Source organism: Peromyscus leucopus, chromosome 6, assembly GCF_004664715.2.
Source record: "Peromyscus leucopus breed LL Stock chromosome 6, UCI_PerLeu_2.1, whole genome shotgun sequence".
Lineage (NCBI taxonomy): Eukaryota > Metazoa > Chordata > Mammalia > Rodentia > Cricetidae > Peromyscus > Peromyscus leucopus.
In genome coordinates, this window is record NC_051068.1 from 102,685,691 (window position 1) to 102,829,869 (window position 144,179).

Here is a 144,179-nt window from a genome sequence, read left to right on the forward strand (position 1 = left end):
GGTAACATTCCAAGTATTTACTCCCAGATATACTGGGTATAACCTACAGCAGTCCTGTCTCATGGCCATTTTTTTAAAACACACACACACACACAGACACACACACACACACACACACACACACACACACACACGAAGAACTGGTATTTGTCTGAGCTGAGTCTGGCTTAAGATGATTTTTGATTCCAGCCATCTTTCTAGAAATGGTGTAATTTTGTTCTTATAACTCAATTAAAAACCTCTAAAATACATACATACAATGTGTGGTTTGGGTTCTCATCCCCATGAATTCCTCCTTATCTGTAGGAGCTCAGATTATTCTTCCTCTTTGTTACAGGTCCCCAAGCTCATGTTCCTCGGCATCATACCCTATCACTTGCAGTCCTTTACTTTTGTTCCTTTAGGGACACTTTCATAATTACCAGAGACCCACTTTAAGCCTGGAGCTTTCTATCCTGACCCCTCCTCTAGCTATCTTTGATAATATCCTGTGTGTTGTAGAGTATTATTTTAAGATGTGCTACATTTGTTTATGCTGTGGAATATTTGTTTAATGATGCAAAGATGGGTTGCATTTTTTATGTTGGATTTGTTTAACTCTGTGAAGCTGTGCTACTGTGCCTGTCTAAACATCTGACTGTTCTAATAAAGAGATGAATGGCCAATAGCAAGGCAGGAGAAAGGATAGATGGGGCTGGTAGACAGAATAAATAAGAGTCTGGGAGGAGAGATGGAGGAGCAAGAAACAAGGAGAAAGAAAGCTAGGGGCCAGCCAGCCAGCCAGCCAGAGAGTAAGAGTGAAAGTAAGATATACAGAAGTAAGAAAAAGAGAAAGCCCAGAGGCAAAAGGTAGATGGGATAATTTAAGAAAAGCTGGCTAGAAATAAGCCAAGCTAAGGCTGGGCATTCATAACTAAGAATAAGTCTCTGTATTTATTTGGGAGCTGGGTGGTCGGCCCCCAAAAAAGCAAAGAGTAAAAACAACCAACTACACAAGTGTTTACTCCCAGATAGTCTAGTCTTGTCATGGCCATTAAAAACGTGTGCCTGCTTGTCTGTACTCACACCATATGCATCCAGTGCCCCAGAGGCTGGAGGAGAGCAAATTTCTCCTAGAGCTGGAATTGCAGGGGCTGCAAGCCACCCCTTGTAGGTGCTCTTGACCACTGAGTCATCACTCTTCCTGTGACAATGACTTGACCCCATCCCAAACTCAAACCTGACTCCTGTATCCTGACCACGCATTCCTTCTGTATCGATAGCCCACCAGGCCTTAGACCGCGTTGGGATCTGCAAACACTAGGTCCACTTTGTCATCCATTTTGTGTTCCTGTAGTTTAAATAAGTCCCTCCGTGTATCCCGTTTTAAAGACGGGGTCCCACTCTGTGGACAAGGCTAGCCTTGCACTCCTGGTCCTGCCTGATCCTAGGACTGCAGGTGTGCCCACCACACACAGTCCTGCCTGTCAGATGGGCTACATACCAACGGTCAGGGCAGCCTCACTCTTCTGGAGGTACATGGCACTTCCCTACTTCTCTGCTGATCTTCTGACCCCTTTAAAATTATTTTCATCGCTACTTCATCACTGTTCTGCTACTGTTATGAATCATAACGTAAATATCTGACATGCAGGATATCTGATCCGCAGCCCCCGTGAAACGGCCACTCGACCCCCACAGGGGGCGCTAGCCACAGGTTGAGAACTCTGGTTACAGGGTTTCTTGTTTTGTTTTTTTGACTTGTGCTACGTTAAGCGATTTAGTCATTTTTAAAATAAATAACAGAGTTCACAAAGATAAAAACACTCTTCTTTAAGTAGAAATACCACATTTTTGTTCTACAATGACAGTGTAAGACCAGAAAGATGGCTCAGCAGATCCATGAAGGCTTCCCATGACAGCATGAAGGCCAGGGAGATGAGAATTAACTTCCAGTGTCCTGACCTCCACACACTTGTTCCCATACACACACACACACACACACACACACACACACGCACACACACACACACACGCACACACACACACACACACACACACACGCACACACACGATACATAATGGACGGACAGTGCTTAGTTGCCCTTAGGGACCCGCAGTAAGCTCCTGGGTGGTGGCAGCAGGGTGCAGAGACAGACAGAGTCCCGTGGGGCTGTGGGTGGGGAGAACACTTGGTTTTTATTACAGCTCGGCCACCAATTAGTGTGAGTCATTTAAACTCATTTCCATCAGGGGATGGGAGGGTGCTTTTCTCTTTATCTAAAGAAAAGCAGGAACCCCTGGGTGCTGTCTCCTGGGATTATGCTCTTGTAGGAGAGAGAAGGCCAGGGACTACATCCAAGTGTGCAACTGTTTGAGCTCGATTCTCCAGACCACCACTTCTTCCAGACCACCACTTCTCAGACCACCACCCTCCAGATCACCACTCCTCCAGATCACCTCTCCTCCAGACTCCTCCAGGATCTCCTCAGATCACCACCTCCAGATCACACAGATCACCTCTCTTCCAGACTCAGAGAAGACTTCTCCACCAAGGGATCACCACTCACCTCCTCCCACTTCTCCAGACACTCCTCCAGAGATCACCACCCTCCAGATCACCACTCCTCCAGATCACCACCCTCCAGATCACCACTCCTCCAGATCACCACTTCTCCTCCAGATCACCACTTCTCCAGACCACTCCTCCAGATCACCACTTCTCCTCCAGATCACCACTTCTCCAGACCACCACTTCTCCAGATCACCACTCCTCCAGACCACCACTTCTCCAGACCACTCCTCCAGATCACCACCCTCCAGATCACCACTTCTCCAGATCACCACTCCTCCAGATCACCACTTCTCCAATCACCACCCTCCAGATCACCACCCTCCAGATCACCACTTCTCCAGACCACCACTTCTCCAGATCACCACTTCTCCAGACCACCACTTCTCCAGACCACTCCTCCAGACCACCACTTCTCCAGATCACCACTCCTCCAGACCACCACTTCTCCAGATCACCACTCCTCCAGATCACCACTTCTCTTCAGAAGCCGCCTCTTCGGAGTCTAAATCACCTTCCTTCTATGCTCCCAACCAGTACCAAAACAAAAAGAATGAAAAGTAATCTACAAAGTTATAAAACCAGTAAAAGTTACACACATGCCAAGAGCCTTATTTTTTTTCCTAACATTTACCAACAAGGACTTTCACAGTGCATAAAATAAAATTCCACTCCACAATTCAATGGATCACCATCAGTTTTTATAGCAAATAATATACTGTGAACGGCAGAGTTTGATCAGAACAAAAATCTCCCCGAGTTCAATATGATCTTCAATATGATTAAAAAGGAAAGCTGCATGTTCTTAAAATTTTCTCTTTACAAATTGGTAGGAAAAAAAATCCTTAGTCTAAATGAGATAAGATTATGTTCAGTCATTAAGTATTTTGAAAATAACATCATGTTTTAGAATACAAACAGCAGTCACTTGGTAGTCTCTACAAACTAATGACGATGCATAGATTCACTGATGAATGCAACTTGGTATTGCATCTTCTCCAAGCAGTCAATTCAAGATTCCCACTGTTTAAAGAACATCACCAATCCCCACCAAAAACAAAAACCCTCCACAAAACAATCAAACAAACCACCAAACCAACTGTCAAGCAAAATATTTTTAATTAGTCGGCTGATCATAAATAAAGCCACATAAAAGATTTAACAGAATTACAAATAGTTTCGTGTTTCTTTTGTGGATTCAATTCATAATATGCATTAGTCAACCTCATTCCCTAGCTGTGACAAAGAGTGTCATCCAACAATGCCACAGTTTAGCAATTCATATTCTTAGTTACATTTTACATTCTCTTTACAAATGTAACACTTATGTACATTATATATATTTTTTCCTATAGTTCACGGACTGAAAGTCTAGTGCCTTTACAGGGAAATGTTGAATTCATTTCACGAATATGAATCATTCCTGTTAAAAAGTAATTCATACAAACAAGTGACACAGTACCGCTGCCCTGTGGCATCTCTCATCCGAGCTCAAGTCCAGAAATGTTGTGTTAGTTGTAGAAGACGACTTTATCTAGTTGAGACTGTGGCAGGTCCTTCCACAGTCATGGAGTCTGCCGGCTCAGAAGAGCACTGCACTGCTGCGCTCCTGCAGATGCGTAGAAACCGACTCGGCACGCGGGGTGAGCAGCAGTCCTGGAGGGACTCTCCCTCCCTCTTCCCTATCTCTGGCCCAAGCTGCAGACACAGTGACGGGCATCGTGTCTTCCAACACCACCTCGTGTCAAGTCTCCTGAGCTTCTCTGATGGATCGTGCTTTACCCGGCTGTGGAGCGGTCCACGCGGACTCACTTGGTGGACTTCACTTACAAATCTGCTGCTGAATGTGAATCAGAAACTCGTAGTAAGAGAATGCAGCCTCCGTGCGGTCTTCAATCAAATGCTGGAAAAAGTCTGTTTTGGCGGGACTCTCATCTCTGGAAGGCAGAGAACAGCATTTACCCAAAATGTATTATATATCACTACAAAGAATAAATCCACACTTTAGAAATACAACTATGTGGACTCCAGGAAAACGGAACTCAGGAGAGGTTAATCAAGTCACACGCCCACCACTACAACGTCCTGAAATTTGAGGAGAAGCATAGGAAAGGCGACATCATCATGAAATTACAGAAGACTTACTTTACCAGGTGAAGGACGGGGCTTAGCGGTCGGCTGTCTCTAAGCCAGGTTATAAAGGATCTGGTTCTCTCGGATGAAAGCGTGTCCAGCTCTGGAAGATGTGTCTGGTAAAAGAAATATAATTAGAAAACACAAACACAAATGCACACTAACACTGAACACACCTTCCCTCTCCAGGCCGCATTCCTTTTAGTGAATGCAACAGAATGGCTGTACCAACAACAGCATTTAACCCTACAAGCATGTGTGTGTACACACATATACAGATTCCCCCTAATACATACACAATGTACAATTTTTTGGAGTAAAATAATATACTGTATCATATAGCATGTGATCTCCAACTGGTTCTCTTAAAAAGTTTTAAAAACCTTTGCCAACTGGTGAATAGATACTGGGGCTTCCAGGCAGCCAATCACAAGCCTGCATAATGCCCCTAGACCCAACAGAGGCAACCACAGGGAGGAAATTTTAGTTGGAGAAAAAAAAGTGTGTTTGCTGGTGAGCATGTCAACCTGGGGCTAACCTGGTCTACACAGTGAGTCCCAAGTTAGCCAAGACTCCACAGGGAAACCCAGTTTGAAAAAGTGGGGGAGAAGAAAAGCAAGGCAAACATCACACAAAGTTTTTATTGAAAGGAAACATGCAGATATATAAAAGATAAAACTTAATACTGCGAAACCTGTTGGCATAAAGTTACTTCCTCCAGTCCTAACTAACATCCGCTCTGATCACTGCATCTCCATCAGTGAGGAGAGAGAACCTCGGTCTGCAGTCATGGAGACTACGCAGGTGGAACAGTACAATGGCAAGTTAGGTCTACGCCAATGCCAGTGAGTCTGTTAGCACTTCCTCAGGGCAGGAAGGGCGCCCAGGCCTCACCCGGGGTCCACCCAGTCTCCTGCTGGAATGTAAGAGGCAGGTTAACTGAAGGGGATCCATGAGTCAGCTTTCCTAAGGTTGTCATCCATGACAGGGGACCTCAGTGATGCAGCTGTGCTGGGTCACCCACACCTCTGTGTGCAACCTATGTTCCTAAGGAGCCTCAATAAATTCTGTTCACCAAACTGGCTTGCATGGAGCTGATACTTCTGCCTGTCATCAGTGTCCTATCCAGAGTAAACAGACATTTATTTACCTCTCCTCCAGAAAAGTAACACAACAAAAATCCACTGACCATTTTTGGTGGTATTGCTGCAAAATCAGGGTACCCAAGCACATTCTCTATAAAGTTATTGTCACAGCCTTTGCCAATCCAAATGTAAAAAACCTAAAAAATAAACGGGGGGGGGGGGTGTGCAACAAAATATTAAATTCCCTAATAGAAAATCCAATCGAATTCAGTTATCACACATAAAAGAGGTCATTTATGCTATCTCAGACACAAAATCTAACAAACATAAAAGGGATATATAACTAGAACATTGTAAACCTAGTTCTAAGAATCAAAAGCACTTCCCATCTTCTTTGCTTAAATTTCAAGGCTTCTAAGACTATTTAAGGCTTCTCTATTTAGGGGCTGGAGAGATGCTCAGTGAATCTGTCCGTCTTGCAGATAACCCGGGTCTGGTGCCCAGCAACCACATGGTAGTTCACAGCCATCCATAACTGCAGCTCCAGGGAGATCCAGTGTTCTCTTCTGACCTTCGCAGGCACCAGGCTTGCATGTGGTGCATGGACATACATGCAGGCAAAATACTCATACACATAAAATGAAAACTTTAAAAAAAATTTTTTTCTATGTGTGTTAGTATTTTGCCTATGTGCATGTATACATACCTCTTGTGTGCAGTGTCCACAAAGGCCAGAAGTGGATGTCAGAGCTCCGGGAACTGGAGTTACAGATGGTTGTGAGCAGCCATGTGTGGGTGCGGAAACCAAGCCAGGGTCTTCTGGCTAAGTGCTCTTCCCCAGGGAGCCAGCATCTTCCCCGCCCCTGCACTTATTTCCCTAACAGGAATGGACTGCTTTAACAAGAACATCCGACCCCTATTGGGAAGCCCCCCGAGCCACACCGAGTAGCCAGGCCCCTTCCCCAGGACCTCTCACTGCCCTAACTGCTGGACCCTGCCCTCATCCTGCAGAGTAAAAAGCCCAACCTCTGGACCTGAGATCCTACCAATCTCTACCCTGGAAAGCTCCACCCTGAAAAGTTCCACCCCCTTCTCAAAAAACTCTCTATAAGCTCTCTATCCTGTTTAGTTTGCTGCTGTTTCTCGCTCCAGCAGAGGCAGCCCACCCTCCTGTTTTTTTCTGCTCCCAATAAATCTCTTGTGTGCAGTTTGTTGTGTGGTGTGACTTTGGGGTATTCCTTGGCTTCCAATTTCAATTACTATCTCTACTTCAACTCATGAGTTCTGGGGCTGTTTACACTTGTCTGGACTACTGGTCACTCCTGAGCAGTGAGTGACTTCTCTAACCTCCAGCCATCAATAGAATTCCTGGCAGTGGATAGAAGCTGAACCACAAGAGAACTTCTTGAGGTCCATTTGAATTCGGTGGTTCTGATGGTAAAGCTCTTGATGGGAGGAATTTCTTTTCTGAGTACACGTAGCTGGACAATGTGCTGAGCTCCTGTGCCAGCCTCGGGTTCCTTGTGCCCTGTCTGCTGGGTGAAGGCAGGGCTAGCCCGTGTGTGTCCTCTGACTCTGTCAGCAGGGATGCTTACCGAGCCGCAGTCCATGAGGAAGGCTCCCTCTCTGGTCAGCTTCTCCGCAGACAGCTTCTGAAGCGACGGCTGAGGCACGACCCTGTCATTAACATGTATGGCGCCCTGAAAAGAAAAGGCAGAATCCAGCGAGTCATATGTAATTGCTGTCTCAGACTGTAGGAATCAGTCACTTCTATAAAACACTAATCTATGACACATTTTAGTGAATGAAGAAAACACACTGGCTGTACACCATGGTTTTACAGTAGAATGAAGACATTGAAATGTATTCAAATTTAAAAAGTGAAATCTGTTTCATTTACTTCCCTTCTGAGGTCAGTGTGTATCAATACTACGACAGCTGACTGCCATGTTTTATATTCCTCTTACAACATAATACTATGTATGGAATGAATACTAACCCCAAAGAATACAGTTTGAACACAAGGAAGAAAAAAGACACTATACAGTTGTAGATTACAAGTCTTATTGGGTAACAGATCTGGTTTACTATGTAACTAAAACTGCAGTCTGGTCATATCCCAAACTGCCAATAGCTACAAAGTACAAACGGACATCACTCTGTAACTTATCTTTGAATCAAACATTAAAACCAAGCTTCCCACAGGAAACTATTTTTAAAAACTCTACCGACCAGCTGATAGCATCCTCAAGTCCCATTGTGTACCTAGGTCCCTAGAAGTCTTTATTATTCGAATGTTCACCACCATGGGGAAGAAGAGAATGGAAGAACTACTGAAAAGACCTTAGCACCTTGGGCAGGAGGTCAGGACAAACGCATACCTCATCTGTCAGTCTGTCTATCCTGTATAAGTTGGGATGAATCATTTTCATTAGATGAACAAGTGGCTGAGACTTCATCTGGCACATGGCATACACACGATCATCCAGGCGTGTGCTTGTACCTGTTCTAAATGCTTTCTGCAAGAAAAAAAAGACACATGTTCTAAGTGAAACGTACATGCCGCACGCAAACAGCAAACCCAACTGTGGGGATTCAAGGCTCAGCATATTTAATAGGCAAAGAAGTACTAAGATGATGCAAATATGCCTTTAACATGATAAAACAGTGGACAGACACTCAGTAAGCGCTAGTCCTTTGCTGAGAGTCTCTTCCAGAAGCATATGTGGCCATTTCATAATTCAAACTGCTCACACAAAGGAAAAAGACATGTTTTGACAAGACTCACGGTGTATCTGCACACCTCCATATTCCACCCATTCCCCCTATTTTCAGAAGTCTTACAACACCAAAGCACCTAACTCTCCAGCTAACTGTTAAAAACAATACAGATTTCACTCCTTCACCCACCTGGGAGCTTGTAAGAAACTGATGAGCTACGACACATAGAGAACTACCTGTTTGAGAAGCGCCAAAACATAGAGCGGGAGCAGCTTGAGTGAGCTTGGTGCTGTCAGGGTGGAGCGCGGCACACTGGACACCGCCGAGCTATAGGCGGACAGGGGGTCCACCACAGCATTCACCAAGGCATCCCTGGCATCCGACAAGCTTGAGGACACCGAGCGATCCACAGCTGCGGAGTGAGAGGACACTCAGGCACCAGATCCCAGTAAGCGCTCTCTTCTCTCCGACAGGACACACGGATGGGGACACGGACGGACGGACGGGGACACACGGACACACACACACACACACACACACACACACACACACACACACACACACACTCAGGCACCAGATCCCAGTAAGCGCTCTCTTCTCTCCGACAGGACACACAGACACACACTTCCACATAACTAAAACCCTGGAGGAGGAGTACGGATCAACGCCACACTCCTTCTATCTTTGCTTCAATTCCTAGTACTGCCAAATGAGGTGTGGAAAGGAGGTCTTTCAGTAAATGCTATTATAATTTTGCTCCAAGTCAGTCATAATGGCTGCTTTCTCCAGTGATGTAGAAAACAGCAAGGCTCACTGCACATTTGTTCATTCATAAGAAGAGACTCAAAACCAAACCTCAGGAATGTATTAATTACTGAAGGCTTCTTTAAGTGTAGAGTAAAATGTACTTTTCTGAGTGCAGTTCTATGGCAGTTACCCATCAAATGCAGAATTGCTACCACCACCACCACACTAAAGATCCACGGCAGTTTCATCACCCCAAACTACTCCCTGTGGGGCTCCTTTGCAGTGAAGGTCTCTCTCTGCCCCCAATCTATTATCCATCATATAAGTTTTCCTCTTACTAAAGTCATGTAAATGGTGTCATGTGGACACACCTTGTGTCCCCTAGCATAATGTCTTTGGAGGTCACACTAACTGTGACAGCCCCTTCCTGCTCACTGCTGAGCCGTATTCCGCGCGTGGATGTGGGACGGTTTACACAGTAGTTGAAGGAGATCCTGGTTTTGACAAATCACAACCCCCCTTAGGGGACTTTAAATTAGGAATTATTTTTAAAATGTAAGGACAGCACAATTCATCCTGTAATACATGAAAATGTATTAAAATGTTTTAATTAATTGAGGGATTTCTAAAGTTAAAAAAACTAGTAGAAAAGCCCATGTTTTTAAGGTTAGAAACAGGTATTTCACCTGCTCTTTCGTGTCACTCACCCATGTTGGCCAGAAGGCAGATGGCAGCCTGCACATCCACTCCTGCGTACACATCTGCGAGGGAACTTACCACCGGCAAGCAGAGAGTGTGCACTCTGATTCTCCGCTCACCTAAGAGTGGAACACGTCATTACTGCACACGGGGCTAAGAAGAAAGCACCCAGATCACAATTTCACCCCGATTACTCTTCTGCTAGACTAAATCAACAACATTCGGAAATAGAAAAGGCTGTATAATTAATGTTTTGAGTGGCTTACTTTTATTTTTTTGCATGCTAGGGATTAAAGCCAGGTCCTCACAAATGCCAGGCCCTCTGCAGCGCTGAGCTGCACTCAGTCTAGTTAGCACGTTTCAAACACAATATTCCCCAGAGACTGGACAGAGGACAACAACACTGGCTGTTCATTCCCTCAGAGGACCGAGGCACAGTTCCCAGCACCCACACGGCAGCTCACAACTGTCTCTAACTCCGGTCCTGGGAAATCTATGCTCTCCCCTGACCTCCACAGGCACCAAGCAGGCACATGGTGCACATACATACATACAGAGACGATATTCACTCACATCAAATAAATGTCTCTTAAGAAAATTCTCCAACCCTGTAAACTATGAACATATATATCTTACATACAGTTGAATGTTAATTTCTGGTTGGTTTGTTTTCAAAGGTTTTATTTGTAATTACGATAAATGTATACCTATACATCTAAGTGTGCATGTACCCGCAGTGGGCAAAAAACGGGGCTGGATCCCCTAGAGCTCGAGAAGGGGCAGATGTGATCTGCCCTATGTGGACGCTGTGGATGAACCCAGTCTCTGGAGGCAGCAACTGCTGTAACTGCTAAGCCACCTCTCCAGAGGTTCTAGTTTGCCTTCAGTACTGTTCTAAATTATACTCAGGCAAGTAAAACATCAAAGACTTAGACTGTCAAGTAAGAAACGAAGGCCTCCCTTACTGCAGTTCTTTCTTTTCCAGAGCACCAATGCAGAGGACGGCAGTTAGTCACTGTGCTTGCCAGAAACATATGATGCTAAATATGAATTTTCCATAGAAGAAGAAGCCCACATGGCCAGAGGAATGGCTCAGCAGGTGCAGGCACTTGTCATCAAGCTTGATGATGGGCCCGGGACTGACTTGTGAGAGGAAGAAGTGATTCTGTAATTTGTCACCTGACCTCCCCATGCACACTGCGGCGTGTCAGCCTATGAGTGTACACACACAGAATTAATAAATACATAAATGTGATAAACTATTTGTAAGTGTGTTATTTGGGGCTGGAGAGATGGCTCAGTGGTTAAAGGTGGTTGCTGTTCTTTCAGGGGACCTGGATTTGAGTCCCAGCATCCATATATTGGCTCACAACCACTAGTAACTCTAGGTCCAGGAGATCCAACACCCTCTCTTGGCTCCTCCCATGAGCACATAGACTCACACATACACGCACACATAAATAGTAATAAATCCATCTTAAGGTGTGTTATTTAAAAATTCAACAGGCTGGAGAAATGGCTCAGAGGTTAAGAGCACTGACTGCTCTTCCAGAGGTCCTGAGTTCAATTCCCAGCAACCACATGGTGGCTCACAACCATCTATAATGAGATCTGGTGCCCTCTTCTGGCCTGCAGGGATACATGCAGACAGGACACTGTATGCATAATAAATAAATTAAAAAAAAAAAAAAACTTTAAAAAAAAATTCAAATGTGAGTTAAGAGAAAGAAACAGAACACACTTAGTCCACTACTACAAGTGTCATTACTGCCGCAGCATATCATTCTTTCTCCTTTCTCTACTAAAGGAGGCGGAGAGAGGGCTACACGCCACTCCAGTCTCGATGACCCACCTTTGCTGGATGTGTAGAGCAGGGCTGTCTGAAAGCACACTAAGGAAGTGTCCGTCAGACTCTCTTCAATGGACAACTGTACTGCAAACCCAGCGTCAGGGTTGATGTTGGCAAGAGACAGCAGGTCGGTGGAGCGGACAAAGAAGTTTCCGTGGAAAGTGTGCATCGAAAGACCTGGGGGAGAGAGCTGGCGTGAAGACGAGCAAGTCACTGTATCTCTGCCTAAGTGCAGAGTGAGGCTGGTTCTAACCGACCCAGGTTTATAAAGAGAGGCTATTTATAAATGCAGCTTCTGTAAAGGGAGCCTTATCCTCATTAACCTACACTTACACCTAACCTTACCATCACAGTCTACATGCAGGTCCAGCTGAGACATAACTAATACCCAAAAGTGAGAAACCGAGGGCTCCTGACTTTGGATTTAAGATGAGATTCTGCCCCACAAGCACATAACCCAAGGAAGTCATCAATTAAACAGTTGTTAAGGGAGCAGCTTTTCCTGTTCCCACTGCCACTAACATGGGCTTTCCTCCTGCTTTTCTTGAATAAACAAAGATGTTGCTTTTATCCACGGATTCTAGTTATTTAAAGAAACCGGTCAATGGTCGCTCAATAACTACATTTCAGACCGGGTTCAGCTGGACCCATCCTCTGTGATGGACAGCCACCCACCCATGGGTCTGGGAACGCTCACTGACTGCCACAGGAATGGAACAGACACACACACACTTTTCAAAGTTCATACCTTTAGTACATCTTATTCTCATAACAGCTTCAAATCCAATTTTCCTAGTGAGGTACCGTTTTAGGTCTTTTTGTAACTTTTCTGCTTGTGAAGGATTGTGAGTAGAGTGGAAAGATGGGTAGTAGAATATGCACCCTGCAGAGTACTTGGACATGCACGCTTTAGGGAGAAATACATCAAGTATTAGCTAGAGAAGTAACGATAATCTACTTGTCTAACAAGTACTACAGATTCCATGTTATGAAAAACTTATGTGAAAGCCCAACATCAACAGGAATGAGATAAATCTGAAACCTGAGACATTTATAAAATATAAGACACTGAAGTTTATTGTTGAGCAGAATGGCTAAGGGAATCATGCTACAAAGCGGAATAGTAAGAGCAGATTCTTTGGGTATCTTTAAAGTTTACTGATAAACGCCATTCACTACCTATCTAACCCATGCGCCTTTCTCCCCCAGTACTAAGAGTGCTTACTGAAGAGCACAGTGTTCACTACATGTGAGAAATCTCTAAGTAGGTAACATGATGACATCCTCTTACCCAAAGAAGCAAGGTCAGAATACTGGGAACTGAGAAGGAAGAGATCCACTGCAGTCTGCTGTCCCGAGCAATCCAAAGCAAGTTTCTTATAGAAATCAGTGGCGGGCCCAAGATGATGTACCACCTAAGCCAACAGATCATAGAGAGCCTCTGGTTATGCACACAGTGTATGTCTCTTGTAACAAGGGAGAAGATACATACTTCATTCCATTATCACCCAACAGAGTGTGGGCCCCGATTCCAACAGTAACAAAACCTAGTGTTTACAGCATGCACTATGGCTCAAGCCACTGCACTTTGGAAACTGAAGCAGGAGGACTGCTGAGCAGTCAGAGCCAGCCTGGGCTACCCAGTGAGAACCCTCACCTTCACCCTAGTGGGGAAAACATACGGCACACGGCTTTAGATATTTTATATAAGATGAATGAGTCAATGCTCACACATACATCCCATAAGATTTTCATTATTAGCGCTCACAGATGAGAACACTGAGGCAAGTCAGATGACGTCAGACTGAGCTACTGAACATGCTGATATCCTGTTACTGACAAGGATAAGGAAGGCTTAACGAGTTCCCTCCCAGCTACCGGACAGTTGACTACTTTCACCTTTACTAACTCGTACATACTTTAGTTTGGGGGATCTCAGAAATCACAATGAAAAACGCAAGTTTATGTGAGTGGAGACAAATTACATTAGTTTGTGTTCACCAAGCATTAATACCCGGAGAGTGAGATTACTGAAGGCTTACATTTTTCTCTACTATCTAAGTTTTCTATAATGATTAGTATTCCCTCTGTAATCTAAAAAGCTTATTCATAAGCATGTTAAATTAAGAGCTTGATTAAGTTTTTCACTTGTATAATAGAAATGACATTGGGGACAGAGAATCAAGCCATAACAATGATGAAATAGCCATTCCACCTTTGGCAAGACAGTGCTTTGTTCATCTGTAAATAAAAGGGTTAGGTAGGGCACGTTTCTGAACATTAAAAATGAATGTGTCTAGTTTAGGGTGGGTGTGAGCGCGCCTGTGCCCCCCCCGCCCCTCCCCCAGCTGCAGGACTGCTGGGACTACAGATGCCTGCCACCACCTCCAACGTTCTACCTGAAAGGGACTGAGTTTGGTGAGCAGGTGTGTATGGTCAGTGCTCTTAGCACTGAGCCATCTCTTCAGACCAAATTTTATGCTCTGCTAACTAAGTAATAAGACTACACCAAACCCCCAAATAAAGGCAGTCTGGCTTAAATTCTTACTGGTTTTATTTACTGCTAATGAAGCAAAGAGGAGGTAATGGATAATTTCAGTCTTCTGGTGGAAAAAACACCAGTGGTTAAGATACGAACACTCAACATGCAATACCTTGGTACTTGACCTCTGGTTCGGATCTTCTCTGGACTGCAGAAGTCCTGCCCCCAGGGAAGGTAACTGCGTCTGAAATACGGACACGCGGCCACCCGTGGGAGACATTAGTTTGAAGGCAGCCTGAAGGGCAGGACCGAGGGCACTGTGTGTTTCTCTAGTATTGATGAACATATTTGGTAATGCGTTCAGTAAGTCTTTTATAAGCTGAGGGAAGATGAAAGGTTGAATTATTGAGAAGGCAAGAGGGTTTTCTTCTCTGAAACATTCTAGAATAAAGCGTGGTAACTCCGCCTCGGGACCATGCAGGAAGGACTCGCTAGATGCTCCCACAGTGTCCAACAGCAATGGACCAGTAACAACTGTTAAGATGGGAAACAGCTAATAACAAGTGTCTTGATACTTTGAGGAGACAAATTAATCTTACCTCTTTACTTTCATACAGATTCACAAGCAAACTATCCGGTGTGGGCAGAAAAACATCTATAAGGAAAAAAACATTTCATCAGGACATAGTCAAGAGGACATTATAAAGTCGCGCGTTTTGGTTCTACAAGGACACTTGCCATGTGTGTTATAATTCTGCCATAGTAAACACATATACTCCATATATACACATCAACACACACAGACACAGACACAGACACACACACACACACACACACACACACACACGCAAAACTTAAAAATCAAGCATTTCCAAGAAAACACCTATTTTAAACAAATGCCAAGCTCTACCAAATCATGCTCACAGCACATGACAAGTTGGACTTAAAGTCAAGTGGACCCTGCTCCAAACCCACAGCTATACAGACTACCCTCTGACGCTTACCGTCGATATCAGATACAATCAACATCTGAGGCTGTGATAATCCTTCTTGTAAATTGTAGAAATGAATGGTGCTGTCAAAAGTCATGAATCCTATTCTTGTTCGTGAATCTCCAGGAAGCCTAGTGATAAAAATGGCAGCCTGAAACTCAAAGTGCTCAGTCACATTCACAAGATACTGAAAGAGGCTAAGTCCAAGGATGGCTACACATCACCTTTTACAGGACGCAGAAAAACTATCTGAACCAATACACAAGGAGTCAATCAGACAAGGGTGTAGCTAGCACTCATGAATTCAGACTCAGAAGGTGAAACAGCCTTCAGCTAAGAGCAAACCAGAACCCAAGTGGTTTTTAAAGCTCAACATTTCCATCTTACTTTTCTCTAGGACAGTGGTCCTCAACCTTCGGAACACTACAATCCTTTAGTACAGTTCCTCATGCTGTGGTGAGCCCCAACCATAAAATTTTCCATTGCTACTTCATAACTTAATATTGCTACTGTTATGAATCATAATGTAAGTATCTGATATTCGACTCCCAAGGGGTCGAGGCCACAGAACGAGACCTGGACTGTTACTATAGCTGGGGCTGGTCTCGAACTTGTGGCGATCCTGCCTCAGGTTCCAGAATGCGGGATTACTTGGAGGGAGACACCATGCCTCACTGTTAGACTCTTAAGTAAGAATGTGATCATATTTTCCGTCTCAGTATCATAGTGGTGTAACCTGTTTGAACACTCTACGGTCAGAATGACAAATACTTTTCAGGAAAAAATTAACAATGTTGTTAGACTTTAGTACGTGAATTTTAAACAAAAAAACAGAGTTATGAACTAGGAAGTTTCCTGTTAGAAGTCAGTTTTCAAAACAATGCCATGGTACCAAGAATACAGCCTGCCATGCTTCCCTCTGTGTGGGCTATTTGTACACTGTGTGGAGATGTGTTGCTGTGACTGGTGAATGAAAAGCTGAATGGCCAATAGCTAGGCAGGAGAGGATAGGTGGGATTTCTGGGGAGAGAAAGGAAGAGGAGGAGGAATCTAGGCGCTGGGCAGTACAGAGAGATAAGGTAACAACGTGACAGAACATAGATTAAAATAAATGGGTTAATTTAAGCTATAAGAGCTGGGGGCCAAGCCTAAGCTGTAGGCCGAGCTTTCATAATTAATAAGAAGTCTCTGTGTCATTATTTGGGAGCTGGACGGCAGGACAGAGAAAGACGCACAACATTCCTCAGTAGCATGTGTTACAGCAGTGCATCTTAAAGTTCGCCAGCTGTGTCCACTTTGGTTATGGAAGTCACTACTTCAGCAGGCCTTGAAAATACTTCTGAGTACAAAAGATTCCCGGGGCTAGCGACGGCTCAGGGGTTAGGAGCACGTGCTGTACTGGGGAGAAGTACGCAGGCTGGGCTCCCAGAACTGACCGTGGCTTATCACATGGTCAACCCCAGTTCCGGGGCTAATGCCCTGTGTAGGTCTCCCTGGACCCCAGCTATGCATGTGATACACAAATTAAAAGTAAGCAAATCTTTAAAAATTCCAAAGTAGAATGTGCATCAAAGCACAACCCTTTAGACTGTTAAGAATGACCAAGCCACCGCCTCAACACAGTCTCAAGAGCGGTCACACACATTCCAGGGAGAAAAATGCATTATTCAGGTGCTAATACCGGGCAGGACTTAAGTTCCCACAGATTAATATGCACTCCTCTGAGACCTCGAAGTTCCCAAAGTCTCAGGACATTAGCCAGCAATTATAGCGGAACCTACTGACCTACCCTGCTAAGGAAATACGCTAATCTCACTAAAACGTGTCTGTAGCAAATTCTTTTCTCAAGACTGTTTCCGGAGCCCTTTCAGGAAATGTGCTACCACAGGGCTGGGATCTGGTACCCTGCTATTCTTGTCCTCACCTTTCCAATGTGTCTATTTTCTGCTGTAATCAAACAAATACAGCTACTTTCCACTCTCACTTTATCCTTTTGGTTTTATGCAATCTAAGCAAATAGTCACTTAAACCTTGCTGGAATAACTGGGGCCATTTCCTCGTACTTTTCTGAGAATAATGGAGGAAACGGATTGATAGAGCAGGAGATGGAATGGGAACTTGCTCGACTCACTCAGAGAAAACACCTGGCACTTCAGTAACTCCAGGGGCAGTGACCCCGAGGGGAATGTAGAGTTGAAAGACAGACCAGCGTGGAGGCGTGGTTTAGAGACAGAGCGCTGGCCTGGTGAGTGGTCCAGAGCTCCATCTCCAGCACACACACTATATATATAATTGTGCAGAAATGTGAAGGATCCTCTTCAAGGCTGGTGGAAAGACTCCTCCGTGACTGCTGGAGACGAACAGGAGGGGCTGAGGAGTTTACACATAAGCCACCGTGTTTTCTGTTCCAACTTCCATAGCTGGGGGCTTGTACCAGTAAACACAGCACACTCTCGGGCTTCCTAACATGTCAGCAAACTCAGCTCCTACTGTCCTGCTCTTCAAATCAGTCTCTCACTAGTGCCAATAAAACTAACTTGTGAAAACATGTCTTACCAGTCATAATTATAGCTAGATTTCTATACATCCATTTTTTAATTTATTAGCTTTATTACATTGACAAAATCATATGCATCTACAGGTTACAAATGTCTTGAGATGCACCCATAAGGCGAGGTAACAAAATTTAGCTAATTAATATATAAGGTCAACACGTAGTAAGAAAAGGCAAGTCTGCTCAGTATTGCCAGTCACAGTCACCAACAGTTCTTTGCATGGCTGCTGTGTGAACGTCTGCAGCTGTTCCCCCCGCCACCCCCACCCCCCAGCCGCTGGCAGTCTCTGCTTGTAGATCAGCTGTTAAGAGTCCAGACCTGACTGAAATCATTCGGCATGTATTTCTCAGTGCCTGCTCTAATGGGACTTGGCTAATATCCCTCAGACTTACTAGTCAGTAATAGTAATATTTATTACTAATACTAGTTAGTAGTAGTGTCATCCAGATTCCTGATGCACAGGCCAGTCTCTCTGGCTCAATGCTCAGGCAGCTAGTCAGAGGACTAGACAAGATTCAAGTTCTTTCAAAATATTAAAGCAATTATTATGTTATGAATTAAGATATCATGTTGTTATTAAGTCATAACAAGGAGCAAAATCCTTATATTCTATAAAGTTAGGGAAACAGCCAAATCTAACAAAACTTAGCAAACAAAACAATTTGTAAATTGTACAAGAGCACTTCAAATGTATACACACACTTATATACCCACATAGGAATAAAAAGTATTCTTACTTGTCTAAGTGTTCTAATAACGACTGGCATAAAACTGACAAATACCCAGCTTCCACTGCGTTATGGGACACATCTAAAACAAACAAGTAGACTGCAGGCTGAGGAGGACGAAGCTGCAAGAAACAAAGACGTCATCAGTTAGCGGCACACTTCCTGTTTTCCTATCACTATTGCTGCTGGATGAATTTACTGACCACCTGTACAAATATAGATAGATATACACACAGATAGATAGATACATACATATCTCATATGCATCAGACTAGGACTGCAGTTTCAGCTAATGAAAATGATATTCCTTTCTTTAGTTTTCTTGTAAAGTTCATTTGAGATTAGACTGAAAGGTACTTGTAATGGCTAAGTATGTTAAGTGTTTTTATGTAAGGAAAGTTGACTAACACATCCTCTAAAGTAATAGCTGCTGGCTATTTATTTAAGGCTAACCAGTCTAAATATTTATGTATGCTCTCTTGTTCCTAAAAACATTGATCTAGTTTGTAGGGTATTTTCACTTTTTAAACGTCTTTATTTATATTTTATGTGCTTGCGTGTTTGGCCTGCACTAAGTATACACGTGCATGCACTGGATCTCCTGGGACGGGAGTCACAGAGAGCTGTGCGCTGCCGTGTGGGTACAGCACCAAACCCTGGTCCTCTGCAAGAGCAGCAGGTGTTCCTAACCACTGACCCCTAGGATTATAGTTCTTAAATTAATTTTTACTTTGTTGAGAATTGAACCCAGGGTGCTGCACACCCCAGACAGACACTATATTGAACTGCATCTCCAGCCCTTAATTTTAATTTTTCATTTAAAAAGTAACATTTATTATTCTTTAAAGAATAAAATTTTGAGGCTAGAGAGATGGCTCAGTGGTTACAAGTGTGTCCTGGTCTTGCAGAGGACCCCAGTTCAGTTCCTTAGGCCAGTGTCAAGTGGCTCATAGATGCCAGCAATTCCAGCTTCAGGGGATCCAACTACTTCTTCTGGCCTAAAATGTACAACCCAGCCGCCCTCCCCTCCCTGTACACACATACACACACACATACACACAAACACAAAACAAACAAAACCCCTACAAATTAAAATCAAAGTCGGACAATCTGTCATTTGCATTAGCTACTAGATCATCGATAGCGGCCGAATCCCAAAGCTTAAGGTAAGTGTAAAGAAGGGTCCTGTGATGGTGTAAGGTATAAACAATCACAGAAGTCCTCGTCTGCTAGAGAAACAGTGACATACACAAGAGTAAAATGATGTGATGTCTCGGAAGTTTTTGTGTTTATAAGTGAGTGTGTGAGTGTGTGTGTGTGTGTGTGAGTGTGTGTGTATCAAAAGATTTGTTTTGTTCTATCGCTCTCGGCTTGAGTGCTGGGGAAATGTCTGACACTGACCCTGGAGCTAGGCTGCTGGTCAATGAGCTCCAATGATTCTCCCCAATGCCTTCCCTCACCACCAGGGGACTGCAAGCGCTTGCACGGCTGTGCCCGGCTTTGGTGTGGGCACTGGGACCCGAACCCGGGTCTCCGAGCTTGTGCAGCGAGCACTCTCCCCTGAGGCATCGCCCCAGGCCCTGCATTAGAGTTTCAGATATTCGAGGACGGGGAGGGGCAAGAGGATGAGGAGTGGGTGGACAGATGGATAAATATATTTGTCAATCATATTGATGTTAATAAATATTCGGTTTAACACCAAGTTACATGTACAGGAAGGCTTATTGAAATTGAGCTGCAAAAAGTGATAAAAGCGTCTTTTTTTTCCTTCCTTTATGTTAAGTATCAGTGCTGGGAAATGAACCCAGTACTTCACAAATGTGAGGCAAGAGTTCCATCACTGAGCGGCACTCTCGGTCCATGAAGGTTTTCCTAAAAACCTGTCCACCAAAGGTCCTGAAATCACACGACAAAGCTAAAGCCTATTTACTCGGCCACTCAGGGTAAGATCCCCAGGACTCCAGAGCCAAGAACATGGCAGCTCTACAGGTGAGGGGTGAACAGACAGTGAAGGTGGGAACCGACATGGAAACTGATCTAGGCTAAGTTAACCATCAAAATCACAAAAATAAAGACTCAGCACAATCCACCCAGCACCAGATGTTTCTGGCTATCTCTCCTCACTTGCGGCACTTCAAATGGTTGCTAACAACCAAGAGTGAAAACGATTGGGGGTGGGTGGGTTAATACTAGTTTTAATAAAAATAAGAAAACAAAGATGAGCATTATGTAACCTAAAATCCATTTCTGTAAGCAGAAAAGAATAAGAGTTAGAATCAATATAAAGAACAGCTGGAATTTGATGAATGAACTGTAAAGAGAAAAACTGAACAAGCTATTCATTCATATTGCCATCTGTCCTGAGGGAACCGTTAAAGATGGTGATAATTTTAAGACTAGTCTTTCATATTAATATTTTAAAAATACAGACTTCAAAATCTAGATGAGAATGTACTTAAAAGAACTGCCTCATTTAATTGTGTCCCATAACCAGTTCAGATACTGAAGTGAAGAGTTACCATGTAGTCCGAGGAAGCGATGAACTCCACAGTTGAATTCTGAACTTCCGGCCGTTTGTGAGGCTCCCCGTAAGACCGAGTCAGGGGGTTATACAGAAACTCTTCAGGAACTAGACGAGAGGTAAGAACCAAAGCACACTTAGCGACAACACACCTTCATCACCAATACTTAACGTTTACTAAAAAAGGAAACCTTTAACCCCTTTGAAAAATGTATTTGCTGAGAAAACCAGGAAACCGGCAACCTTCTTCCCTAGACTCATGTCCTATTTATTGTATCACATGACATGGAAAAAATCAGACAAGCACAACTGGGAAACAGTTTGAACAGGAAGACCTCAAAAACGGGTAAAGAGGACAAGAAGACACATGTGTCTGCGTGTGTCTGTAAGGCCAGCCTAGTTCACTGACCAGACTCACAGCTGTTGTGCACATGTGTTCACCGAGTGACCAGCGTGGCTTTTTATGTGCTTTCATTCCCTTTTGTTTGACTTTGCCCGTCACTCTTGTTACTGTGAAGAACCTCCTCCCAGATCAAACTGGAGGGAGGCCCCAGTAACTGTCCTGAAGCTGTTTTTAGAGCAGTGAGAGGACACACGAGCGAGGAAGGTGTCATCCAACCACACTCAACTCACCACCACTAATCCTACAGCAGAGGTTGCACTTCCAACCACACTCAACTCACCATCGTTCACCCTGTAGCAGAGGCTGCACTTCCAACCACACTCAACTCCCATCGCCCCCCCCCCCCCCCCCCCCCCCCCCCCCCCCCCCCCCCCCCCCCCCCCCCACACTCAACTCACCATCGTTCACCCTGTAGCAGAGGTGCACTTCCAACCACACTCAACTCACCATCGTTCACCCTGTAGCAGCAGGTTGTACTTCCAACCACACTCAACTCACCATCGTTCACCCTATAGCAGCAGGTTGCACTTCCAACCACACTCAACTCACCATCGTTCACCCTGTAGCAGAGGTTGCACTTCCAACCACACTCAACTCACCATCGTTCACCCGTGCAAGCTGCACTTCCCCCACCCACTCCCACGTTCACCCTGTAGCAGAGGTTGCACTTCCAACCACACTCAACTCACCATCGTTCACCCTGTAGCAGAGGTTGCACTTCCAACCACACTCAACTCACCATCGTTCACCCTGTAGCAGAGGTGCACTTCCAACCACACTCAACTCACCATCGTTCACCCTGTAGCAGAGGGTGCACTTCCAACCACACTCAACTCACCATCGTTCACCCTGTAGCAGAGGTTGCACTTCCAACCACACTCAACTCACCATCGTTCACTCTATAGCAGAGGTTGCACTTCCAACCACACTCAACTCACCATCGTTCACCCTGTAGCAGAGGTTGCACTTCCAACCACACTCAACTCACCATCGTTCAACCTCGTGATCACGCAAGAGGTTGCACTTCCAACCACACTCAACTCACCATCGTTCACCCTGTAGCAGAGGTTGCATTTCCAACCACACTCAATCACACGTTATCACCGAGCAATTGACTCGCGGAACAGAAAGTCAAGACGCTGTAGCAGCACAGACCCCAGTGCAAAGTGGGACACCATCACGCCTGCTCCACGTACAAGACATGGGTGTGCTACTAAGCCTAGTGACACACTTGCTTAGCAAGTTGAGTAGCTTACACGTGCTACTACGACATGGTGTGCTACTAAGCTGGACACATGCTTAGCAGTAGTAGCTATCACTTTCCACAAAGGCAAGTCAGACCATTAAAAATCAGTCAGGAGCCCATGGCCGAGAAAACCATGTCGGGACCTCCCAGCCAGCCTCAGAGACAGCAGCCAGGGAGCGGCACCCACGGCGGCGGCGGGAGAGAGAAGGCCCGCTCTCTGCTGAGCTTCTGCCCTGGTGCCAGGCGGGGAGGCCGCTGCGGGGCTGACAGCCGTCACAGCAGGTGAGAACGGAAGCCAAGGCCACAGAAAACACACCCCTATGTGCAGTTTGGAAAAGAACTTTATAGTTAGTCAATCTAGAAACTAGAGAACACATTAAAACATCACATACTATTCTATGTCCCTGAATCCATCCAGTATCATTTTATATGCTTCGTTTGGGATTTAAAAAAAAAAAAATCAACATATAATTTTGTATTTAATGTTCTGCATTACTATCTTATAGCTGCATATCATTGTGAGGAAAATAAAATTAACTGAAAATGAGAAAATGAAATTTACTCATAATTCTAGATTCCAGAGAACATAATTATTCCTACATAGTATACATACTTTGACAAGATATCATATATGGAATCTGTACTGAAAGAAAAACTCTCAGCAGCTGGGCGTAGTGGCTCACACCTATGAATTCGAGGCCATCCTGGTCTACAGAGTGAGCTCCAGAATAGCCAGAGCTACAATAGTGAGATCCTGTCTTTAAAAAAAAACCAAAAAAAAGACAAACTTTCAGCTATGCATAGAAGAAATTAACTGTCCTGGTTTAATGATGAAGGTTTTAATAGTGTTTAAATTACATACTATTTACTGAATGAATAAATTCACAGGACTGGTTACGCATTACAATTACTTGATTTTCCATTCACTGATATTTTCCATCCATCCTAGCAGGCAAGTAAGTGTCCCACAAAAAAGAACGTGAGTGAGAAATGCAGCTTCAGTATAAATGTCTCCGGTTAAATTTTTTTCCGACCTTTAAAATTTTAATTTTATTTTCTTGGCCAACCAGACTGTCAGCTACTGCTAACATTATCTACACAAGTTGTCAGGAAGACGTGTAAGACTCCAGCAAGGTGGCTATTAACCCAAGCTTTCATTCAGCAGATCTGACAATCTTAGGCTCCCCCACTATCCCAAGGTATTTAATTTCAACCAGATAACCTCCCTCTCTATCTGGACATAACTGTTTAAAAAAAGACCAATCTTAAAGTTTATGCATCATCCATGGTGGCTGCAACTTCCAGACTACTCCTGAGGTTCCAAGTGAGGCCCAGACTTTCTTACAGAAGGCTTCTGCTAACTGTACCTTTCCTGTGTTCACTACCTCACAGAACTGGACTGATCATGTGTCCGGCAGGCAGCACGCAGCTGTGGTTCACATCTGTCCCACTGGGAGGAGATCCAGGCTGTGGCCACTGCACACCAGCGCCAGGCAGAGCAGGTGCTCAGAGACATGTGTTGACTTGAATCTTACAGAAGTCGTAATTTTTACAAGAAATGTATTACATTGTATTTATTTTCATTTGGCATGTGCCACAGTGTGTGGGATATGTGGGGGTGTGCTTGCCATAGCCTAAACGTGGAGGTCGGAGGACAACTTGTGGGAGTCGGCTCTTTCCTTCCACCACGTGGGTCCTGGGGATCAATCACCAGCCCAGAAATGATTATTTCCAACTCTACTAAACGAAGACAAACATCCTTGGGAAACAAAGAGGTCTGGAGACCGTGTACATGTACTGGAACCCGAGTAGTTAGGATGCACTTTACCGTCAGGTCTCTGAAGGGATGCAACAACAGTCCCAAGGGAAGCTTGGCTTTAGTCAGCAGAGCCTGTGTCTGTGGGATGCTGGTCAAGGTGCATCGGAAGGAACTGCCAAGACACAAACATGCAGCAGTTAGCCACCGGGGCAGGCGCACCGGGAAGAGCCGGGTGAGAACCACCGCCGGCCGGCTACCGCAGCTATTAGCGGGAAGACGACCTCTCAGCCAGGCATGGATGTAACAGGTGTCAAGAGACCTGAGTCAAGGAGCCCCATTTGCACAGTTGAAAAGCACAGCACAGTCTAATACACAGTGAGTGCTCTGTACAGCACAGGCAGGAGCTACAGAAAACGCAGCTGCTCCGGCATGCAGTGTTCCTGCTTACTGGACCTTCCACCCTGAACTCACTCTTACCACAAGACTCATCCAGTCACGGCTTCTCCTCGGGCCTGAGCCCACAAGTGAGGGATGGCTTCTACCTGAGCTCTAGGACACACTCCTGCTGTGCTGGACAGGCCGGGCAGGGAGAGCTGCTCCTGCAGGCTCGGTGAATTCCCTGAACACACTCTGCTAGTCCCTCTCGGGGCCTCCTTACAGTACAGAACCTCAGAACATTTCCCAGGAGTGCAGTGCATTACTCTCTCACTAATCTGATAATGCACATATATCTTTCTTAATAGAACGGAAGTTTGATGATTCCACAGAGCTCAGGAAACTTGTTTTGGGTACTGCCTTACTCACAACTTGGAAGGCATCCAGGAAATGTTTACTGATTCAAGGACGGGCCCTGTGTGTAGGTGCTATTACCACAGGCTCCGGCTCCGCTGTCTCTACTCTGAAAATATGAAACTGAAAAGGCTCTATCCGAAGTGTTCTGAGTAAAGACAGGATGCCCAGAAGGTTTCAGATGTTGGAGTATTTCAGACTTTTCCAATTAAGAGTGCCCAACCAAAGAAGTCGATGGAAACATTCCAAAAGCTAGGAGCACTTCTTTGGTAGCCTGAAGCATTTTAGAAAAGAATGCTCAACCTGAATTCCTTAATAAACAGAACACTAAACACTCAGAGCCACTTCCACCTAGAACCCCAGTCAAGACCTGGGTCTGTCCTATCTAAAGCCAGTACCAATTACTCTTTCTAATTTTGAAGAGTGCTACTTTCAGAGACCATAACTAAACAAAAGCGTATACACCATTCCCCTAACTACAAGAGTTCTTTATCTGGATGTGAAGTAGTGCAGGAAGACCTTTAACTGGAGTTCATCCTGACTCAGCATCCCAAGAGTTCGGACCACGGGCATACACGACTGCAGGCAGCCAACTTCCCTACCTATGCGCCCACCACATTCAACTCCTAGAAAGCGCGCAGTCACTCACTAACGCAAGGCCCCGTCACCCCGAGATGGAATGGAGCTTGAATGGAATAGGGACAGGGAGAGCCATCAGCCTACTCCCTGGTGATTTCATGGGGACCATCTTGGCACGGCCTGTGCAAGAACAGCCTGAAGAAAGAGACTGTCGAAGACTGCCCCCTTTAACAGTGTCAGGGGTTCCGGGGAGATGGCTCAGCATACGAGTGCTTGCTGAGCTAGCGAAGGAGCTGAGTTCACATCTTCAGCAGCCATGTGAAAGGGCAGGAGAGGCCACGGGTACCCACTGTAGGGAGTGGGGACGGGAGGATTGCGGGGTACGAGGAACGTCAGCTTGGCTCTAGTTCAGTGAGTGGCTTTGTCTCAAAGGAATAAAGCGGGGTGACAGAGCAGGACATCTGATGTCTTCCTCTGGCTCATACCACCACAACCAACACAAACACAGTGTGCCACACATATACACCCCACACACTCCCAAACACAGCCAGACTGAGGGAAGCTTCCATGTACTTCTGTCAAAACCAAGACAGAAAAGCCCAAGTGAACAAAATCAAGGGAGCACCAGCATACTGCCTATTTCTGGAAGTCGTGGCTGTTTTCAACAAAGCTCTCTTATTGTAAAAACACTGTAAAGGAAAGAGTACCTACTCTGGGCTACAGTTTAACTTGCTGAGCTCCGCGCTCAGGTTAGGAACGGGAGCCCAAACAGGAGTCGCAGGTAAGATATTCTTCTCCTGGGTGAGGTTCACAGGTCTGAGGCTTTCTGGCTGTGGAGAACTCTGCAGACTCAGTCCTCCTAGACCAGAGGACAGCTGGTTCACACCTGGGTAATGCTGAGAGAGAAAGTCAAAGCAAAAGGAAGATTATACAACAAATATGAAGAAAAGTTTCTAAGTACTCATTTTAATGCAAAGGAAACTCGAGGAGGCTTCATTGTCATTTTTTTTTTTTTTTTTTTTTTTTTTTCGAGACAGGGTTTCTCTGTATAGCTTTGCACCTGTCCTGGATCTCGCTCTGTAGACCAGGCTGGCCTCAAATTCACAGAGATCTGCCTGCCTCTGCCTCCCAAGTGTGCCTAGCCCCATTGTCATATCTTAACAGTCAATTTAGAGCATAATTAAGCATTTCAAAGCAAAATCAATTTTATTCATAATATCAAAGTGTTCAACATAAAAAAATATAATTTACATTGGACAGGGATGCTAAATTCTGAAGCATTTTCAAGTTATATTAATTATCAAGTTTCAAGATAAGCCAATGCCTTAGAATGGACACATGTCTAGAGTTCTGCTCCATATGTTATAGTATTACTACGAGCTCAGAGCTTTCTCTTTTTTCATTTGTTGTGTTTTGTTTGTTTGTTTTGAGACAAGGTCTCACTATATAGTTCTGGTTGTCCTGGAACTCGCTCTGTAGACCAGGCTGGCCTTAAACTCAAGAGAGATCCACCTGCCTCTGCCTCCCGAGTGCTGGGATTAAAGGCTCGTGCCACTACACACTTCACAGCTTTATTTTAACTCAAAATAATTTAGCGAATTATTTCCAGAATTTAAAACTACTCAATCTTTGAATTAAGTAAATCGAAAAATTACCAAAAGCAATACCTACATTTACACTTCTTTTGTTTTAAGGTCATTTGCATGACCAGTTCTTTATGGACTTCCCTCAAAATACAAAGTACTGTATTTATACAACCACAAAAATACTCAGCCAAGGAGATAAAAAGCGATCCGTAGGGTTTAAGAAATAAGTTCTAAGCGGGCGGTGGTGGCGCACGTCTTTAATCCCAGCACTCGGGAGGCAGAGCCAGGCAGATCTCTGTGAGGTCGAGGCCAGCCTGGACTACAGAGTGAGTTCCAGGAAAGGCACCAAAGCTACACAGAGAAACCCTGTCTCAAAAAACCAAAAAAAAAAAAAAAAAAGTTCTAGTACCATGAAAAATATTGTTCTAACTAATCTTGCTGCTTCTTGGGGTATACATCAAAGAATAATCTTTTATTTTAATATGTGATTCATTCAGAAACGGCTTTTCTGTATTTTCTCATCACTTTTGTAAACTTAAATTTAAATTTCTTTTTGTGAATGGATGTCTTGTTTGCATGTATGTCTGTGCACCACTCGTGTGCCTGGTGCCCTCCGAGGCCGGAGGAAGGCATCAGATCCCCTGGACCTGGGATGTGTGTCACAGTAAGTGCTGAGAACTGAACCCAGGTCATCTGTAGGATGTCTCTCCAGGACCAACAAACAAACCTTACAAAAATCCTATTATTTTGATACCTCACTCTTCTCCTGTAATCAACATTTTAAATTACTTTTCCATTTAGTTCTTTTTTTGCTATTTATAATATAAACTACAATACAATGTGCACACCACTCTAACCCCAAGCTTTTTAACAAAGGACAAAAAAAAAAAAAAAAGGACACACCTTTTGTTTATCTACAGTACAAGTTTCATTATGTACAAGTTTCATTATGTGTACCAATTCTAACTAATACATACAGAATGGTAAATTCTGATTTAGGTAATGGTCATCTGGAGTAGAAGGTACAAAGATATCACCAAATGCTAAAACCCACTAGCTAAAAACTTAATGAGGAACTTCAAAATGACAAGGAGGTCAGCAGACAAAGCATTAGCCAATCCTCACACCACTGCACGTGAGACAGAAACGAGTTTGTATCATTAGGATGTCAGAATCAGGCCTATGTAAGCAACTACATCAAATAATGAACCTGAATAGAATCGAGCTGGTAGCTTTAACTCATGGGTCATAGGAAAATGACACCACAAGGAAGCAATGACCACAGCACAGGACAGCTGGCTCAGTCTTCCCATCAGATAAAGGCATGAGCTCAACAGGTAAGGCTTGTTTCCAATTAAAATGATAATCATAACACATAAGCAAACGTAACAGTTAAGTTATTGTTTGGCTAATGATTTGTACAACCATAGAGCATTTCTAAAATAACTGGGAAATTTGCATATTTGCTGAATTTTAATAACATTTAGAAATTATTATTCTTTTTGTTGGCTGTGAGTCATATGATGGATATGTAAGAAAGGCTTTTCTCCAAAATTCTCTGCAATCAAGGGAGGAAATGAATGATGAATCCGGGATCAAATCCTAGCACCCAGCCTCTGAAGAACAAAAGACCGTAGGATGCACTTTTCTGAAGAAGGGCTGAAGAGCTGGGCCTTTCTCACCGCTCAAAGAAGGCCATCGAAATCACTCCAAAGAAAGCCTTTCGACTTCAGAGCCGACCCGCTGACCACACCGTGTGCAGCATTAAAGGATCTCAGTTGTACTACAGAAGGCTCCTTAGGGCTGGAGAGATGGCTCAGAGGTTAAGAGCACTGACTGCTCTTCCAGAGGTCCTGAGTTCAATTCCCAGCACCCACATGGTGGCTCACAACCATCTGTACTAAGATCTGGCGCCCTCTTCTGTGTACATAATAAATAAATCTTTAAAAAAAAAAAAGGCTCCTTAAAGCTACCATATATGGATTCTAGGGCCAGCAAGATGGCCCGGCAGGTACAGGCACTTGCCATGCAAGTCCAGTGACCTGAGTTCAATCCCCAAGACCCAGGGAAAGGTGGAGGGAGATACCCAGCTCCCCAGCGTTGTCCCCTGACCTCTGCACATGCACAAACATTAACACAGTCTATATATATGTGTTACACACACACACACACACACACACACACACACACACACACACACACACACTCTAACTGGCACTTGAAATCATCTTAATAATGTCAATCTTAGGTGAATTTAAAAACGTTGGTCCTACTGTTGCCAATGCAGTTTAAGCCACTGTGAAAAACTGTCCAACACTGACTGCCAGAGTTGAATGTTATGTCTTAGTTACTTTTGCCATATGAGACTTAAGGGAGAGGTGGGTTTTGGGGGCTCACAGCTCGAGGTTACAGTCCATCACACAGGGACGTCACAGCACTGGCATGTGAGGGAGCTGCATCTACAACCAAGAAGCTGAGATGGACAAAATGCTTGTGCTCAGCTCACTTTCTCTTCTCTATAGTTCAGGGTTCGAGTCCAGGGAACGGCTACCTCCACTCTACAAGGAACATATGAAAATCTCCCCGAGGCTAACAATGACAGTGTGGAAACCCCAGGACTCAGCAATTCCACTCCTGGATCTGAACATCTGCTTAAAAGATATGGACAGAAATGTTCACAAGAGACCCATTCCTAATTCATAACATCTTCAAGCCCAGAAGTTTACCCTAGCGCCCATCAACAACAATAAGCTAGTATAGTCATGGCGGAGCAGAGCTAACACTGAACGAACTAGAGTCACACAAATTGCAACAATAACGCATGTAGTATGATTCTTCTTCCATGAAGCTCGAAGAGCACTAAAAGTAATCCAGGGTCCAGATAGTGGCTGCTCATTATTCAGGGGGTTAATGATTAGAAGAGGCACGAGACATGTTCAACTCTTTAAAATTCATTAGGTGAAGCGGAGTAGCACATGCTTATAATTCCAGCAACTTGGGAGGTGAACGAGGGAGGATCAAGGGTTCAGTGTCATCCTTGGCTACACAATGAGTTTGATGCCAGCCTGACCTTCAGGAGACTATCTCAAAAAGCGAAGTCAAAACAAAGTCCTATTCTCCTACACCAAGAACAATCATGTTTTCAGCAGTGGCTCTGAGATCCTATTTTAAAACTTTGCCAGTCACTATTCAACTTTACCACTGTACTGTAACAGCATCTGTAACAACACAAGAGGCCAATGGCCACAGCTGTATTCTAATAGTGTGAGTTACAAAGCCAGGCAAAGGGGCCATTTGCTCCTTGCCTGCTACTTCCAAGAATCAAGTATATGTTAACTCCACATAGAAATTCGCCTAAAGCACAAGCTAGTCAAGACTGGAACCTGACTTTGTGTGGATCAATGTAGCTACAAGGAACATATAAGAGATGGGGGTGGGAGATCAGTACCAAATCAACCAGATTACCCCAAAACTCCTTCTAGTTTTCTTCCTCCTTTCCTTCTGCACCTAACTCTAAGATGAAATTCCAGATACAAACAATTTCCTGTTTTCCTTTTCAGCTTTTTCTGTGTATAAGTGTAGAGGCATGTGTGTGCACGTGTGTGCGCGCGCCTGAAGGTGAGGACAGGGATCATCCTCACTCTCTTCTACCTCATTCACCGAGGCAAGGTCTTTCAGTCAAACCCAGAGCTCATGGATGTCTAGTCTCACTAGCCAGCTTGCTCTGGGGAATGCCCAGTGGAGTGGCCTGCCACGCCCACTCAGCAGTTACATGGCTGTGACATGGCTGTGACATGGCTGTTACATGGATGCTAGAGATCCGAACGCCAGTCCTCGCACTTGTGGGGCAAGGGTTTCACTACCACGCCATCTCCCCAACCCCCATGTTTTCTTTAAGCTAAGCATAAGAGGAAATGCTTTTGCCATTTCACTCATTTCCCTATGCTTTATTTTCTTTTCAATAAATAGAAATGAAAACTATTTACCATTCTGAATACAACGGAACTGCAATGTTCTTAAAGAGAGCTCAAGGAAATTACCAGATGATCGTGACCACTACTACAATGGTGGTGGGAATGAAAACTTCCTCTGTAGACTCGTGTATCTGAACTACTGGTCTCCAGTCGGTGGCATTATTTGGGGGAACTTATGAACTTTCAGGCCATGAAGACTTGCTGTAGAAGTGTGTCTCTGGGAGCTGCTTTGAGAATATATCACACTCCCACACGCCCACTTCCAGCTCCTTCTTTCAGTTTCCCGTGTCCCGTGTCATGAAATGGAGTCAGCCAGCCTCCTGCTCTTGGCCGCCTCATGACATGTCTTCCTCACTATGACTCCCCCTCTGGGAACATAAGCCAAAATAAACTCTTTCTTCCATAAGTCACTTCGGGTCACAGTATTTATCACAACAACAGAAAAATAACTAACAGCTACTGAGCTCACAAACTAGAAGCTACCAACTTCTGTTCATGAAGATTCTCACAGGATGACTTTTATATCAGAGCCCTTCAAGTCAAGAACAGAGGCTAAAATAAATCCTAAGTTACATTCTCTTATTTTCCGAGGTATATCCCAGCTTAGTCACAGGAAATTCTGAAGAGGTTAATGTTAGGGCTGCAGAAGTGGCTCAATGATGAAGAGCACAGCACTGGCTCTTCCCGGGGACCCAAGTTCACTCCCCAGTATCCATGCTGGAAGCTCACAACTGCCTGTAACTCCAGCTCCAAGGGACCCTATACCCTCTTCTAGCCTCTGTGGTTATCCACACATACATGGCAGATATACAGATGCACATGTAAACATAAAATTTAAATTATCGTTTAATTTCCTGATTATAAAAAAATACCTATATAAAAACTGCAAAAAACCTAAAGATACAATAAAGGAAATCCAAGCTGTGGCTATCTTTTCACCTAGACTCCACCTCTTTAAAGCTCTGATCATCAGAGATGTGCTCTAATTGATAGTTTACAATGCTTATCAATTTATTGAACAGGACTGGAAACACACCTGAGGATATCCAGAATACGCCGGGCCACTGGGATGTACGCCAGAGCTTGGAGGTGCTGCTGCGTTCTGATAAGCAGGCTGAAGAGTCGGGTAGCCATAGCCAAAAGGCTTTGCTACTTTTGTGGGGTGAGGAGCCGTGGAAGCAGGGGCTGCAGACAGAGCCTGGGCGAGGGTGGGGTTAGGTTCCGGGGCACGATCAGGAACAGGGCTACTTGCTGAAGAAGAATGCATATCTGTCAAAGAAAAAATTGGGGTGTTCACAACCCCAAATCAGGATGATAAGCAATAATCCTTGGCATTTTTTTTCTTTTCAAAATGTTTTACTGTGACAAATGCGAAATATATAGCAACTAGAAAGAGTAGATCACTGAACCCATGTACAAATCATCCAACGTCAGTAGCTATCAATATTCTATCAATCATTTTACGTACTGCTTTGTCCTATGGATGATTTCAACAACCAATTCCTCAGCTGGTACTTCTAATAATACCACACACAGCCAACACAGTAGTGTATATTTTTGTTTTTTAATTCTCTCAGCAGAACTGGAGCTAAGGAGCAGAAATCAAAGCAAGGCAATTAAGATTGTAAATAAATTACTCTTTTCTCTAAATTGCCCTTTATCCAACCCTTAATGCAAATTGCCCACCCCGAGAGGAGTGACATACTCCTACAATCCCCTAGAAACCTGCATTCTTTGCATAGATAAATTACAAGTAGAATGTGAAAAACGGTGTCTAAAACTTCCACAACAACATCTGGCATCATTAAGTGCCTAAGAAACTTTAGTGACTGGATGTTCTTTATTTTTATTTAAACTTAAAAATAAATTTTCAAAAATTTCAGTAAAACTAGACAAAATGGAAAATTCAGCAGCACACACAAAAAGAAAACTAAAAATTCGTATGCAGCCAATTTAAGATGTTGGTAGACTGACTTGGTTTTATTTAAATCAACTCTGTAAGTTATAATCACTTGATCTTTTCTTTTTTTTTGGTTTTTTGAGACAGGGTTTCTCTGTGTAGCTTTGCGCCTTTCCTGGAGCTCACTTGGTAGCCCAGGCTGGCCTCGAACTCACAGAGATCCGCCTGGCTCTGCCTCCCGAGTGCTGGGATTAAAGGCGTGCGCCACCAACGCCCGGCTATCTTTTCATATGAAAATGGTATTCTTTACCAGCTATAAGAGTCTGCAAAAACATATCCTAAAAAGCACATGACAATAAAAACTCATATTTCAAAGGTCTCTTGAAGAATCCCACTCCCTTTTTGACTGTTTCAATCTGTAAGATGCCTGTAGATACTTTGCCACCACCCTGTCGCTCGCTTGCACGCACGCGCGCGCGCACGCACACACACACACACACACACACACACACACACACACACGCTCATGGACTCTCACCAACTTGCAGACTTCTCATGAGAAGCTCAACCTCAGTGCAGCCCTAATTCTCACACTTCCTGCTTGTTGCTCTTCATTGGGAGAGAAACCCAGGCAGAGGGGTCTCTTAAATGGTAACAGTATAAGTAACAGATGTAAGATAGAGCATTGGAGTTTTAAGCACAGAGGTCTAACTCAATTTCTCCTTTAGGAAAAAATAATACTTCCTATGTTTTTAAGTTTTAAGTCCTTTCCTAGAGCCAAACACACAAGAAGGCAGGCCTTCAATTCATTTATTATTATCACTACAGGTATTTGCATAGTTCCTTAATTTGACTGCAGAAATAAATAAATACAAACCTGCCCGAGGTCACAGACATACAGTCAAAGCAGTTTACTACAAGACTAAAATTTGTTGGTTGAATGAACACAGACAGATAAACCATACCAATGTCTGGCACGTGGGCCTTCATCTTTGAGCTGTATGTACTTCAAGGAACGTTTACTTCAGGCTAGTTTGGAGCTTGTGAAAGAACACTGAGCTGCAGTAGGCACCTTCAGTACAAGAAGCAACTCTCGGACACTATGTGGTAATAGCAATTGTGACTGAAGTGGTTCCTAAACTCTACACACATACACACCCATCAATTCCTAGGAAGAAAAATACTAGACCACAAAAGACTGTTATTCAAACTTTGTTTAAAGTCAGAGGGACTGGGCGGTGGTGGCACACGCCTTTAATCTCAGCACTGGGGAGGCAGAGCCAGGCGGATCTCTGTGAGTTCCAGGCCAGCCTGGTTTACAGAGTGAGTTCCAGGACAGGCACCAAAGCTACACAGTACACAGAGAAACCCTGTCTCAAAAAACCAAAAAAAGAAAAAGAAAAAAAAAAAAAAGTCAGAGGGAACCGAACACTAAGCTGAGGATGAAATTCCCTCCTGGTTCATGGTGTGATGACAGTGTTTCTTAGGTATAAGGCACTACAGCTTCAGCTACACTTCATCCTGGTGAAAGTGATAAGGACTCACAGAGAAAGACAGAGTTATCTGTTGTCATCATTCTGAATGCTGAAGTCGTGAAGGGAAGGAGCGTGCCAGGTGTGTGTCAGTGACAGGAGACAGGGACATAAGGAAGATTGCAGTTAAGTTACTATAATGAAATGACTACTTGTTACAAGAGTTCATTTATTTTCTGTTACCACCACCCACTATTCCTCTACCTCCTCATGCAATAAAATTATTTCCAGATGTAATTAAGAACGATGCCTCTAACGGCTTGGAAAGATGGCTCAGCAGTTGAGAGCACTTGCTCTTGCAGAGGACGTGGGTTCAGTTGCAAAGGCTCACAACCCTCTAACTCCAGCACCAGGAAATGCAACCCCTCTTCTGATCAGGAACACACATGATACATTCATATATGTGTATGTAGGGAAAACTTTTACACATGTGAAATAAAAAGTGATGCATCTAAAACCTACTCCCAGGTGGCTTTTTACCATACGGAAGCACCAGGAGCCATGGGGGAAGTAAGGAATCAAATAATTATCCTCAGAGCTTACAAGAAGGGACTCAAGACCTATGCATACCAACAAAAATAGCACAATTTAAGGAGCCAGTTTTTAAAAGAAGGGGAAAGAAGAACGGTGTTCCCTAGTAAATAATTTTTTTTTTTAGAAAAAAAAGAAAAAAAATCAAAATAACAAATTTCTTCAGGCCACCAGAAACAACGTGCATGGCTGACATACGACAATATTAAGGCTGAAAGATGCAGGAAAATGTCCCACTTTTTCTGTTAAAAATGCAGTCTGCTTTTGATATGATCACAGTCCCCTTTAAAGTGACTGGTGGCCAGTGACTTCAGTGAACAGTGCAAGCTCTATGCAAGTTACCTGGGTAGCTGCCTCCTTCCAGGGCGTCGTAGCTGTTGGGCAGGGGCGAGGCGCTGCTTGTGGTGGAAGAGCTGTCGACACCTGGAAGGGAAAGAGACGCCTGCTAAGGTCACAGTGGCGGACGCCTCCCCGTACTGCCGGCACGGGACTAAGGATGAATTTGCTCAACTAGGAAAACTCCCAACGCTTGGAAAAATTAAAATGACTGATGTTTGAAAACAGTCTCGAACGCACACACGCACGCACGCACGCACGCACGCGCACACACGCACACATATTATCCAAATGGCTCTGCAGGTAAAGGCACCTGCCATGATAGACTGAACAACTGACCACCTGAATCTGATCCCAAGAGAGAAAACCAACTCTGGAAAGTTGCACCCTGACCTCCACATACTGGCCATGGCCACCCCAACAAATACATAAAGGTAATAAAAAATCATTTTGAAAGATTAACAAATAATGGTGGGGAGAATATGCGGCTGATGGGTAGAATAAAATTTGGTTAGACATACATTAACTTCAAGAATAAACATCAAACTCTAAAAATAAGCAAATATAAGTGTAGGGCTAGCAGATACTTTAATGGAACCATACCTGAAATATTACATCTATCAAGGTATCAAATACACTTTATTAGTATTAGGAAGTTTAAGATAATTAAGATGACTTTTAGCAGAGCAGAGCTGTTTCATACATTCATCAAAGACCCTGGGGCTCGAGAGATGGTTCAGCAGTTAAGAGATCTTCTATAGGAGGACCTAGGTTCGATTCCCAGCACCCACATGGCAGCTCCTAACTAGCTGTAGCTCCAGTTCCAGAGGATCTGATGTCCTCTTGTGACCTCTTGAGCACACATGTGGTACATATATACATACATGCAGGCAAAACACTCATACACACACAAAAAAAGCCAATAAATAAATAAATCAAGAAGACTTTATGGCTTGAGTTTCTTCCACATAACGTGAAAGTATTTTTGTGCCTCTATTTATCGTGTGCAGAATACAGATCAGACAACAGCCACCACACTGAAAGGGACATCAATGGAAACCATGCTAGTAAACACAGACATCAGACAACGAGAACTTACTGTTTGTGCCCATTCAAACCGGCTAGATTAAGAAAAGCTGAGTGGTGCTAGGACACATGGGAGAACAGAACATGAGATACAGTTCTTTCATTCATTCACTCAACAAATACTTCACTGGGAATCTTGGGTAAAAACACTAGAGTTACACTGATCTCTAGAAAATGCATATGGCCCCTATTCTAGAGACCAAAGTGACAACTCTTGTACGGAGGTTCTCCCTGGCTCCTAACTGGGCTATAACCAGGATTTAGGTTTCCTTTTCTATTTATTTTACCTGTTCACCCAGTATGTATTCTATGCTGAGCACACCCTGCCCCACCTCTCCCCTTCCATCAGTTCCTTTGTGCACACAGACAGTTTCACTTCCACTTCCATGTCATTTCTGTGTGCGTGAGTTTACACACTTACACAGGAATCCGAGGTGAGAGGAAACACACACATTTTGTCTTTCTATGACTGATTTCTTTCACTTGATATGACCATCTCCAGTTTCATTCATTGTCCCTACAAACAACTTACACTCTTTATGCCTGAAAACAAAACCTCCACTGTATATAAAAATCACTTTTTATTTATCTATTCCTCTGTTGTTGGACACCTAGGTTCAAACTACATTTTAGCTTGGTTTTTAACTGTGATGTAAAAAGAATGGGCATACATAACTATCCTTCACTGAATATAACCTTCCGATAACCTTAAGAACTAACTGTATTAACTAAGAACATGATCAACAGTTATTTGTATAGGGAAGTTTTATTCTCAGCAAAGAATATGATTTCAAAGCAGAAAAATGCAAGTGGAGAGTCTGCCATTTACCTGCTATATAACTTTAGGTCAGTTAGCACTTCCAACAAGCACATGGCTAGCTAGAGCTCAGGAGGTAAAGGCAGGTGCCACCAAGGCTAACTACTTGTTAGAAGACTATTTATTAACAGCACCTCTCTTATGGTGATGAAGTAGAATGCTATGTATACATACGCCACTTCTCTTAATGAAGAATGGAAAGTAATGGTTCTCTCTGTTTGTTAACATATATAACTCAAGCAAAATGCTGATTGATGTACAGGGTCAAAGGTCTCTCAGTGTTGGGCACAGTGGCACACACCTATAATCCTGGACTTAGGAGGCTCAATATTAAGCTTAAATCTGGAATACCTAGTGAGATCCTGTCACCAAAACATACCAAAACAGACTGCAGTACTGGCATTAAAAAAATATGCTAACGGCCGGTGTGGTAGTATATGTCCGTAATTCTAACACTCAGAAAGCTGAGGCTACATAACAACACCCCATCTCAAAACAAATAACAAACAAGCAAACAAACATAAACACGCAACACAAGTCATCACCAACAGATGATGGCAAAACCAAATGTGCTGTAGCCAGCATAATGGACTACAAGTCAGTCAAGAGGAATTAAGTGGTCATAATTGCTACAATGTGAACAAATCTTGAAAAGGTGCTTAGGGAAAAAGGCCAGGCAAGAGGGAGTGCATGTACTGTACAGGCCTATTTCAGCAGATCCCTAGAACAGTCAATCTAGAGTCAGAGGGTAGACTAGTAGCCACTGTGGGCCAAGGGGACAGTAAAAGGAGAAGCCACAGCTTAATGAGTAAAAGGTTCTTTCCCATGACAAAAAGGCTTCCTCCTATTTAACTCAACCTCCTGTAGTACATCACAAAGCTAGCCAGCACCACGTGAGAGTGTGGCCCAGCACAGGAGGGGTAGGATAAAATGACCATTGCCTAAGTGTTCACTACAACCACACGACTCTTGAAAACCCAGAACTCCATGTGCTGAGTATACAGAAGGCAGAGAGCACATGAAAGGATGCTCAGCATCACCAGCTATTAGAGTAATGGGAATCAAAACAGTAACACGGTGCCAGCTTCACATCCACCAGGACAGTTAAAAACCAAAAAGAACCATAAGAGCATTTTTGTGGTAAAGATACAGAAAAACTGGAAACTTCACGGAACTGTATTAACAGTTTGGCTGCTTTAGAAAACAGTATGGCAATTTCTAAAAATATAGTTACTATATGACCAAGAAATGTCATTAAGATCAATGAAAATAAATCTTCACAAAAACTTACTGACAATGTTCATAGTAGAAGACTAATTATAGCAAAAAAAAAAAAAAAGAGAGAGAGAGAGAGAGAGAGAGAAACAACCCAAATGTCCACCAACTCAGGAATAAGGAAATAAAAGGTGATAACAAAATGGCCTGGTTGCGGGCCAATGAAGAGGGATGAAGTGCTGATCCAGGTGACAGCATGGATGAGCCTTACATACGATGCTCAGAGAAGTCAGTCAGTCACAAAGCACTCAGCAGTGGTCTCAGCTATCTGCTGCTGAGGAAGGGAGAATGCCAAGTGACTGCTGAAAGAGAAAGTTTCTATTCTGAGGCAAAACGAATGCTCTGCAATACTGACGGTAATCAAGTAAGAAAGTAGTAAACTGGCTGAGCAGTACATAAAGTAAGCTGATTTTATGGTATGAGTTATACTCCAATAAAACTGCTATAAAATACTATGGTAAGGCAAAAGTAGGCAGATCTCTATGAGTTCAAGGCCAACCTGGTCTACATAGTGAGTTCCAGGCCAGCCACGGCTACATAGTGAGACCCTGTCTCAAAACAAACACCAACCTCCATCTATGGTATATTCTACCAAAAAGTGGTTTAAATGTAACTATATAAAAATAATAACTGGGCGGTGGTGGCGCACACCTTTAAATACAACATTCGGGAGGCAGAAGCAGGCAGATCTCTGTGAGTTCGAGGCCAACCTGGGCTACAGAGTGAGTTCCAGGAAAGGTGCAAAGCTACACAGAGAAACCCTGTCTCGGAAAACAAAAAAAGATGCACATCTGGGGCTGGAGAGATGGCTCAGAGGTTAAGAGCACTGAATGCTCTTCCAAAGGTCATGAGTTCAGTTCCCAACAACCACATGGTGGCTCACAACCATCTGTAATGAGATTTGATGCCCTCTTCTGGCCTGCAGGGACACATGCAGGCAGAATGCTGTATACATAATAAATAAATCTTAAAATATATAATAATAATAATAATAATAATAATTTTTGCTGGGCATGGTGATGCACACCTTCCAGCACTCAGGAGGCACTGTGAGTCTAAGCCAGTGGTTCTCAACCGTCCTAATACACTTTTCATAACACCTTGAACAATAATACCCTCTCATACAGTTTCTCATGTTGTGGTGGCCCCAACCATAAAGTTATTTTCATTGCTACTTCCTAACTGATACGTAGGCTATCTAATACGTGACCCTGTGGGGCTAGAGACCCACAGGTTGAGAACCACTGCCATATGGAGACTTCAAACTGTCTGTAACTCCAGTTTCGGGTGACCCAGTGCCCTCTTGCTCCTTGGCCTCAGGTACACACGCAGTGCACATACATGCAGACAAACACTCATAAACATAAATGAACAACTCTGGGACTGGAAAGATGGCTCAGCTGTTAAGAGCACTCACTGCCTGCTCTCCCAGAGGACCTAAGTTCTGTTCCCAGCACCCTCAAGGTGCTTCTCAACTATCTTAATCTCTAGTTCCAGGGGATTCAACACCCTTTTCTGACCTCCGTGTACAACAGGCTCTTCCATCCAAACCTAATAACCTGAGTTAGACTGCCAGGATCAACACGACCGAGGAGACACTCCCACAAGCTGTCGTGACCTCCACTGACAGGCTATGGCATACACACATCCCACATAAACACATACATACAAGGGAATGCTTAAAAAAAATCTTAGTAACAAAATCTCAAATAATTATTCTTGAAAAAGAATGAAGCCAAAGATAAGAAGATATTCATATCAAATTATTACCGACCATACTTCTATCTAATCCCGAATCAGAAGCTCTTTCATGGCAAGTCAATGTTAAAATTTTAATATATTAAAAATTTGCTCATTTTGAAGTGGACACAAACTCCCACCCCTGAACAAACAGCTATTGCAATTGATATCTCCTAACGGGAAATCAGTTTTCTTCAATGGAGTGTCATTTTGTGTATCAACCACACTACAGGCCAAGCATCCCTAGGAGTGTTGGCTAGCACAAAACGGACTCCAGTCTCTCTCTCTCTCTCTCTCTCTCTCTCTCTCTCTCTCTCTTGTCTTACTGATTTTCTTTCTCTTTTAGCATCTGTTCTGATTTTCATTTTTTGCTATTTTTTCTTTTTTTGAGAGAGAATGAGAACTCGAGGCTGCATGGGGAGCACAGTGGAAGGATTAGGAGATGGAGGTAGAAAGACTATCCTAAAAAAAATACTATATGAAAAAAATTTAATACAAGTTTAAAGATTGCCCATCTTAATAATGCCATAGCTACAAACTTTCCAAGTATTACTTTTATAAAAACAGTTGTTCTAATTTAGTTAGTGACTTTAAGTCTGCTCACTTGCTTTCAGAAGTCCAAGTCTGGTCACAGTATCAAAGCAGTGCCAGTTGTAATCACAAAGGGACCAATAAGAGTCAGGAACAATTAACACAGTTGAATTCTGACATCACTTAATGCTTAATTAATCCACTCTAGTGCATCCATACCATCCCTGCCAACACTAGTCAGAACTGTACTAAACATGCACACATGCAAACATGTATGAAACCTGTATGTTGACATTCTGAACACGCTTAAAGACATCTCCATGAATTCACTACAATCCTAGAGGAAAACCATCTAAACAACCTACACACTGTAACCCTTCAAACTATGGCTTACACTTGGCTCGAACCCTCACTTCTCAAGACTGTGGGATCATGCTCCCTCTTCCCTCACAATGTAGCTATACCACACGCCTACCAACCAGCACACCTCCTTCTCCCCTTGTGTTCAAGGCTATTCCACTCTAGTCTGATTTCCCTTCTCCACTTGAGAAATCTTTCCTTATGCGAGTAGAAAAGCATTTCCTCTCCAGGTAAGGAATCGTTTAAAATCCCAAATCAAGTTGTACTATAGTTATAAATGCTGTTTCCCTATCCTAAGTATTTGTGGAGGCCACTGTATACTTCTTTAGAACAAAAATACAGACTGAACATTTCTTATCTGAAATACACGGAACCAGAAAGGTTTCAGTTTAAAATTTTTTTTCAGGTTCTAGAACATTTATATATAAAAGATGATGTATATTTGAAACCAAATCTAAACATAGAATCATTTATATTTCACACGTACCTTAAACATGGGGTCAAAAAGTAATCTTCCATATTTCTAGTGCATCTAGGATTAACTATGATCTACCGTAAGGAAAGTACAATTGTCCTCTTGAGTCATATTGGTACTGAAAAGGTTTTAGCTTTTGTAGCAATTCACACTCCAGATTAGGGAAACGCTATCTGGCCCATTTCCATGTGAAAGCTAATTTTAGATAAATGAACAGTTTGATGGATTATCCCCCTATAAACCTTAGGTAGCTCTAGGTTCCTCAGTCTCCTTATACCAGAAGTGTGAGAATGAAAAGGCCAGGTGTGGGAAATGTCTAGGAATGGAGTTCACTTCTGTCTCACAAAAAACAGAGGAGGAAGAAAGAAGGGGTGAGAATGTGGGGCGGCAAAGGAAGAGGAGCCAAATGAGCACTCACCTGCACTACACAAGGAGACCCTGGCTCAAAAAGAAGTACAAACAGCACAGGCTCTCTGAAGCTGAGAAAATAGAAAAACCCTGGAGCCTGAAGAAAAGGCCCAGGCCGTCCTCCTGGGCTCAACAAAGACCACAGTATTTCCTAGTACTGTCCAATTTCAAGTTAACTGTGTAAACAGAGGTTCTGCTTCCCACAACTTACAGAAATCATGCAGAAAAAGGAAAGGGCGACTCCATGTTCACCACCTACTGGTTGAGAAAAAGTGGGTACCCTATACCTCTGACCTGTTCCTTATTAGTAACAGGTTTTAATAATAGCACCCACCCAGGACTAGAAGGATTCACCCAGAGTCATAGACACACATGAAATGCACACTAATGATACTAAAGGAATGTTCTTCCCTTCTCTTTCTAAGGGAGGAAGGAAGACATCAGAGCCCATCTAAAGACACTGCCACCAGCCAAATCCAGAACAAGATGCTATCAGGGGTCCTCATAAAAATAAGCCCATCTCATCAATACAGAACCCAAGAGTTTGAAAATATTAATGATACTAAAGCAATGGGTAACAGCTAAATAAAGAACATGGAATTCAGGACTGGAGCGATGGCTCAGCAGCTGGAGTACTTGCTGAGCAATGAGGACCAGAGTTCAGAACTCAGCACCGACATAGTAATCCCTTGCATGCCTGCATTTCCAGCGCCAAGAACTCCAAAGCACTCGCCTGACCTCTGCTTGTGCACAGACTCACGCATCAGCACATGATATGCACATACTTAAGAATTAAAACACAAAACCAGTACATTTGCCCATCTCAAAGAATCTCTCCAAAGTACTCATTAGCTTCAACAAGGAAGAGTGACTTTCAGGAGTCTGTGTGGCATCTACCACCTTAACAGAATGCTCGCTGTTAACTTCATCAATATGGAACAGGCATCACCAGGGGTACTGCAAATACAACACTGCTTTAGAAATCCTGTCACAGCTGTGTGCTCTAAGCCCAGTGTGGCTGTGAACACATGTAATTCCAGCAGCCGGGGGGTGGAGGCAAGAGTTCAAGGCCAGCCTTGACTCTACAGAGACTATGAGACCAACATGGACTACATGACACTGCCTCAATAAATCAAAAACAGCAGCAATAAAAAGGAAAAACTCTATGATCTGACTCTAATAATCAGGAAACATTTTAAAAAATAATTGGCTTGTGTGAATGGAAGTTCCCAGAAACAAGCCACATCTGTGTTAAACAAGCTACAAGACAGCGACAGGTTTTAGAAAGCAAGTATGCTAGAGGCTGAAAGCCAAAATTATTTTGAACTAGCTTTAGCTCCCTTACTAGCCATTTATTTCCTACCTGTGTGTGTGTGTGGCCTAACAGTCTCATGACTTATTAGGTAAATCCTTCTAGAATGTACACAGAGACTCAGCCTCCACCAATGCAACAAGAATGTCAATCAGATCCTATTTCAGAAACACAGCAGAGGTTCCCCCATCTTGCTGTGTATCCTGTCTACCTGGTGTTTCCACCAATGTATTTGAAGAGTACCTTGATTTATGACTTCCTATATTCTGCTACTATCAAAACTCCATGAAACCATTACATCAGAACATGGTATTTAGGGCAACCTAAAGCTGCAGTCCTAAGCCAGTCACTCACATCGGGCTTTAAGTAAATTCTCTCTTATTCCCTGTGAATTGAGAGCTTTGTTTTTGTTTGTTTTGCATCGACAGAGCTATTGTAGACATACCAAGTTTAATGAACTATTATGGATTGGACCCTGGGCCATGAAAACAGGTATAAAAAGTGAAATTGGGACAGTCACTGAGAACTGACCACAGGCTACACACTAGCCATTACTGCACCAATGTTCAGTCTCCTGGAACTGTACTACCTTGGTCACTAGGCAATACACACCACAGTATCTGGTAGTAAAGTTCATGCCTGTGATTTACTTTCCGACAACAAATGGAAAAATACATGAAGAATTATAAAAAAGGTGGTTTATTTGGGCAGAAACATATATGGGGATGTTTTTAAACTTTAAAAATCTGAAATCATGTTAAAATACAAAATTTAAAACATTTCTGATCTTCCCATCAGTAATCAATAACAGTAAGAAGAAAATCACAGTAACTTGAATGGGCATTATTTATTTATCTACTCTTCAAGCGTTAATATTAGTGGAAGAACTGAACTGTCTAATTTTCAATAGTGTTCTACCTATCAAGCATAAAAAATACAATGAAGCAGGCTGTCACCACGCAATTATATACCTTCTTTAGTGAATGTGACATGACCTGCTGTTTCCTGAGAAGAAAATACTGAGGTGGCACTTCTAAGTGTACGCTAAGAGAGCCCAAGGGACCCAGAGCCCAGAGATCACTATCTTACTTCTCTAACACATTACAAAGTCCAGCTAGCTCAATCTGATCAATCTGAAGGAGCATGCACAGCAGAAAACATCAGTCCTAAAGGGTGCTACAGCAATCAGCAGGGCTGCAGTCAGGTCTCATTCCTTTGCACACAGCTTGGGAAGACAGGCATGTCTAAAAGAAGAAAACAGTCAACCATCATCAAAGATGTGATCCAATCAAGTGAGCCAACCTCTGTAATCCAAACCGAGCAGTTCAATCTGCTCAGTCTTCAGACATTTTCTAAAGGCTAAGATTGTAAATAAAGACAGTTTAAACAGGCGAAGACGGAAACTGTGTAAAGCTAAAGCAGACCTGCTTCCTCATCCTCATCCTCCTCTTCCTCATCATCGGAAGCTGATGACAAGGGAGTTGGTGTGGAGCTAGCTTGATTATTAACATAGTCACCATACTGCATGCCTGTAAAGTGGAAAGCACAAACACAAGAGTCAAACCGGCAGAAAAGGCAAGGACATAAATCTTGACATTACATTCAAAGTGAGAAAGAACTCTGACATTCCAAAGAACATCCCAGCATGCATATTAATATCAGCAGATTATTATCAAAACCAGAACCATTAGAAAAATCTATGCAAAGCAGTTTAGTAAAAGCGTTTTTAATTCGAACTAACTGGTTTAAGCATGAAAAAAGTACCATATATTAATTACACTGACTTTGGAATCCACAGTGGGGTTCTCAAGAGCATCTGTGAGCTCTAGCTCACTTTACTGTCTTCAGCCTTGGGACTGTTGTAGGGCACTTGCTTTGAGAATGTGCTTTCCCAGCAGCAGTGATTATTTCTACTGAACTAAATTTGTATGGCTGCATGCTAAACACATTCAGTGTTAGGTTCCTTCTGTATGCTAATGCCACTCTGATGGTAGCTCAGTTACCTTAAGGAGAAGAATGACAGTTAAAAAGCTATACTGAGTACAGTTCTCTGCTCAGTGGGGACACTGTGGCCTTAAGTTCACAGCGACAGAGCAGTGCCTTTCGTGAGATCCTGTCAGTGTTGCCCTACAGCCTACCTGTGGGTGGAATAAGATCAAGATGCCTGAACTCCACCATGGAAAAGACACACACACACACAGTCTGGTGTGGTTCCCTGTGTAAGGCTTCCTTTGTCATACAGTTACTACATATTACTAACTTAATTGGTAAGGTCAAGATGTGAAAATTAACATCCATAAAAATTTAAAGGAAAATACAACTAACCTAACTTAAAAATGACAACACTTTACAAATAGGAGTAAACACATGCTTACAAGGAAAATCTCATAGCTCTATTTTGAAAAAGAACAGCTTCAGAAGCAGAGCTGGGATCTCCAGGTACACTCAGTACACTGGAGGCATGGGAAGCGTCAGCAATCCCAGGCTCTGCCGCCTCACAGGCTCTCACCGTTATTTTTCAGGGGGCCTTTTTGATTATGTGGGGAAATAGAACTCATCTTGAGAGTGAGGAAGTGCTGCTAACAGTCACACTTGAGCTCAGAGGAGAGCAGAAGTTAATCTGCAGGTAAGTAATCCCAAGGGCTGTAGGAAATCTGCTAGCTCTACTGACTTGGGGTTTGTTTTCCTTTGTTTTTCCAGCTGGTTCGCTCTGTAGCCCAGCCTGGTCTTGAACTCACGGTACTCCTCAGTCTCAGCTCCCTAAGTGACGAGATTACAGGTGTGAACTATCATTGTACCTGGCTAGCTGAAACATTTCATACAATTAAAATGGCAGTTATCTTGAATTCAGCTGAGAAAGTAAAACTCAATAGAAAACAGGTTCACATATTACATAACAAATTGATACCTTCCAAAGTCAGTGGCATGGTCCTCTAACCACCTCTTAAAATAAAAATTTATCTAATATTAGACCATAAGCTAAATATACAAAGAAGTTAAAATTCAACAGATCAATAGCAAAAGGTTTTATACAGAAGAAATCCTGAAATTTAATGACTTACTTTAAATGTCACATTTCTTCAATGGGCTATTAATAGTGTACTTTAAAGGTACACGTGTGTGTAAAGAAGACACAAGACAAAGAAGAGATTCTGTTGTTGTATTAAAGAGGCCACCAGCGAAGGAACAGTGAGAAGAGACCATTCTTCAGGACTGGGTTAGTATGGTTGTTTGCTGATACTACCCAAAGGAACCACAACACAGAGCAACTTTATATACACAGTATAAAAATCAGTATTTTCCTCTCCTTCAGATTTAAACACATTTATTTCAATTATTAGAAAAGAATCTAAGACCTAGTTGAGAGAAAATGAGATGGCTAAACAGTGATTAAAAACTCATATAGCAGTGATTTAACTCACTAAAAAACATTTAAGAGAATAATATTATGAATTATAGACTTGAGAATATATTGTGGTTATCCATTTACTATATTAACTAAATGTCACATACCTTTCTCCCACCATGACTTTTAATATGTTCAGAAATTAGCTTACCTTTGCTTGTTCAAGTAAGCTCCACTAACAGCTTGGGAATATTAATAGATAAGAACATGACATTTCAGAACCACAAAGGAATGATAATAGCTCTGGAAGAAGATCACTCCACACGCAAAGGTCCTGTTTCAGGCATATACAGTATATTTAGAAGGCAGCCAATGGGGAGCTTTTGCCAGAGGAGCAGCTAACTGCCCCATAACCAACTCCAGCGTACAGGAACCCCACAGTGCTTTATTCAAACCCTCTTTAAGAGCTCAAGCCCATACACATGGGTTAGGTCAACCATAAAGTAAGAGACTGTAACAACGCCTCCCAGAGCTCATCCTGAACCTGCCACAGAACTATACAAAACAGAACCGTTCTTATATTCCAAAGCACCGAATTAGCCAAGACATACGAGCTCTGAATTTAGTGACCCCAAGAGGCAGAGAGCACTCCCAGGATCAGACATAATGAAGAGCACCGCAGTTAGCAGACTACAGAATAAAGAGGACACTCCCCCGGTGGCAGTACTCACAGGAACACACAAGAAATAAACCAAACATCAGGATTTCTCTGGGAGTTCTCCTACTGAGCTCTCTCAGAAGGATCTCACTGTATGACAATGCTGGACTTTTGCGGGCATACTTTCTGTGGGTTTCGTCTTCCCTATTAAACATGGAATACTGCTATTAAGAAAGTTGAAGAAAAACTCGTTTTGTTTTCCTTTCCAGTGTGTCCAAACTAAATAAATCCACTTTCCTTGATAAGTCTTGTTTCCTAATTTCTTCTGGAATATAGGAAAATTGAAATTATGGACCCAAATTTCACATTCTCCTTGCAAAATAAATAGAGAAACAGATAGTAGGCAGGTAGGTAGGTAGGTTGACAGACGGACAGACAAATAAGTGATGTGTAGCCCATCCTACCCCCCATTCATTCCTGTGCTCTGGGGATGTACTGACGTGGAGCACATGCCCAAGCTGCATGTGCCTCTTCCGTTTGATCCCCAGCAGGAGGGTGATGCCGGAAAGCACATCTGGATTAAATTACCTACTACTAAAGGTCTTCTGCAGAACACATCCTTTGGGACCGTTTAACAAAAGCTATCTTTATTGTCCCCACTCCAGCTATGCTGAAAAGAAACTGAACTGGTCTCAAGAGAACAACCCCACTGTGAAGGCACTTTATTTTTATGTTTTAATACCACAGTTTAGATTTTGAAGCAACTTTTATCTTTCCTAAGATTATCTTCAAAGCAGCACACATTAGAAGACCTCACAAGGGCTCTCATGAAATACCAGCTTTATAATAACCACTCAGATGCCCACTCCGATGGTACTATTTTTCCACCCAAAGAAGCATCCAAACAGCCTCCCCATGCCCCACTTTACAAAGGACACAGTAACCCTGACTTATCTAAAGTTCACTCTGAAATACTGCACTGAAGTAAAAAACCTCTCTGTGTAGCTACAAAGAAAGCATGCTCATTCCTTACATGATTAAGGAAGGACCCACACTTAAGATTTCCTTTTCTGAAGATGCCTCAGGTGCAGGCAAAGCATGTCAGAAAGAGAACTTCTCTGGGATGGTCCTCTTCAGAAGCAAAGAGGGGAGGCGACAGGGTAAGGACAGTGAGTGAGTATGCTTTATCAGCCTGCAGCCACTATGTGTCAAAGAACTATCCATTTTCCGAGTGTCTCGTGACAGCAGAGCAAATACAGTTAAGAAACACTCCACCAATGAGCAGTGTGACAGGGCAGATAAGCACTGGCACCCTGCCAGCACTCAGGAGGTGAGGCAGCCGATCCTGAGTGTGAGTTCCAGGTCAGTCAGGGCTACTACCTAGTGAGGCCCTGTCTCAAACAAGCAAACAAACAAGAAACAACTGGGACTCTGGGTTCAAATTAGGTTCAGTGACGGACTAGCTGTTAGTGCTTAGGACATTATCAACTGCTGTGCCCAGTACCGTTGGGTCTTGGAAATCTGACTGGGGCGACGCGGGAAGGAAGAAACTACAGACACTGAAGAAATGACAGACACACATACAGAAAAGCTGAGATCGGGTGGGCTTCGCTCTCTCTGACGGAGAGCACTTACTAAGCAACCCGGAAACTCAGCATGTTTATTATGTACAGCACAAGGAGGAGGGTTAGTCTTGGTTGGAGGTGGGGGGTCTCTGTAAGGGAACAGTCTTAGGCTGTAAATATCCAGGAGGAAGAAGCTGCAGTTGGGAGGAGGAAGAAGCTGCAGTTGAGAGGAGGAGGAAGCTGCAGGTAGGAGGAGGAGGAAGCTGCAGTTGAGGCTGTCTGTACACACTGTCAACATTCGTGTTGGACCAGGGGAAGGCTGTGGCCCTGAGCCTGACCCGGAAAAGGCTTTGCCATGTCCATGGATCTGAGGCACTGGGTCCTTGACATGGCCGTGCTCATGTCAAACAGACACATTCACTTAGGCCTTCCTCTGCTCCCTACATCTCCCCCTTCCTGATTTCTTAGGTGCTCACGATGACTCTCCACGTTAGTCCAGAGGTGGCTCGCTGTAATGCTCAACACCAGACTGCAAGGATGAGAAGAGGGAAGATCGTAACAGCCGCTGTGCCCAACAAAAGCGAAAGGAATGCTCTAACGGTTAAATAGACTGAAGCCCGAAGCTTGTCCAGGACTGTTCTGTGGTATCAGGAGAAACCATCTTACAAAAGCCTTCTGCATTCCTAGGGTGTGCTGACACAATTGGGCCAATCCTCACTAGCACTGCAGGTCCAGCCCCCCAGGGTGGCCTCAGTTTGTTCCCAATCATACGTGCTGTTGCTGTAAGGGGCGGCTGTCACACAAGTCTGTGAACCTAAGGGCTGTAGCTCACCCCCAGGACTCCAGGCGTTTACAGAAGGGTGTCATCAGTATACACCAATATGGAAGGATGTGACCGAGCAACTAAAAGCAAGAGTGGCCTGGGGCTGTAGGTCCAGTAGGCTCTTCCCCTGACTGGACTTACCTGAATGGATATGATTACCAGACACATCAGAAATGTAGCGGCCGGGTTATTCCCCAGCCCCAGGCCTCGCGCTCCCTCCTCCGACATTTGCATCAGCCTTTTTATCTGCCCCCATGTTGGCGGGGCCGCCCTCCTGGAAGTTTGTGCAGGAGGCCTCCTCCTTGGAGAGCGCTCGACTGGCTTCAAGGGCCACACTTTCGGTTTCTCTGGGGGCTCCGGTCTCAGCCTCTTCACACCTGCAACCAGGAACTTCACTGCGTCCACAGCTCTCTAGATGCCTTGAAGGTACCCAAAGTGGCTGTTCCACACCTTCAGGGAAGACACAAGAATACCCTCCTCTTCCCCACATTAGCATGGGGAACAGGCCAAACCTTCTCCTGTCTGTCATGGCATGTTTCTAGAGCACCTTAGGTTTTATTTCCCTGTCCTTTGGCGGCCAGCACTATTCTGTGGCTGTAAGGCCATCTTCTATACGATTTAAAATTTAATGTATATAAAGCCCTGTTTAGAGAATTGGTAGGGGCAGAGAATGTCCCCCTTTTGCTTTTTAATTGTTGCCTGCGTCATCTAGGGGACCTTTCTACATCAGCCTGTCCCTGAGGGTTGTAAGGAATGCCCATGTTGTAAGCTACTTTGTGTTTTTAATGCAGAAAAGGTGTAAGCAGGAGCACTATCCACCATGAGGTGCTGGGCATGGCCCATGGCGGAGAATGCAGCAAGGCAGTGAGCAATAGTGTGCTAGCAACCTCCCTAGGTAAGCAGATGCAAACAACATGACAACAGCTAGCAACAGGAACATGCACCAACTCCACTCTCCCAAAGGGGACGACATGAGCATCCATCTGCCGACAGACAGCAATGGGACATAATTCCAGGGTCACTGCCACTGTCATATGTGACGGGCTGGAAAGGACTACAGTGGGTGGGTGTACTGCTTAACTGTTAGCCTAGCCTGTTCTCAGCAAATGGCCAAGTCCTTCTGTAAAGAGGAGGCACTTTGATGACACAGAGAATGACTATCACAGGCTTTTATGAAGGCTGACTGCACAGCAACAGGGAAGCCAAGCAAGGACCCTGAGACCAAGGTGTCAGCCATGCATCAGCGTCAACCAGTGGCCTGGCAGAGCTGAATGTGGCCAATATGGCAACCATAGCAAGGACTCAGACAAGGAAATAAGAGTTTCAGAATCATTCCTATGGAAAAGATGGCAGAGTTCTTGATCTGGTGCCCAGCCAATGTAGGCTTGCCTTACTCCTACTACATGGGAGCGTTGGCTGTAAACACAGACATAGGGAAGGCAATCTCACCCGAGACTATGCAGACTGCAGAGTTCAGCTCACTGAGTACACTGTGCATTTTACTTCAGAACCCTGGAAGAGTGGTAGACAGCTACAACGTTGCTACAAGTGTCTGTAAAGACAGTCCTAGCTAAAGCAAGGGGTTAAGACTATATGACCTCAGGAAAATAACCCCACGAATGGGTGTACAATAATCTTGAATGGTAGAAGATGAGAATCAAGCTGGCCAGGGTAATTAGTCCAAGAGCACTGCCAGGCAGTGGACTGTTGCCAGAGCCAATGTTGTTGATCTCCTGAATACGGGATGGCATTTACTTCTGGCTCCTTACTTAGCATTTTCTTTGAGATTAATTTTGCCACCAACTAACAGCAAAGGTTCAAAACCCTGGGTGAGGAATGCCCTAAATGCAGCTATTTCAAAATGTTCTGCAGTTGCCAGAGGGCCCCAGTAGGGGTCGTAGGTGATTTAAGAATTTCCAGTCAAAGAGGCATGGCTGGGCCCCAGGTACGAACCTGGACATAGCCACTTTCATACACCTAGAGCCGTCCTAGCCTCAAAAGTACCATGGCATGGAGAAGGAAGATCAGCACCCCTCCTAAATTGTGGGAAATCGGAGAAAGTTCTTGGGTAGTAAGCCTAAGTACAGGTCTGAGCCAATTATATATTCCAACTATTGTTGAAAATCATTATGAGTTTTGAGAAGAATCCTTGCAAGTTTCTAGTTTTTGAGGGTGCACAACATGCTCCTCTATAATTTTACCTAGGTGCTGGGATGGAGATGCCTTTTGAATCTTTTCTGGACAAACAGGTCTAAAGGCCCCTTTTTGAGTTCAGAAGAATCAGATGACTGATTAGAACATCACCCATATGCTGGGTGATATGTCTTAGCAACTCAACAACACATCCCTAACCCAGTAGGGCTGCTATAACACCCCAGTGAAGTGCTGTGCAGACAGACTATGGTTAGGCAGGAGAGGGGTAAAAGCAAACTTTTCGAGATAGCCAGGATACAGCCAAATGTTGTAAAAAAACAATACTTTAAGTCAACCATAGTTAAATGAAAATGTGATGGTACAGCAAGAGGTGACAGTGGTCCTGGGTGCTGGGCCCACTGCCTGCATGCCTTCTTTATAGCTCTTAACTCCTGTCACAGCCTCCATTCCTTTTTTAATGGAGAAGACGGGGGTGTTCCGGGGATTAAGGAACTGTTCTATGCACCTGCCCTGTAACTGTTTCTCCACCAAAGCAGTAGAGGTCATTTCCCCTGTGAGTGGCCACTGATCTACCCAGAGAGCTTTCTCTGATGGCCAAGTGATCTGGAAGGCAGATTCCCATCAGGCATGCTGTGTAGCACTGACCAAGGCTGCTAGTGACCCCAGCAGTCATGAGACACCCACTCTCATCCTTTTGTAATCACCCCGAGGACTTATGGAGTAGTTGCAACTTATGTTTTACCTAAAGCCCATAAAGGATTAAATCCCTGGTGCACTATCTAATAGTAGTACAGCTTTGGCTATATAAAAGGATTCCCATTTGGCTCAGATGTCAGCCCCATAAAATCACAAGCACATTGGGTAGGGCATATGGCCTAAACCCCCTTGATGACCTCCAGCATGCTGACATCTAAGGACAGTGAACTTTAGAATGGCGTCCAAGCCTGGCTGGCTCCCTGTAGGCTGGTTGTGGTTGGCTGAAGTGGCAAGGCTGGAGGCCAGGGCACATCTGCCAGGTATCAATAAGACCAAGAAAAGCTTTGCCATTTAAGGTGAGCCTCATTTCTGAGTGATTTTCTGTTACTCCTTGTACTCAGTCACATGGTTTGAAGACCCCAAACCTCCATTGTACAGGACTAAGCTGTAAGCACCTCTCTTTACTCAGTATTGGGGAATATCTCTAGTTAAGCTATCTTTATTTAACATAGGTGTAGTAGCAAACCAAGTTTGGTGTAACTGAACCAGAACCTTGAGTTCCCCCTGCACAACCTTCATCTATTACCCCTGGGTGAATCTACAGCCTCTGTAGGCTCTGGTGCTTTTGCCTAAAAGAAGTCCTACTGTGTCTGCTGGCTTGGACTCGGCCCGCGTTAGGGGTGGGTCTAAGTCAGGTGACAGAACTGAGGTTCACCCCACTGCCTGAGGCTGCCTAACAGAGCTATCAATGGTGCATTCTGGTGGCTTAGGGTTATTGGTCGGTCCTACCAATTTATGGGACTCAGGGTGATAGCCCCTAGTGTTTGAAGGGGTATCAGGCATTTCCCGAACTCTCTCAAGATTGTTGATGAATCCCCATTTGTGAACAGCACTTGTTAACCCAATGGATTCCTCTCTGACATCTCAGGTGTAAATGTGGGAGGCTGTGCAGACCATGGGAGATAGAGGAGGGGACAAGGACATGCTTTTTAAAACAATCTGACATCCTTGTGGCAGCAATCACATGTAAAATGTTTGGGTTTTCCACATGTATAATATAACAGGCACCATTTTTTGCTAGGACATGTGTCCACATACAATCTAACCGTCTCTTGTAAATGTAAGCACTTAGGATAATCCCTGAGTGTCTCCTTACAAGTCCTGTCAGCATCTTCAAAGGCCAAGTGATAGGACAGTACCTTTCCTGCCGCAGGGGCAGCTATCCAGTGGCACCCTAGCTTAAAAGAACCAGGCCACAAAGGCTGGCTACAATTCTGGCTCTGCCCACGGTTCTCCACAAGGTTTATTCCCCTTTAGAGGGCAATTCTCTCTGTGCCATTAAGTCAACTATGTTAAGTTGTTGGTAAGTTTCAAAGGATGGTTCTTGGTTCCTTCCTAAGTCCCGGACCCAGAACAAAAATGTAGTTATAGCAACTCTAGGGCCAGATTACATTGTGCTTGGTCCTCACATAATTCTGTAAACCCTGCCTTGAACAGCAGCTAATCCCCTGGGTTGAGGCAAGATTTCACCATGCTTAGGCAATCAGGAGGCCGGGCATTGCCCTGAGGATACGCTGAATACGCCCATGGGTATACAGGGCCACAGGCCCATAGGCTGCTGCACAGGCTTGCTCGATCTCCTTCAAGGATTTAAAAGGTAGTCTCTTGATAACACACCATTTGGTTTGAATTCTGCAGATCAGATCCACTCAAACATGAGGAAACAATTAAAGCCATTAGTGTCTTCCTCAAATCTTTCAGCCTAACAAGATTTGCTATAAAGGAGTGACATTATATCCCCTTAAAATTCGCTGCAACTCAGACCCAAAGTGCAATTTCACTCTGGGATGGGTGTCCTCACCCTCATAATCACTTTCCTCAGTATTAGGGTCCGGGGCATCAGGCAGGTCAGGGCAAGCCCACCCTGTGAATTCAATTTGCTTCTCTGCCTCTGCAGATCCAATTCTGCAGGGCCTGCCCTCCTTTGATGAAACAACCATGGATCTATGGAATCACATAGAAGACTCGAAAAACCGTGAGTGAAAATGGGATGCACCTGGGTTGTTCAGTCCTGTGTCTCTGAGCTTTTTGCCTATCTTTTCCCAACTACTCAAACTCCCTGTCCCTTCTTTTGGAAGCCAAGGGCATGTCTCCTGAACAGGGCCAAGAACTGCTGGAGCTGTGACGTTTTCACTCTGCTTCACAGCTCCCCAACCCTCCTGCAAAGTATCAGCACATGACTGCCCACCTCTGTTACACCTAACACTTCCAACTGCACCCCACCTTTACCTTCATGTTTATCTTTACCTTTATGTGCGAACTTCTCTTCATTTTTAGCTTTATCTTTACCTTTATTTGCGAACTTCTCTGGGGGGCGTTCCCTCATCCGCGCGATGCAAGTTCCCCACAGTCCAGGGTCTCTGTTCAGGCGCCACTTGCCACATCCAACAGGGCTAGGCACTGGGAACCTGACTGGGGCGACGCGGGAAGGAAGAAACTACAGACACTGAAGAAATGACAGACACACATACAGAAAAGCTGAGATCGGGTGGGCTTCGCTCTCTCTGACGGAGAGCACTTACTAAGCAACCCGGAAACTCAGCGCTGTGTTCTAGCTGCATTCTATGTCCAGCAAGAGGAGGAGGGGCTAGCTAGTCTTGGTGCGAGGTCTCTGTAAGGGAGCAGTCTGGCTGTCACCATCCAGGAGGGGGAGCTACAGCTGATGCTCTCTGCACACTGTCAGCATTCATGCTGACCAGGGGAAGGAAGGCTGTGCCATTTCCCTAAGCCTGACCTGGGAAGGCTTTGCCAGTTCCCAGGAGTCTTGGTATGGACACGCTCGTGTTAAATATGACACATTCACTCAGGACTTCATCCACTTCCCACAACCAACTTGCCCGTTTTTCACAGGATCTGGAGGATGGAGTAGTTACTACCTCAACACTTGTTCAAAGGACTGAGTAAGGCCTGTGTATCACATGCTTAGACATATGGCACCTGACTTGAGCATATACACAAATACTGTATATGTTCATTACCCCTGTACTTTGAAAACATTTTGTGTATGTAATCTGAAATCACTATCAGTTATTCTCTCTCTCATACAACCCAGATTAGCTTCAAACCTGCAGTGCAGCTGAGGCTGGCTTGGTTTCTGCAATCCCTGGTTTCTTCCTCCTGTCTATGGAGGTCATACTCTGTCTTCCTCTGGAGCACTACGAGTCAATGAATGCACCTTCACACCTGATTCTGTATACTAATTTTGTTTGAAAACAAATGGGAACGTGTTCCAGAACCATCAGATGTTTTCCCAGGTCCACTGGGTATAATCCTACATGAAGGCTGGGAAGATGACTCAGTGTTTGATAAAGCACTTTTTGTGCCCGCGTGAGTTCATATCAGAACCCACATACAAGCCAGGCGGATGCAGCACCTGTAATCCCAGTTCTCAGGGAGGGAGGCAGATGGGATTCCTGGGGTGTGGTAGCTAGCTAGACTATACAGAATTGTCTAGTTCCATGTTCAGCTAGAAACCCTGGCTCAAATTAGAGTGGAGAACTATTGAGAGACACCCAATGTCAACTTCTGTCAGGCTTACACATGCACACCTTCTATCCTCATACAGGGAAACATGCATACACACATGCACACCACACACACACACACAAATAAAATCTACAAGTGCAACCATGCCTAGCTTCCACAAAAAGGTCTGAAAGCCCCTGTACACTCAAGTCCCCTATATAAAATAGTATGGTACATGTACATAATCTATGCACATTCTCTGATACACTTTAAATCCTCTCTAGTTATTTATAATACCCAATACAAAGTAAATGCTATATAAATACCTGCTCTTCTGTATCGTTTAGGGAACGAGAACAAGAACAATGGCTGCATATGTTCCGTGCAGATGCTTCCTGGGTATTTTCAATCCGTGGTTTACTAAGTCTTCAGACACAGAACTTGGGATCTGGATGGCAGTAGTGGTCACATGATCCCCAGCACACTCTTTAAAGATGGAGTGCTGCACAGCCTCCAAGAGCTCCATTTACATAGACTATAACTTGCACAACCACAGTATTCTTGACTCACATAAACAATTAGGTTATAGTTTAGATCTACTCAAAGGCAAAAAAGCAATCTGCTACTTAGATAGCAAATGAATAATAATAAGGGCTACAAAGTCACACATCTCCAGTATTGTATTTTTCTGCTACTTATGCAAGTAAGTAAGATCTTAGGGAAATCAAGAGTTTGTCAATAGCCAGCAACAAAAAAAGTCAGTTTATAGTGTAAGGAAGGATATATGACAAGTTTGAATTAGAAATCTTTTGCTTTGCTATTCATTAACCTGTAATCTTGGGCAAGTTACTTCAACTCTATGAATCTCACTTCTTTAATCTGCAAAACAGAGACTTGTGCCATATGATTAATATGGGGATTATAGAAACAAAAATACAAAGTATCTTGAATATTGTTAAGTATTCAATAAATGTTAGGAGCTTCTTCTCTTTCTAAAATCTACTAGGAAGAAATTCTGATTGTTTACGGGCAAAATGCACTGTAAAATGCTAACTGGAAACACAATCAATGGAGAAGATAGAAGAAATCACCATTCAGAGCTCAAGTTCATCCTAAGCGCAGGCTTCCTACCACTGTGCCCTCTGGAAGCGAACACTGAGAACTACATTCTGTACCTAGACTCACTCACTTTGGGAACCAGTGAGTACTTTGGGCACTGATTCCTTTCAATCAAGAAAGAACTTTTACAGCATACACTCTGATCAGCTGACACAAAGGTGCCCACGGCCACAGAAACACTCACCAATAGTGAGAGCAGCCTAAGGATTCCCAGCCTTTTCTTTTCTGAGGTTCAGAACATACCAAGATTTTTCACAGTCAAGACTAGAGATTGTCACACATAGTAAGTACAGTCCTTAAAATAGTCCAAGTGAACTGGAAATACAAACTCTGGTCAAATGAAACACAAATTAGGCAGAAACATCAACACTTTGGAATTTTTGCCATATAGGAAATAACCGAGAAAACTTTGGGAAGAAAGGACAGTGTGGAGAAAGAAGACCCAAACAGTCTATGTCAGACCCGTCACTCACTTATCTAAGAATATTCAATTAACTGCATGGTTTGCCAATGATGCAGGTAGAGGTTACAATCCCACCGACACCTCCCATTCCCCTCCCCACAAACTGTGGATGATTAACAATAATGACAAGCACAGAAATCTTCAAACAAGACACAAAGTAAGATGATGATGGTTGATTTACCCTAAAAAGAAAAAAATAGTCTACAATGGTTTAGGAAAGGAAATTTGGCATCCCAGGATAGAAAGATTAGCAAATCTAAATTATATAAAATATCTAATCAAATAAATTAACACAGAAGACTAAACTGTCACATTTGAGTTCAGATTATAAATTTCTTTTTTCATGATTTCAGTTAGTTATGGTTATACAGTTTGGCTTTTTCAAGTCAGCTACCGAGATGAGTGTACATATGTATAAAACAACCCGCTTCTCACATACCTTTGGTCTGGATTGGCTCCGGGGGTGGTGGAGCTGAGGGCATAGGCCCCACTGGGTGACTTGGAGCAGGAGGCATTCTTGCTGATGAGGGTCCTGGCAAGACTGTGGGCACTATGGAGCTGGACTTGGGGGGCTGGACATTTTCTGTAACAGGGCAAGAAAGAGAGTCTGCAACTGAAGACAAGAAACTGTCTCACTCACAGCACCACCCCTGGAACATGTTAAAATACGTTTGCTAACAAAATGCAATGGATTTGAATGTTTATAGAGGCTCCAGTACCACCACACTGATTTATATCTATAAATAAAGTGGTCCAAACAAATCATTTCCTCCAACGTGGGAAAATTGTTTTCTGATGTTTTAATAATTTGAAATGATAATTTTTTACTAAAACACCCAGATGTCATTACCTTTCAGACAAAATGAAATGTTTTTCTTTACAAACCATTGAACAGTACCATTGTACTACACGATGGTGACCAAGACAGAGTGACTAGAGGTAACGGGTTCTCTGAAGTCTGTAAACGGGCTCACATCTCATTTTGCTTTACTTATGTATTTACAAAAACAACCAAGTTACTGTCTCACAGTGGTGGGGGACAGAGGTGTTCTCCCTGGAGCTGTAGATGATCATCTCCCCTTCGGTTTCATATGGGCTCTGTGCATGGCTGGGTTCTAAGCCTCTTAGAAGAATACCACTCATATTGGTGTGGGCCCACCCTAACGACTTCACCTGAATACAATTGCCTCTTTCGGGACTCTGTCTCCAAGTATAGTTATATTCTGCAACAAGATTCTGCTTTGGGACTTCATTAGGACCTTGCATCTGAACGTAAACGTATGAGTTTGGAGGGAACACAATTTATTCCGAACAGATTCGTCAGATGTTAACTAACAGTGTAAAAATGGGGAGTGGAGGCCCCAAAAGCCTCCAAGTCACCAGTTCTCTATATCCCAGCATATGTGACAATGTGTGGCCTCCTATCCTTTGGTTACCCACTCACTTACCCTGTATCTCAAGAATGCAGCTAAAGGCCAGCCTGGACTACCAAGTGAGTTCCAGGAAAGGCGCAAAGCTACACAGAGAAACCCTGTCTCGAAAAACCAAAAAAAAAAAAAAAAAAAAAAAGAATGCAGCTAAAATACACTAAGACCGCTGGCAGCTTTTCTGTATATGGCAAACAGATGTAACAGATCAAGTAATCTACACTGATCATATCTAGTCTTAGCTGAATAGTATTTACGTTGTGCAATGACGTTTTCTTGTTTATTTTGAAGAGCACATTAGTGAATATCTTCTACCTAGATTAGGCCTTTAGGAAAAGGTGTGTGAGATTTCTGGAAAAGATGGTAGCTGGCAGCACCTTGGGTGACCAAAAGATGTGTCAGAATAAGAAAAAACAGGCTCTGGTCCAAAGAGCGAGACGATCTTTGAAAATGTGCAAAAGGATGGATGGGGCGGCTGTAATTTATAGAAAAAAGAAATGCAAACCCATGCAGATGCAAGTTCCAGCCAGGTGGGTCAAGGAGGAGGAGAAACAGCTCATCCAAACAGTAAGCTGGACGGCCTGACCCTCAGGACAAGCCCAAGTGTTACCAACCTCAACACCAGTTCCAGGCCTTCCCTGGGCAGTGGCTTTTCCCAGGGGATGGTTGGCAGTGGTAAGGAGTTGCCCAGCTCAGAGTGCTATCCTCAGGGGCCAGCATGAAGGGAACCTCTCATCGTGCACTGTTAATAACCATTTCCTGTCCCTGTTTCTAACCAGATGCCCCATTTCAAATGTAACTAAGCCAGAATGTCACCGTAATACTAGGCTGGACCTCTAGAATGCAGTATCCATTGTTCACAGGAGTGAAAAACACTGACAGAACTTCCAGAAAACTATGGCCAGAGTAGTGGTAAGCAGTGACTACATAGTACATGAGCAAATACACATGTGTACATGCACAAATATGGGTGTATATCTAAGAATATGTGTAAATTAGGTCGAGGACTGGAAGAAATGTAGGGATATGGTATCAAAACAAAATGTGCTCTACTGTACATGCCAATAAACATAGAAAATGGGCACAAGAGGAAAAGGAGACGGAAGACAGAGAATAGCTGCCTCACTACTTTTAGTAAGCAGACTGCTACTATGGGAGACTGAAGACCTTGTCAACCCTAGGGCAAGGTTCTCAAAGAAAATACAACTTCAGCAGGGAGGATGTGGGCAGTAAAGAACAATACACTGTCACCAGTGAGAAAGAGACCTTTGGTCAAGAGAGACTCTCAATCACACAGGATCATCTGGCAGAGTGCTAAGCATCTCAAGACAGTAGGATATGGTGATCTCTTGAGCCTTCCTATGAGCTGAAACACCACCTTGGAACTTGCTCAAACACAGGCTCTTCAGCCCTGTCACACTAGGTCAGTGTGACATTTGAACTTTATTAAGATCTAGGTAATTCATGCACAAAATTTGGGAAGGCCATCTCTAAAGCATACAGACCTGAAACAGCCGTTTCTGAGTGTGGCTATGTTCTGTTCCATTAATGTCCAATTTTCTTAGAAACACTGAACCTCTACTCTCCTACAGCAGAGTTCTGGTTATTTCCATCTTTCTTGAGACCCCAGTATTGTCACTTGCTCATTTTACTGCTCTAGCATGTGTTCTGGGTTTCCTCTGATGGCATTTACATCCTCCAGGACTGCTACAGTTTCTCTTAGCTGTGATCTTTTCCACATTAATTTGTGAATGTATTTGCACAGCATAGAAAAATACACTTTTCCCCCTCCTACTTTCCAGTTTGGCTCATTTTATACTGTGTTTCAAAGATAAAAACCTTTTCATTAGAAGTGACTTGAGCTTTTTCATGTTTACTCTTTATGGCTAGTACCCTGTGTGCTTTCTTTGTAAAATTTGATCAGTCCAAAGTTCTGGAGACAGTCTATTTTCTCTAAAGAATTTTTAAGTTTTGCCTTTTTCATTTAAATATTTATTCCCCCCAATGTACTTATTACATTAGAAACTCATCCTTCAGATTGCAGCTAAAATATCATTTCATGAGAGAAAACTCCCTTAAAGTCCATGAGTAACAGGCCAATGTGCCCACCATGAGCTCTCCAAGGACCATGACCTCTGCTTCTTGCCCTGACATAACAGGTGTGCATCTGTTGTGGTCAGGTGGACATCTGCTGCCACACATGGACATCTGTTGTGGTCAGGTGGACATCTGCTGCCACACGTGGACTCCAATTTGAAATACAAGAATCCGTCTTTTACCCACTGTTATCTCCCAACATCAGAACACGCCCTGGCACAAGGTGGGCTTCCAAGTATCTGGGGGTTAGTGACTAGATCTACCAACACTAAGGATCAGAAAGGTATGCCAACTAAGTCTGCCTTTTCAAAAAGGGAATTTGACTGAAGCGAAAACCATACGAACTGCCATTATATAAAACAAATTTTTCAGCTTGTGTTTAGTTATAGCCTTAAAAGACGACCACAGCTGGTGCGGGGCACAGACCATTAATCTTAGCATTCGGGAGGCAGAGGCAGGCACATCTCTGAGTGAATTCAAGGCAAGCAAGGGCTATACAGTGAGAATGTGTCTTTTTTTTTTTTTTAAAGGCATACTATAAGAGTAAATCTAGTATAGCTAGGCAGGGCTCAGCAGTTAAGAGCACTAACTGCTCTTGCAGAGGATCTGGGTTCAATTTCCAGCACCCACATGGTGGCTCACAGCTGTCTGCAACTCAAGTTCCAGGGTATTCAACACTTTCTTCTGACCTCCACAGGCAACAGGCATGCATATGGTGCACATACATACATGCAGGCAAACACTCTGAATGAATGAATGAATGAATGAATGAATGAATGAATGATCGATCTCTGCTGGGTGTAGTGGCACCTCTCTTTAATCCCAGCACTTGATAGAGGCAGGTAGATCTCTGTGTGAGGCCAACCTAGTCTACATAGCAAGTTCCAGGCCAGCAATACTACATAGTAACTCTCTTTCTCTCTTTCCCCTCCCCCAAAAAGGCAGTCCCTATGTTTTAGCACGTAAAATTCTCCAGGATCTGGTCGGAGATCCCACTCTCAGCTCATAGCGTGGCCTTCGTTCAAGCTGCTCAGGCTGGAGTTTTGTCATGCCATCTTGTGGATCTTCTTTTCCTCCTCAAACTGCAGCAGCACATCTCTGAGGCAAGCGCATCCCCTCACCCCACTTGTCTGAAGTAGCAGCAGTCATCTTCTGGGTCCTGTATCCTCCAGGGACCCATCACACTGTTTTCCAAGTGTTCCTGAACACTAATAGGACAGCACCATCACCTTGAAAAAAACACTGATGGCTAAAGACTGGGAGAAAAATACCTGTTTTTCCTTTATTAATTCCTCTGAGAAAGAAAAAAAAATAGAAATAAAATTGGGGCTGGAGAGATGGTTGAGTGGTTAAGGGCACTGGCTGCCCTTCCAGAGGACCCAGGCTTCCAGCATCCACACGGTGGCAAACGACCTCCTGCAACTCCAGTCCCGAGAGATCCAATGTCCTCTTCTGGGCTCTTCACGCACTGCATGCATATGGGGCACAAATGTGCATGCAGGCAAAACACTCATACACATAAAAAAAAATTTAAAGAAAAATTAAAAAACAAATCCTCTTGCCTATCCCATGTCAGAGCTGGTAGAAACTGGGAAAACTGGACATGGATCCCCCTCACCCTCTAGACTTGGAGGAGGGGCTCATAGTGAAGAGTGTGAAATTCAAGAGTAGCATTAGAATCAGAAAGAGAAGGGCAGCAGCAAAATTATGTTGCTCTCCTCTCATAATCTGCAATCTCAAAAGATGCCAAAGAGGAAATCCGTTTCTTTTATATTACTTGCTTTTTTTCTGAACATTTTTCCAATGTAGCTGGTAATTTCTTTCTAACTCACATCACTTTGTCCTATATAACCATCTACACAATATGTATTTGGTTTCCCTCCGATACATCATCTAGACATCAACAGAGAGAACGATATCAGCCACTATTACCTCAGTGTCAGAGCTGCAGGAATCTTCTGCACAAAGGCACATAACCATTTTATACAAGCTTTTCAGATGTTTCTGGTATAACACTGAACATAGGAAAATGTTGTTAGAGGCACAACTACTTTATCATATGATATCCATATCACAATTCAAGAACTATCCAGAGTAACTTATTTTAATCGAAATAGTGTTTGGTAAGTACTTCACCTGGCAAAGACGTTATTTCTGCTAACGTTTCATGTGCACGTGTGTGAGTGCATGTTCATGTGGTAAGTGTTCAGGAGTGTGTATGACAGAGGACAGCTTCAGGGGTTTCTCAAGTGACGTCTGCTACCTGAAGAACCTGCCAAGCAGACCCCAGTGCCATGATCACACCACCCGCAATGAATTACAAATGCGTCATCATGCCTGGCCTTCAGTTAGTTTGTTTTCTTTTTTAACCTGGGTGCTGGGAATCACACTCGGTACCACCCACTTGACCTACTGAGCTACTCCCCAGCCTAGTGCCTTGATCATTTTAGATCATGTGTTCTGTAAAACAAAGACATGTTAAACTTAAAGGGGGGGAGGGGCAATCTGGTCTCATCTCTTGACCATAATTTGTACTAGATTACTTGACAAGACTAGAGACTCATCTACAGAGCCAGTTTGCGGTTTCCAATGGAATAAACTAATCCAAAACCCACAGCGCTGCAAACACATTTGGGGTGGACTAGGGAATGAAATATCCTCCAGTGCACCAGCATGCGTTTTTACAAAGGCCACAGAGACGGCACTGGAGGTCTCTTCTCCAGGTTTTGAATATGACCTCACCAACTGCCTAAATAAAAGTTCAACAACCATCTATTCACAATATTTACTTATTTCAAATGTACATTTCAGTACTAATATAAAATTCTAATTAAAATTTGAAATACTCTTGTGCAGGTAAGGGTACCTACCTCTCACCATACTGTCCTTGACAAATGATTGTGTGGATAGTTATAATCTAAAGACAACGCACTCAGAAAATTACCACAGCTTCATCAGCTACTGTTCTGTGCATACATGTTTGTCTTTCTTTCTTCCTTTCTTCCTTCCTTTCTTTCTTTTTCTTTCTCTTCCTCCTCCTCCTTTTTCTTTGCAGAACAAGGTTTTTCTTTGTAGCCTAGGCTATCATGAAATTCTCTCTGTAGACTAGGCTGGCCTTGAACTCAGAGAGCCACCTGCCTCTGCCTCCCCCTGGGATTAAAGACATGTGCCACCATTGCCCAGCAATAGGCATGTATTTTCATTCCCTTCAAGAGCACATCATTAAATTCAAGTTCACAATTTCAATTTAAGAAATAATTGTGGTGATATTTTATTTGTGCTCTAACAAATCAAACTTATCTGGGGATCAGAGGACAGAGCCAGCCACTAGATCAGAGGCTAGACAGTGGTGGCACACACCCTTAATCCTATCACTCAGGAGGCAGAGATCTGTCTGGATCTCTGTGAGTTCAAGGCCACACTGGAAACAGAACCAGGCATGGTGGCACACACCTTTAATCCCAGCACTTGAGATCTCATGTCTTTGCTTGGGAAGGACACCCACCCGCCTTTAATCCCAGGAAGCAATATGGCAGGACACAGAAAGGTATATAAGGTGTGAGGAAACAAGAACTAGAGGCTTTTAAGCACTTCAACTGATTCCCTCAGGGGTGAGAACTCAGAGTCTTTCAGTCAGGATTCATGGAAACAGGATCATCTGAGGAGTTGGTGAGGTGAGGTTGGCTGGCTTGTTCTGTTTCTCTGATCTTTCAGCTTCCACACCAATATTTTGTTTTTTTTTATAAGACCTTTTAAGATTCATGCTACATTTGGCACCCAAAGTGGGGCTAGAATCCACGACCCTGAGATTAAGAGTCTCATGCTCTACCGACTGAGCTCAGAACACTTTATATATATATAGTGTTCACAACTTTTATCAGAGCACTCTGGAAGCAGAGGCAGGTGGATTTCTGAGTTTGGGCCAGCCTGGTCTATATAGAATTCCAGGCCAGCCAGAGATAGATAGTGACATCTCTAGGCTTAGGGGGATACACACACACACACACACACACACACACACACACACACACACACACACTTCCATTTTATCATATGTACTATGCATAAAATTTTTAACTCAACATTTAACGACCCCTTGATAGAAAGTACAACCACCAAGGAGTCATGACTCCTCACTTCCCCTTCTTCATCCTTCATCACAAGGCACTAATTTGAGAAGGAGAAAGCAGCTTTTATTTCTAGGAAACAACATTTAAGGAAGCCAATATAATGTTCCTGACCACAGTTTTTTTTTTTCCTATAATAGTGGGGCTATGACTAGAAAAACAATTACCTAGGTAGAGCTAGTATGAAGAGAAAGTGATGGCCAGAAGACACGTCATCAAAATACCCTTCAATCCCGTTAAGGACAAGGACTGCAGAGGCATAAGGGATGTCACAGACACTGGCTGAGACCTCAATCAAGGCGTGGGACCAGCTCTTCAAACAGAACCTTGAGGAACTAACTATGAATGGGGGCGTAAGAAGGGTTGGGGAGATTCAGAAAATATCACAAAAAATGAAGCAAATACAGTGCTATACTGAGCCAATTTCCAGTTTTCCTATCAGGAAATACCATCTTTAACAAGTTTGGAAATGTTCTGTCAATCATGTCTTGGTGAATTTCATACTCAACTTACCATTATTTGTTGGGTGGTTGTTGGCTGGAGCCAGGGGTCCCATTTGGTTTCGGATGAGATTGTCTTGGGTGGGTGGAAGGCCAGGAGCTGACCACGGTCCAGAACTGTATCCTGAATGACTTTGTGGCTGGTGGTGCTGCTGCGAAGGTGGGGGTGGAGGTCGTGATGGATAGGTAATAGCTGTGCTTGAGCCAGAGTAGGAATCTTTAACTGGTGGATAGGTAATAGCTGTGCTTGGGCCAGAATAGGAATCTTTAAGTGGTGGATAGGTAATAGCTGTGCTTGGGCCAGAATAGGAATCTTTAACTGGCCTGGCAGACGGAGCACTCTGTGAGGTAAACATTTGCCCATATGGCTCACTGGCAGGCAGCGAGGGGTAGGAAACATTAGGATACACAACATTGGACACAGTTGAGATCGGATAATGACTACACGTAGAGGGGTATCCCTGAGAAGCAGCAGAAGAGCTGGCAGAATACGGGGCAGGACTACTGTAGCGGTTCCCGAAAGAGGAGTAGGGCTGGGAGGCACTCGGATATGAATGGGATGCTGAGGCCGGAGCTCCTTGGAAAGATCCTGGAGTGGAACCCCCGATGTGAGGGGCAGGAGGACCTCTACCATACATCTGCTGTGCTCCTGGTTGGCTTGCTGAGCTGGGAGTCCCCACATTTTGTGTTGGTACTGTATACGGACGAGAATAGTAACTATCACACTGGTTATCCAATGGCAAGGAGGTCATTTTCCCCGGTCCTTGAGAGTAATGTCCTGAGGGGGCCATATAGTTTTGATGAGGCAACCCATACCCAGAAGGAACTTGCATTTGACTCGGTGCTGGACCTGAAAAAGAAAGTCAAGCATTTACAGTGCTGCACAAAGAGATGATATGTAAATAGCTTACATCTAATGTTGACCAAATTAATTTTCTTCTCCATAACCCCAGCATACTATGAAAGAAACATGTTGTCATAGGCCTATCATGTAGCTCAGCAGTTCTCAACCTGTGGGCTGTGGCCCCTTTGACAAACCTCTATCTCCAAAAATATTTATATTACAATTCATAACAGTAGCAAAATTATAGTTATGAAATAGCAACAAAAATAATTTTAGGTTGCGGGGGTCACCACAACATGAGGAACAGTATTCAAGTGTCCCACCATCAGGAAGGGTGAGAACCACTGATGTAGTAGCTAGACTCCAAGACGATCCCTAATGATCCCCATCCTCCTGCTACGCCAACCCTTGAGTAGTCAGTCCTCCCTAAGCATGTATCAGGACTCAAGGTGTAAACACTATCAAAGGGGTTGACGGGCCACTTCCAAGATTAGCCCAGTCTTAACTCTACTGCGCTTGCACTTGTGCTCTCTCTCATTCTCGCTCTCTAATAACTCAGTTTTGAATGACCTTGTAACACAGACAAGAAGGCCATATGGTAAGGAATAGACTCTGGCCAATAGCCAAAGAGAAACTGAGGCCAATAACCACATGAATAGGCAAGCATCCTTCAGATTCAATGCAGTCTTGAGATGACAGCCCAACCAATAGCCTGACTATATCATCTGTGACAGACCCTGATCCCAAACCACACAACTGACTGGCTTCCAAGTCAATATTCCTTAAAAACTATCAAGCAGGGGCAGGAAAGATGGCTCAGCAGTTAACAGTACTGACTGTTCTTCCAAGAGGACCTGGGTTTGATTCAGCACCCACATGGCACCTTACAACTGTCTGTAATTCCAGTTTCAGGGGACAGGATACCCTCTTCTGGCCTATAACCCCATACCTGAAGGCCATGGCAGGAAGGATAGCTTTGAGTTTGGAGGCCAGCCTGATCAAAACAAGTTCCAGGCCAGCCAAGAATACTTATCAAGACCCTGACTTAAAAGAAGGGGGGTGGGGGGACAGGAGAAAGGAAGGGGGCTAGTGGACGGGCTGACCAAAACAAATGGTGTATGGAAAAAGCCTTATAGAAACCCATGACTTTGTGAGCGAATTTTAAAAATACAAGAAGGAATTTAACTGGACAGTGCTGCTTCCAGAAGACATGGTTTATTAAACAAAATCTTGGTGCCAGGTGTGGGATATCTCCCTATGTGATATTCAACAAGGGGGTCCCAGAGTTTCCCCCAAACAACACAGGCTCCCAATGCTCTTGGTTGCCCACTACAACTGAATGGTAAGATCCTGCTGCAGAAGACACAACACACTCTGGTTGCAGAACACAGAGAAATCCATCAGGACTACCCAGCCAACTTCCTGCTGGCTAGCTTTCCCACTGCCAGAGGTGCTAGGCCAGCTGCTGGAGGAGAAGGGACACGAGTGATCTTAGCCAGTGCTAGACTCTGCACGCTGCAGTACAGAACTCCCCAGCAAGATGTACACACAGGAAATCGTGCTATGATACTTTCAGGGTAACTAAACACCTTCTGATCGGGTTTGATCTTGTTCTATCTGCGGGAACTTCTGCCTGGTACTGTAAATCTGGTCAGAAGCCCAAGGCTGGGCAATGCATCGGCCTTAGGAGAACATCTACTTTTATTGGTGTTGTTTTGTTTTCTTTTTTTGAGACAGCATCCCACTATGTAGCCATGGCTGCTCTGAAACTATAGTAGAGCAGGCTGGCTTGGAACTCACAGAGTCTCACTGTATAATCTTAGCTGACCTGGTGGGAACTCATTATGTAGATGAAGCTATTCTAGACTGGAACTCATTGACCCATCTCTGAGAATAAGCATACGCCACCATGTCCAGGCTACTACTACTGTTTGGCTAAATGGTCCTGTGATTAGATTATACTCAGATTAGAGATACTCTCAACCTTGATCTGAGAAGATTCTTCTGGAATTTCAGCATTAAAATCGGCTGGTCGTATCTCGTCACTGTACTAAGAATGAGTGACTACTGAGTGATCAACCCTAAACAGCACATTTACCTTACCCCACCCTTCCCAAGGCTCAGAGGACATTCTGGAAGAGTAAGAATAGAAAGAATTATAAGAAGGGGCTGAAGAGATGGCTCAGAGGTTAAGAGCACTGACTGCTCTTCAAGAGGACCTCACAACTGTAACTCCATTTCCAGGGGATCCAATGCCTTTTTTTTTTTTTTGCCTCAGTGGGCATGAGACATGCAAGTGGTACACAGATATAGGTGCAGGCAAAACACTCATACACACACACACACACACACACACACACACACACACACACACAAAGATAGACAGACAGATAGGCACATTTTTTAAAAAAAATGTAAGAGGTAAAGGATGGGGAAGAGAGCTATAAAATGCTGTCTTCTGACCACGAGAAAGCCTGTGGCACTCATGAACTCACAGCAGCTGGGGTTCTCTGCACAAAACCAAGCTGGTCAACATTCCAGCATGGGTGGGTGAGGGGTCCAAGACGATTGCCGCCTCCAGGGGAAGGAGAGTAAAGGTTCTTCTGGTGGGAGCCCTGTAAGCTGTGCATGCTGTGTTGGTGATGGTCTCACCACCCAGGAGCACCTGGGCAGCATTCACCGGACTCAATGAATAATGAAAATAGTGGAGATGAAGGGACATGTGCAGGTACAGGAGTAGAGAAAGGAGGGGGTAGATATGAACAATATACATTCATGACACTGTCAAGGAATACAATTTTTTAGTGTTTAAAAAGACCAAGAGAGGAATCCACACCTTTTGGTACTAGTTTCTTCTTTGCCCAGGATCAAGGTCTACTCAAGTGGTAAAGCACATGCTTAGGATGCACAAGGCCTTTGTTCAGTCCCCAGTACTGTGGTAGAGGGCAGTGTTAATAATTTCTATAAGGAAGTATAAAGTACAAATCCCCTTTTCCCTCTGGGAACAGACAGAGGCGGAGCCAGCAGAAGTTTCCTGTATATTCTTTGGACGACTGAACCATAGCATGGCTCTACAACTGTTTTTTAATTTAATGTATCTTAGACATCCTTCTGTTAGCAAGTGTAAATCCTTAATGAAGTACATGGAGTACTTCATTACAGGTGACTCACTAAATCCTCATCAACGAACATCATTTTAAAGGACGAACTTCTATGATCAATTAAGAGGATGGGTTCCCTACAAATGAAAGTGGGGGTTTGTGCTTAAAATTGTCCACTGTGCTAAGCATTGGGAACTTGCCTGTAGTCCTGGTACTAGGGGCCTGAGACAAGATTATGAGTTCAAGGACCGCTGTCTTCGTTTGAGTTTCTATTACTATGAAGAGGCACCATGACCACGGCAACTCTTTCATAAAGGAAAATATTGAATTGTGGTGGCTGACTTACAGTTCAGAGGTTCAGTCCATTATTATCATGGGGGGGCACAGCAGTGTCCAAGCAGACATGGTGCCAGAGCTGAGACGGCTACATCTTACAGGCAGCAGGAAGACAACTGTGACACTGGGAGTAGCTTGAGCATAGGAGACCTCAAAGCCCACACCCACAGTAACACACTTCCTCCAACAAAGCCACACCTACTCCAACAAAGCCACATCTCCCAATAGTGTCACTCCCTTTAGGGGCCATTTTCTTTCAAACCACCACACCAGCGTAGACTATGTAGCAAGAGACTATCTCAGAAAAAACAAGCAAACAAAAAAGACTGCTATAGCTCTCTCCAAAAAGGACCGCCAATCCATACTTTCCATCAATAATGTTAAAGAATGCCTCATCTTTCCAATGCTAATATTTTACTCTTTACCAGCAAGTGAAGTATTCTAGAAGCATTTTAATTTTTTAAATAAAAAAGTTAGATTTACTTATTTTATGTGTACAAGTGTTCTGATTGCGTGTATGTACAGGTATCATGTGTGTGCCTGGTGCCCTCTGAGGTCAGAAGGCACTGACTAACTCTCCTGGAACTGGAGTTATGGATGACTGTGAGCCATGATGTGTGTGCTGGGAATTGAACCCTGGTCCTGTAAGAACAAATGCCATTAACCACTGAGCCACCTCTCTGGCCGTTTTTTTCTTTTTTTTTTTTTTTTTTTTTTTTTTTTTTTTTTTGGTTTTTTCGAGACAGGGTTTCTTTGTGTAGCTTTGCGCCTTTCCTGGAACTCACTTGGTAGACCAGGCTGGCCTCGAACTCACAGAGATCCGCCTGCCTCTGCCTCCCGAGTGCTGGGATTAAAGGCGTGCGCCACCACGCCCGGCTAAAAGAGCTTTTTTTTTTTTTTTTTTTTTTTTTTTTGGTTTTTCGAGACAGGGTTTCTCTGTGTAGCTTTGCGCCTTTCCTGGAGCTCGCTCACTTGGTAGCCCAGGCTGGCCTCGAACTCACAGAGATCCACCTGGCTCTGCCTCCCGAGTGCTGGGATTAAAGGCGTGCGCCACCACGCTGGGCTCCGTTTTTTTCTTTCTTGATACTGCACCTGAACTGAAGGCCTCTAGGTACCTGGCAGGTGTGCTGCCCCTAAGCTAACAGGAACTTGAACTTCCTTTGCAGCCTAGGTAGCCCACAAGTCTGTGATCCTCCTGCCTCAGTCTTCCAGGTAGGTGAATTACAGGTCTGCACCACAGGCCCAGTTGCTAAGATGACTCCATTTGCCAGCCTATCTTCTGTGCCTCATTTAACTTACTTATAAGGTGGATATAAGACTTTGTCTTCAATTTACATATTAGGAGATACTAATATGTACGGCATTTAGAAAAGTGAATGACTTGGGATAGAGCATGTTTAAGAATGTTTATAATGTCGCTGGTAACAAAATCAATGTCAGCATTACTGTGGCCAGTTGTATAAATATAAAGTTAAGAGCACTGGCTACTCTTGCAGTGGACCCAGGTTCAATTCCCAGCACCCATATGGTGGCTAACAGCCATTTATCTATAATTACATTTCCAGGAAATCCTTCTGGCCTCCGTAGGTACCAGGTATGCATGTGGCACACATAAATACAAACAGGAAAAATACCCATGCACATAAAATGGAAATAAATTAAGGTTTGAAAAAAGATCTCTATGTGCTTAGGCAGTGACAGGGCTCTCACTGAATCAAGGACCCGTATGTGGAAGCTCATGACTGAAGACCCTCTGCCCTCACGGCACTAAACACAGCTTGCTTTAGCATAGCAAATGACCACACAGCCCAACAACAGGAGTCTAGTCTTAGTTCCAACTACTTTTCTTTGACTTTGGGGCGGATCTCAATTACCATCCCCACCAACCCCAATTCCATCAAGCCCAGGGGCTTGCACATGCTAGACACAAGCTCTACCACTGAGTCATATCTCTAGCCCCACTTTTCATATGTAAGGAAATAGGGATCTGTACCACGCCTCAAATGAAAGAGGAGTGACAACCAAATGTTGACACTTACAAAGTTCACTGTACCACAAACACAAAGAACCACGCATTCCTTGTTATAATAATACAGAAAATATCTGCTCCTTAGAAACGGTAAAGGTTACACTTTTGCTTGTTTATAGTTACTAAATAATAATGTGGGATAAACTACCTGGGGCCATGCAATCCACATTCTACAGCCAACACAAAGATAATCTACAACCAGCTATACAGGAGACCAACCCCACTCCCACAATTCCGTCTAAGAAGAGACTCATACAGTGTTTTACTAAGTGAACAACTTACCCTTCTCTAGGTTATTTACCTAATCACAATTCACCTGAAACGACTCATTTACTACGACACAAAACCTCACAACTCTTTCATCACCTTGACAATAAACTGTGAAAAGCCTCACACACTTAAATACAGAAAAAGATGGCTCACTTCTTGTCACTACAGCTTTCAGAACTGAAGAGACAGCCCAAGTCAAAATCTATTTAAATATTTAACCTCCGCTTAATTGCTGACTTGGCTCATTCCTGCCACATGGTACAATAATGGAATATAATCATGTCTCTGTTACAACTACTCCATACCACTTCTAAAAACAGGGGCACAGTGTACCTGCTGACACCTATCAGTGACCTACCCACCAGAAGTCACTGACTTTCCAGTTCATTAAAGAAAAGCAAGGGGAGGAAAACGAAATATCTAATCATGATGGGGTGGGGGTGGGAGGGCTCCTTTTCATTACTCACTCAGCATCACCATCTAAATGACCCACACAAAGAGAAACTATCAGCACACACAGAGGCAGGTAGATCTCAGTGAGTCTGAGGCCAGCCTAGTCTACATAACAGAGTTCCAGGCCAGTCAGAACTGCAGAGTGAAGCTCTTGTCTCCAAAAAGGAAGGGAGGAAGAAGGGAGGGAGGGAGGGAGGGCAATCTTCAGATACTTAGAATTTTACTTTAGCACAGAGCAAGAGCATACTCATTCAGTAGAAACTGAAATCTAAGCTTTTGTTGTTTTGGCTCTTCTGGGGTGGTGACAGACCTCTACTCCTTCCACTCTGGACCGTGGGCAGTAAGCCCCAAGCTAAAGATCACCAGCAACAATTGACACTGATCTGTGGCTAGCTTGTTTCTGGATAAAATATTCAACCAATTCAAGCCTCATGACCTGAGTTTCATTCCTTGGACCCATGTCGTAAGAGAGAAGTGACTCCCCAAAGTTGTCAACTGACCTCCAAACTCATCAACACGCATGCACGCACACGTTATACTAAATGCAATTTTTAAAAAATTATTCAATTTTACTATGGTCAGTGAGACATATCTCCATGTCCTAACCTGTGACTATGTGGGGCTGCATGGCAGAGGAGAATTAAGAGTGTAAATGGCATTAAGGTATTAATCAGATGACATCTATTAAAATAGGTCTATTATCCTTAACTATCCAGAGAATTAGAGGCCTGGCTAGAGTCTTCAGGGAAATACTCTATGGCTGGTTCTAAATACAGAGAAAATGGGCCATGAGCCAAGGAATGTGGGCAGCCTTTAAAAGCTGGAAAGGGCAAAGATTCTCTCTAGGGCTATGGAAGGAACGAATGTGTCTCACAGAGACATTCTGATTTTAGCAAATAATAAATTCAGAATTTTGTGGCAATTTATTATAAAAATAGAGTCGGAGACCCCTCCTGACCTGACTCCTGTGTCACAGCTCACCTTGCTGTCGTCAAACTGGCAAGCCTAAGCACACCAGGATACTGCCAACTCCTTTACACCCCAAGTTCAAGAACCAAAGCTGAGCTTGCTACAGTGAAGGACACCTGCTGCTATGAAGTCAAAGCAAGTAAACGCTGGGTCTGGGGGAAGATGTACAACTTGTCACACACAAAAAGTCACAGCACAAGTGAGCCTGACCCCGGAGGCCCAGAGGCTGATGGGCACAACTTTTACTTGGTAAAGGCTTCTGAAGCAGGGTAGTGTGCCACTGTCTGAAACTGAACTTCTGTATACATGCAAAAAAAAAAGCTTTCTAGAATGCCAATATAAACGGATGCACCAAACAGCTGCAAACAACAGCTGAGAGCATCACTCCACACACATCCTTACCACACAACAAGCTGAGAGCATCGCTCCACACACATCCTTACCACCATCACTGTTTTTCAAGCCATGCTTCCAAACCTCTGAATCTTTGGACAACTTATCTCTACCAAGAATCTTCCACCTGACTATTTCTTAACCATTCTCCAGATCTCAGCCCAGCTCTTCCTGAAGAAAAACATTCCCTGACACTGAGCGAATGCAGCTTAATGTTGCTTCCACAATATCCGAATCTCGGGAGAGAATCCTTTGCCCTTTCCAATTTCTAGAAACTGCCCACCTTCCTTTTCACATGGACAGGCCTACTTTAAAATCTCCAAGTACAAAGGCTGGGTTGCCTTTTTCCAAGCCTCATGACTGACTGGGAAATCAAGATTTTGAAAATCATGAACTCTAAGTTATCATCAAGTATTTCTGTATCTGGCACTTATCACAGATTGTCAACAAGATACTTAAAGGGAAAAACATGAAACCTCAAGAATGTCTCCTGCAGCTCTGGAAGGGTTTTACTAGGCTAAAGCTGAGGTCCAGGGCTGGCTCCTTTAGGAGGCTCCTAGTGTGATTCCATCGTCAGAGCACACTACCCTGTTAATGTTAATTAATTCCCTTCTCTGCCATTCTGACTGATCTTGTCTCTCTCCAGTAAGAACTCCTACAGGTCTATCATGCCAGATCACACTTGGTTTGAGACAGGGCCTCTCTATGTAGCCACAGCTGTCCTGTAATTTGTTATGCAAACTAGGCTGGCCTTGAACTCACAGGAGTGCCGAGTGCCAGGATTAAAAGGCATGCACCACAACACCAGGCCTCAGCTCACAACCTCACCTGAACATCCAAAAGTCTAGCCATAATTTTTTATTCAGCTGGTTATTTATTTTTTACTTTTTCAAGACACTACCTCACTATGTATCTCTGGCTGGTCTGAAATGCACTATTTATACCAGGCTGGCCTCAAACTTTCAGAAATCCTCCTGAGTGTTGGGTGTACGGGCATGTGCCAACTTGCCTGGCTTGTTCATCATTCCAGATGCAGCTGAAGCACCATTAACCCTTCTCTTCAACTTTCCCCATTACAAGTTATGAGCTGGCCACTGGCTAGGCAGGCCGTGACTTCTCTCTACCTGAACATGTTCTTCTCATGACTGCTTCAGGTGCTTTGGGGACATAATCCTAACTCACCTTCTGGCAAGCTGGCTGGCTAGAGATGGTCTGGTGGCAGAAATGTTCCAGGAGTGGATGTAAAAAAGAAGGATGGGTGGAAGGCAGAATAAAGTAAGTGATCAAAACGGGCTAAATCCCAAACGTCAACACAATAAGGGGAGTCAAGTTGTTAGTGGCTTCCAGAATATTCTAAAGAAGAATGAAGTATGAGGGCCAGTTCACTTAATCTAGCTCAGTACCTGCTGCTACTGGGAAGGAATATAATGAAATCACAGTTTGCCATTCAAAACATTTATAACCTGGTGTTCCAAAGAAAAGAGAATAAGCCGGGCAGTGGTGGCGCACATCTTTAATCCAGCACTCAGGAGGCAGAGCCAGGTGGATCTCTGAGGCCAGCCTGGGCTACAGAGTGAGTTCCAGGACAACCAGGACTATTACACAGAAATCCTGTCTCAACCACCCCGCCCCCACAAAAAAAAAGGAAAGAAAGAGAAAAGAAAGAAAAGAAAGGGGGAAGGAGGGAAAGAGACAGAGGGAGGGAGGAAGGAAGGAGGTAGAATAAAAGGGGCTTCTCATTGCTTATTCCCTACCAAGGCCAGATGTTGCGAAAATAGTACCTCATTTAATCGAAATTGTAGGCTCTCAAAGCCTCTACAAGACCAATAGATAGCACTATACTCTGAAGCTCAAAGGTGTTAAGGAGTTTTCTCCATAAAGCTTGGACTGACTCAAAGTCTGCGATCACACACCTTCTGGGCAAGCCCGTGGCGCCGACCCTACTGCACACAGAGCCTTCTCCAGGATGATAGTACTCTATCTCCATCATGCTGACTATGAACATGCCCCACTTCTAGAAAAGTCCATTCAGGACTGTTCCACTTCAGTGTCCTTCCCATCCAGCAGATGGAAGCTGGGGCAGGAGGGACGGCTCGGTAAAGAGCAGTTAAGTTCTGTTCCAGAGGACCTGAAGTGGTTTCCAACACCTACCCATGTCAGGAGACTCACAACCTGTAACTCCAGCTCCAGGGAGAGCCTGAGCATCTGCCTACACACACACACACACACAGTAAAAGATAAAAACAAATCTTTTAAAAAAGAAAAGTTATTTGAAAAGTGGAAGTCAGCTGAAATATTGTTAAGACAATGAATGAGGTTTCACCCAAAAAAAAAAAAAATGTATTATCTATAAATTCAGAAACCTGAGAAGTATGTGTGAAAGGCACAGCAAATAATTAAAACCATACATTATAGTAACAATTACTTGTTAGATTATTATTATTACAGACAGAGAGGTGTCTGTGTATATATAGAGCAAAGACTTTAAGGCCGTCGAAACTGCTAGTCAGCAGCCTAGAAGGAAAGAAATTCCATATTCACAATTTCCATGAAGGCCAGAGAGAGAAGTGCTCTCCTGAGGACCTACCATCTAGGTGCCGAAAGATGTGAGTGGAAATGTGCTCTGCTGATCAGAAGAAACTCAGCTCCTCGGGCTGGAGATATCTCCATCATTCTGAATTAATTCTGCATATGCTCTCAAAGGTAAGGAGACCACAATCACAAAGTATCCCCGAGTCAACAGTCTGTGCGCTTCAACTCCCATCATTGACAATAAAAACAGTAAGCCGCCAGGCAGTGGTGGCGCACGCCTTTAATCCCAGCACTCGGGAGGCAGAGCCAGGCAAATCTTCATGAGTTAAGTCCAGCCTAGTCTACAAAGTGAGATTCAGGACAGGCTCCAAAGCTACACAGAGAAACCCTGTCTCGGAAAACAAAAAAAACAAAAAAAACAAAAAAACAAAAAACAAAAAAAAAAAGCCATGAGAGCTATCATTTGGGGAAAGGAAGCGGTACGCCCTTAAATCTTTCAAGTCAAGTGAGTGGGAACAACTTAGCAGTTATACCATTATCCGGCTACCATTTCACTCAGCAGACCTATGTTTCATGACTCAGCTTTGGAAGAAGTATCAAAAAGCAAAGTTAAGCTGGACATGGTGGCGCACACCTTTAATCCCAGCACTTGGGAGGCAGAGGCAGGAGGATCTCTGAGAGTTCAAGGCCAACCTGGTCTACACAGGAAGATCCTGTCTCCCAAAGAGGGAGGGGAAAAGAGAGTTAAAACTAAAAAATATTCAATGAATACTTTATATGGAAATACAAATAAGTCTATAAATCCACGTATTACTCCGAATGAAAATCTGGAGAAAAGTAGCTCCAAGGTGAACTTTTCTGTTCACAGACGCAAGGACATCATGCTATCTTCAAGTAAGTAGGGCCTAGCCGTCAGCCTTAGAAACAGTCAAAGCGACAATACTCCAGTTTCTACCTCTGCTCTGCTTTTCGGTGTCAACGTTTATAGAAAGCAGTAAGAGAAGTGTCTGTCTGACGGCATATGCCTGCATCTCAGCATTTGGGAATGGAGGCAGGACGATCAGAAGTTCAAGACCAGTGTGGCAACTTAATAGAGTCTGTTAATAGAGCATCAAACTAAGAATCTGAAGACTAATTGGCCTCATTCAACAATCTTTAGTGAACACCTGTAACTTGCCCAGCGCTGTTTTTTTTTTTTTTTTTTTTTTTTTTTTGTTTTGGAGACAGGGTTTCTCTGTGTAGCTTTGGAGCCTATCCTGGAACTCACTCTGTAGACCAGGTTGGCCTTGCACTAACAGAGATCCACCTGCCTCCGCCTCCTGCATGCTGGGATAAAGGTGAGCACCACCACTGCCCGGCTGTTTGTGGCACTAAATACACAGCGATGAACAAAAGATAAACTGCCTCTCTCACCAATCTTCCCCAGGCACTGCCTCCCCTCCCTGGATCTTGATTTCAACAGCAACATTCCAGACTGGGCTCCAGAACCAACTAGACTGCCATATCCATCTTAGCATTTTATGGAGAGCCAAATCTGTCTTTCAAACACTTGCTTTTTCTTTTTCTTTTTTAAATTATTTTATTCGAATGGGTTTTTTTGTCTACAAGTATGTCTGTGCAACACATGTGTGCATCACGTGTAAATCTGGTACCCCTAGAAGCCAAAAGAAGGCACGGGAACCCCTGGAACTTGAACTACAGACAGTTGTGAGCCAGCACGCTGGTGCTGAGAATGAAAGCCCATCTTGCAGAAGAGCAGCCAGTGCTCTTAGCTGCTAAGCCAGCTCTCCAGCCCTCAAATGATGCTTCCCGTGAAAGACAAAGAACTGGCACTGCACAGATGACTCTCTCCAGTGGCCAGCATCTACACCAATTCTGACAATTCCTACCTGAAGTTGAGTCAGATGCCACAGGCAGGGCTCAGTCCCACTGCACTGTCCCCATCTGAGAGGCCAATCACAAGGAGTGGGTTGTCACAACTTTCCTTGAAGTGATGACATGTCATCATTTCCTAGGACCTGTCCCCTGAAAATACCGTCACTGGTTTACTGTAAGATACTACAGGGAGGCGTGGTGACACGCCCCACAACCTGAAGCTGCAAGTCAGAGGACCAGCAAGCAGTGGGAGGCTGAGGCAAAAAGATCACGAGTTCAAGGTCATCCTCAGCTACAAAAGACCCCACTCAAGCAAAAACAAGCAAACAAAGCATGGCATTTCAAAGGAATATAACCTGAATTCCATCTCTAACAAAGCAAAAGAAAAAATTTAACAGCCATGCCTCAAGGGGGATGCATAGAGGCAAGGTCTGTCGGGGAACGGGTCACACCAGACTTTCTCTTCCCAGATGTACTAGCAGGAATGAATTAAATCTCTGGTTAGTTCATCCTGAAGTCAAAATCTAGAGTATAGAGGAATGAAAGGTTAAATCCTCTGGTTTCCAGTCCCATCCTGAGGCTATCCAAGAGCCCCATCTTGTCACTTAATCACACCAGTATAAAATTGGGTGCAGAGAGGATGATCATTATGAGTAACAAAAGGACAGTAGTCCTATCACTCTCAGAATTCCAAGGGTTTTAGCTCCGTGGGACAGGACCGGATTCAGCTCACAGTACACCAAGGTTATGAAGGGCGTGATCTCATTCTGCCTCTTAGGGTTTTCTTGTCACTGGTTTGCTTTTCCATGGCATTTTACGTTCATGCTTCTAATCTACTTCTTTTATATTATTATTACCATGTTTGGAATTCCAGGGATATAGCAAAAAGAAAAGTAGTTTCTGTACTCAACAAAAACTGAAATTACCGCTTAATCTTCATGATTATTTTCTCTAAAACTGAGAAACAAAACAAAATCAGATTTGATCCTCTCATCTCTATGCTCAAGTTAATCCCTTCCACAAAACCAAACCAAACCTAACTCTAGTTCTTTGTTTCCAACAGCTTTAGTATGACATTTTAAGTCTTTTCTGTAACCTGGTCTCTTCCACCCACTCCTTCCAGCTTCCCCTTCCACCCAGATCCCTTTGCTCTTCTCCACCGCTTTCAGTTTCTACACAGGGCCTGCACTTGCTCAGTGCACGGTTCCAGATTTGTTCATGATGCAACCTCTTCCTAGAGACAGCCCTTCCCTTCCCTTCCCCACCAAATCACTCAAGACCAGCCAGAACAATTTGAATACAATTCAGGGGAGGAGGAGGGATTCTGTTTCATCTACTACTCTAACTTTGAATACCCATCTGGTAGCCAAGCAACAGATGCTAAATGACTGTTAAAACTTTATTTGAAAAGATTAAGCATAAAAAGAAATCAAGCATCATTTACATTGGGTTTCAAAATATGGATTTGTTCCTACAAATCGAACATCCATTTGGCTAAGTGAATATCCTGGCATCTTTGAGTTGTACAAAACTTATTAAGGCTAAAATAAAATATGCCACTTGAAAATCAAGAACACCATTCTTGAATCTGTTAAACATGGGTTTATGATATTCTAACCTGGGACCTATTTCTAAATTAGGATGTTCTGGTTGTTTAACACACAAAGATGTGTTTAGGAAAAAAAAAAAAAGCTGGGTGGTAGTGGCACACGCCTTTAATCCCAGCACTCGGGAGGTAGAGAAAGGCGGATCTCTATGAGTTCAAGGCCAGCTTGGACTGAGTGAGTTCCAGGAAAGGCGCAACTCTGTAAGAAAAAAAAAAACCAAACCACAAAAGCCTAGTTAGTATTTACAAAGAAGCCTACCTGAGTTGGATTTCCAAAACCCACATGGCAGAAAGAACCAACTCTCAGAAGTTGTCCTCTGACCTCCATGTGCAAGCAGAGGCACATTCGTTTATACACACGCACACAAAATTAGCCAAGTGTGTTATTTAAAACTGCTCATAAATTATGTTTTCACTTACGTTAAGGGCAAGTGTGATACCATCAATGACACTGTTCACCTTCAAAAGCTGTTTATACTAAACAATGACTAAAAGGAGCACAAAATGTTGACAAATAAGGCCGACCTAGGGATCTTAACACTAAACCATCATTTTTTTAAAATTATAAATAAAAATCCCACCTGATTCTCCGGTGTTTTGAAAGGCATTATCCATTTTCAAAACTCTGGGTGTTAGTTAAAAAGATGATAATGCCTAGTAAATTTTGATTAGCACATTGAAAAAAACTAGGTCAATGGTTTGATGAGTACTAGGATGTTTTTGTTCTTTTACGCTGGAAGGACGCATTTTCTTAGCCTTAATTACTTTGGGAGGGTCTCATCAAACACACAGTCAAGTCGCTAAAGAGCGCCCCTCCCCCAGTACTGTCTAGGAACATTCCAGATCTCTAGGGTAGGGGGATAGGCATGCTAGGGTAAGATCATTTCTCAGCAGAAACTCCTGCATGCTCAGAGCCTATGACCTCAGTATGAATGCCACATTCGTGCTGCCCTATGCAGGCCTTGCCTCAAAAAGGGCCAAACAACTCTGGCACGTTTTTCTACATCTCAAAGTAGGACCCGGGAATGTTCCTTTAGATCCTTTTGACACCTGCTCCCCCCCCCCCCAACACTATAAGCAAACTCAAACGCTTGAGCAGCAACCGCGGCGGCCAACCACAACAGATCCCGAGGCCGAGGTGGGTCGGGGTTACAGTTACATCCTATTTACACCCTTTTGTCTACAAACTTGAGCGCAAACTAAGTTCCCTTCTAGGCGGCGTGCTCCCTCGCTGGGCCTTAAAAATCAAAGCGACGTCCCCGAGGCCGGAAGGATGCGACCCACCAGGTCCCGAGGCTGCACCTTAAGCCCTCCGTGGACCACGCACTCTGCCGCCCCCGGCTTCTAGGGAGCCCTCGGCGCCGAAAGGGGTCGCCCCGGGCAACCGGCCGGCGCCCTGCTCCGAGGGGACGGTGGAGCCGGGCGCGCCGACCCCGACACGCCGGCCTCCGTCCGCACGGGGTGGCCGGCCTGGGTCGCAGAAGGCTGGCAGCCCCGCCCTGCCATCCCCTCGGCCGCTCCCCTCGCCTCCTCGCGGCCTCCCGGCTCCACCGCGGCCTCGGGGCCCCATCGCGGCCTCCCGGCCCGGCCCGGCCCGGCCCGCCCCGAGCCACCGCGCAGGCCGCCCGCCCGCCCGCCTAGGCCCGCGCCGCACCCCGGCCTCCCGCCCGCCTCACCGTTCTGCTGCGGCGGCGCCAGGCCAGAGGCTGCTCCGCCGAGCTTGGGCGGCATCCGGGCACCGGCAGCCGGGTGAGGGGACCCGGCGGGGCCGACATGACGGCGGCGGCTGACGGCGGCGGCTCCGCGGCGGGAGATGGGCGGAGGGAGGGAAGGAAGGCGGGGCCGCGGAGGGAGAGGAAGAGGAAGGAACGCGCCCGCGTCACAAGGCCGAGTCACCCAGGACCGCGGCCCCGGGCACCCACGCTCTGCCGCGCCGCCGCCGCCGCACGCGCGCGGACCCCGGCCCGGCCCTCCCGCGCCAGCGCCCCCTGCAGGCCAGGCCGGAGCTAGGCGACCACCGCCCCGCGCCGGCCACTAGGCTGCGCCGCCGCCGCCGCCGGCGGAGGGGAAGGCGCGGGCCTCGAGGCCGCCGCTACCTGCACGGAGCCTGCGCCCTGCAGGGCTGGAGGACGGGGCGAAGCTGCAGCCGGGAGGGAGGTCCGGAGCCCTGGGCCGCGCTGTCCCAGCCCACCCACGGACCCTTCCTCGACGAAGAAGGAAGACAAGAGAGCCTGGCTTTTAGATTTGCTGTTTATTCTTGCAACATCCCCCCCACACACACACACACTCCCCAATCCCAAATGAAACAGCTCGATCTAGCCTAATGTTTATTGGCCATGTGGAATTCCCAGGCAGAGAGAAAACATTTTTCTACGACAGAGTAAAATGGTAGTGTTCAAAACTTTAACCAGTGGCTTTCAATAGCTAGGGGAAGAGGAAGGCAAAAGCCAAGTATAAGGAAAGACAAACTTTACTCGTCGTTCCCGCGCCCCCCACACACACACACCCCGGGTTGGCTCCGCCCATTAGTGTTTGGAAAAGCTGGAGCATCCAGAAGTCGGAGGTCAGCGTGCTTTGACCAAGTCGGTGAAATGTTTGCATGAGTCTACCAGGTCCACCCAGCGTGCTGACTGGCAGGCAGGAGTGCATTATCCAAGTCGTTTTGGCTTCTTGGTCCCAAGCAGGCCACCATCACACTGCAGTGGGAGCGCAACTGCTCAGAAACGTTTGGATTCTGAATGAGATCTCTCGTAAGATGACATTTCTGGAGCGGCGGTGGAATCCTTTTTACCGGAAGGTTATGCAAACGTTAAAGCTTCGTAGTTCTAGAACGACACAAAGCCTTCTGTTAGTCGTTTCCATGAATGGATGACGGGTGCTCTATGGCACCATACCACAAATAAATAGACTTTTAGTAGATGGAATCACACCTTGGGGTTCTGAGATTTCCAACTACATGATGCTCTATATTCATGTATTTCGTGGTGACTTTCAGTTTCTTCACAGAAACCCAATCCTCAAGAGCTAGAGACCACACCCCCACTTCATCAAGGAAGTCCCACAGTTCAAGCCCCCCACTCACCAGGAGTCTTTCAATTTGGAATAAGGCTGAGGCTATGTGATTAAGGGAATGATGGGCAATTGCCTTTCTATCTCTGGAGTGTGTTCTTGATATAAGCTCATTTTAATCACATAAATGAATAGGAAATGAAGAGTGATGCTGTCTCTTCCTCAAAGACGGACACACTACATTTTCATAGATCTCCATAAATCATATTTATGACTTACTTTTGTTTGTGGCTTGTGTCAGGTCCCAAAGGGAACTCCAATTCCCTAAACTCCAAACATCCACAAATGAGCTCAGCCAGGACACAGGAGGACCTCTGGCAGTTCGATAAAAGCCACTATGGCTCTGGAAGTTGTGGAACTGGTTCTCCTCTATCAAAAATATTTCCCTTCACTCTGGCAGAAGGGATATGGCTACCTGGGTGCCTCTTAGCATATCGAAACCCGCATCGGCCTCCAGCCTCCCTCAGTACCATAGGTACCTATTACTCATTCAAAGTTCATGCGATCTCCTTATAATCCTGCTATTCTTGCTATGTTCTCAATATCTCTCTCGTATCTCTCCCCCTCTCTCTCCTCTCTCTCTCCTCTATTCCCATATCTACAATAAAAACATTCACCTTAATTATACCATGGAGTGGTCATGTTATCAGTTTACATAGGTTGTTGGGGGAGGGATTGTTGTTTATTTGTTTTGTTTTTGAGACAAAGTTTCCCTATGTAGCCCCAGGCTGGCTGTGGATCCGCCTGCCTCAGGACCACTGTTCACAGCTTTCCCTAGTCTGTAGCCCCAGGTATTCATTCACTCACCGTGGTACTCTCCTAGCAGTATATGACACATTCAGGACTTGCTGAACCAAATAGTGTGTATTAGTGACCCTTGGGCATATCAAGGATTTTGAGCGTGAGGAATTAAAGAAATGATTGATGTAGGAAGAATTCTCCAACCTTCCCCTGAAGCAGATTAGAAAGACTGCATCTGCATGTACCTTTGGGAGAGTAGCATCCTCAGCCATGAAGAAAGGAATTCTTGGACGCTTTGAAGGAACCATAGTCTCATGTTTTCCCATGGCCTTTTGTTTGTCCTCAAACCCAGCTTTAAACACATTTAACCCTTTCTTCAAATTTCCAATTCTTTATGAAAGCCTCAGTGTTATGTAAAATTTTTTTAAAGTTTTTATTCTTTGGTCTTTTGGTATAGGGACCCCAGGTAGGAGCTTAATAGAGTTCCCTAAACTCTTGAGAGGAAAAAAAATCATGAACCTGTAATTAGCGGAGCCAGAGAGAAAGCCTGTTTCCCTTTAGGACGACATCCAATTCACTGCGAGCAATCCTGGGTTAGTTTACATTGCTCCTCAGAAAGCTGCACTAATTATGATGTCCTAAAGTTTGAGGACCTCAGTTGGATCCCCGAATGGATATGAGAGAGAGAGAGAGAGAGAGAGAGAGAGAGAGAGAGAGAGAGACACTCTAGCAAGGGAAGCAGATAGCCTAACTGCAGATCTTTACCTCTCCTCTCCTCTCACCCAATCCACTCACCCCCATCTCACGCCCTAACTCTGTAGCAGACCCCTGTTGCGGCCTCCGCTTTCTCACTGCCCCCATCTCCAGCAGATCAAGCAGATCATCTCTTACCTTCCTCTGCACACATCCTGTTACCCCAGCCCCCAACTCCAAGCAGACATTCCTTGGGAACCTGCCAGTCAAGTCTGCCAGAGAGGCAAGTAGGCCAGGGAATCAGGTAGGCAAGCTTCAGACCTTTGCTCTTCCTCCTCCCCTCCAAACCCAGTCCCCTGGTCTCATGGTCAGGTAGCAGACTCCCTGTGTGGCTGCTCTCTCAGTTTGCTCACTCTTACCCCATTCCCAGGGGACTAAGTAAATCCTGGTGGAAAACCCTCCCGTGGATCGCCTTAGCCACCCACTAAGCCCATTTCCATTCCTAGATGTTGGTTCCTTATAACATACATTTAACCCAGAACCCCTAGTGGCCACACCTAGAAGAATCCCAAAAGAATTCCCCAATAGGCAATACACAGCCACCAAATCCCCCTACGAACCAGAGGGCAACAGAAACCAAGGAACAAAACACCCAACCATTAAAGACAAGACCAGCACCTAGGATTACAATCATCCCAAACGCAGATGCCTAGATGCCAGTGTAAAAACCCAATCAATAACAGACAGAACAGTATGTCTCCACTAGAGCCCAGCAACCCTGCCACAGCAGGCCCCAAGAATTGCAACGGGTAGCTGAAGCACAAGAAAAAGACCTTAAGCCGGGCGGTGGTGGCGCACGCCTTTAATCCCAGCACTCGGGAGGCAGAGGCAGGTGGCTCTCTGTGAGTTCCAGGCCAGCCTGGTCTACAGAGCAAGATCCAGGAAAGGCACAAAGCTACACAGAGAAACCCTGTCTTGAAAAACCAAAAAAAAAAAAGAAAAGAAAAAGAAAGAAAAAAGATATGGAAAGACCAAACCTTGCTGGGCGGTGGTGGCACACGCCTGTAATCCCAGCACTCGGAAGGCAGAGGCAGGTGGATCTCTGTGAGTTCGAGGCCAGACTGGGCTACAGAGCTAGTCCAGGACAGGCTTCAAAGCTACAGAGAAACCCTGTCTCAAAAAACCAAAAAAAGACCAAACCTAAAAATAACTGGAATAGAGGAATGTAGCCGGAAGTTTTCTCTGGCCCTGCCCACCCCCCACCCCCGAGGTCCCTTAGCCACTTATAAAATAATCATTCAGAGGCTTAATATTAATTACCAATTGCATGGCCTATGGTAGGCTTCTTGCTAGCTAGCTCTTGTAACTTAACCCATTTCTATTAATCTATAAGTTGTCACGTGCCTGTGGCTTCCAGGTACTTCTACATCTTGCATCTTCTGGCAGCAAGCAGATGGCGACTCCTTTCTCCTTTTTTTGTTTGCCACTTGCTCTTCCTCAGGGGCGATGCCGCCCTGACTGTGCTCGGCTTGCTCCACTGCCTCCTTCTCCCTCTCCCCCTGCCTTTTGCAGGCCTGTTCCTCCTCCTGTGCCATTTCAGTTGCAATTTTCTCCATGTCCACTTCCACCTTCAGACCACATAAGCTTTTAAGTTCTTTGTTAAAGGAATCTGTGCTTTCCAGGAACTTCCTCTTCTTCTCCTGGTGTTGTTCCTCTAGCTGAAGAAGTTCGGCTTCTAGTTTTCGCTGATGAGCCACTAAAAACTGGACATGTTGTGTGAGGACCTGCATTTTATCCTTTGTGAGAACCCACTGCCCATCAGATACCACACTCTTGCTGAAGATCTCACTGATGAGGCTGCGGTTTCTCGGGAAACAGGCGGTGGTTGTATGTTCCATTGAAAAGTCATCATCATCATGAGTACAGGATGGAGTAGACATCTTAAGTTGTCCTTTGATCTGACCCAGAGCAAATCTACCTTGCAGGCACAGAAGAAGAAGAAGAAACCCAGGTCAAAGACACAGAAAATATTTTCAACAAAATCATAGAAGAAAATTTCCCTAACCTAAGCATACAGAACACCAAATAGATTGGACAGGAAAAAAAAAAAGTCTTTGGCACATAATAAGCAAAATGCTAAGCATACAGAACAAAGAAAGACTATTAAAAGCTGCAAGGGAAAAAACTACTAGAATAACATCTGACTTCTTAATGGAGACTCTAAAAGTCAGACCGAAGCCGGGCGGTGGCGCACGCTAATCAGCACTCGGAGCAGAGCCAGGCGGATCTCTGTGAGTCAAGGCAGCCTGGCTACCATGAGTCCAGAAAGCGCAAAGCTACACAGAGAAACCTGTCTCGAAAAAAAAAAAAAAAAAAAAAAAAAAAAAGTCAGACCGGGCTCGACAGATGTGCTACAGATGTGCTCCAGTCTCTAAGAGAGCACAGATGCCAGCTCAGAAAACTATACCCAGCAAAACTTTCAATCACAAAGATGAATAAAATAGGACATTCCTTGATGAAACCAAATTTGAGCAATATCTATCTACAGAAGGTGCCAGGGAAAAACTCCAATCTAAAGATATTAAACACACCTAGGAAAATACAACAAATAGCCGGGGGTGGGGGGTGGGGGTGACACACGCCTTTAATCCCAGCACTCGGGAGGAAGAGCCAGGTGGATCTCTGTGAGTTCGAGGCCAGCCTGGGCTACCAATTGAGTTCCAGAAAAGGCACAAAGCTACACAGAGAAACCCTGTCTCGAAAAACCAAAAAAAAAAAAAAAAAAAAAAAAAAAAAAAAAAAAAAAAGAAAAAGAAAAAGAAAAGAAAATACAACAAATAAGTAAATAATCCAAGACCAGCAAATCAAAAGAAGGGAAACACACACATACAAATGCAACACACACACAACACACACACACACACACACACACATACATACATACATACATACATACACACCACCACAACAACAAAATAACAAGAATCAACAAACATTGCTCATTGATATCTTTCAACATGGATAGCCTAACTCCTCAATAAAATGACATAGACTAACAGAATGGAAGCAGAAACATGATCCATCCTTCTGCTGCATTCAAGAAACATACCTTAAACATTAAGAATCAACATCACCTCAGAATAAAAAGGATAAAAAGATAATTCAAGCAAATGGACCTAAGAAGCAAGCTTGCGTAGCCATTTTAATATCTGACAAAATAGTTTTAAACCAATACTAATCAGAAGAGACAGGAAAGGACACTACATACTCAAAGGAAAAATCCACCAAGAGGACACTGCAATTCTTAACATCTATGCAGCAAACACAAGGGCACCCAAGTTCATAAAAGAAACACTACTACAGCTTAAATAACATATGGCCCTCACACAGTGATACTGGGAGATTTCAATATCCCACTGTTAGAAACAGACAGGTCATCCAGACAAAAACTAACCAGGGAAATGCTGGCTCTCACTGACATTAGAAACCAAATGGACCTAACAGATATTTACAGAACATTTTACCCAAACACAAAGAATGTACCTTCTTCTCATCACCCCATAAAACTTTCTCCAAAAGTGAGCACATACTCCAAAACAAAACAAGTCTTAACAAATACAAGAACACTGAAACAGCACCCCGTATCCTGTCTGATCACCAGGGATAAAAGCTGAATATCAACAACAACAGACATGACAGAAATCTTACAAACTCATGGAGACTCAGCAACTCTCTACTGGATGAAAAAAATGTATCAAGAAAGAAATGAAAGACTCTAGAATTGAATGAAGATGAACACAACACACCCAAACTCATAGGGCACCATGGTGGTAGTTCTAAGAGGCAAGTTCATAGCACTAAATGCCTACATTTAAAAAAAAGACAGAGAGATCTCATATTAGTAACTTAACAGCATAGTTGAAAGCTCTAGAACAAAAAGAAGAAATAACACCCCAAAGGAGCAGATGGCAAAAATAATCAAACTCAGGGCTGAAATCAATAAAATAGAAGCAAACAACAACAACACAAGGAATCAATAAAACAAAGAGCTGATTCTTTGAGAAAAATCAATAAGGTTGGCAATCCCTTGCCCAAATTAACTAAAAAGGTAAAAAGAGAAGATGCAAGTTATCAAAAGTAGAGATGAAACGGGGACATAACAACAGACACTGAGGACATCCAAAGAATTATAAGAGCGTACTTTAAAAACCTAGTCTCCATCAAATTTGAAAATCTAAAAGAAATGGATAATTTTCTTGATACATACCACCTACCAATGTTAAATCAAGACCAGACAAATGGTTTAAACAGACCTATAACCCCTACTGAAAAAGAAGCACTCATTAAAAGTCACCCAACCCCCCAAAAAAACAAAAAACAAAAAAAAACAAAAAAAAAAAACAAAAACAAAAACAAAAAAAAAACACCCAGGGCCATGGCCAGATATTTTTATCACAGAATTCTACCAGACTTCCAAAGAAGAGTTAATGCTAATACTCCCAAAATTATTCCACAAAATAGAAACAGAAATTACACTGCCCGATTCATTTTACAAGGTCGAAAATACCCTGATATCAAACCATATAAAGACTCAACAAAGAAAGAGAATTGCAGACCAATTTCCCTTATGAACAGAGATACAAAAACTCTCAATAAAATATTTGCAAACTGAATCCAAGAATACATCAAAAAGATCATCCACCATGATCAAGTAGGCTTCATCCCAGAGTAGTAGGGATGGCTCAGCATATGTAAATTGATAAATGTAATCCACCATTTAAACAAACTGAAAGGAAAAAAAAAAAAGGTCATTTCATTAGATACAGAAAAGGCCTTTGACAAAATCCAACATCCTTCATGATAAAAGTTCTGAAGAGATTAGGGATACAAGGAACATACCTCAACATAATAAAGGCAGATTACAGCAAGCCCATAGCCAACATCAACTTAAATGGAGAGAAACTCAAAGCAATTCCACCAAAATCAGGAACAAGACAAGGATGTCCATACCTATTCAATATAGTGCTTGAAGTCTTAGCTAGAGCAAGCAGACAACTGGTAGCGATCAAGGGGATGCAAATTGGAAAAGAATAAGCCAAAGTATTGATATTTGCATATGATATGATAGTATACATAAATTACCCTAAAATTTCTACCCAGAAACTCTTTCAGCTGACAAACACTTTCAGCAAAGTAGCTGGATACAAAAATTAACTCACAATAATCAGCAGCCTTCCTATAGACAATTGACAAATGGACTGAGAAAGAAATCAGAGAAACAACACTTCTCATAATAGTCTCAAATATTATAAGGTATTTTGGAGTAACTCTAACCAAGCAAGTGAAAGACTTGTATGATTAAAAACTTTAAGACACTAAAGAAAGAAATTGAAGAAGATATCAAAATGATCGAAAGATCTCCTATGTTCATGGGTTGGTAGGATTAACAGTAAAAAATGACAATCTTACCAAAAGCAATCTACAGATTCAATGCAATCCCTGTCAAAATTCCAACACAGTTCTTCAGACATTAAAGGAGAATTTTCTGCTTCAAATGGAAATATAAAAAAATACAGGATAGCTAACGGTGCTGGATAGTTTGGTGTCAACTTGACACAAGCTAAAATCATCTGAGAGGAGGAAACATCAGTTAAGGAAATGCCTTCCTAAGACAGAGCTGCAGGCAAGCCTGTAAGGCATTTTCTTAATTAATGGTTGAAGGGGGAGGGCCCAGGCCATTGGAGGCAGTGCCATCCCTGGGCTGGTGATCATTAGTTCTGTAAGAAAGCAGGTTTAGCAAGCCATGGGGAGCAAGCCACTAAGCAGTACCCCTCCATGACCTCTACATCAGCTCCTACATCTAGGGTCCTGCCCTGCTTGAGTTCCTGTCCTGACTTCCTTCACTGATGAACAGTGATATGAAAGTGAGCCAAAGAAACCCTTTCCTGCCCAAGTTGCTTTGGTCATGCTATTTTATCACAGCTATAGTAATCCAAACTAAGACACTAACACAATCCTAAACAATAGAAGAACTGCTGTAGGTATCATCATCCCCAACCTCAAATTGTACTACACAGACCTATGGTAATAAAAACAGCATGTATTGGCACAAAACAAGACACATTGATAAGTGGAATTGTAGTGAAGGCCCAGACATAAATCCAAATACCTATGGACACTTGATTTTTGAAAATGAAGCCAAAAATACACACTGGAAAAAAAAAGACAGCATCTTCAATGAAGGGTGCTGGTCCAGCTGAATGACTTCATGTAGAAGAATCCAAATAGATCCATTCATATCACCTGTGGTGCACCAGCTGTCACTTTTACGACCCAGGATACTCTTGAGTAGGGTGAAGTGAGAAATATTAGCTAGAAAGAGTTACCTAAGGGCTGGAGAGATGGCTTAGTGGTTAAGAGCACTGGCTACTCTTCCGGAGGCCCCTGGTTCAATTCCCAGCACCCGCATGGCAGCTCACAACTGTCTGTAACTCCAGTTTTTGAGACCCAACACCCATGACAAAACACCAATGCATGTGAAATAAAAATAAATAATTAAAAAAAAAAGTTACCTAGACGATGAGAGGAAAGACAAAAACACAGGGTAGTCTCAGCAGGGCCTGGATCCTAATCCATCAGCCCAGAACTTTATTCCAAAGGGCTTTTTATGACAATGCCAAGGGGAGGAGCAAAGGACCTCCTGCTTGCTAGGTACAGCCAAGTGTAGATCCTTCCAAACACCTGGTACTCAGGCCCGTGGTTCAATCATCCTCTTTATGCAGCCCTGCTGGATACAGCCACCAGGAAACCCAAATCGACCCCAACAATCACCCTGTACAAAATTTAACTGCAAATGGATCAAAGAGCTCAACACAAAACCAGATACACTGAACCTGATAAAAGAGAAAGTAGGGAATGGTGTTGAACTCAATGGCACAGGAAAAGGCTTTCTGAAGAGAACCCTATTAACATAGGCACTAAGATCAACAATTAATAAACAGGACTTCAAGAAACTAAAAAGCTTTTGCATGGCAAAGGAAACTGTCATTTGGACAGAGTGGCAGCCTGCAGAATGGGAAAGCTTTTTACCAACTGCATATTCAATACAGGACTAAAATACAAAATATATAAAGAATTCAAAAAAGCTAAATATCCAGAAAAAAAAAAAAAAACCCTACCAACAACAAACACCCCAATTAGGAAAAAATGGGTTACAGATCTAAACAGAATTCTCAGGAGAAAACTCAAATGGCTGCAAAACACTTAAAGAAATGTTCAATATCCGTAGTCATCAAGGAATTGCAAAACTATTTTGAGATTTCACTTTACACCCATCAGAATGGGTAAGATCAATAAAACAAGTGACAACTCATGTGAACACTCATCCGTTGCTACTGGAACTGCAAACTTATACAGCCATTCTGGAAATCAGTGTGGTGGCTCCTTAGGAAGATGGGACTCAATCTGCCTCAAGATCCAACTATACTACTCTTGGGCGCATACCTAAAGGATGCTTCATCCTACTACAGAGATACTTGCTCAACTATTGTGGAATAATCTTTTTTTACACTATGAAGATGTGTCTTTGCCAAGGTGCCTTCTGATTGGTTTAATAAAGAGCTGAATGGCTAATAACTAGGCAGGAAGAGGTTAGGCAGGGCTTCTGGGCAGAGAGAGAGATGAATCTAGGCATGGGGGAGAGATGCTAGAAGACATGGAGAGAAAACAAGACATGCAAGATGGAAGAGAGGTAAAAAGCCACGAGGTAAAATGTAGCTTAATAAATGGGTTAATTCAAGTAATAAGAGTTAGTAGGACAGGCCTAAGCTATAGGCTGAACTTTCGTAATTAATCTTAAGTCTCCTTGTCATTTTTTGTAAGCTGGTGGCCCAAAGAAAACTCTGCCTACACTCAACCATATTCATTGCTGCTCTTATTCATAGTAGCCAGAAGTTGGAAACAACCTAGATGTTTCTCAATGGATGAAATGATAAAGATATTTGTAGGTAAATGGATAGAACTAGGGAAAAAAAATCATCTCAAATGAGATACTCCAGACCCAGAAAGACAAATATGGTATATATTTGCTTTTATGTGGATATTAGTTGTTAAGTCAATGATAACCAAGCTACCATACATAGAACCACAGAAGTTAGGTAGAATAAGGAACTGGTGGAGGTTCAGATAGATCTCCCTAGGAAAGGGAAATATAATAGTTTGTAGCTGGAGAGTTTTCTCTCCTGGTCCCGCCAAGCCACGGCAGTCCGACAGCCCACGTATAAAATGAACACACAGACGCTTATATTATTTAAACTGCTTGGCCATTAGCTCAGGCCTATCACTGTCTAGCTCTTACTCTTTTTTTTTTTTTTTTTTTTGGTTTTTTTCGAGACAGGGTTTCTCTGTGTAGCTTTGCGCCTTTCCTGGGACTCACTTGGTAGCCCAGGCTGGCCTCGAACTCACAGAGATCCGCCTGGTTCTGCCTCCCGAGTGCTGGGATTAAAGGCGTGCGCCACCACCGCCCGGCTAGCTCTTACTCTTATATTCAACCCATTTCTATTAATCTATACTTCGCCACGTGGCTTGTGGCTTACTGGTACCTTACATCTTCCTTGTCCTGGCGGCGGCTGCAGTCCTCTCCTTCCCTTCCTGTTCCTTTAATTCTCCTCTCTGTTAGTCCCGCCTATACTTCCTGTCTGGCTACTGGCCAATCACTGTTTTATTTATTAACATATCTGACATACAGAACATCCCACAGCAATAGTTATGGACTGATGCGGAGCTGGAACTTGTAGCAAGTCTTTTTCTGTCCTGCCAATCAGCTCCCAAATCATGACTTATTATGAAAGCCTGGCTGATAGCTTAGGCTTGTTTTTAGTTAGCTTTTATAACTTAAATTAACCCATATCTTTTAATCTACATTCTTTTATGTGGCTCTGTCACCTTTACTTTGTATTGCCCATGCTGCTTGCTCTGCATCCCTTTAGTGTATCCCTTCTTCTTCTTCCCAGCATCCTCTCTGCCCTGGAAATCCTGCCTAGCCATTGGCCATTCAGCTTTTTATAAAACCAATCCAAGTGACACATCTACACAGTGTATAGACAGATTATTTCACAACAGGAACTGGAGGATCAAGTGGGGAAGGGGATGGGAGAGGGGCATGAGGGAGGGAATACAGGGAGAGGCAGCTAAATTAAGGGCCATTTGGAGGGTAATACAAAAACCTAACACAGCAGACACTTCCTAAAATGTATACAAGCAATCTAAATAAAATCACCACATAATGTGGGCGACAGAGTCCCAACTGACCATCTCTTGTCACCAAACAAAGCTTCCAGTACTGGGATTGGGTTACATCTAATTGAGTTTTTGGCCAAAAGGGTCTTGTGGGGACTCCCAAACCATCCAGGCTATTGCCAAGAATAGAGGTGGCTCTCCAGAAACTGACGGCAAGGTTCCATTGCTGGAGACACACTCCACACATTGCACAACTCACTGAACACAGAGAAGTCGAGCTGGTGCCTGCACAGAGCCTTCACCCCATGTGCCAGTGTCTTTGCTACAGAGAGCACTCTGTATACTGCCTGCCTTAGGAGAGCCGTCAACACCAACCCCGCTACAGAACCTTGGCTCTACAGTAGTTTCCTGTCTGCAAGATTTGATAAGGCAATGGTTTCACAAGGCTTGTGGGAATAACCAACCAATATATGATTTGACTTAAGACTCACTTTACGAGATGAACCCATACTGCTTTGATGACCAAGAACCTAAAACTAGATAGCCCATGGACCTAGGGTAAAATCAAATAACTACTGTTCTCCTAAAAGAATGTAGCAATAAAATGACATTCTGCTACACTCATAGATCAGGGCCTTGTTCAGTCATCATTAGAGAAGCTTCCTCCTGCACCAGATGGGAACAAATACAGAGACCCACAGCCAGACACGATGCAGAGAGTGAGAGACCTTGGAACACTCAGCCCTAAACTGGATATCTCCATTAAATCCTCCCCCCAACAACTCAGGGAACTCAGCAAAAGTGGATGGAGAAAGAGATTAAGAACCAGAGAGGATGGAGGACACCAAGGAAACAGGGCCCTCTTAATAAACAGGACTGAAGCACATATGAATTCACAGAGACTGCAGCAGCAAAATCAGGCCTGCACCGGTCTGTACCAGATGGGGTTCCTAGAGCTGAAAGAAATGGACACATGCCAGAAGCTATCTTCAATTGATAATGACTTGCAAATGAAAATTTAGTTTCCTCCAAGGGAAACAAGCTACCCTTAAGGGGAGGGAGGCTGCATGCCCAGCAGCAGATGGCCTACAGAAAGTGAACTCGAGGGCATCTTTGGAGTTTTCTTGTCTCATTATGTTTGTGACAGGGGTTTCCTCCCTTTTTTATTTTTAATTTTATCTTGTTTGTTTGTTTGTTTTCTCAAGGCAGGATCTCACTATGTCTCTTTGTAAGCTTTGGCTATCCTGGAACTCATTATGTAGACCAGGCTGGCTTCAATCTCAGAGATTTACCTGCCTCTGCCTCCCAAGAGCTGGAATTAAAGGTGCATGCCACCATGCCTGGCCTTATTTTTGATTTTTACTTTTATTTTATTTATATATATTTTTCTTTCTTTTTACCCCACAGGTACTTTGTATATATGTTATGGTTTTCAGTTTAGTTTTTATGGGATTTCTGAGTGTGCAAATAAGTGGGTCTCTGGCACATATCTGTTTCTTGTGCCCTTTTGTGAGTGCCAAAGTTACATTTTCAGTTTTAATTACTATGCCTTAGAGATCCAGGAAACAAAAATGCCTCTGATCTGCAAGCCCCTTGCCCAAGGACAGATAGTTCCTGAAACGCTGTAAGCTATTGTTTACGAAGATAACAAGCCACAGGTTTTCACTCCCCTAAACAAGTTTATTTGGCTCATCTGCACCAATGTGCTTGTGGGCCGGAGGTTCACAGGCAGGAAATACATCAGGATGTGTGCTTGCCCCTGATTGGACCTGATGAGAAATACTTAAGCCATTTTTTTTTTCCCCTGGGAAACCAGAAATGGACCTGGCCAGACCCCATCTACCTGGCCAGTATTTAATTAAAGCTTGCTTCAAATGTGGCTTTTTTTTTGTTTTGTTTTGTTTTTCGAGACAGGGTTTCTCTGTGTAGTTTTGGTGCCTGTCCTAGAACTCACTCTGTAGCCCAGGCTGGCCTTGAACTCACAGAGATCCGCCTGCCTCTGCCTCCCGAGTGCTGGGATTAAAGGCATGCGCCACCACCATGGACCAAATGTGGCTTTAAATTGTGGTAGTAGTCTCATTCTCAACCAGTGGGATTAACACTCTCCTTGGACTTTTTTCCTTCTGTTTGTTTTGTCCTATTCCAATGTGTTACCTTTTGTTTTACCTTATTTTATTTTATTATTATCATCCCTTAGAAGCTTGTTTTGTTTTCTAATGATAGAGAGAAAGGGGATAGATCCAGATGGGAGGGGTGTGGGTGATGGGTTCACAACATGCCCCCATGGCTGGGCGTGTTTGCACATGCCCGGCGGACCTGGACACTTCCACCTAGCCAGTTCCAGGTCAAATAGGCATTTCCGGGTCAAGGCGTCTTGTGTGACCAGAATCCATGACTTTGCATGGTTGTGTAAGAGCGTGCAATGCAACCATGTGATCTACGCGCATGCGTGAAGTTACGTCAACCTGTGCATGCCCAGCCTTTATAAGCCGGCACCATATTCCGGGCTGCTCTCCTCTTCTTCTTCTCCACACACGTGTCTTTTCCACAGGCCTGGGCACTCGTCTGTCCCTTTCATCTTAATAAAACTCTTGTTAGCGGATTCTGTCGTGTTTTGTGACATTTCCTCACAGGGCAAGAGCGCCGCAAAATAACTAACAGTGGGGAGGAACTGGGAGGAGTAAAGGGGGGGAACCGTAATCAGGATGTATTATATGAGGGGAAAAACATTTTCAAGAAAAGGAGAGAGAGAGAGAGCACTAGCCATGATGGTACATGTTTGTAATCTCAGCCCCAGGGGAACAGAGACAGGCAGATCCCTGGGGACCACTAGCCAGCCAGCTTAGCCTGCTTGTCACATTCGGGGTTGGTGAGAGGATCTGTCTAAAAGAAGGAAGAAGAGGCTGGTGAGGAAGAAAGAATAAAATCAACCAAAACAGTGACCAACATGCCTGTTTACAGATGCATGCCCACCCCCACACATATATGTACACACACATACACACACACACACACACATTTACTCAGTATTCCTTAGAGTGATGCATACATCTTACAGTGTCTGAAATACAAACTCTCCAAAACAACCCCAAATCTAGTGAGTCAGAAACTAGAGAAAGATGGAGCCGGACAAGCTCTGTGTGATTAAATCTTGGTTGTCCATCTGATTGTCTAAATCAGTCTAAATGTCTCTAAAGCATGTCCCTGATCTTGAGCACCAGGCCTGAGAGGTGGCTTGATCCATTCATGAATTCAGCATTTGAATAGACCAGTGCAACTGTGGAAGGCGGGGCCTATTTGGAGGAAATAGGTCCTCCAGGGTCTGCTCTTACAGGGTACATCTTGGCTCTGGTCATTGTGAAGGGGCCCCAAAATAGCTTGACCACACAGCAGCCATGACAGGCTTAGGGGCCTAGACACAGTTTCTGCGACAGGCTTACTGGTGGGCAACACCCAGATCCAGGAAAAGCCTCAAACTTATACCACCCAGGGATCCACCCAGGGATGAGGAAATACCTAACATTCCAACCATTAGGTGGCCAGATGTTCTTGAGTCTAGTACACACTATTTTTTTTTTTTTTTTTTTTTTAACAGATACCCTTAGACAATTGTCAGCCAGTCAGGGTCCGGAACCCTGGAAATCCCCTCACCCCAACCTCTGCTATGATAAAAATTCCACCCTGCCTGGGCTCAGGGCTCTCTGCTCTCACCGCTGCGTGGGACAGACAGAGGGACCTAGCCTCAGAGCTTGAATAAAGGCTCTTTGCTTTTACATATGGGATTCGGTCTCCGTGGTGGTCTTTTGGGGGTCTCCGCCATCTGGGCATAACAGTCATTTGCTATTGTTATTTCTCCCTGCTTCTTGGCTGCTATGAGGTGAACAGTGTTCCTCTGACATTCCCTTCTGTGATGTTCCTGCCTTACCACAGGCCTGAAAACAGTGGCCAGTCATGAACTGAAGCATCGTCTGAAAACCTGAGGCAAAATGAATTTTGCTTGAGTGTTCCTATTCCTACTCCCCTCCCTTTTTTTTGTCCAAGTGATGAAAAGTCTACACACTCTCTCTAACACTCCTATTTTGAGAACTACTGCTTTTGAATATCAAAGTTAAGTTAAAATGCCCTGTTCATTTGTACTTGGTAAGAGGCTTCACGTCCCGTTTCTAGGACATCTTTCCAACCTTCTGCTGACCCTTAAGAGGAATATTTGGTGTTGAAGTAGCATGAAACCCAAATTTGCCAGCGCCTACGGCAATCTTAACTGTTTGATGTGCAGGGCTGTTGTTGTAGATGTTATAGCCCAGTCTGTGCTGAGAGGAAAAAGTGTCACTGTCTGGTTTTAGCATATAAGGTAAAGGAGGCACAGTTCTGTCACCCTCAGTAGCCTGAGCAGTACCTAGAGTTTCAGGGACCTCGACTCAGGCCAAAACAATTTGTAGCTTTAACAATTTCAGGACCAGCCAGATTATGAAGTGGAGTTAGAGGTTTTATTAAAGGTATTTTAATACAGGCTTAAGCAAAAAGGTGAAGAGAAACAGATGTGCTCAGAGAAAAGTCAGATATACCCAAGTGTGAACACGGCTCATTGTTCTCATGAGGTTTGTTTGTTTGTTTGTTGAGACAGGGTCTTCCTGTGTGTCCCTGGCCTCTCTCTGTAGACCAGGCTGGTCTTGAACTCACAGAGATCTGCCTGCCTTATCCTCCTGATTGCTGGGAACAGTGCACTACTGTCATGCCTGGCTCAAGGTCTTATGCATTCAGACTTAAGCTGGATCATTGCTATTTCAATGTTCAACATCTTTTTGTGAATGGAATACCAGCTCTGTGCCACCAGCCTTCACAGTACATGTTGTTAACTGTGCTGGAGTTGGTGCTTCTTAGCTGATGAGAGGCTTCAATTAGACTTCCACATGAGGGGTTCCTCTCTCTTCTCATGTCCAAATAATTTTCCTGTCTTCCTGTGACTCACCATGATTAAATTAGCCCCTGCCACATACTCAGAAGGGAAATTTGGCCACGCAGTCACACTAAACAAAAGTCCTGCACTTACAAGGACATGCCCTCTAATTCTCACCCAGATTCTTTGGTTATTGTTGTTGGCATGGTGTCAGTTCTCTAGTTCCATCCCACACCATGTTAGATATCAAGAGGCATAAGGCAGAGAAAGGAAATGGGGTCGATGTGGCGGTGCGCATGCCCAGAGCAACAGTCACTACAAGGAGTCAGTGTAAGGACAGGACAGACAAGAGAACCAGGCAAATGGAAGGATTAAAAATGCACAGTTGTCTGATGCAATAAACTGAAGTTGAGCAACCTCATGTATTCCACCCGGAATAGGAGAGACAGCCCACAAGTCTGTGCCACTGGGGAGTTTAGAGCCCAGAATTCTGAAGGGAATAAAACAAAGAATTTATTAAATACACCTGAGTCTCCACCCGAGTACTTTTTAGGAAGGCACCATAGGTCAAGACCAAAACAAATATTCATAGTTTTGACCCTCAATTACAAAGAATTAAAGAATACTGTGCACACTCTTTGAGAAGATGGGAAGCATTTGCAGCCCATTTCTAGAATCATATAAATGTGTTTGCATACAGACAGGTTAGATGTCAAAAGCCCTGTCATCCTCCTGTCCCCGTGTTCAGGAAGAGTATATGCTCACAAGGCATATGCACATCATCGGGCAGAAAGGGGAGCCAGAACTTTGACACTTCAGAACCAAGCTCACTCTTCCTTTTTTTTTTTTGCTTAGGAAGTGTATCAGTTACGGTTGCAATCCAATGACCCGAACTGATAAAAGATGATGAAGGGCTCATGGTTTCACATGGTTTCGGGGATTTCAGTCGCTCCTGTCAGGGAAAGTAACTTTATATGCAGTGGACTGTAGCAGGCTTTCTTTTGGGTCACCAACCAGCTCCCAAATCATGACATGGAGACTTGTTCTTAGTTATGAATGCTCAGCTTTAGCTTAGCTCTAGTTTTAATCTGTTTCTCTTTATCTACATTTTTTAAAAATCTCTTAATTGGAGCTTTTTACCTTTCTTTGATTCTGTTTATCTTACTTTCATGTTTCCTCCATGTCTGGCTGCCTGGCGTCTGCCATCTGGCCCCCCTGGTGTCTCCCTCTATTTCTCCCTCGTTCTCTCCTCTCTTCTTCCTCGATCCTAGATTTCTCCTCCTCCTTATTCTTTCTGCCTGCCAGCCCCGCCTATCCCTCTCCTGCCTAGCTATTGGCTGTTGAATTTTTTATTAGACCAATCAGGTGCCTTAGTCAGGCAAGGTGAAACAGCAACCTATCTTTACATCATTAAATAAATGCAGCATAAACAAATGTAAGACATCTTTACATAATTAATATTCCACAACAGTGGACAAGGGAGCATAGAGGGTTAGAACAAGGAAAAGATATAACTTTCAAAGGCCAGCATAGAAACCTACTTCTCTCAATCAGGCACTGCCTCCTAAGGCCTCAAAAGAAGCTTGGCAAGCCAGAGACTGAACGTTCAAAACATGGGCCTGTGGCACATTTTAGTCTGAAGCCATAACAGGCAACCACAACAAAATACTGTAAGCCGGGTGGCTTAAACTATAGAAGCGTTTTTCCCTGTGGTCCCGGAGGTTGGAAGGTTGAGATCAGGATACCAGCACAGCTAGATTCCTGCTCAGTCTCTCCTCCTGACTCACACACAGGTGGCAACCTTGATGTGTCTTCAGATAGGGTGAAGATAAAACAAACGAGTGAGTAAGAGTCCTTGTGCCCCTGTAGTGCTCGGGATTCTCCAGAGGAACAGAACTGATAGAACGAATCTATGCAGGACTCACTAGATTGGCTTACAGGCTGTGACCCAGCTAGTCCAGCAATGGCTGTCTCTGTTGGCAAGTCCAAGAATCCAGTAGTTGGTCAGTCCATGAGACTGGATGGCTCAGCGGGTCTTCAGTGTTTGCAGGGATCAGGAGGAAGGAGGCTGTAATGCCAGTGAAGGAATGAACTTGCTGTCAAGAGTGAGGGCAAGCAGGCAGAGGCAAAGCTTCCTTCTTCCATGTCCTTTATGTAGACTGTCATGAGAAGGTGTGGCCCAGATTTAGGGTGGGTCTTCTTACCTCAAGTGATCCAATTAACTGAAATCCCTCACAGGTGTGCCCAGATACTTGGCTTTTTAGTTAATTCCAGATGTAGTCAAGTTGACAACCAAGAATAGCCATTATATACACCCCCTCCCTCCCTCCCTCCTTTTCTCCCCCCCTCCTTTTTTATTTCTCTGTGGTCCTGTCAAAAGCCCAGCTCAAGCAGTCCCAGCAGGTTAAGCCCAGCCATTCATCTCAACATGCCATTGGAGTTGTGTAACAGTGGAAAGTAGAGAGAGATCAGTCAATGTGGCACACAAGGAGAAGGAGCAGACGAAAGATCCCGCCATGAACTTTGGGCTTACACAGAGGAAGGATTGGGCCAAAGGCACCCGGACAGAATGCATAATTAAGCTGCCTCAGTCACAGAGAGATCTGGCTGACCATCATCTCAGTTCCGATTTCTCAAGGTGGCCCCAAGAAGCTGTGAATGCTGTCATCGGTGGAGAGGAACAAGTTGGTTCCTTAAGATGAATACTTCTGCTGGGGGGTGGGAGGCTCAGCTCTACCTCACATAGATTATCCTCATTGGGGTGATCTGTTATGTGAGGCTTATTGTTGCTTGGGGATAATTTCCAAGTCCTTGGCGAGGTGTTTATCTAACAATCCTGTTGTTTCTGGGATCCAAGGGGACAGCTGCTGTGGGATGTTCTGTATGGCCAATGTGTTACTCTGATTGGTCAATAAATAAAACACTGATTGGCCCATGGCTAGGCAGGATGTATAGGTGGGACTAACAGAGAGGAGAAAAGAGAACAGGAAGACAGAAAGAGACACTGCAGCACCACATGACAACACATGTGAAGATGCCGGTAAGCACGAGCCACGTGCAAGGTATAGATTTATAGAATGGATTAATTTAAGCTTAAGAACAGTTAGCAAGAAGCTGCCACGGCATACAGTTGTAAGCATATAAGTTCTGTGTTTACTTGGTTGGGTCTGAGCGGCTGTGGGACTGGCGGGTGACAAAGATTTGTCCTGACTGTGGGCCAAGCAGGAAAACTCTAGCTCCAGACAGCAGAAGTGAATGGCTCATGAGAAAAGGTGGGACACAAACACAGAGCCATAGTTAGGCCAGGACATGGCACCCTCCTTCAGTGTCCCCACATTGCCTAGGCTGGCGTCCCACTTGCCTTAGCCTTTTGAGTAGCCAGGAGTACTCTGGGTCACTACTTCACTCTGTGACCCCATGGAACCCTTACTACCCCCGCCAAGGCTCCAACCATCACCCAGTCACATGGCAGAAATGCGTGGGGTAGGATAGGGCTAGCTGTCCATATGCGAATGTTGGGAGGCCACAAATTGACTACAGAAAATGGCATTTTCACAGATGATGTGTTATTTTTTCCCCTTCAGATTTAGTAACTTCAAATGGCTTATCTGATTATAATATAGGGTTTTAATTGTGATTTTTACAAGTTCTGTTTTTATCAATTTCTTAAAACCATGTGTCTCATAACCACTTTCAAACTTCTTTTGGTATGTCAGTGACGTAGACATTAAGGTTGATATCTGTGAGACTTTCTTGTTGTTTGAGACAGTCTCACTGTGTAGTACTTGCTGGCCTAGAACTCACTATGTAGTCCAGGCTGGCCTCCAACTCCTGCCTCAGCTTTCTGAGTGCTGGGATTACTTGTAAAGCATATTTTAAAGATAAACTTGTATTGGGCCACAAAATTTTAAGAAGATACCCTAGGGCTGGCTGGCACTCTCCCAGAGCACACTTCTGGTCAGAAACCTGCCATGATACAGATCCCTTCAGACCCAAGGACAGCTGAGAGACCGAGGGTCATCCTCAGACCAGTCGGCTTTGGCTCCAAACATCCTTGTCTGTCTTCTCTGTAAAAACAGTCTCATTTTCCAGCCGTACCAAGACCTGAAAGGGCCTGGAATGCAGCAGACGTCTTACAATCATCATGTGTGCTTTCCAGTGCCACCTGCTGGGGACAGGCGAAACTGACATACGATTGCTCCAGAAAGAGACTAGATTAAATGGCCATTTAAAAGGAGGTTTGGGGGTCGGCAGTGGTGGCGAACGCCTTTAATCCTAGCACTTTGGAGGCAGAGGCAGGCGGATCTCTTTGAATTCAAGGACAATCTGGTCTACAGAGCAAGTTCCAGGACAACCAAGGCTACACAAGAAACCCTGTCTTGGAAAAAAGGGGGTGGGGGTGGGGGTGGGGCACATTTTTTTTGTATTATAAAGACTTTGGTTACATTTTTTATTTTTGCTCATGGAAAAGGTAAATTTGGGGCTGGAGAGTTGACTCTGTGGCTAAGAGTTCTGCTGCTCTTCCAGAGATTCAGGGCACCCACATGGTGGCTCACAACCATCTGTAACTCCAGCCCTAGGGGATCTGATACCCTCTGGATTGCATGTGGTACACAGACAGACATACATGCAGGTAAAACACACATATGCATAAAAAATAAATCTTAAAAAACACAACAAAATATCCCTTACTTATGGGAAAGAGTGGCAAGTTAAATATTTTTCTTCAAAAAAAAAAAAAAAAATCCCAGATTTAGCAACTCTCCCTCGAGGAGCACTCTCCTTCCTGGGGTTTTATCTTACTTTCTGTGATTTACCCATGCTCTTGGGTGTGCCTTGTCTGTCAAATGCCTCTCTCTCTCTGAATCCTCATATTTAAGTCTGTATTGAACTATCTTTATCATATCTCCCACCAAAATAATAAAATAAACTGGATTTCAAAAGTAATAAGCCAGATGTGGTAACTGCACATCCTATAATCTCAGAAGTGGAGGAAGAAAGATCTTGAGTTCAGGGCTTGCCCAGGCTACATGGTGAGACCCTATCTAAAAAACTTGGTTGGAGAGATGGTTTGGATCTTAAGAGCACTAGCTGCTCTTCGGGAGGATGCAGGTTCAGTTCCAGCACTCACATGGCTGCTCACAACTGTCTGTAACTTGAGATTAAGGAGCTTCCATATTCTCTTCTGCCCTCCAAGGACACTAGGCATTCACGTGGTTCACAGACAGACATGCAGACACAATGTCTAGACACATAAATTTGAATAACAGCAACAAAAAAGGAATTAAGAAATAACTGTTAAAAATACCCATTCAGTTAGAATATTACACTTTTGTGAAGTGCCCACAGAGATCAGAAGAAGGTGTCTGAATCCCCTGGAACTGCAGTTCTAGACTCTGTGAGCTGCCATGCAGGTGTTCGGGAATTGAACCCAGATCCTGTGGAAGAAGATGTGGTGCTATTAATCACCATACCACCTCTCTAGAATCTAGGCTGATTCTCTTATACCAATAAGTATGCTCATCCCAGACTGCTTCTGGGCCACTTATTGTTTATTGTCATGCTGGAAACCAGACCCAAGGCTTCATGCCAATGAAGGCAAGAGCTCTACCAACTGAGCTACATCCTAGTCCTTTGAGTATTTGTTTCTAAACAACTTCATGCTCATTTTTGTTTGGGTATGGGAAGGTTTGAGAAATGAAATGCACTGTTTTGTCCAGGCTGGCCTCAAATCCATGATGATCCCCCTGCCTCTGCCTTCTGAGTGCTGGGATTATCAGATTATCGGGGTAAGCCATCATACCAGGCCTTCATTAAAAGCTTTTTATTTGTGATTTGTTTTTATTTTGCAAAAAAGCTTTTTAAAAAAACTGACATATAATAATTGCAAATAATTTGTAGTGGGTATAGTGTGATAGTTTAATACTTGCCTATAATATGTGTTGATCCAATCCTCCTTAAAAGTTGACATGCAATAACTGTACATATTTTTGGGGGTACAATGTGATAGTTTGATACTTGCATATGATCTGCGTTGATCAAACCTATAGAAGGTTACTTTATTCTTATGTATGGGTTATTTCTTTATTTTTTTATTTTCATGTGTGTGTGGTATGCATGTGTGCATATGTGCATGCTTGCATTTGTGTGGGTGCTGGTTTATGTGTGCATGCATGTACCTGTGCAGGTCCTAGGTTGATGTCAGGGAATAGTGCTTGAGAGTTCTACTTTATTCACTGAGGCATCTTGCATACCTTGTTACCATATTGGGGGAGCATTTACTATGCTTGGGCATTATTTTATATACATTAACATATTTACATACAACGTAAACAATTAAAAATCATTCTACACATAAGAAAGCTGAAATTCGTCTGGGCAGTGGTAGTGCATGCTTTTAATCTGTGAGTTTGAGGCCAGCCTGGTCTATAGAGTGAGATCCAGGACAGGCACCAAAACTACACAGAGAAACACTGTCTCAAAAAACAAAACAAAACAAAAGCTGAAATTCAAATACGCTTTCCCAAGATCGATCATGCACTACTATCAAAAGGAGGCCCCCATGAAGAGAGAATAATTGCCCCCAAAGACTCCAGAGTCCAGCACTAATGTCCAGTCTTTAGCTGCTGCTGCTGCCCATTAATAGAATTCTCTCTACCAAGTCTTAGTTGGGCATGCAAAGTATGAGATTTCAAGTATGGAACTCTCTATTCCTTCCCTGTAATGGGTCTTTTTCTGTTCTGCCAGCCAGCTTCCAAATAATGACACAGAGACTTATTAATTATGAAAATCTGCCTATAGCTTAAGCTTGTTCCTAACTAGCTCTTATAACTTAAATGAACCCATTTATATTAACTATGTTCTATCATGTGGTGTTACCCCCTCTTCATCTTGCACCTCCTGTTTCCTCTCTGTATCTCTTGGTGTCTCCTGTGTCTCTAGATTCCTCCTCTTTCTTTCTTTTTGCCCGGAAGTCCACCTATCTCTCCTGCATAGTTATTGGCCAGTTAGCTTTTTATTACCTCAGTCACAGCAACACATCTTCACACAGTGTACAAACATCTCACAACAGTTCCCCAGCTCAGAACTGTTACCTAGAACAACAACATCAAAACAAAACATCGCCCAAAACAAAGCAAACACCCCATACACAGACAAAAAGAAGAATCAAAATCTACCTTATCAAACTTTGCCAAGATCATGGTGGTTAATATTTTGTTTCATTAAGAAAAGAACCAGAAAATGTTAACCTAGTTAGGTTATTAAATATACTTATTAACATATCTTAACTTTAAAATGGGCTTTTAAAATTAAATTGAGATTTCTTAGTTAAACAAATTCTAAAAATATTTAGAAAGGCCTTTTACACAGAGATCAACATTTGAGGCTCTCATATGCACCTACCCTCTTCCATTTAGAGATTTCCTTTTATTTGGTTTTGAGACAGGCCTGAAACTCATTATATAGACCAGGCTGACCTTGAACTCACAGAGATCCACCTGTCTCTGCCTCCTGAGGGGTGGGATTAAAGACATGTGCTACTACACTCACCTAAAAATTAGCTTTAAAAGCACATCAGAAACTCTTAAATTCTCATGCCTGGTGATCTGAAAATGTTTGTGGGCCTCCATTGCCATCTAGTGGACAGATGTACTCTGACTTGAGGGAGAGACATTTGATCTGAAATGGCAATTGATCTGAAAGGAACATGTGGAATATAAGAAACTAAATAGACAAAATAGTTTACATCAAGTAGTAATCATAATATTATAATATAATTATAATAATGGGGAACAATTCTAGGCATTTGATATAGAATCAAAAATAGTCAAAATTCTCTAATTCTGCTAGAATCCTCTAACTTACACTATGGCATGTAACACTGTGTGAACAATCTGGCCAAATCAATAGAGCTGTCTGTGAGGTGGTCTCACTCCAGAGGACGGGTAAGTCTGTGGTAATCCAGTTCCATTGATCTCCCTGGTCTTGCACCTAGAATTTCCAGCATTAAAAATCTACGCTGGTGAGAGTTTCCTTTTCTTCCCTCTCTTCCAGCCGAGCAGTATGCAGAAAGGCAAGACTGAGGGAAGCAGGGTGGCCTCAGTCTCTGTTGTCATAGAGATGCAGGAAGTCAAGAAGGTGGGGTGTAGTTGAAAGTTTCTCTGTGTCCCACAAATCTCTTCCACCCTCGGTCCCACAGCTGCTTGGTCCCAAGTAAACACACAGAGACTTAAATTAATTACAAATTGTATGGCCCATGGCTTCAGCTTCTTGCTAGCTAGCTCTTACATCTTAAATTAACCCATTCTTATAAATCTCTATGTTGCCACATGGCCGTGGTGTTACTGGTGTGCTGGCATCTTGTTGCTCCCTAGGCAATGGGCTCATTTCCCCTGACTCCACCCTTTGTGGTGTCTTCAGTTTGAATGTACTGCCTAACCTTATCCTGCCTTGCCATAGGCCAATGTAGCTTTATTTATTATCCAATGGGAGCCACATATATTCACAGCATACAGAAAGACATCCTCCAGCAGGGGTCAATGCTGTCATGACCTTGGTGGAGAACAAGAAGGCTCAGAGGGTAGTGATCACAGATGATGTAGATCCCACAAAGCTGGTGGGCTTCCGGCCTACCCAGTGTTGCAGGATAGGGAATCCTCCACTGTGTTATGAAGGGCGAAGGCCAGACTACGGTGCTATCCACACGAAGGTGTATTGTTGCCTGCACACGAGCTGGCCCAGAAGACGAAAGTGCTTTGGCTAAGTTTTGGGGTGTCTGGGGAAAAAGTGTAGGAGAGGAAAAGCAATCTTCAGCGAGGGCAAGCAGCTTCCCCCAGCATTCCTGCGTGTGGCTGTTCACATGGTGGGTACGTTAAGCCATGAATCCAGCTGTGGTCAATGAGCTATGATTTATAACACTAAAGTCCCTGTGATACTAGGAAAATAATGAACATCTGAAAATCCAGCAGAGTCACTCTGAGACTGTGCAACCATTTCATTTCTTTTTTGAGGTTCGCTTCTCGTTTTTCTCTTCTATTTTTATCTTCTATTCTCTTTTTAAAAAAATAACTTTATTGAACTTGTTCTTTGACAATTTTATACTTGTAAAAAGTGCATTGTGATTACTTTTTTTTCTTTTCTTTCTTCTTCTTCTTTCTTCTTTTTTTTTTTTTTTTTTTTTGGTTTTTCAAGACAGTGTAGCTTTAGTGCCTGTCCTGGATCTCTCACTCTCTTGCTCTGTAGACCAGGCTGGCCTTGAACTCAGAGATCTGCCTGGCTCTGCATTGTGATTACTTTAAGCCCCTTTTCTAATCTCTTTTCCTACCCCTATTATTGCCCCCACCATCTCTTTCCCACATTCACGACTCTTTGTTTGCTTTTGAGGCCCACTGAGTTTAACCAGGGTCATCTGCGTGCTGGCAAGTTTGGAACGATCTCAGTGAGCTTGCCAGTTTTCTCAGCGGATGCACAGCTGCAGACTATGGCTGCCCCATCTCCCAGAATCTGTCAGTAGCCACTCGTCCGACAGAGAGGGCGGGGGTCCGAAGGCCCTCCTCAGTTGAGGACTGACCCAGTCTTGTACAGGTCCACTGCAGGCAGCCTTGGGTGCTGAGGGATCCTGACTGTACTGGCTCTGTCATGCCCAGGAGACAGCATTTCTAGCCCTTCTCCTTAACTCCCATCCTTTACACCTTCTCTGCCTTTTCTTCTGAAATGTTTCCCGGACCTTAGAAAACAGGGTTCTTCTCCTTCAGCCCCGAGGCCCAGGTTGGTCTTAGACCTGCTGTGTAGCTGAGGCCTTGAACTCCTGATTTTTCTGCCTCTATTTCCTGGTTAATTTCTATAGTGAGATACTAAATACACAGCACGCTCAATGTCATCCTGTCCTATGATAAACGATATGAGATGGGAGAGATACAATGCATGTGATAATGCATGTATATGATAACATAATGAAGCTACATCTTCACACCTACAAGAACATACTGCCTTTCTTGGCAGCCCGCTTGGCAATCATGCATTAGTTTCATTGCTGCTTTAATTTGCAGACACTGTAAACAATTATGAGCACATATCTGCTGCAACCATCTGCATGGAGCCTGGCAATAAACAGAAAGGAAAGAGGGGCATGGGGGTAGGAAGGGGGCTCGTTGAGAAGAAGGGCCAGTGAGGGTAGAAGGGGGCTCGTTGAGAAGAAGGGCCAGTGAGGGTAGAAGGGGGGCTGGTTGGGAAGAAGGCCAGTGAGTGGCAGGGGATGAGAGGCCGCAGTGGGGGATGACTGTGATCATGATGCATTGTAAATAAGAATGATATATCATTTTTTTTTCAAAAAATAACAATGATAATTAAAGAAGTGAGTCAAGGTGGCACATGCCTCTAATCCTGGAACTCTGGAAGGAGAAGCAAGTAGATTTCTGTGAGTTTAAGGTTAGCCTTGTCTGTATATTGAGTTTTAGGCCAGCCAGGGTGAGACAGCACAGTGAGACCCTGTCTCAAAAAACAAATTTCCTTAATATGATAGCCATGACTTTGAGAGAGCAGGGGATGCAATGGAGGAGTTCTAGTAGGGAGAGGATAAGATATGATATCAGGTCAGGTGGTGGTGGCACACGCCTTTAATCCCAGAACTTGGGAGGCACAGCCAGGCGGATCTTTGTGAGTTCGAGGCCAGCCTGGTCTACAAAGCGAGCTCCAGGACAGGCACCAAAACTACACAGAGAAACCCTGTCTCAAAAAAAAACAAAAACAAAAAAAAATGATATCAGTACAAATTCATGCATGGCATTTTCCTAAAAGGGTGAAACAAATTAATTTTTTAAATCCAAATCTAAAAAATTATTAAACCAGCATAGGAATCATCAGCCTGTGCATTTCCCATGTCCTTACGTCATCACCTGCAAGCCTGTGAGAAAGATCTTTTCTTGCCCAAACTTCACTCACACTTCTGAACCTTCTCTGGGGACGGTCTTGTAAAGGAGAGTCTTAGCTCAGGCATTCGAGTAAGAGGTCTGACCCTGGTCTCACCAGCCTCACACTCCAGGTGATGGTGGACCCTGACCTGCTTCAGCAAGAATCCTGTTAGGCTGGCTTAGCCAGAACTGCCTTTACCCGCCCCCTCCCCGCCAAGTTCTCTCTTAAGGATTTTTCACCCACTGAACCCCACCCTGGTCATACTTGCCATGCTAACTTGGGAAGTGAGCTCATCTTGCTTCCTCTCTTGGGGCTACACTGTAATGGTCCCTAACCTTATGCCAATTCCTGAATAGAGACTTTCTTGCTGCACTTTAGCAAGTTATCATTGGAGAAAATTTAATGTGATTTTCCAACAACTGCTGAACTGCTACTAAGCAAGCTACATAGGGCATGGTAGCATCTTGTAAGACCAGGATGCATTCTAAGACCTTCACGATGGCAAGTCACATTGGACCTGACTCTCTACACTGGATCACTCAATGCTCAGAGTTAGGGCTAGCCCAACAGTTAGAGATATGTTCCTAGAAGACCAGACTGTGGCCTCTGACCTGGTGGCTTGGTGACTTCCGTCTGGTTACGCTTGGTTTCCTTCACTTGCCTCCCACATCCTCCTCCTCATAATTACAAGCAGGATGCTTATTCATGCTTTTACTGCTTAGCCATAGTTTTGCTGCATGTCCATAGGACTATGAGTGAGGTACTCAACAAGCAGAAATTTTGGTTCCCGGAAAAGCAAATCAGGATGGGCAGGACGGCTCAGCAGGCAAAAACACTTGCCCTGCAAGGCTGGCAACCTGAGTTTGATCCCCTGATCCAAAGTGAAAGGAGAGAACCCATTCCTGAAAGCTGTCCTCTGACCACCCACAGGAGCTCACACACATGCATGTGAGCATGCACACATACGTCTGCACACATGCACACACACGTGCCACACTAACAGTACAATTGACAGCAACAAGTGGTCTCTTCACTCTCACTTCAGGATTGAGGGCAAAATAATGCGGTTTCAACTGGGAGGTTCTCTTAAGGAGATGGGCTACGGATGCTGGATTTGTAGGGGTCCTGGCTCAGAGGTCCTTCCACGGCCTTGTCATCAGGCTTTTGTTAGGAGGAAAGAAAGAGATTAGAGGAGGTGCCCTCTCAGAGAGGGGGTGCAGAGGGTGGCTCCCAGCCAGTGTGGCGCAGTGCCAGCCAGCTCCAAATTCCCGGCTGTAGCACCGCTCCTGTTCGTGACAGGAAGTCCCTCCTTCTGTTTTAACTAACCTGGGAGAGGGCTGTCCGACACAAGCCAGGATAAACCAGGATTGGAAGGTTCCAGCCTGCTTCCTGACAAGGTTGTAAAAGAGGGTATTTTCAGCACCCCTTCACAAGCCCACTATGGAATTAGTTTTTCTAAAAGGTTTAATGTATTATTAATTACGTGTGTGTAGTGTGTGGGGGAGTCGTGCACATGTGTGTGGATGCTCTCAGGTGACAGGAGCATAGACTCGTCCTGGCTGGAGACACAGGAAGTTGTGAGCTGCCTGATATGGGTGCTGGGGACCAAACTTTAGTCCTCTGCAAGAATAGTATGTGTTCGTTTTTTTTTTTTTTTTTTTTTGTTTTTTGAGACATGGTTTCTCTGTGTAGCTTTGCATCTTTCCTGGAGCTCACTTGATAGCCCAGGCTGGTCTCAAACTCACAGAGATCCACCTGCTCTGCCTCCCGAGTGCTGGGATCAAAGGCGTGCGCCACTACCGCCCGGCTAGTGTGTGTTCTTAACAACTGAATCATGTCTCCAGCTCCCGAACAGAGGTAATATATTCAAATCACTTTTATTGGGTGGGTGGCATTCATTTATTCTTTTGGTTCTCACTATGTGACTCAGGCTGGCCAGGAACTCACTATGTAGTCCAGTCCTGGGTGCTGAGGTTACAGATGAACAGCTAGCTGACTTTGGTCTAACACAGATTCTGTAAGTGGCGACTCTGTGCAGTGCCCGGTCCTTGCCAAGAAGATGACTGCAAAGACCAATAGTACATCAGAGTTTCTTTGGGAAAGGAAATAATGGACAAAAAAATTTTAAAAAAGCTCATTTCCATGACAAAAACACAAAGTGCCTTGGGACAGAGAAAAGAGAGACTTATTCAGATTTCTAAACACTGTACTTAAAAATATTTTAAACTGGGGTTGGGGATTTAACTCAGTGGTAGGGCACTTGTCTAGCAAGCGCAAGGCCCTGGGTTTGGTCCTCAGCTCAAAAAAAAAAAAAATTAAACTTTCTTATTTAAAAACTCTCACACTGAAATTTAACAGACCAAAATCTCTACAACTTGATGAACTTCTGTAACATGAATCTTAAAAGGTTTCATAATAAAAAAAACCCCAGAGCCAGATATTGGGGTGAAAGCTAAAAGATCAGAGAAACACAAAACCAGCCACTAGCTTACCTCTACAAAGTCCTCAGCCTCAAGATGGCGAGTTCCTGTTTCCTCACACCTTATATACCTTTCTGTGTCCTCCATATTACATCCTGGGATAAGGCCTGAGTCATGTAGCCCAGTGTGGCCTTGAACTCACAGAGATCCAGACAATCTCTGCCTCCTGAGTGACAGGATTAAAGGTGTGTTCCACCACTGCCTGCTTCTGTGTCTAATTTAGTGGCTGGCTCTGTCCTCTGATCCCCAGGTAAGCTTTATTGGGGTACACAATGTATCACCACAAACTTCCATACAGTTCGAGCAGCCTTTGGTGTAGAAGCTGTAGAGTGTCACATTGAGTTGAATACTTTCACTTTTGAATATATTTTGGGCACTTATCAACTACCAAAAGTTGGCAGAGGTTGAACTAGAAAAACAATTAGTTTTATATCTTCTTTCATAACTCAGAGTTCTTTGGGTGCATTTAGTTGTTCCTCATCCCTTGATATTTAGCCTTTCTTTCGATTTTTTTAATGTATGGGTATTTTATAGGTGCTGGGTCCCTAACTTGGTACCTTTGCAAGAGTAACAGGTCCAGAGTGACCTTTTGATACCAAATCTAATCTTTTTTTGGTTTTTCAAGACAGGGTTTCCCTGTGTAACAGCCCTAGCTGTCCTGGAACTCACTTTGTAAACCAGGCTGGCCTCAAACTCACAGAGGCCCGCCTGCCTCTGTCTCCCAAGTGCTGGGATTAAAGGTGTATTCTACCATCTCCCCATGACAAATCTAGTCTTATTATCACAGCTGAGCATGTTGGCATATGCCACAGTAATCCCAGCTACTCCAATGCAGAGGCAAGAATTAGAGGACAGTCTGGGCTACACAGTTAGTTCCAGGCCAGCTAGCACTATTGTTAAGCAGCTATTTTCTCTGAATTGAAGCATTCCCTCCCAGGGAGTGGAGGAGGCCCATAAGATCCAGGAAGTAAAGGAAACTTACAAGGCTCAGGAAACTCCTGAAGTTACAAGATTCACAAGGACCCTCCCAAGGTTATGTAAGCAGAAACAATGGCTGGGAAGAAGAGACTCTCCCATTGACCCAGAAATCATTGACGTCACGCGGGGAGCTCTAGAGACACAGTGCTGATGATTCATCATCTGTGCTGGGTGGGGCTTTTCTGTAACAAAGCTGCGTGGAGTCCCCCCCACTTCTGTGAGGAACGCCAATAAACCTACTGATTCACTAAACTAGACTTGGGTAGAGTCACTCATTTGGTGACTAGACACTTACTCAGGTAATCCCCATGTTTCTGCAGTCTGTAGATGAGGGAGAAGGAATGCCTATTTTACAGATACTTTGAGTTTTCATGACATTGTTGGTCATGGATGATAGATACCTGAACAAAGTGCAATTCCTAACAGGCCATGCCAGGTTTTTTTTTTGTACACTGTGTCCCCCATCTCCCAGCCTCAAACCTTGCCTCATACATACAGGAAATCAACAATCAGTCATGGAATGAAATGATTGCCTTCTCCTAAATCAGAAAGATTTGCTGATTTTAATAGGTACCTTTGTAGCATCGCAAGGAAGCGTATTGTCTACCCTTTTCCCTTCTGTCTTGCGAAGCTTCCTTTGTCTTTTTCAGTGTACCAATTTTGACATGTCCCATCCTCAGCCCCTCTCTTTTAAAAATGTGTTTCCCTTCTATTCATTTACTAATTTACAGCGCTGAGAATTGAATCAGGGCCTCACGCCTTGCTAGTCAAACACTCTACTGCTAAGCTATAGCCCCAGGTTCTCACAGTCCTCTCGAGGTAGGGATTGGAAGGAAATATAAGATCTGGCTTTAGCACAAGCTTGCTTCAGCCTACCTCCTCTTTTTCTCCCCTTTCTCCCCTTCCTTCTGTGTGGGGCCAGGCCAGGGCCTCACACATGCCACCAAGTGCCCTACTGCTGAGCCATGTACCTTACCTACCCGCTTCTCTCTCCCCATGCCTGCTCCGCTGTGGCCTCTTGTCTATCACTGGTGCGATTTTCCTGGAGACCCCCAAACCCTTCTCTTTTGGGGCCAGTTTCATGGTGTTTTCAACATCTGTTATGGTTTAGAGGAACCCTTGCCTGGAATAGTAGTTCTTTCCAGACCACGATCTAAAATTCCAGTAAAAGCAAATGAACGAATAGACAGCAAGGACACACATCTCACAAGGCCGCTTCCCTGCAAGTGGGCTGCTGTCGTAGAGGGAGGCATCTGCCTGTCCTTTCGTCCCGGCAGCCAGATGGATGGTTCCAGCCGGGTCAGGACCCTTTCACCGCACTGTGTGGCTTGCTCTCCAGGCTTGGCAGACTGTGGGTTCCAGTGTGTGCATTGGCACCGACTGCCTACGCAGCACGTGCAAACAGCTGGCTTTCTCGCTGTTCATCCCGTGCCAAGATACTCCTCGGAAGACTTTTTAACTGCTTTTGCAGCTAGTAACATCAGTGAGTGGGAAATCAAATATTTTATCTTGTGGTTCATTTGAATGCTGTTTTCCAGATGTTTTCTGGGCCGTTCCTCAGATGTTGATTTGTGGTGGTGTTGATATTTTCTTTCTATAGCATCTTATTATTTTGGAGTAGTGAGATTTAATTTAGTTGGGGGAAATTTTTTTTTTCTTCCAAGCTCTTTGCTTCTGAGGACACAGTATCTTATGGTAATCTTACCAGTGGCAGGCCTTGGCTTGATTATAGACAAGACAAAAGGAACTCTAGAAGAAGCTCCATACCTGCATCAAGGCTACCAGCTACACCCTGATCAGAGGCCCATAGAATGTCAGAACCTTAGTTACACCTTATTCAGACTTCCTCTTTATGCACAGCAGTATGAGTGGAACTCACAGATGCAAAGTAACAAGACTACCCAGCTAGCTACAGGTACCATCATCAGACCACCCAGCTAGCTACAGGTACCATCATCGGACCACCCAGCTAGCTACAGGTACCTTCAGAACTCAGGGCAAGCCCCCTAGTTTTTGCTGGAGAGGAGTCTTTTAATCCGTGCTTCCTATCCAGAGGTGTACGATGTGAAGCTTTTTGTTCCCCCAGGAGCCTCAGGTTTCATCAGTTGACCATGATCTCTTGGACAGCATTTTGAAGAGGCAGAACCAAGTCTGTCTCTGTGGGCAGTCCTGTCTGCCGCACACCACGAGACATCCCTGTAGCCTTGCGCTGCTGATGCATCGCTGGCATGGGATGGCCCCTTGTGAAGAAGACGTGTTGCTAGAAACTGATCCCAATCCCCCCTTTCTCTCCAGAAGATCTCCCCTAGAGAACAAATCCACCCAGGGCCTCCCTAAGCTCTGTCCGCAGGAACAGGGGTGCGGTGGGAGTTAAGTTCAGCATGCTTCGAGGCAGGCTGGGGTGCGCTTGACAGCAGTTTATAAATAACTCAGGATAGACGATGCCGATGATGGGAAGGAGATGTGGGAAAGACCAGCAGAACAAAATGTATTCATTGGGAATGAAGAATGACAGCACCAGGTCAAACCCCCAAAAGCTCGACTGAAATTCTCATAAAACTGCAGATAAGCTTACAGCATGTCTTACAAATTTTAAACTCTGGAGCGAGGCCGAAAACGTCACCTGCTTTAGGTCTTCACGCAGACACTTAGGAGGCTCACAAAACTGACCAGCAGAACACTTCAAAATTTGGTTATAATCTATAGACTGTCAGCTTGGGGGTAACTGGTAAAGTAATTTGCGGTCTCTTTTTGTCTGTTTTAATTGATGGCTTTTCTCTGCAGCTAGCTTTACAGGAGAAATTGAAACACAACTGCCGCGTTATAAATCCACAAAGTGAAATAAGTGGTGTTCAGTGAATAACGAGAAGGGTCCAGAAAAGTTCGTCTAACAGCCCTGATCGCTTCCTTTACTGGAACATTCCTTGTGGGCTTGGTAGTGTCTCCTGCTTGAGGGTAGTGGGACTTGCGATTCAGATGTATCTTGGGATAGGAAGGAGCCCATAGAACATGCTTGAAATTGGCCAGAATCAACAACAGCCCAGGAGGCCTGGAAGAAAGGCTCAGCGGCCTGTCAAGGCTGATGGAAACCGGCCTGCCTCACCTTACTTGACTGTAGTAACTCTCACCATTGTCAACCTTGCGGTGTGTGGGGACTTAGATTGGTGTAACACTACCAATCCTGACCACATTCCTGGTGGGTAGAGTGTGATCGTTCACCATCATACTGAAGGTGTTCCTCTGCCCTGTCCTGGGGCGTATTCACTGCTGGAGGACATGCTATTCCAAATGCCTGCTCTGCAGCTGCGCTGGCCAGTCCACACCTACCCTCCCAGCTTCTGGTGTCGATGCTGTCTGTGGTTTGTGTCCACACTCCATTCTTTCGGCTCTAGGCTTCATAGAGTCTCTCTGGCGCTCTCCCTTGGTGTGAGCAGTCCCAGAGTATTTGAACTCTGAGCAAGACAATCCCATTGAACGCAGGACTGTGATAACAGGTGGAAGATTTAGGTGATCTCAAGAGGAGCCCAACTATTTAATTTGTGTTTATGTGTAGTTCTGGGGATTGAACCCAGGGCCTTATGTAAGCTAGGCAAGCATTCTCTCATGTAGCCACACCCTGTGTTCTGGCTTTGATATCTTTACTTTAAGATGATCTCAGTACCTGTCTGTTCCAGTGAGGCCCAGATTATGCTTAAGAAATAATATATATATATATATACATATATATACATATACAAAATATACACATATATATGAAAATGTCATAATAAAATCCACTGTTTTGTACACTAATTAATAATAATAATAATGATCATAGTGAATAGCATTTAAAATTGTTTTTAAGATTTATTTATTTTATGTATATGGTGCTCTATGTGCATATATACCTGCATGCCAGAAGAGGACATCAAATTCCATTATAGATGGCTGTGAGTCACCATGTGATTGCTGGGAATTGAACTCAGGACCTCTGAAAGAATAGCCAGTGCTCTTAACCACTGAGTCACCTCACCAGCCCCCATGAGTAGCATTTTTTAAAGATAAGGTTTCATACAGCCCAGGCTAGCTTCAGAGTTACCATGTAGCCCATGCTGGCCTTGAACTCCTGATCTTCTTACCTTGGCCATGTGGGATTAGCAGCATGAGACATGAGCCATTCATATACTAGGCAAGATTTCTAGCTTTGAGACATACCCCCAGTCATGAGTAGCACTAAAGATATTTTCATCATGGTATATTTATTATATAAAGCAGTGGGTTCTATAATGACACCATGTCAAAGTATGTACTTTGACTTATTCACTCCCCATTTCTCTCTCCTATCTCCCTGCCTCCTGTGTCTCCCTTCTCTCCCTAAATCATCACCTGTTTGCATATTATATCCATACACATATGTAAACATATATGACCCTGGTTCTATATATGAGAGAAAACGTGATGTTTGTCTTTCTGGTCTTGTTTGTTGCACATAATCTGATAATCTCTAATTCTACCTATATTCCTGAAAATGGCATAACCTCACTTTTCTTTATAGATGAGTAAAGCCTGAGTCACATTCTCTAAAGAAGTTTCTGTTCCAGAAAGGAAGTTGGAATAAAGATAGCTGAACGTGAATGCTCATCCGTTCAGATTATTCAACTTCAAAGAGCAACACAAAACAGAACACCAACTTTCCCCAAGTACTCCAAGAGTATAGTTCTGTGTTATCAGGATGGCATCACTCGGCACTTGGACCTTGTTTGCATTTTCAACTTTAAACTGGTTGAAGGAGGAGCTGAACTTCATTTCTCCCATTTCCCTTGTGAATGGGCACTTGAGCTTTTGAAGCAGCAAACTGACCGAGCTAGCAAACCAAAACCTGCATGTTGGGACCTGTGGGCTGTTGGTTAGGGTGGGGTCATAATTCTTAGAGGACTTTTCTGTAGTGTGAGGATCTGGTGAACCACACACACTGTATGACCCTGTCCCCTTGCCTCCCCATACAATCACCAGATATTGATAACATATTTAGGTGAAATGCTATTAAAATAATATCAAGTGACGATTTTATCCAGAGTGCTAACATGGGACCTCAAGTTAGTCAAACTCATGTGTGCATATGTGTGTGCTCACGGCACTGGAGGTGGGGGGAGAAAAATCGGGGGGACACAGCCTGACAGAGTGATTGGTGCCAGCTATTACCTCGTTCTTCTTTCTGGCTCAGTCATTTTTGTGGTTGGCATCTTGGTGAACTATATCTTTCTCTTCCCTCTCACCGCTCAGTGGTACCTCAGACTTTCACTGTCTCAGCTCTGGATTATTGTCAATCACATTTTACGTTACTCTCCTGCCTCTTGTTCACTCAGGGCGTCTTGAGAGGTTCATGTCCCTAGAGCACAGGGCTGACTGTGACAACCATCTAGCTGCAAACATTTAGTTATTCTCATTTGTTTAATGTCCCTTTTTCCAGAAAGTTCTGGATGAGCTGACTGTGGCCCATCTTTGTAAGTCCTGGAGGAGCTGACTGTGGTCCATCTTTGTAAGTCCTGGAGGAGCTGAGTGTGGGCATCTTTGTAAGTCCTGGAGGAGCTGAGTGTGGTCCATCTTTGTACTCCTTTCTATGTTCTCCCTTCTCTTTGTGAACATTCTGTCTTGTTCCCTGGGTCCACTCACTATTCCCACAGTACCCTGAAGCTTCTTCTTCAAGACTTATTCAAGGTTGTCTGGTGTACTTTGCAGGGCCAGCTGTCTAGATGGCGTCTATCTTTCAGGGTCCAGTTTAAAAGACACCTGGGCCAAAGGTCTTCCTTGAATGTCCCTATGGACCCATGCTTTATCCATGCCTGGCCCAAGGGTCTTCCCGTGAACGTCCCTAAGAAGCCTTTATTTTTCCACAGCATATTGTTGTGCTTTTGTATTTCTCGGAACACCTACCCCTCTCTGCCTTTCCTAGTCTCAGGTGTGTACCTACACTGAGTGGGCCAGGCACCTGCATCTAATCACAGATCTGATCATGTGTGTGAGCTGAGTGAACTGCGGACAACAGCCGTTGTTTTTTTATCCTGAGCATTAAATGAGATCATACAACGTGTGCCACCCAGTCGCAGTCTGCCACTAAATGGTCAAAATGCATGAATTATTGTCACTCTTGCTGTTAGTGCTTTAGTTGCTTTTCCAGGCTCTGGCATCATCGAGTGCTGGATCTTTTCCTACCGCAGATGCAGCAAACCCTTCCTGTTGAAGACTAGATAGTGTTTTAGGCTTCGCCACTGATGAATCTATCACATGTTCTTTGCCGTCTTTTTCTTACAACATTATAAATTTATCCTAGCTCACAGGTTGTACCAAACAGGGCCTTAGACTGGCTGTAGCTTACTGACCTTGTTCTGTCGTCCAGACTGGTGTTTCCTGTGTAGAAACTCACTGAGCAATGTCTGATTAAATGACAGATCATGTGATTCGGCTCTCTTAGACCTTTCCCACCGTTTCGAATCTTTTGCAAATGACCTCTGTTGTAGTTTGAATGGGAAATGTGTCCTGTAGGCTCACGTGTGTTTCAACACTTGGTCCCCCACTGGTGGTGACATTAGGGAAGGTTGTGGAATTGTTGGGGGGTAGGGCTTGCTGTAATAAGTCACCGGGGAAGGATGTAAGGTTTATTTATTTTTTTATTTTTATTTATTTATTTATTTTTTCCGAGACAAGGTTTCTCTGCGTAGCTTTGCGCCTTTCCTGGAGCTCACTTGGTAGCCCAGGCTGGCCTCGAACTCACAGAGATCCGCCTCCCGAGTGCTGGGATTAAAGGCGTGCGCCACCACTGCCCGGCGTAAGGTTTATTTTTATGTAATATTTAAAATTTGTTCTTTGAGAATTTCATACATGCAAGCCAAGTTTTTTGAGCATACCCACCCCTCCCTGACCCCCCTACAGTTCCTCCAGGAGTTTTCCCCATGTCTCCCTCCCAATTCCATTCCTTCTCCTGAACATAACTCACTGAATCTATGTAGTGGTGCCTGTAAGTGCGTGGATATGGGATGCTCCATTGGAACACGGGAAACCCACCAAGGGCCACACACCCAGAGAAAAACAACTCCCTCCTGCAGCGGCCTTGAATTGTTGACAAGTCCTCATCTAGGGGCGGGGCCTCTTCAGCTCCTCCCCCAGCAATGCTGGGATGTGGTCTGGCTTGATCTTGTGCAGGTCTTAGGCAGGTCACCACAGCTGCTGTGAGTGCATGACTGCAAGGGCTCTGTGTTCAGGAGACACAGTCTCACAGCGATCCTCCCTGGCTTCTGGCTCTTCCAGTCTTTCCATTATTTCTTCTGCATTGTTCCCTGAGACGTGAGGGGAGAGCGTGTGATACAGATGTTCTGTTTGGGGCTGAGCGCTAGTCCCTTAATCCCTGTGCTTTGACCATTTGGGAGTCTCTGCATTAACTGCTGTCTACTGCAAACGGAAGCATCTTGGCTGAGAGCTGCATTAATTCGTGGGTATAAAGTAAATATTTCGAAATTTGTTTGCTACTATGTCCATTTGGTGAAGTAATAGTGTTAGGTTCTTCCTTAGGATGTATGACCTCCACAACCCTGGGAGGTCACAAATCTTGGCCAGGTTTGTAGTACCAGGCATGGGTTCCCTCCTGTAGAGCAGGTCTGAAATCTAATAAAAGTCATTGGTTATCTTCATAATCATACCACTGTTGTACTACAGGGCATATATGGCCAGGCCGGTTGTTACTGTAGCTCACAGGTTCATAGTTGGGTAAAACTATTGATTATTTTTCTCCCTCAGCAGCCTGCATGGCATTTTCTGGCACTGTGGGAGTTAGCCAGCAGAAAGGAAACTTACAGGTCAGCACCACTTGATTTCCCCATGTCCTGTGATCAAGTGTGTCATATCATCAGCCATAGGGTTTTACCATCAAGTTCTGGTGGGCAGCCAAGAGGAATGTTAACAGCTTCTATTTTCTTTTTTTGAGGGGCGGCGACAGGGGTCTCTGGGACTCCCTTGACTACAACTCAAAGGAACGTATCCCACACCTGGCTTTTTGTTTGATAACCTAAATGGCTTTGGGGAGGAGTATTAGCTCTGCCATTCAGAGGAACTCATAACTCATGTAAACTTTTTCTTCCCCAAATGTGATTTGTGGAAAGCTTATAAAATGGTAATTTCTAGGCTAGAGTCATGGCTCAGAGGTTAAGAACATTAACTGCTCTTCCAGAGGTCCTGAATTCAATTTCCAGCAACCACATGGTGGCTCACAACCATCTACAATGAGATCTGATGCCCTCTTCTGGAGTGCAGGCAAACATGTAGACAGAACACTGTTTACATAATGAATAAAATAATCTTAAAAACAAAAACAAAGCAGTAATTTCCATGTCTGCTTCCTGCTGACGCTCTGCTTCCTGGGTGCAGATGAGGTGTGACCGGGCAGCCTTGCTCCCGACCCTGTGCCTTCTAGCCCTGATGGACTGTGTCCCTTCCAACTGTAAGTGGAAACAAACCCTTTCTCCTTAAGTTGCTTTTGTTTTGGTCAGGGTATTTTATCCCAGCAGCTGGAAAAGATATGAAGACAGTTTCCTATGCTTAGTCCCCGCACCATTTAAGTCCTACTATTTGTAGTGAATTTGAGTCCAGAAGTAACCTGCATGAGTCCTCCAAGTGTGGAGTTGTTTCTACACAGTGGTGCCTTTTCAGATGGCCTGTTTTTTCAGTCCAGTCAAGCAGGGGAGTCCTCTGTTGAGTCAGTGATTCTAAATTAGTTTGGGAGACTCAATTGTGAGACTATTAAGACAATAATAAGCTGGACTTACACTGTACCAGTCATGTCTCCACGAATGTATGAAGCTCTTGCTCCCATGCTGGGTTTAACCAAATGTCTGACAAAGCCAACCTCACAGTAGCAAAGGGCAATGAGAACTTAGCATGAGCAGAGCTTTTTAATGTTCTCTTGGCCTATCACATTTGCATGTGAACTCCTGGGAGGCCATCTCATTTTCTCCAGTGTGTTTTATCAGGAAATATCTCATAGATGCTCAGGAACAGGAGGAGGAACGATGGCTTTCTCTGAGAATTTTCACCCCTGGTCTATTAAGTCCTCACTCGGATTCCTTTATAAACTCCTATTGCAGGAAACAATATGAGCTAAATTTGAAGCACAGACTGTGTGTGTGTTTTGACACACTTAAAAATACTAGTCTCCTATCATTAATCAAAGATTGTGATATTGAGTGTTGTTTTTTATTGTTATTGTTAATTTAAAAATTATGTTTACGTGTATATGTGCACACCCATACCAAAGTGTGTTTGGGAGCTCACGGGACTCCATAAGGTGAGGCGGAAGGATCCAGGGTTTAAAGCCAGCTTGAACTAAGTGAGTTCTACACTAACTTGAGCTGCACAGTGAGACATTTATCAACCAAACCAACCAAACCAACCAAACTTTAAATCAAATCAAACAAAACCCAAACCAAGGCAGACATCAAACTAAGCAAAGCCAGTTGAGTTCAGATTTTCATAGTAAAATGGTTCTTTATGGAAAATACCCAAATTTCCACTAGGTGGCACTGCTGTACCCTGAATTAGCCCCCAGTAGGCAAAGAAGGAGAGAGCGTTCTACCACAAATTCATTTTCATCATTGTTTAAACCTTTAGGTTATCATTGCCACGACACAGAAGAAAATGCTACCCACTTCTATATAATTGTGTCTAAGTTGCCCCTTGCGACTTCTGTTCAGATATGGCAAAATATCTCATTAGAGAAGCTAATTTATAATATTTTTTAGAAAAACAACCAAAAGGAGTATGTAAAGATAAAAATTTATCTTTAAAATTTTTTACATGCAAAAAATTAAGCAAATGATGTAATTAGACTTTAGGAAATGCTACATTTTGACAATATTAATTTTTTTAAGTTAAGATAACTTATTGGTGGGTTTGATGATTCATACCCATATTCCCAATAGTCTAGAGCCTGATAGGATAATCATCTTGAGGCCAAGGCCAACCTGGGTTATACAGCAAATTTCTGGTCAGCCTGGACTACAGAATGAGACCTTGCCTCAAAAACTTAAAAAAAAATATTAAAACAAAACAAAACAAAACAAAAAAGAGCTGGGCAGTGGTGGTGCACGCCTTTAATCCCAGCACTCGGGAGGCAGAGCCAGGCAGTTCTCTGTGAGTTCGAGGCCAGCCTGGTCTACAGAGCAAGAGCCAGGACAGGCACTAAAACTACACAGAGAAACCCTGTCTTGAAAAACCAAAAACCAAGCAAACACACACACACACACACACACACACACACACACACACACACACACAAACAACTTGGCAAAATTCTGTAGTAACAAACCTAAGTCTTGAAAGAAAGGAAAAAGTTTTAGTTGTGACTCAAATCCAAGCCTTATTTATCTCATTGCCAAGCATGTAGGGCTTCAGTAGCTGCCAGAATACCAAGCATGGCCTGTGCAGTGTATGAACCGTGCCTTTGGAGACCGTTCACAGGAGTTCTGTGATGCTGCCGATGAAAAATGTATCCATGATGTGAGCTGGAGAAGGCTCGGCGGCAGCCAGACCATGCCTGTTAAGTTCGTCTTCGCAGGGGTTGGATAAATTAGGTGAAGGGAAGCAACATGGAACGTTCCTCCCTTAACATTGCTGTCCATTTTAGGCAACCATAGGGCGTGAGAGCCACACTGTGGACCGCACACCTTGTCCCTGGAAGCAGGGAAGCCACAAGCAGGGCCTTAGGGAACAGATTTGCAGGGTCCAAGGCGATGACTCACAGTCTGGGAGAGGCACACCTTCCAGAAGGAAAGACGAAGAAAGAAGACTATTATATGTTCAGCATACTATTTTCACTCTTCATTTTCAGTTAAATCGCGACATCAATCATTTGGTTACAGCAACCCATTAATTCACCAAACAGAAGCTCCGTTGGAGTTAAAGACTCCTTTAAAAAACATGCATTAGGGTTTGGAGGGATAGCTCAGTGGTTAAAGAGCACTGGCAGCTCTTCTAGAGGTCTGGAGTTCTATTCCCAGCAACCACATGGTGGCTCACAACCATCTATAATGAGATCTGATACCCTCTTCTGACATAAACTTGTACATGCAGATAGAACACTCATATACATAAAACAAATATAAAAAAAAACATGAGATAAGCAAACCTATGCATTCTTATATTTTCCCTGTAATTCTGCCATTTTGCTAATCCTGTTAGTCCATGAGGCCTGGATGTACCATAAATAAAACTCTTAAGATTTCTCACGAGTAGGTAATGAGTGGCTAGTATTTTCATTAAAAATGAGCCAACACTAAATGATATTGAATTTTTTCCTGACTGTGTTCATGGCATGCCTTAAAAGTATTGTTGTACTTAAGTGTTTTTAAAATTCTTTTAATTTTTAAATTACTGTGTGTGTGTGTGTGTGTGTGTGTGTGTGTGTGTGTGTGTATTTCTGTGAGTGGGTATGCATGTGTGCAAGCAGGCAAAAGGCCAGCCTTGGGTGTCATTTCTCAGACACCATCTACCTTTTTTTTTTTTTATTTTAATGCCCGGGTAGGTTGCTGGCCTGGAACCTGTCAAGTAGGGACCTGGCTGCCTCTGCCTGCCCAGTGCTGGGTGGGTTTACAAGCGTGTCTTTCCATCCTCAGTTTTTTATATGAATGCTGACGATTGAGGTCAGCTCATCACGCTTTTGTGGCAAGCCCTTTACCAACAGAACTATCTTCCAGTCCCCTTAGGAGGTATTGTTTTAGATTGAGATTGAATTTAATAGGACTGAAACATTAGCGTTACATTGTCGGGACCTCATGAATATGCAAATACACCCACATATTTAATGTTTACGCATTACTTTAGCATCTGCCTGTCACTGGACTACCAGCACTACCATTACTGCTTCATAGTAACAGTGTCTGTGCAAGTAGGTGCTTAAATGTCCTTTTGTAGATGAAATGCCAATGAGCACGAGAATATGAAGATAAACATTGCTGAATTAAATAAATGCAGTGTCCACAAAGGGTGACCTCGATCTTAGTGATTGAATATGAAATAATTTGTGAGCATGGATCACCAAGAATAAGGCAGAGTTCAAAGTCCTTTACTAGGAGAGACATTTAAGAAACTACGACATTTGCCACCTTGTCACCCGCCATGTCCTCAGTCCTGAATTTGTCCTCAGAATAGTTTTCAGCACCTGTTGCTTTTCTTTTCTTTGGACAACCTTCAGTGGTGGTCCTCTCCTTGTGCCGTGCTTGGGACATCTCTTTTCTGTCGTTGGCTCTTATGTGCACCAGGCTGGCCGGTCTGCAGGCTTCTGGGGTCTCTCCTAGCTCTGCCTCCCGTCTTGCCGTAGGAGAACTGGGGTGACATGTGTGCTCTACCACACCTGCATTCAGGTAGGGGCTTGCCATTCACACTTAGATCCTCACACTTGTACAGAAATTACTCTACCCACTGAGCCAGATGCCCAGCACCGGATTCCTTTTCTAAAAGTTTATTTTTATTTAATTTTTGTCATATAATGTATTTTCATCATGTTTTCCCTCCCTCTATGTCTCCCAGATCCTACATACCTCCCTCTCTATTCACCCACCTTTATATTCTCCCCCTCTCTGTCTGTCTGTTTCTCCTAAAAGACAAAAACAAACAAAAAAACCAATAAGACAAAAAAAAAAAAAAAATGCTTGCCGGGTGGTGGTGGCGCACACCTGTAATCCCAGCACTTGGGAGGCAGAGGCAGGCAGATCTCTGTGAGGGCAGCCTGGTCTACAGAGCTAGTCCAGGACAGGCTCCAAAGCTACAGAGAAACCCTCTCTTGAAAAACCAAGCCCCCCCAAAAAAGCTCACATCAAACCAAAATCCCACAAAAATGCATATAATTCACTTTGTGTTGGCCAACCTTTCCTGGGTGTTGGGCCTGTCCTGGGGCGCGGTTGATACACCCAGTGGCCCTCTATGGGAGAACACTGATCTTCCCTTTGCCAGCAGATATAAGTGACAAATAGCTTCTTCCCCATGTCCCCTTCCTCCTCTCAGGGCTGGGGTCTCATCTGGACTGACCCTCTGCAGGTTCTGTGGATGCTGCCACAGTCTTTGTTAGCTCCTGTTGTGTCCGGAGCACTCTGTTTCCTTAGAAGCATCCCCCACCTCTGGCTCTTATAATCATTCCACCTTCTGCATAGATCCCTGAACCTTGAGGGGAGGGCTTTGATGAACACATCCTATTTAGGACTCAGTGTTCCCAAGTCTCTCATTCCCCTAGGACCATATTTCTTGGCTCTGATCTTTTGTTACAACAGTATTAACATGTGACTAAGAAATGGCTGTGTAATACTTCCTGCCCATTCATCTGGTCAAGGCAGGCCTATGAAAACACCAGGTTATTTAACGAAGGCCAACTGGTGTTACCATGCAGTCTTCATGGTTGGTTCTGTGCTAGTGTTCTCTACACACCGTGATGTTTTATTACAGTCTTTGTGCCTTTGATAATGTTGATTTCTCTACCTCAAATTGATATTCCACCTTTTTTCATTTGTGAAGCTGCTGAACATCTTTAAGACTTATTTTAAGCATGACTTGAGCCATAAATCCAAAAGCCACAAAGACCAAAAGAATCTCACAGGACACCACCCATGCTCCACTGGAGAAAGTTATGTGCACACTCACAGCATCCTGTACTAAATTATGAAACTCCCGAAAGGAAGCAATAGAGAAATTTGGAGATCAACAGGAGAGGTGGCTCAGACACCAAGAACACTTGTTGCTCTTGCAGAGGACCCAGGTTTTAGTTCCAGGGTCCACATGGCAGCTCACCACCATCTGTTACAGCAGATGGATCAAGGGTATTTGATGCTTTCTTTTGGCCTCTTTAGACACTGCATGCATGTGATGTACAGGCATGTTTTCAGGCAAAACAGTCATACACATAAAAAGGAATAGATAATTTTTTAAAAAATTAAAAACATTTGAGGACAGCTGACACCTGTTTTTTCCCCAAATGTCCCCAAATTTGCTGTCTCCATCACTAGGGTGGTCAGCCGTTGATGAACCGGAATCCACTCATGTGTGCACACTTCCTCCATAGCTTGTCCAGGGACAGAATTCGACTTTGGAAGTCATTTCCTTTCAGAACTTGTGTCTTTATTTATTTTGATGTCTTGCTTACCATGTTACTGTGGAATCAAATCATTCCTAGCATTCTCTTTCTTCTAAAACCTTCCATCATAGGAACATTTAAATATGTTCAAAGAGCAAACAAAATGAATCTCCACGTGGTCATCATCCTGCTTCCACAGCTACCAACTCACAGCTGTCGACTTTGTAGCTAAAGGCTATCTACACCTTTCTGCACGGATTTTCAGTTATTTTGAACCAAAATCCAGAATCATATGATTTTGTGGTAAATGTCCATTTGGAATCATACTTCTGCTCTTTTGTAGGTCATTTGTTTTATTCTCTGTAAGTTTTTAGGGAAATTATTTCTAAAGTTTTAAAATTTAACAATATGCCCACTCTACCCATTTCTGTGGCTCTTGTGTGTGTGTGTGTGTGTGTGTGTGTGTGTGTGTGTGTGTGTGTGTGTGAACACATCTTCTTTGGTTCTAGAAAGTACAGTTAAATGCTCTCATTGATGCTATCTGTTCCTCATGGCTTAGATGTTGGACCTCTCAGATGGTTTTCTAGCTTTCTGTTTTTTTGTGATATTGGCTTATTTTGTTCTTTTTTTCTTTGTTTAAAAAAATCATTCAACAATTTATATGGTATACACATGTGTTTGCGTGTGACTATGTACTCACATGTGCAGTTGCTTATGGGAACCAGAAGAGGGCGTAAGAACCTCCTGAAATTGGAGTCACCGGCAGTTGGGAGCTGCCTGAAGTGGGTGCTGGGAAATCAACTTAGGCTATCTGCCAGAGCAGTGGAAGCACTTAATTTCTGAGTTGTCTCTCCAGCTACCTTGATCTACTTTCCTAAAGGATGCTCTCAGGTTTATCGTTTGTCTCAAAGTTTCCAGTGATCTCTGTTTTGTTTTATGTTGCTGCTTTAATTAAAAAACCCAACCTTTCATGGGCATGAGTGTTTTGCCTGCTTGCATGTCTGTGTCCTATGTGCATGTGGTGCTTGGGAAGGCCAGAAAAGGGCGTCAGATCCCCTGGAACTGAAGTTACTAATTGTGGTGAGCGGCCGCATGGGTACTGGGAACTGAACTTAGATCCTCTGGAAGAGCAACCAGTGCTCTTAACCACTGAGCCCTCTCTCTAATCTGGTTGGTTTTTGGAGACAGCATCTTAAAACTCAGCTGGTCTCAAACTCATGCCAGTCGTACCTCACACTGATTGGCCAGTAGCTAGACGGGAAGTATAGGCGGGACTAACAGGAAGGGAAGGGGGAGACTGCCTGGAGCCGCTGCCAGGACAAGGAAGATGTAAGGTACCAGTAAGCCACGAGGCACGTGGCAAAGTATAGATTAATAGAAATGGGCTGAATATACGAGTAAGAGCTAGACAATGATAGGCCTGAGCTAATGGCCAAGCAGTTTAAATAATGTAAGTGTCCGTATGTTTATTTTGTAAGTGGGCTAAGGGACTACCGGGGTTTGGCGGGACCTGGAGAGAAAACTCCAGCTATAATGCATCACCAAACCTAGCTTTTTTTTTTCTTTCCCAATTCTCTATTATATTTTCAAAAGTCTTATCACTTTCCACAACATCCTCTGACTGTTTCTTTTCTATGGTGTCTTGCTTTTGTTTCATGGTCTTCTTGGTCATATGATATTTTTGAGGTTTTCCTTTACTCCAAACTTGTCCTTTGTCAAGTCACTTACAATTTTTTTTTTTGGGAGGGGGTTCTAACTTCTGTGGTGGGGATTTCATAACTGGGCTTGTAATTCCCTTACTGTCTCGCGAACAAGAAAATGTGAAATTGAAAAGTGATTGGCGGAGGCCGGAGAGCTTGACGGCCATCAGTTCAGAGTGATTGCTCCTCTTCCAGAGGACCCAAGCTCAGTTCATGCCCATGCCCAGCAGTTCTCAACTGCCTATAGCTCCAGCCCCAGGGGGACCTAACACCCCTGGTCTCTGAGGGCACTCACACTTACTTGCACACACCCACACATGAACACATAATTAAAAATAAAACAAATTAAAAGAAACAAGAACAAGAAAAGTGACTGGCTCCCTTTGCACGGACACTCTGAGCTTGGGACTTGAGGCTTTGCTCTGGGGCAGGTGAGATATTTAGAAAAGAGGTTTTTCAGTCGGCTGTTGGCAGGGTCAGCATCTGGCTGCCAGCTCTCTGTGGCTGTGCTGAGGGAGAAGGCTCAGAGTGTCTGCATTCAGCACTAGCCTTGCGCTCAGTAGATGTCTGTCTGGTCTCACAGCACACCTCGCCCCAGCCCCACCAGTCTGTTTTATGTAGGTCAACATAAGGGATCTGAGACATCTGTCTGCCCACAGTTCCTTATTTGGAACCCTTTCACACTCAGTTTCGGGTTTTCCCAGTGTTGCCAATGTCTGATTTTGAGTTTTGAGAACTGTGGTACAAATTACCTTGGTTGTGAACTCTCCTGCAGCCAGCTAGGGATTTAAATTTCCTGGGATGCTAAATCAGTGATCACACATTTTTCTGCTTTCTAAATTCCAAAAGTGTGGCGGCTGCTGTTTCCTCTCCTGTTTTCCTCACACTTCCAGGCTTTGGGATCAAACAGAGGAGTCATTATGCTGCCACAGGGTTCAGAAGAGAGAACTGGGTTTGCATGCTTTTCTTGGGTCATCTTAACCAGGAAGAAGGTTTCCTCCCCTACCCCCTACCCTTTTTTAATATTTGAGCCAGGGTCTCAATCTGTAACCCAGGCTGGTCTCAAACTCGACATCCTCATGCCTTAGCCTCCTGAGGGCTGGGATCACAAACATGTGTCATCACAGGCCTGGCTGGAATGTGTTTTTGTCAAATTAGTCAACTCACACCTCTATGGGCGACTGTAAGCTGGACCCAGCCCCTTAACTGCTGGGCTATCCATTACCTTTTAAACTCTTAAAATCCTGTAGCCACAGTTTTATACAGATGTGAACTCTGGTCCTCCTGATGAGTTTGGTGGTAGGAATTCTGATAACCAGAAGGTTACCAGGGCCTCTGACCCTGATTTTGCAGTAAGGAATCAGCCATCAACAGGCTCTGGCCACACATGGTGATGATGTCACTGTTCTACTTCTTAGAAGGCTCAGGCAAATATTTCTAGGAATAGAGCATCAAGCTGTGGAAATGGGCTAGCTGATTTCTTAAATATGGACCACATGAGCATTCTGCTTCAGAAAGGCATAGCATCCATGCTAGGAATTCCACCATTAGTACAGATTTAGCAGCTTTTTACTTTTAACTTTTTAGGGTTCAGTTCATCTAGGAAACATCTGCTCCCCTTGTTGAAGCACCAAAGATGTGGCTGTCTTCTCATGTTCAACACTTTCAGGGGCTGAGGTGGGTAGACAGCTGGGCTGTGGGCATTGTTAAGAACGTCTCACGTTGTAGACCTGCACCTGTAACAGAAATAGCTTAGTCTGTATTTACTTATTCATTTCTTGAACTTGAAATGTGTTCTTGTTTTATTCCTGCTGCTATCATGAAATCCTGACCAAAAGCCACTTAGAGGAGAAAGGTCTTATTTGGCTTATAATTCCAGGTCTATTATTGTAGGGAAGGCAAGACAGAAAGTAAACATCATATCCACAGCCAAGAGAGAGAGAGAATACATTCATGTATTCTTGCTTCTGCTCAGCTTGACTTCTTGAGTCATGCTGTTCAGGCCCCCTTGCTTAGGGAATGATGCCACCCACAATGGGCTGGGTCCTCCCACATCAATGAACAGTCAAGACAATTTCCACAGGCTGATCTTACCTAAACAGTTCCTTACAAGACATTCTGATGAAGTTTGGAGAGATGGCTCAGTGATAAGAAGCACATCTTCCTCTTTTAGAGGACCCAAGTTAGGTTCTCAGCACCCATTTCAGGTGCTCGCAACTGCTTGAAACTCCAGTTTTCTAGGGGTCAACACTCTCTTTTGCCCCTCTGCCTGCCTCTAGCAACTGCATACACATGTGAAAACACACACACACACACACACACACACACACACACACACACGTGCAAGTGCACATTAATAAAAATAAAAATAAATCTAAAAAATTACTCTTTCCTGTGGTGATTTTAGGTTGTGTCCATAGGATTCAGATTTGATTCCCAGCACTCACAAATTACCTCACAACCATTTGTAACTCCAGTTCTAGAGGACCTGATGCTGGCTTCTGACCTCCAAGGGCACCAGGCACACACATGGTGTACAGACATACATCCAGACAAAACACTCGATTACATAAAATAAAATCTAAAAATAGTGCAGAAAAATTGGAAAGATCTTCTGCTTGTGGACTGGAAGAATCTGTGTAGTGAAAACTCCAATATTACTCAAGACAATTTGCAGATTTTTATCTAATAACCATGAAAATACCAGTGGCATTCTTTCTTTTTGAGACAGTCTCATGTGGCCAAGGTATGTAGTAGAGTATGATCTTGAGCTCTTGATCCTCCTGCCTCTACCTCCCGAATTTGAAACTATACCCAGCCTCCCAAGCTCAAATTGGGCCTGGACTTCCCACATCACTCATCAATCAAGAAAATGTCCCACAGTTTTGCCTACAGGCCAACATGATAGGGGCATTTTCTCAGTTGGAGTTCCCTCTTCCCAGAATGAGTCTAGTTAGTGTCAAGTTGATAAAATACAACAAAATAAATAAACAAAATGAACAAGTATAGGCCCACAGAAATAAAATAAAATAAAATAAAATAATACATCTTTAAAAAAAGAACTAACTCGAGCCGGGCGTGGTGGCGCACGCCTTTAATCCCAGCACTTGGGAGGCAGAGGCAGGCGGATCTTTGTAAGTTCGAGGCCAGCCTGGGCTACCAAGTGAGCTCCAGGAAAGGCGCAAAGCTACACAGAGAAACCCTGTCTCGAAAAAACCAAAAAAAAAAAAAAAAAAAAAAAAAAGAACTAACTCATTAATAAACAGTGCTGGGAAAACTGGAAACTCACATGTAGAATGGAACTTGAAATCTGTCTCTCTTCCTGCACAAAAATTAACTGATAATAAACCAAAGAGCTAAATATAAAGCCCTGAAATGAAGAAACTCCTACAAAGAAACAGGAGATACTTTGTTTTTCATTCATCCTTGATAAATTTTATCTTTTATTTTTATTTTTTATTTTTTAAATTTTATTATAACAGGAGACACTTTACGACATCAATATAAGCAAAGAGTTTTATAGCTGGAAGTTTTCCTGTGTCCCACCTGGTCTGCAGCCACTCAGACCCAAGTAAACACACCGAGGCTTATATTAATTAAAACTGCTCGGCCATTAGCTCAGGCCTACTACTGACTAGCTCTTACACTTAAACTCAGCCCATTTCTGTTGATCTGTATGTCACCACATTTTTCCATGGCTTTACCTGTGTGCCTTTACATGCTGTTACCTGAATGGTGGGCTGGCAACTCCTGACTCAGCCTTCCTCTTCCCAGAATTCTCCTTGTCTGTTTATCCTGCCCATACTTTCTGCCTGGCTACTGGCCAATCAGTGTTTTATTAAACCAGTGTACAAAAGCATTATCCCACAGCAGAGTGGTAGGACCCCCCACCCCTGCTAAAGCACAGGCAATACAATGAATATCTGACAAGCAGGATTATATCAGGAAGCTTCCACATAGCAAAGGGAATGAGCCACAGAGGGAAGAAACAACTTGCAAATAGGAGAAAAATATTTGTAAATTATCTGACCAAGGACTAGTATTCAGAACACATGAAGAACACAGGAAACTCATTCCAGTGCCAAGGAAAAGCAAATAATCTGACTGGAACATGCCCAGAAGATCTTGACGTTTCATCTCCATCAGAGTGGCTGTTATCCAAAAAGGTCAATCAACAAAACCCCTGTGAGCACTGGAAAGCAGGGGATCCTTACCAGTTGTGGGAATGTGACATCAGCCGCTTTGTGAAGAACAGCTCCAAGGTCCCTTAAGAAACCAAGAGAAGGTGGCTGCATGATGCAGCTATCACACTTGGGAGTTACACTGGCTGGTTTTGTGTGCCACCTTGACACAAGCTAGAGTCATCAGAGAGGAAGGAGCCTTAGTTGGGGAAATGCCTCCATGAGATCAAGCTGTGAGGCATTTTTCTTAATTAGTGATCAATGGGGGAGGGCCCAGCCCATGGTGGGTGGTGCCATCCCTTGGCTGGGAGTCCTGGGTTCGATATAAAGCAGGCTGAGCAAGCCAGGGGAAGCAAGTCAGTAAGCAGCACCCCTCCGTGGCTTCTGCATCAGCTCCTGCCGCCAGGTTCCAGCCCTGCTTGAGTTCCTGTCCTGACTTCCTTCAGTGATGGAGCGGGTTCTGGAAGTGTCAGCCAAACAAACCCTTTCTTCCCCAACTTGCTTTTTTGGTCATGGTGTTTCGTCACAGCAATAGAAACCCTAAGACAAATTAGTACCAGCTGAGTAGGGTATTGCCGTGGCAGACCTGACCATGTTTTTGGGAGGATTGTAAAAGGACTTTGAAACTTTGGGCTAGAAAGGTCATTGAATGTTGAGGCCTCAGTAGGATGTTTGAGGGAGGGGGGCAGAGCTCTCCCCTGAGGGACAGGACCAGCTCTCCTGCTGCAGCTCCAGCAAGGAGCAGGACCAGCTAGTCCAGGGCCAGTGAAGGGGCCCTGTGTGAGGATTTTATTTTAAGTGAACTAAGCCAGGCCAAAAGACAGAATGTTGAATGCTCTCTCTCATATGCAGAAACTTAATAAGTTGATGTAAGATGACATGAACATAGGATCTGTCCTCTGATCCTCAGGCAAGCTTTATTTGATACACAATATATCACCACACAGTCATGATGGGGGATTGGTGGAAAGGTTGCTTCCCTTGGGACATCTAGGAACCAGAGAGTGGGACAGAGAAGCCTCAGGCAAGATCTGATCTGCAAGGACTCACCCTGGTTCATGCTTTCCCTGGCGGCAGGCCCCATCTTCTGAAACTCTGAGAGCCTCTCCGAATAGACCACCAGCTGCAAAGGAACGTTCAGCACACCAGCATATGGGGACATCCTACATTCAGACCATCAGAGACGGCGAGAGGGGGGCTTGATAACACGTTCTCAAACTCGGTGAGAGAGCGGAATGAATTCTAGTGACATGGCGCCCATTAGCATGACTGTTGTCCCAAGAACATCTTACACATTTTATGAAGATGCAGAGGAGAGGAGCTTAAGTCTGGGGCTTCCAGACTTAATAAAAAGATGGAGCCGAAGGCCTTGCTTGGTTTCATTACTGCACACTGTATACACATACTGAAATATCATTCTGTGACATAGAAATACACGGAGTTATTACCAGTTAATTAAAAGATAAAGATATTGGGGCTGGAGAGAGGGATCAACCCTTAAGAGCACGTGTTGCTCTTCCACAGGACCTGAGTTCAATTCCCAGCACTCACACCACAGCTCACAATGGTTTGTTACCCCAGGTAAAGGGGATCAAACACCTTCCTTTGACCCCTACAGGCACCAGAAATGCACATGGTTCATACATGCAGACAAAACACCCATACTCATAAAAAAGGATATTTCTATTTGAGTAGAACTATAGAACTGTAAGAAAATGCAAACCAATTGATAGTGAGAAAGAGCAGACATATTTTTTTTTTTTTGTCAGGGGAACAGGCTGGGCATTGTGAATTGGGCAGGGAGCTGGGCTACAAGGAATCCTTTCAGGATCATGGCTATGCTTAGTATATATGCAGACAGAACACTATATAATAAATAAATAAATAAATAAATAAATCTTTAATTAAAGTTGATCTTCACAGCAGACGTCCTGGTATTTGGCTCTCACGTTCTCTTCCATCCCCTCTTCTCTGATGACCTCTGGGGCCTGATGATGCAGGCGCTGTGATGTAGATGAATTCACTGGGGCTGAGCTCCCCACCACCTGTTGATCTCTGCACTGTGTCCAGTTGTGGTTTTCTGTATTGGTCTTCATCTACTTCTCTGATGAGGGTGATGGCTACACTTATCTGTGGGTATAAGGATCCGATTTAGAATGTAGTAAGGGATTGTGCTGGCCTAGTAAAGTGGTGGTAGTATATTCCTTTCTTTTTTCTTTCAGTTTTTTTTTTGTTTTGTTTTTTCATTTTGCTTTTCAAGACACGGTTTCTCTGTGTAGCCCTGGTTGTTCTGAAACTTTCTCTGTAGACCAGACTGGCTTTGAACTCACAGAGATCTGCCTGCCTTTGCCTCCCTAGTGCTGGGATTAAAGGCGTGCGCCATCACTGTCAGTCTTTAAAGAAGATATAATTTTTTTAAGTCTATGAAAGATATACAATCTCATTCATAAAAATTCAAATTCAAACACCAGTGACACTAGCTTTTCACTCTCTAATTGGGTAAAGTTTTAAATATTTCAGAAAATGTGATGAATTTAGAGTAAGATGCCTCTCCCACACAGATGGGAAGTGCGGCAGCTGAGATAAGGTGTCAGGAGTACATCTAATTGCACAGAACTCCTGGGGGCAATTCCACTCCTAGGGATCTCTCTCTCTCTCTCTCTCTCTCTCTCTCTCTCTCTCTCTCTCTCTCTCTCTTCTCTCTCTCTCTCTCTCTCCTCTCCCTCTCTCTCTCCCTTTCCCTCCCTCTCTCTCTTACTTTTTTTATTTTTTTTTTTTTTTTTTTTTTCTTTTATATTATTTGTTGGAATTTTTGAGAACAGATATATGTGTAAAATTTACTCATGTTCAGTAAAGTTTTATTGAAGCCTTATTTAAATACGGAATGTCCATAATTAACGTGTATTGATATTGTCTGAAAAATTATAATTCAACCATTAGATGAAGTCCTGTGTATAGGTTGAAAATCAATGAGAAACAAACCTTTATATGTAGAAGTGAAATAATCTCATCAGGATGAAGAGAGCAAGCTATATAACAGTGTGTAGTGTGCTGCCACATGAACTGAAATGCCTACAGTTGCTTGTTCACAGCAATAAATGCCAGCTGATGGGGAAAGGGAGATGGGGCCCAGTGGTTACTTCGGGATGGCTTGGCCTATGTCTTTTCTAGTTATTTTTGGATTTCTTTTACATTTATCTGTTCTTTTACATGTGTGTGTGTGTGTGTGTGTGTGTGTGTGTGTGTGTGTGTGTGTGTGTTCGCCTATGTTGTTAGAGGTCTGAGGATAACTTGTAGGGACTGGTTCTCTCCTCACAACATGTGGGTCCTGGGGATAGAATTCAGTCATTAGGCTTGGCAGCAAGCTCCTTTACCTGCTGAGCCAAATCTCCTGCCCAGCTTCTCTTTCTCTTCTTCTTTTTCTTAAATAAAACTTGAATTTTGACAGCTGCGTGGTAGTGGCGCATGCCTTTAATCCCAGCACTGGGGAGGCAGAGGCAGGCGGATCTCTGTGAGTTCGAGGCCAGCCTGGTCTCCAAAGCGAGTTCCAGGAAAGGCGCAAAGCTACACAGAGAAACCCTGTCTTGAAAAACAAAAAACAAAAAAACAAAAAAAACCTTGAATTTTGAATCATTTGAACTTTTCCTAAAATTGAAAAAGTACCTTGTATTATTGATAGAAATGTAAATTTCTGCATTTCTGTAGATGTACTATATCTAAAATGGTATAAAAGTCCCTCAAAAGGCAGAAATATAAATTCTGTATGATCCAGCAATCCCATTATTGGATATACATCCAATGAAATGAAATCAGTATTAATGTGAGAAATCTGCATAGTCTTCTTAAAAGCAAAGGAATTTATTCGGGGAGAAAACTCACTATACAGAACAGAATTGTCACAAGTTCTGGAATTCTGGGGCACAGTCTCATGCAGTTCCAGCCTTCTCAGCCAGTCCTGCATCTAAGCCCACCAGGGGAAAAGAGAGCTGCCTATGTGCATCTCAGGTCTTGAGAGTAGCTGAGAGGCCACACCCCAGGGGTATGTACTTCACGGTCACAGGCGGGTGTGGTGGTAATCTAATTGTACAGAATTATTATTTTGATTGTATGTTAATAAATAAAGTTGTCTGGGGGTCAGAGCTATTAGAGCCATAGCAAGAGTGTGCGTGGTGGCACACGCTTTAATCCATAGATATCTGTGTGTTCAGGTCAGAGCTATTAGAGCATAGCAAGAGTGTGCGTGGTGGCACACGCCTTTAATCCATAAGATCTCTGTGTGTTCAGGGATACAGCAGCATTGGAGACATATGCCTTTAAGACCTAGGGGCTGTACATTCAACAGTGACGAGCAGTCATGTGTTTGGTTTACAACCAATGAGAAGCAGAACAACATACTATAAAAAAACAACGACAGAAGTAGTCTCTTTTCACAAGCTGACAGTGAAACAGGTGCCATCAGTGGTGGATGGATGCAGAAAATATGGCGCACACTCACAGTTGAGTGTCATTCGCCCAAAGAGCCTGAAATCCCGTGTGTTACAGCACAGGCTGTATTTTAAGAAATACATAGACAGTGAGGTGCTGTATGCTGTATGTCATCTGTGCTCTATTGGTCATAAATAAAACATGATCCACTACACAGGTGTTACAAAAAAGAGCGTTGCAAACTGAAGCAACACTACATTGCTGACAGGTGAAACCAGACGTCCATCAGTGGGTGGATGGATGCAGAAAATATGGCGCACACTCACAGGTGAGTGTCATTCGGCCCCAAAGAGCCTGAAATCCCGTGTGTTACAGCAACAGGCTGTAAGAAACTATTTGAAGTGAAGTTAGGCTCAGAAGGACAAATGCCATGTTTTACATGTATGTGAACCCACAATGTGCTGGCCCCACACATGTGGAGAGTAGAATCACAGTTATCAGGAGCTGGGGAGGGCGTGGAGGAAGGAGGGCGGGAGAGGTCTCTTAACCACCAGCAGGCACTGTTGGATCTGGAATGGCTTCCAGTGCTCCATAGCACAGCGGGTAACTGTGATTGATGATAATTCATTATTTTCATATTAGCCCCTAGAGAGGGTTTGGATGGTCCCAACACAAGAGACAGCTAATGTTTGAAATGACAGTGCATCAATGACAGTCATCTATGTGATCACTAAACAGTGTTCACACATATTGGAAACGTCAGACTGAACTCTAACAAAAATTTAAATGTATTTTTAAAAAGCTCCTTGATTCAGTTCCACTCAGAAACATTTTTTGTTTGTTTTCCAGTTTTTTCCCCCTTCCTAATTTTCTTTTTCCAAATATTAAAATTACTTTTAATAGAACATTTCCAGACATTTTGCAGAAGGAAGATTTTTCAGTAACATAGTTAAAATATTTCTAGATATCTAAGTCCTTGTTATTCCTTCCTTCCTCCCCACTCCTTTCCTCTCTTCCTCTCTCTCTCTCTTTCTCTCTCCTTCCTTCCCCTCCTTCTCCTTTTTAATTAGTTCTTTGAGAATTTTGTACAATGTGGTTTGTTCATACTCGCCCCTTCTCCCAATTCCCCCCATCCTCCTCCCTCCCACTCAGCCTTGCATCCTCTTCCACCCCATCAAGTCCAACTTGTGTTCACCCGCGCTCTGCTTGTGTGACCTTCTACTGGAGCTTGCTCAACCTATGAAGGGACACACCCTTAATTTTTTTTTTTTTTCGAAACACCGTTTCTCTGTGTAGCTTTGTGCCTTTCCTGGAACTCACTTGGTAGCCCAGGCTGGCCTCGAACTCACAGAGATCTGCCTGCCTCTGCCTCCCGAGTCCTGAGATTAAAGGCATGCACCACCGCTGCCTGGCTAAAACTTTTAAAAAGGAATTTTTTTCCTTCCCCAGCAGCTGTCAGTTGCCAATTACACCTGAGCAAGGGGTAGGATTTTATGTCCACATCCTCTCGCCTTGCTGGGATTTTTAAAAGAAAAAATTTATTTATTTATGTATTTATTTATTTATGCTTTTCAAGACAGGGTTTCTCTGTGTAGCCCTGGCTGTCCTGGAACTTGCTCTGTAACCCAGGCTGGCCTCAAACTCACAGGTATCTGCCTGCCTCTGCCTCCTGAGTACTGGGACTAAAATGTGTTGCACCACTGCCTGGCTATTTATTTATTTTTAATTTCATGTGTATCAATGTTTTCCTGGATGCATGTCTGTGTGCAACGCCTGTACAGGCTAGAAGGAGGCATTCGACTTCCTGGAACTGGGGTATAAGACAGCTGTGACCTCCCATCCTGCTGCTTGGACCTGAACCTGGGTCCTCTACAGCAGCAGTAACTGCTCTTAACCGGTGAGCCATCTCTTCAGTGCCCATGCTGGGATTTTGACAGCCTGCCCCAGACCTGCACAACCTCATTATTTCTTACACAGCTTCTGATAGTACAAGGGTTGAACTTCTGTGAGCATTTGGCTAATTGCTTGTTAGACGCTAAGGACGGCTGAACTCTCGCCCTTAGCGGATGGAAATGCCTCCGGCTTCCACCTCTGCTGGCATTTGTGCTGCCATTTCTTAGAATGTAAAATGGATGAGCTAGTCAGACTTCATTATTGTAATTTGCACTTTAAATTGGAATAATTTGAACATTTTCAAAGTGATATTGGCTATTTGATTTCTTATCTTCAAAAGTAACTGCCACCAAGCACGGCGGCTCACCCTTATAACTCCAGGACTTACAATTCCAGCTGAGGCAGACGATTGCCATGATTTCAAGGCCAGCCTGGGTTATATAATGAGTTCTCCTTCAGGCCAGTATGGGCTAATTGTACCCTTTCTCTCTGGATTAGAAAAGCAATCAAGGCCTTTGAGATGGGTCAGTGAGACAAGGTGCTTGCCAGCTCACCAAGTCTGATGATCATCCCTGGGACCCACATGGTGGGAGGAGAGAACTGACTTCCATACATTGTCTTCTGACCTCTGTGTGGGTGGGCTCCCCCACCACATAAAATAACCAAACAAATGCAACATAACACTATAAAGCAAAGCAACTAACTAATTCTGAATACGTATGTACTTTGGATGTGTCATTAAATCTGGAGTTTTATTTTCTCTCCCTGTGTGATGTCATGTGTATGGTGGGTTTACATGTGGATACATGCACATAGGCATGTATGTGTTTATGAGCATTTTTTTTCCTGTAGGGAGGCTGGAGGTTGCTATCACATGTCTTCCTCAATCTTTTTCAAATTTATTTTTTGGGACAGGTCTCTCTTTCAACCTAGAGCTCACTGATTGGTTAGGCTGGCTGACTAATAAGCTCCAGGGGTCCGTTTATTTTCACATCTCACAGGGTTACAGGGACTGTTGTGGTGTCTGATTTTTATGCATCTTGTGGACTGAGCCATTTTCCTAGCCAGAATCAGGTTTTGGACATTTTCTAGAATATATATATATATGTGTGTGTGTGTATTATATATGTATATATATATGTGTATATATATACATATATAGAGAATATATATTCTCTATATATACAATAATATAGATAATATAATATTCTATATATTCTCTATATATGTATATATACACACATATATACATACACACACACACACACACACATATATATTTAAAATAAATGTGATTTTAAGTTGAAGCAGTGGCTTAGTGGTTAAGAGCCCATCTCTTCCTCCTGAAGACCCAGTTTAGATTCTCAGCACCACATGGTGGCTAACAACTATCTGTACCTCCAGTCCCAGAGGATCTGACACCCTCTTCTCATCTCCACACATATCAAACACACATATGATACACACACACAAAACACCCGCACACCCAAAATAAGTAAATAATTAATTAAAAAGATAAAATATTTTGGTTTCACTCTTTAGTCTTCTGCTATATAACTTTGGATCTCGAATTTTTAAAGGAATTCCATTTGCAAATGCAATTGGGAGATTTTAAAATAGCGTTCTTCTTTTCATATGATAACAAAATGTTCTACTTCTATTTAGGACTTTTCAAGATAGAATTCCCAGTCAAAATTTGTTTTAGTTTATGTCAGCATGGTGTATGGCTCGTTCAGTTTTCTCAGCGGTCTTTGGAAGTCCCAGTCCCTTTTCCAGTGAGATGACAGTGCTGTGCTCTGTGTCACGTTCTGTCACTTGGTATCTGGGCTCCTCTCTGCAGTTCCAGGGTTCTCCAGTGGTTATGTGAGCATCGGTTATCACTGGTCTATCAGACACTATTTATTCTCATGCCTGAATGTAGTCCCTCCATTATTTGTTTCTCTGTGTAGCCCTGACTGTCCTGGAACTCACCTGTAGACCAGGCTGGCCCCGAACTCAGAGATCCACCTGCCTCTGCCTCCTGAGTGCTGGGATTAAAGGTCTGTGCCACCATACTTGGCTTGTGGCTTCTTATTAGTCTCCTTTCTTTCACGGTCTGTGGAGAGTGTTCTACTGTCCACAGGAAGCTGGAATTATAGCCTTCTTCATTGGGAGGGACAGGGAACAGGTTGGCTGCCAGCCTCTACAGCACCACCCCACAGCAAGTAGACCGCTTCTGTGGGGTCTCTGGATATGGAGTTCCGGGCACTTCCTCCCAGGGCTGTCCCTATCCAGAGACTCCTGAACTAGCTAGAAAAGGACCATTGCTTCATTCACTTTGAACCCAGACACCCACTCCTGTATTTGTTAATTATCTATAAGGCATCAGAGAATATATAAGAGCCTGGTCTTGAATCATAAAATTTCAAAAAGGAAAAAATAATAGCTCCTTTCCATGAACTCCATGTCCAAACAGAGACCACACACAAGTGGTCTATTTGCTGTGGGGTTGCGCTGTAGAGGCTGGCAGCCAACCTGTTCGGAGTCCCTCCTAATGAAGAAGGCCAGTATAAATCCAGCTTCCTGTGGACAGTAGGCCACTCAGAATTCTCTACATTATAAGTAAATTTGTTTTTAAAGATAAAATATTTAGGTTTTTTAAAAAAAATTATTGAGGTAAAATGGATGTAAATTTACATCCCATTTATTTTGTGTTAATTTTAGATTAAGTATACATACATGGTTATGCAGCCAATCTTCAGAATTCAAAAAGGCTAAAGTATTATTATTTAAATTATGTGTGTGGGGGTATGTGTACATGAATGCAGGCACTCCCCAAAGAAGAAGTACTGGGTGGGTGCCCTGTAACTGGAGGTGCAGACACCGGAGAGCAGTCTTCCTTGAGTGTCGGGAACCTAACTCCTGGCTTCCACAAGAGCCTCACGTGCCCCTGAAGCCCAGCCCGCTTTCCCGCCACCTCCAGGACTTTCTTTTATCTTGCAAAGGTGAAAAGCATTGTGCCCATTCAACAGCGGCTTTCCATTCTTCATCTCTGGACCAGTGCCATTTTACTTCCTGCCCAAGACTGACTAGTCTAGATTCCTCAGACAAGCCAGGCTGTACAATAGTTATTCTTTGTGACTGACCTCCCGTAGCAGCAGAACATCCTCAAGGTTCATCTTTGTTATGAGTCAGAATTTCCTTCCTTCTGTTTTTTTTTTTTTGAGGGTGGGTGTTAAAATATTTTTAATTAACATTTTTATTTATTTTACATACCAACCACAGTTTCCCCTCCCTCTCCTCCCTCCCCCCTACTCCCATCTACTCCCCTCCCCATCCACTCCTCCCCCTTCTCCAGTCAGAAGGGAGGAGGCCTCCCATGGGCTTCAACAAAGTATGACACATCAAGTTGAGGTAGGACCAGGCTCTTCCCCCTCCACAAAAGACTGGTCGAGGTAATCCAGCATGGGGGACAGGTTCCCAAAAGCCAGCTAAAAGCCAGGGACAAGTCTTGATTTCTCTGCTAGGAGCCTTACAAACAGACCAAGCTACACAACTGTCATCCACATGTAGACGGCCTGGGTTGGTCCCATGCAGGCTCCCTAATTGTTGGTCCAGAGTCCAGGTGCTCCCATATAGCCCCTCCCTCCATGCTCACCAGTTATCTGACAATGTGAATTTGGGTTGTGTCTCTCTTTGTCTATTGTGAATAAAACTGCTGTGAACTCAAGTACAAACATCTCTTCAAGAGCCTTGTTTCAGCTACTTCCTCCCTGTCTCACTAAGCTTAATCTTTGACCCTTGTTACAACATCGTGAATTCAGTACTATTAATATCCTTGTTTTACATGTGTGGGAACTGAGGCACACAGAGGTTATGTAGCTTGCTAAATTCTTGTGGCTCCACGATCCTCCTGCTGAACACCATGCTACTATTTTTTTTTTCTCTTTTGTTTTTTCTCTATAGGCCTGGCCATCCTGGAACTCACTTTATAGACTGGGCTGGCCTCAAACTCACAGAGATCCACCTGCCTCTGCTTCCCAAGAGTGCTGGGATTAAAGGTGGTGCCACCACCACACATCTCATGCTACTATTTTCTAAAGGTGAAAACTCTCCAAAGTCTTGCACTAGGGAATGAAAGTTGAAAAGATGTTCTGTCATTTGTCTATCAGTTCAAAGTGAGAAGCAGGCATTAATTTTTGTCATGTACCATCTTGTGAACAGTGCAGCAAGCATTATATGCCTGGGACTGGACAGTGTGGCTCAGGGGTTAAGAACACTGGCTGCTCTTCCAGAAGC

At 43.9% G+C, this 144,179-nt stretch overlaps 2 protein-coding genes across 2 annotated transcripts; both read right to left on the bottom strand.

Annotated features, from left to right (window-relative positions):
• Positions 1–3,647: 3,647 nt before the first annotated feature.
• On the bottom strand, positions 3,648–82,425 carry Sec24b (SEC24 homolog B, COPII coat complex component). The gene is made up of 23 exons (XM_037207091.1): positions 82,287–82,425; positions 66,216–67,052; positions 58,491–58,634; positions 35,705–35,785; positions 32,436–32,668; positions 26,551–26,735; positions 24,459–24,643; positions 22,405–22,449; positions 21,062–21,171; positions 18,552–18,664; positions 15,272–15,390; positions 14,867–14,922; positions 14,440–14,646; positions 13,077–13,200; positions 12,534–12,692; positions 11,789–11,962; positions 9,945–10,055; positions 8,727–8,902; positions 8,151–8,288; positions 7,365–7,469; positions 5,874–5,966; positions 4,697–4,800; positions 3,648–4,488 (listed from the first exon to the last, which is right to left on the bottom strand). Exons 1-23 carry the CDS (start codon positions 82,339–82,341, stop codon positions 4,374–4,376), a joined length of 3,669 nt encoding a protein of 1,222 aa, XP_037062986.1. The 5' UTR covers positions 82,342–82,425; the 3' UTR covers positions 3,648–4,373.
• A 219-nt stretch (positions 82,426–82,644) lies between these two features.
• Positions 82,645–88,764, bottom strand: LOC119088260 (SWI/SNF-related matrix-associated actin-dependent regulator of chromatin subfamily E member 1-like). The gene is made up of 3 exons (XM_037207309.1): positions 88,657–88,764; positions 86,518–87,087; positions 82,645–82,810 (listed from the first exon to the last, which is right to left on the bottom strand). The coding sequence occupies exons 1-3, from the start codon at positions 88,665–88,667 to the stop codon at positions 82,645–82,647; spliced, it is 747 nt and encodes a 248-aa protein (XP_037063204.1). The 5' UTR covers positions 88,668–88,764.
• Between the last annotated feature and the right edge of the window lie 55,415 nt (positions 88,765–144,179).

Bases quoted from the DNA above. Each gene is read 5' to 3' on its own strand.
- Sec24b (XM_037207091.1), bottom strand. From the start codon at position 82,341: ATGCCGCCCAAGCTCGGCGGAGCAGCCTCTGGCCTGGCGCCGCCGCAG. The intron at 12,693-13,076 runs GTAAGAGGATGT...TTCTCCCTAAAG, and splicing joins TTCTGACCTTGCTTCTTTGG to CGTGCATGTCCAAGTACTCT. The intron at 5,967-7,364 runs GTAAGCATCCCT...TTTATTTTTTAG, and splicing joins TCCTCATGGACTGCGGCTCG to GTTTTTTACATTTGGATTGG.
- LOC119088260 (XM_037207309.1), bottom strand. The intron at 82,811-86,517 runs GCACGTGACAAC...TCGTCGAGGAAG, and splicing joins GAAGTACCTGGAAGCCACAG to GGTCCGTGGGTGGGCTGGGA.